The following is a 144,179-nucleotide window of genomic DNA, read 5'->3' on the forward strand; positions in this document are numbered from 1 at the left end:
GCAAACACAATATAGTCCAGCGTTCAAAAAGACATCAACGGGCGCTTGTATATATTTCAAAATAGTGGTCACTTCTACGAGTTACATCTTGCATGTATATTTTGTCAAAGTTTATATTTCGAAGTTTTTTTTTTGTTTTTTTTTTTTAAAACAGAGATAGCACGTCTGGACATAATTCTGTTAAGTCCAATATTTCGAGGAATAGTCTGAGAAATGTATATTTAGTGCATGCTACGGATACACGTTTCCTCTCGCCTAAAAAAAAATGAACAAAAAAACGGCGACGGGGTTTTTTCCAGTATTCCGATGACAAATATACAGTCGACGATTATATTTTCGTTAATTATGTTAGAATGTTTACAAGCTACAGTTAATGATATAAACTATTGATTGTGACGTGTAGTTTAAAAGGTAATAGCTGATGCATGTACATCTATATGACATTACTCTTGTATGGAACGTGTTTTCCCACAGTTAATTCAAGTTTATTATATACATGTATAGTTGGTAAGTAGCAGATAACGTAATTTATTATCATTACGAATGAATTTAGTATTATTGCAATAGATAAACAAAAATAAAGTATTGTATTATTGCATAAACTGTTTCAATTTACCCAAATAAATGCGCCTTTTCATGGAATGGCACTACTGTGTCACATTGAAGGTTCCATGATAACCGCCATATGATCACATCTGCGGATGTTTCTAAATTCAAAAGTACACCATTATCGTGTTTAAATGTTGAATTCTGCTTAAGCCGGTGCTAGGGGCGTGGAGAGGCTCGCAAGAGGCTCGCTGAATCTACTCGTTCAATAGATAATAGTGGCTGATTTGGTAAGTTTTGTGCGTCTAGTTGGCGCTAGCGACAAAGCGCCAAACGGCGCGTTGTCGGACTTTCGTCTTGCCGTCCGGTCGCTAACATGTACGCAATCTCCTACGCAGTGATCTCCCCTTATCAGTACAGAGATCTCTGCCATCACAAACATTGAAATATCCAAATTTGGATATTTATATTTTTTAGCTTTTTAATTTATTTTTCATTATTTTGTGTACTTTTGATAATATTTTGTTAAAATATAACGGACGTAGTACAAAAAGTTAAAAATAAAACAGAAAGAGAAAAATGACGTTAGATTTTCTATGTAACGGTCGATATTTACATTTGAATTTCGACGTTACGTCATGTGACTTTCATCATCATGTGACGTCTGTGAAGGCAGTGATTACAATTCTGCCAAGGGAGGTAATCAGTGTGAGGAGTTTGACATGTACGATGCACACCAAACGGCGCGTTTTGTGCGGCGTGTTGTCGCGATGTCTCATTGTCGCTCGGTTCAAGTTTGTTTGTTTGTTTGTTTTATTTTACGCCTTTTCCCAACAGTATTTCAGTCATATAGGCGGGCAGTTTCCTAACCATCGTTCCTGGAGAGTTACACCAGTACTAGACTACCTTCCTCCGCGCTAAACTACCAAAGCATCTCCCGGGGATCGAACCCACGCCAGAAAGGTAACTGGATTAGAAATCATCGACTCTAACCCTTCGACCACGGAGGCGGTCGCTCGGTTCAAATGGAAGGATTAGCTTATAAGCCAAGCGACAGGCAACATTGCGCCGCACGACAACGAGCCGTTTGGCGTTGCTAGAGACAAGTTGACAATGCGACAACGCGCCGTATGGTGCTTTATCGTGTTGTCGCTAGCGACAAGACGAAAAGGCAATAACGTTATAGGTTGTGTTTTCGCTATCGACAACTCAACGCGCAGTGTACCAAATTAGCCACCATACCATGTGGCTAAAAGTGCAAATACTTCAATATTGTTAACTTTTATAAGCAAACATTATCGCCTCGTACAAATCACAAGGGACTTTGATAAGACTTTATCTTAAAGCCTCATATTGTATCATTTTTAAAAGGTATGTACATGCATTTAATGTGTGCAGTGATAGACATATATGAGATAAGATTTCTGAAAAAAGAATACTGCTAAACACTTGATTTATAATATGAGGGTTATTCCCTGATAAGTCAATCACCTTACATGGTCAATCGAGAAACATTTGTTTTCTATGCATCTACAGAAGCTTAGCTTAATCTGCTCAGAATTTATCCCGCAAACAAAGCAAAAAATCAAAATCTCCAATTTATCTATAAATTATGTTCATCTGTAAATTTAAGCACCGTGGATGAACAAGTTTTGTCACGTGACCACAAATGCAAACGTCGATTTGTGATTTTGGCATTACACGGACCCGATTTCAGGTAATCATTTGCAGAATATCTTTTTTTCCACTGCGAACACAAAAATAAGACATAGACCGTAGGACCCGGCGTAAATTAAGCTTTTATTTTATGTGAGTAGTCACTACTAGACTAAAACACTTCGACACAAATTTTCTTTTTGCATGGCAAACGCCGATAGCTTTTATCTTTTCTAATCTTTTTTTGTTCACTGAAAACCCATGTAGAGGGAAAATAATAGAAGATATATCTTTTTACAAGAAATTCTCGTCCCTAACTAATTAATAATTCCATTGGCATGGTATATTCGATATAAAACACATGTTTTTTCACTTAGTGTCGATTTTGCAAACGTCGTTTGATCTTTTGAAATATATACAATAATAAAGTGAACAGACTGTAATAGAAGGTGTGTTAAAGAATGAATGTTGATAGTATTTCGTATCAGACAATGCAGATTCTAGGACATTTGCCCCGGGACAGTTGCCCTCCGGATGTTTGCCCCCTTTTTTCCCTTGTGATTTGTCACTTGTCATCTCGTGCATAGATTTTTTAGTATTATTTGTTTATGGATGCTATTTTGACTTTAAAAAAAATTGCGCGAGTTTTTGTGTATTTAAGCACCATGAAATTTCCACAATAGGCGATGAATTATTGTAGCAAACAATTCAACAATAAAATATATTTTTGAACAGGGAGGGGGGGGGGCAAATGTCCGCCCCTTCCAAAGATAAGAGGGGGCAAATGACCGCCACTGCAAAAAGGGGGCACACTTTCGAGGGGGCAACTGTCCGAAAGGCAATGTGTGGATACCTAGCAGACCACGAAAAGACTTACATATGTATATTGTTGGCAAGTGTAAGATACATGAACCGAAACTATATCTTATGTAGCAGATTATAAAGTGTTCTGGAATAAAATATGATCGTTCATCATAAAATGTTTTAAACTAAATCAATCATAACTTTATAAACATTTTAAAATCGTAATGAGTATGCTGTGATTTCTGCTATATAGTTTCATAGATATGAACTTGAAGCGTCCATTTTGTTATATTATGAACTTAATTACAGAATAACTATTACTTTAAAAAATGACGCGATTAAATAAATGTTAAATGTGTCCTAACTTTGATATGCTACCCATTTTTTATTCAAAGATTGAATATAGGGATGCTGGAATAATTTCTTAGTTAAAAGAGTTTTAATATTTGATTGCATTTCATGTTTTCTTTGTCTGCGCATAGGCAGGTCTATTTTTTCACGTGTATTTCATGACCGGGTCTGTCTGACTAGAAACAGACCTGTGCACGTGCAAAAGATAGACATCATAACGGACTTTCTTTTGTTTAAACAGGTCTATCCGAAAAATATAGACCTGTCACAAACAATAGAGGAGGTGTGTAAGCAAGGATAAAGTGTAGCTGTCGTAAAAAATTAACATAAAATGATATTTTGATGCAACTATTTATAAAACTCTGGTGCCGTGCAAAATTAAAATTATAATACATTAAAAAAAAACTTAAAACAGGAAAATCCCTACAATATCGTAAAGATTTAATTCAAAAATCAGAAAAAACCACAGAATTGCAGCCCTTTTATTCTTAAAAATATACATGCCCATAGTAAACTCCCGGGAAATTTGCATTTGGGGTTAAAAAACAGTTCAAATTTGTTACAAGGGCCCCAATTTAGAAAAATTTTGGGTTTTTTCATTTTAAAATTTAAACCCTGGGTGAAGGGTTTTTTGGCAAAAAAAGTGGAGACCCCAAAAGATGGGTGCAGTGGGTAAAGTTTTCGTTTCGTTCTTTTTTGAATTTGGGTTGGCTTTGGCGTGAAATTTTCGTCCAGGGGGTTTTTCTTTTTTAAAAGGTAAAAGGTTTTGTTTGGCAAACCCCTTTATTTTCTTGGGGAAAAATTTTCGGGGTTTTTCAGTGATGATGGCTTGGGGGAAAAATCTTCGCCGGTGTGAAAATGTCCAACTTGATAAGATTTATGTTTGCGTTTTGGGCGATGCAACGCAAGTTTTGACTTCCTCTTCGCCATCTGAAATTAAAAACAAACTAAATTTTATTAAGCAAACACAATATAGTCCAGCGTTCAAAAAGACATCAACGGGCGCTTGTATATATTTCAAATGACCAACCGACGTTTGCATATTTCTCATGATCAAACGACGTTTGCAAAATCGACACTAAATGAAAAAACATGTGTTTATATCGAATATAACCATGCCAATGGAATTATTAATAAGTTAGGGACGAGAATTTCTTGTAAAAAGATATATCTTCTATTATTTTCCCTCTACATGGGTTTTCAGTGAACAAAAAAGATTAGAAAAGATAAAAGCTATCGGCGTTTGCCTTGCAAAAAGAAAATTTGTGTCGAAGTGTTCTAAAAAACTACTTAAGTCTAGTAATGACTACTCACATAAAATAAAAGCTTAATTTACGCCGGGCCCTACGGTCTATGTCTTATTTTTGTGTTCGCAGTGGAAAAAAAGATATCTGCAAATGATTACCTGAAATCGGGTCCGTGTATGCCAAAATCACAAATCGACGTTTGCATTTGTGGTCACGTGACAAAACTTGTTCATCCACGGTGTTAAGGGTTGAAAAGAATAAAATATGCCAGTAACATTTTCTTCCCTTTTGTATTAAAAAGATGCAAGTAGATTGTAAATATATGAAATAAATTTGATATAAACATTTTCAAGCAATGCTGACACATAGTTCTGTTTGTTTTTTTTAGATAATTTAAAAGGAGACGGAAAAAATACTTGACATAAAGTCTTGCGTCTAGACTTGATAACTAAGTGTTTATAATATGCAGAAAAAACATATAGACACGCAAACCGTCGTATGAGCTATAGCTGAACGGACGTTTTTTTAAATCCTTTCTGTGTTACAATATCAGTATCAATATGAGGACTGTGAGCGGGAAATTCTATTTGAAGTTTGTAACTGTAGCACTTTGCTTGTTTTCAATAAAAGCTGAAAGGACGAAATCAAGATCTTTGCAAAATAATGCAAGCATTTCAAAAATAAAATTTTGGAACGCGATATCTAGTGAGATTCTTGGTTTAAAAAGTAACATTGCGAAGATATGGAAGAATCTTGATCAGCTTAAAAGAACATCTAATGACAACAATTTCTGTGAAATGCACCAAGGATTTGGTGAAGAATTAAGGAGAAAGGATAAACAAAAAGAAAAAGCATCATACAAAAAATCCGGGGACAGCAATATATGCAGTGTAATACGCACATTAAATACAGATGTCATACAATTAGAAAGGACGTTCAACATCAGCATAAAAACAATAAATCAAGACCACGCTGATGTAAAAGCTCATTTAAATAAAACATCCTTAAAAGTAGAAGAACTTGACAAAAAATTTAACTCTTTGGACAACTTTACTAAGTTCTCATATAAAAAGCATCACGATGAATTAGAAAGACTTAATAATACTGTTGCAAAGAATACAGATGAATTGGTCTCAATTAAGGAAACACTAGAAGGTATGGGGGAAAATCTACAGACAGTTTTGAAAATTCTAAATACGCTCAAAGAATGTCCATCTGGATGGACCAAGCACGATTTGTCTTGTTACTCCTGTAGAACAGAAAGTCTCAAGTGGGAAAATGCTGTTAATACCTGCCTAGAGGAAGGAGCACATTTAGTAGAATTCGAGAGCCAAGATGAAGTGAAGTTTGTTTTAGATCTGTTCTTGAGAATTGCAGGGCGGTATAACTCACATAAGTGGGCGGGATTTTTTATGGAGGATTGATTAAAGCAAGAAGGGGAAAAAGGGAAAAGGGAAAATCCCGGGAGGGGGTTTGATGATGGCCCTTTTGTTTTTGGGGGGAAAAGGGCAACCAGAAGCACCCCTACTTTTATGAGGATGTTTTACAGTTGTTTCAACTTAAAGGGCAAGGGAATGATATAAACTGAATATAAACGTAAATGGTGTAAAAATCATTTTTCGATATCATTTAAGATCGTGTATTCTTTATTTTTTCCCCCGGCAAAAGTGTAATTAACAAAACCCATGTATTTGTTTTTAAGCTTTTAAAAACAACATTAAGTAAATTTTACTTGTTCAAAGTTAATTGTATACTTGAATTCTCATTGAAAAAGTGTCGTAAGTTTTGCCAATAAAGTGGGAATTACATTATTTTTAAGACAAAATTTAGGGAAAAAAATTTTAAAAGACTAAATTAACACAAATAAAAAAATAATGAAGCTGACATTTTTAAAAAACTAAAATGCAGTATTAAAACGATATTTTTAAAATAAAAGTGAAAAATAAAACTTGTAGATTATATATTAAGTTTATTATTTTTTTTATTTTTCCCCCCTGAATTAATATTAGTGATAAACAATAAATTAATTTTTAATAATTTTAGATTGGTGAAAATGTAGTCGTTGCAACCAGCAAAATGAATTATTTTTGAAAACTTTGACTTTGAAAAAAAGTCATTAATTTTTTAAAATTCATTCATATTTGATCGAGAATGGTCTAATAATCTATAAAACATTATGAGGTTATTGTAATTTGTTGAGTACAAAATTGAATTCTTTAAGACGAGTACAAAGCTTTCAAATCTACATCGGATGAGGTAATAACACACAGAATAAAAGCAATGTCCAATCATGTTTAACTATGAGAATTCACAAGTCTACTTGAAACCTTTAAGGACTAATAAATATAATTTCATAAATATTTTATAAATTAGAGTATATAAAAGCTAGACAGTAATTTCTCAACTATCAGTATTTGTGGGAATAAGAGTATTCCATGTATACATATATAACATGGCGTTACATTTATTTGACCAACGTTCATAGCGGACGGCCGTTTCTGAACACTATTTTTTTAGTTGTTGACCAATCTGTAGCGTCATATGTAAAAGAATTCATATCATATCAGTGATTTGATTTGTCACCACAATGCTGCATTGGTCTTATGCAAGTAAAAAGCGAGATAACTCATTAAAGTATAAATTAGATAAATGGTACTAGTAAAGTGCCATTGTCTGGTGGCTATTTTAGAGTGAAACGGCTTAGTGACTTCTTTGACAAAATCGCGTACATCTGAAAACATAGAAGCCAATACTTGTAATTCCCCTAACCCCGTTGATGTGCAACAAAGAAATGGAAACAGTTCTGAAACTACATGTACACTGAGATAATCAACCCGACTGGCAGCCTTTTTCTAATACATGTACCGGCATTGCCATCATACAATATCCGATTCAAAAAAATGCATACTATACTGTACATACTATAAAATAAGGGATATGCCAAAGACATTTAAACGCATAGAAACTTTCTTAATTCAATGTATCTCAAAGTTACCAGTTTTTGTCAACTTCAATTTGAAAAATATTATCAAAGTTATCATCAAAATTATCGTCAAAGTTATCATCAAAGTTATCATCAAAGTTATCATCAGAGATGAATATCGAATGCCTTTGTTCGTGCATTGTTCAAAATGTCCCGCAAATTTTCTATGTACATCAGTGTAAATATTTTTCAATATTGATATATTTTTATCAATTCAATCCCTTTCTGCCAATTTGTAAAATAGTCGGACCTTCAGGTAACAGCTAAACTATATAAGTGTTACATTTTGCATATCCCAGAACATATTCTGAAACTTTTCCAGAATATCATCAACGATTGGTAAAATAGCTAAGAATCCAAAGTGAAAACAATTTGGTAAGCACCTACCATCCTTGTAGGCATGTTTTTTTTTGTTTTCGTGGGATGACTCAATTTTACACTTTCGGATCCAGCGATACAATATAACCCCTTAAAATAGCCACAGTGTATTAAAGAAATATTATGTGGTAATTTGTTTTATCTTAAAAATGCAAACGTGCAATAGAAAAAAATATTTTAATTGATTTCCAGTTTATAGTATTTTATGTTTTTAATACGAGTCCTTACTACATATTTTGTTACCTATCAAAGTTTAACATCGCATTAGAGAAACAGCAAACAGATTTGAACTCTTTGGACAACTTTACAAAGTTTTTTTTGTAAGGCATTACCACAGATCAGATAAAATAATATTCTATGCTTCTGTAAGACCGAATGCAGCAGAGCTAGTTCTATTACAGGTATTGCAAGAACATATCAAGGGATATCAAGACTTTAAATTTTAATACGGTTATAGAATGTCCATCTGGATGGAGCAAGCATTGTACATCTCTCATGTGTTGGGAATTTCAGGGTAATATGGTATATTGATATTCTGATCAGGTAAAGCAATACATTATTGCTTTACCATCTACCGGAGGATCTTTTGACAAGTACTGTCAACCAGTATGAACTTTGGAATGATCTTGATAGTCATCATGCACGGAAATGTATGAGAAAAAAACTTGTTAATTTCATATTGCACTGCTTTTGCTCATTTGTTGTTTTGAAAACACGTATTTTACTTCTTTAAAAATATAATTATTTTCTTTTTCAAACTTATTTTGAATTCTGCCTAAACCTGTGGCAGAGGAATAGCCTGCATACAGGTTTAGTTTGATAAGCTTTTGTGTCCTCTTGAACACACAAATAACCTTTTTAACTTACTTAGTAAAACACAAATAATTTACAGCCGATTTGAAGTAAATATCACCCACCCTATTCCTTTGGAAGGAATTGACGATGTTGACACAAGAAGAAAGTCATTATTAACTGTAAAACCTTGGAAACCAACCAAAAACATGTTATGTGCAACTTTACTTGGATAACTGATTGACAGCTAAGCGAATAAATTACACTTAGTTCCACAAAGCAATATAACAAAACAAAATAAACTTTTATATTTATTCAGAGGGCATGTCATATGTGAAAAATATTATATTATAAATCTATAAATTTTTGCACATATTCTCATAAAATATGCACAAAAAAAATCAAATTTCAATATTGATATACAACATTAAACATAGACAAGTTCTATAACTCGTACAATTTTGGTCCAAACATTATATCCAGAAATAATAAAGATTTTGTAACAAGTACAGAAAATTCAACCAAAACTGAATACTAGTAATAAGTCAACAATATTACTTTTAGATTTCAAACTCCATTCATGAATACCAAAATGAACAATACAGATGTTAAAAGTGAATAAAAAAGTTAAGTTGCTGAAATTTTCATTATATCCTGATAAAATAAACTGCAAATGTTTTTTAGTTCTCTTTAAATATCTTAAAACTTTTAATCAAAGACTTATTTAAAAGACTTATTTTTATAACGATATTCCATGGCATTGTACATAGGTTATGTATAACCTAAAAGTACCATATCAATTAAATATAAATCAAAGTCTTATTTCCATGGCATTGTACATAGGTAATGTATAATCTAAAAGTACCATATCAATTAAATATAAGTACATTAGCGTACAACAGATAAACCATGTTTTACAAGATGTCTTGTATTATCTTATGTATTGTTGGAAATAACCATGAATGATCCAAATCAAACATTTGCTGTTGATACAGACATAAATACCCCAGGTAACAGTAGTGCTGAAACATAGCAGCCTCTCTTTATAACAGTTATCCCAAACTCAGATATTTTTATCTGTACCCGCAACCAGTATAGGATCCTTAACGTTTATCTATGTCTGTATTCGGTAAATTTGTCAGAAAATTACTAAGGCAGTTTGAAATAAATAAACAAGAATAGATACAAAACAGATAAGAGTAATGTATAGGGTATATGAACTGATTTCAATAAAAGTGAACAATCAAAATGATATACATGTACAAATAAATTACACAATCTAAATAAAGAAACTAACCAAATAACAACAAACAGCCTAGATGAAGAATGATAATATTTTATTATGTAATTTACTTTTTACGAGTTTTTTTTTCTAATTTCAAAACCTGCATTTTAGCACAAAAACTAACAAAACCAGGAAGTATTTGAAAAAAAAAATGTTCTCAACTCCAATATATTAAAACTAAGTTTACAGTAATTCAAAACTGTACTAAAAAACTGTATCCAATTTACAATAGATGCACATTAAAATGTCATAAAAGTGAAACAAATATATCTGCAGATTAAATATTTGCCAAATTTGGCAGACAAACCTGCCTCGACTATTGTTTTACTGTGTATTATATAAATCATATATTAATAATAGTTCGGTTTCTCATTAGAAATAATATGGAATGTTCTTCTATGTAAACACTATTGTTTTATATGTCAATTTTGATTCTGTGATCTGTGAACTTTAATTCCGATTTGTTGCATATGTATAAAATAATGCTGACCAAAAAAAAACAACATCACTACTTAGTTAATGTATAATCCGACGAAAATAATTAAACAAAGAAACATAATAGCCCATTTTAATAGGCCAAGCAAAAAAAAATGTGTCTACTTGTGATGTTATTTACTATAGTTGCTGTTCCAGCATCTATATATTCAATTACCATACAACGTATTGCACTCTTTGTAGTAAAAATAATCATGCTTTATCATTTAATGATATCGTAACAACATAAGCTGTGCTTTTTTCATGCCATTAAATGGTTACTATGGCAACAACATAACTTTTTTGTGTAATATTTTTCATGTCTTTGTCAACAGTCGGATTCAAAGAACGTCTCTATTCCCATCAAGAATTTTTTTTTAAGACACTTCTATTCGATAAACCAGCTGTCACTTCTAGCACTTGTCATTATATATACTATAACACAGTATTTCATTAACATTGTATTCATCTATATATCTACTCTTCTTCCTCCTTCAATGCTGCAATGCAACTGTTGTACAACTGTAGCTGTGCCTAAAATTACACAATGAGATATATTATTTCTATATAAAAACAAGAGCCGGTTGAACCGGGTGATGCTCCCCGAATAGGTTTTGGACACAGGAAGGTATACCTCTTGTAGTGTCAGAGATATGTCACAGACAAAGTTCAAAGTGTAAAAACAACCAAAATCCAACTTCAAAAAACGAAGTTATGGGCCGGACACGCTTTTGCTGCAAGGTCATGCTGTGACCTTGACCTTCAAGGTAGGGACCCAAATATTGCGCGCGACACGTCGTCTCAATATGGTGATCATTTCTGTGAAATAGTTTTAAAATCCGACTTCAAATAATGAAGTTATGGACCGGACACGATTTTGCTGCAAGGTCATACTGTGACCTTGACCTTAAAGGTAGCGACCCAAATTTGCACGCGACACATTGTCTCAATATGGTGATCATTTCTGTGAAATAGCTTTAAAATCTGACTTCAAATAACAAAGTTATAGGCTGGACACGAATTCGGGACATATGTACGGACAGACGGAACAGCCGGCGACTATATGCTCCCCCAAAATTTTTCGGGGAGTATAACAAGAAATCTAAGTACAGTTATTGTTGACTCTGATAACTCTGACAAGTTTTCAAAAGTAAAACCTCCAAACTACCAGTATAATCATTCTGGAAACATTAAGTAAATAATTATCTACTACACAAACTTTTCAATCTCCAGATTGAACAAGAGCCATGTCAACATGGCCATCCCCCGCCGAATGTGTTTGCTCATTGGAAGAATATATATGTAGTACAGCAGAATAATTCCATTTTAAGAGGTCTTTTGGTAATGAAAACTGATGGCTATAGTGATTACAGATTTGAAACCTATGTGAATACTGATGGCTGAAAATAACAAAGGGCAATAACTGAAAAATAATGCAGGGTAGGTTATCATTCTTGTGCACTGCACACCTCCTGAGTGAGATCTATGTACCTATGAAGTTTCATGTTGATATCTCATAGGCTTTTGGAGTTATGCTCTGGACAAAAATCAATTTTGAAAAATAACAAAGGGCAATAACTCAAAAATTATGCAGGGTAGAGTTATCATTCTTAAGCACTGCACTCCTCCTCAATGAGGTCTATCCACCTATGAAGTTTCAAGTTGATTACTCAAATACTTTTAGAGATATGCTCTGGACAAAAATTTCGGACGGAAGGTCGGACGGACGGACGGAGACTATTTCTTTTTAAACTAGAACTCCGCGAGTCGGATGTGTCGCCTTGTGAACAATATAGTTTAACAGAAATGGCAAAGACAAAAATGAAATTTGAAAATCAACAAAGGGCAATAACTCAAAAAATAAGAAATGCAGATCAGCAGTTTCTGTGCACTGCACTTCTTATCAATAAAATCTGTCATCCTATTAAGTTTCAAGTCTAAAGCTTTTATAATTTATGAGAAATGGCCTGGACAAAAATAAAGTATGAAAATTAACAAAGGGCAATAACTCAAAAAATAAGAAATGCAGATCAGCAGTTTCTGTGCACTGCACTTCTTATCAAAAGATCTATCATCCTAATAAGTTTCAAGTCTAAAGCTTTTATAATCTATGAGAAATGGCCTGGACAAAAATAAAGTATGAAAACTAACAAAGGGCAATAACTCAAAAAATAAGAAATGCAGAGTACCAGTTCTTGAGCACTGCACTTCTTCTTAATGAGATCTATCATCCTATGAAGTTTCATGTCCATAGCTTTTATACTTTAGGAGAAATGGCCTGGACAAAAATAAAGTATGAAAATTAACAAGGGCAATAACTCAAAAAATAAGAAATGCAGAGTACCAGTTCTTGTGCACTGCACTTCTTCTTAATGAGATCTATCATCCTATGAAGTTTCATGTCCATAGCTTTTATACTTTAGGAGAAATGGCCTGGACAAAAATAAAGTATGAAAATTAACAAAGGGCAATAACTCAAAAAATAAGAAATGCAGAGTACCGGTTCTTGTGCACTGCACTTTTTCTTAATGAGATCTATCATCCTATGAAGTTTCAAGTCCATAGATTTTATACTTTAGGAGAAATGGCCTGGACAAAAATAAAGTATGAAATAAACAAAGGGCAATAACTCAAAAAATAAGGAGTACAGAGTACTGGTTCTTGTGCACTGCACTTCGGGTCATTATGAGAAGCATGCATACCAAGTTTGAAGTCAATCCGACTTATAATGACTGACTTATGCTCCGGACAAGCTTTAGGGGACGCCGACGCCGACACCGACGACGACACCGACAACAACGCCGACAACGACGCCGCCGACAAAAGTAACCCCTATATGTCGCCTTTTTCAAGGCGAAACAAAAAGGATGTTTCTTTGTTTAATTTTTTTTTGTTGAAGAAAAGAAAAAGGAGATTAAAAAGTTTGTGTCGTAGATAACTACCAGTATAATACAAGTTAACAATATTTAAAAGCAGTCAATAGAATATACAGACTGGAAAGTGAAACAAAAAGTTACTGTTTGTGCTCTAGCAGTCAGTATACATTAAATTTGTCAATGTATTGTGTGAACTAGAAGAATTAAAATCAATTTAATGACCTACCTTTGCATGTTTTAATTCTAGTTCTACTAAATCACCAAAGTTTTTCTTAAAGTAAGCTATTCGTCTTTGTTTGAATTCTGTCAGTTCTGAAATGAAAGAAAAACATATTTTACTCTGATAATGAATTTACAAAACAAGCAACAGGAATTGACACAAAACCAGGTATTTGTTTTTTGCCAATAATTATTGGCTGATAAAAAAAACAAGCCATTTTGTCAGCAGCATATATGTTTATATCCTAATTTACAAGCAAAAAAGTACATTTATTTCAAGCATTATTTCACTTACCCTTTTTTGCCACTTCAGATATTTTTTCAAACTTCTCACAACAAGACTGTTGGTTTTTCTCTGCCTAAAAATAATACATATTTCATTAAATATGAGCATGACTTTATTAATGAACAATTTATGTGCAAGCCCCTTTTTGAGCCTCTTTTTACTCTTTTAAGAGTGGTTTTGTGCATATTTGTGACTTTAATAATTTATGTCTATGTAAAAAACATTTTTCTCCTATCCCCTCACTGTATTACTGTACAGTAATAACAATTTAAAATGCAATTTATAAATATATATTATACAAGTCATATAGTATGCAATCGTCTTACCTGAGGAACCTCTTTATTTTTTGTTCTTGCTTTCTCTAGATTTTTATTGGCAGTTTCATAATCAGCTAGTGCTCTAGTTCTACGGTATAAGAGGTCTTTCCCTGCCTCGGAGTCCCTCATATAATAGCGTAAAGTATCACTTAGTTTTAAATCTTCATCTGTGGCAACCCTTCCTTCCAATTTCTGAAAATAATAATTAACTTTGTAGAGGTAAACTTTAATAAATGTTGCTTTTTTTCCAAAGCTGATGCATCAGCAATCATGAGGTTTGCACATTTGGGATTAGGAGCCAGACTAAACAAACACCAATAGGCTACTATTGTTCTAATATTACATTATTGTTCCAATATTACAAGATTATAAACAAACATTTGTTTAAACATGTTACTTTTAACTCAGGTGGTACTAATCAATTAATTAGGAGGTGGAAGTTGAATAACATCATGGTAAAATCTAACAAACATTTTTTAGAGGAAGATTTCTAATCTCTGCTGTGTAGATGTAGTGACAACAGACCTCATGCCCTAGTGACCATGTTTATACCAAAACAAAATAATATGAAAAACTTCAGTAGACAGTCATTTCATGAAATAATTTCTATGAAATTATATCAAAATCTGACCAACAATATTTGACAAGACGTTTTTTTAAAGTTTTTCCTTTTCATTTTCATGGCAACCAGTGTTCTGCAAGGAATTATTTTTTCAGCAACTTTATACAGGATCAGTCTAGGAACAATCTTATGAAGTTTTGATGATAATCAACCAATGAAAGATAGGGTGACATGATGATCATACAGACAGACCACCAGATGCAGGACAATGAGTGATCACTATAGCTCACCTTATGTAAGTTGCTCTCTGGTGAGCTAAAAAATCAAAGGTCTGCAAGCTCTGTGGTATTTTCTGATCTTTGCAATCTAAATCATTTTGTATATCTGTATGTATTTTCCTGTTATAAGTTTATTTCTATATACTATAATTCACCTTGCAGGGCACCGAGATGCAGCGACTACGTTTGGATTTTTTACTATAACAGTTTGATACATACGGAATTTTGCATGACTAGAGTTGCATCAAAAATCATTTATGTTCATTTTCTATGACATCCACACTTTATCCTTTTATCCTTGCATAGCGTGGCTACTTTCTTAAAAAAGACACTTAAAAAAAAAAGTTGCCTCGACTGGGTTTGAACCCCAGACCTCTCACACCCTAAACGAGCGCGTTACCCCTGCACCACGGAGAAGTGTAACGGAAACAGTATGAATAAAATCAAATAATTCTAATTTCAGAATGTCCGTGCAGGGTTTGTAATTCTTATTAATTTCGAGATAGCCTCGTGTTTCGATGCTCTTTCTATTACGTAAATAATTTAGCGATAATCTTCTCGCCAAAACAGTCCGACATGTATAATTTCACTACTTGACAGTCAGATTTATTTGTGTAATACTCTCTGAGGTATTCGGTAATCGACATCGCTAAAAATAGCATTTTCATTGATTAAAATCATATGCATCCGCATGCATTTATTGACAATTCTATAAGCCAACGTTACTTTTAAACTTTGAATGCGTTGTAATTTGTTTGATGCCTGTAACAAAATAAAAATATTTCTTTCTTTTACATCGATAGTTTTAAGCTGTTTTGAGAACTACTTGTTGTTAGGTTTGTCGTAAAACTTCCGTGTCAGAGATTGAATGTCGATCAGAAAATCAATAAAATTGAAATTTTACAATGGAATTACTTACTCTTGCTTTTTCTAAGGCTTCTGCTACTTTTGTAAACACCCTGAAAATCAAAAGAATTCAGCATGATGATTTTTTATCACATTATCATAATGTCATTGACTTTTCAGAGTAGTTCTTAATTTAGTTCTTGACTACAGCATACAGCATTATTTTCCACAAAGCTACACATCAAGATGTCACATATTAGAACTGAATGTTTTGTGGTGAAGATGTGTAAGTGGCTAGAATGCTCAGTCAGTAGAGTGCAGAAAGGTATTCCAAATGTCCTTGGTTTGAGTTTTCCGTCAGGCTGCACATTTCCGCCACCCAGTAACAATAACTCATAGGATAAGCATGTATGTTGTACATAGAACAGTTAGCAATATTAACCACTAAAGTTCATCACCAACATTTTGACCTGATGTGCTGCACACATCAAACATCACCAGTAAGTACTTCTAGAAAATTTAACAAAATAAGATATTGCTAAGGCATATTTTTTCTCACTGCAATATTTTACATTTGAAATTCATTCAATGTTCCCGCTTTTTAAATACTTTAAAAAAAACAGAAATTCCTTTCTTAAATTTGAATTGTTATGGCAACTTATCAGTTTAACTGGTTCAAGAAGACCTTGGGTCTTTCTGCATTGTTAAAGGCACAAGCAGGCACTGCAGGCACTGACCTTATTCTACCTAGCTGGATAAAAGTTGATAAGTTTCTAAAACAAGAGGGCCATGATGGCCCTGAGGTCGCTCACCTGTATAAAGGCACCCGGAGCAGGGCCAGTTTAAACCCCAGGACTTTTATTTGAACAAACTTGAGAGACACCCATTAGAAGATGTCTCACGATGTATAGTTTTTACTACACACATATAATGAATAAAAACGATCAACCCCCCACTTCAATTCCCCCCCCCCCAGCAGGGCCAATTTTAACCCAAGGGCTTTTATTTGAACAAACTTGGTAGACACCCATAAGAAGATGTTTCATGCTAAACATCTAAGCTCTAGCTCATTGGGTTTTTATAAAAGAAGTTTTTTTAAGTTTTTACTATACACATATAGTTAAAACCAATGACACCCCTGGGGCCGGGCCAGTTTTGACCCCAGGGCTTTTATTTGAACAAATTTTGTAGACACTTACTAGAAGATGTTTCATGCTTAATATCTAAACTCTAGCTATTTGGGTTTTTTCAAAGAAGATTTTTAAGTTTTTGCTATACACATATAAGGAAAATCAATAAGACCCGGGGCAGGGCCAATTTTGACCCCAGGGCTTTTATTTGAACAATCTTGGTAGACACCCATTAGAAAATGTTTCATGCTAAATATCTTAGCTCTAGCTCTTTGAGTTCTTTAAAAGAAGATTTTTTAAGTTTTTACTATATGCATATAGGGAAAATAAATGACCCCCTGGGGCGGGCCAATTTTGACCCCAGGGCTTTAATTTGAACAAATTTGGTAGACACTCATTAAAAGATGTTTCATGCTAAATATCTTAGCTCTAGCTCTTTGGATTCTTTAAAAGAAGATTTTTTTAAGTTTTTACAATAAGCATATAGGGAAAATCAAAGACCCCCCTGGGGCGGGGCCAATTTTGACCCCAGGGCTTTTATTTGAACAAACTTGGTAGACACTCACTAGAAGATGTTTCATGCTTAATATCTAAACTCTAGCTATTTGGGTTTTTTCAAAGAAGATTTTTTAAGTTTTTACTATATGCATATAGGGAAAATCAATGACCCCCTGGGGCGGGGCCAATTTTGACTCCAGGGTTTTTATTTGAACAAACTTTGTAGACACTCATTAGAAGATATTTAATGCTAAATATCTTAGCTCTAGCTCTTTGGGTTCTTTAAAAGAAGATTTTAAAAGTTTTTTTCTTTCGGTTGCCATGGCAACCAGAGTTCTGCATGGAATTAAATTCTTTGAACAATTTTTAAAGGTGACCACCAAAGGAACATTCCTGTGAAGTTTGGATGAAATTGGCATAGTGGTTTATGAGGAGATGTCATTTAAAGTAAAAGTTTACGGACGGACGATGGACGGCCGGACGCCGGACGAAAAGCGATCACAAAAGCTCACCCTGTCACTTTGTGACAGGTGAGCTAAAAAAGCCTTGCGGATTGCAACGATTTACTTTCATGCTTGAGTTGAATGGTCAGTATACACAATAACCAGGCTATTATGTTCCAGTGACAGAAATCCGGATTTGAATCTACTAGGCTGGTCAGACTACCAGATTGGAATTTTCACTAGCCCAAAAGACAGTTCACTAGCACGATTCATTTGTTTAAAATGTTGTTTATATTGCCTTTGAAAATACAGTAGCCTGGTTGGGCTTGTTACTGTGAAAGTCGGTAGCCCGAGGAGAAATTTAGTCGTCAGGGGCTATCGGACTACTGCTAATTCCGAACACTGATGTCCAATGTACACTTTTCAGCTACCCTTTATCCTCTATAAATGACTGTATCAAAATTTACTCATTTATCTTACTGGATGCAAACCTGTACTAGCACTCTACTTACTTATCTAATTCTGTATTTTCTAAAGTTGCCAATTGTACAAAGCCTGAGGAAATCTGTATGTAGTTATCTGCTACATCTGTAACAAATTAGTAAACAAGTTAACATAAGCATATTTCTTATCTTATAAAGTCAGGTATGTTTCAATTATGATCAAGTTATCATGCTAGACCTAAAAGCCAAAGAATTTGTACTTTAAGAATTGTAAATAAAATTAATTATCAGGACTTAATTCTAAAGTAAAGCCAAACATGTCTAAAAATCATTCTCACCTTGAAATAAATTTATCTGACATATGAATTTGAAAGTTACTTGAAAGTTAATCAAAATCTGATATTTTCTTCATATATTTAATATGAAGGCCAAACAAATATGTTCTGCTTCTGGTCATGGAAACACAGAAAAAGAAAGGCATGTGGGAGTTTTTTTTTTACATATTTTTCATATTACATGTATATATTTATCGAAAAAAAAATTTGAAAAAAGAAAGAAAAAAAGACTAAGACAAATCAACAGTCTAGGATGGACTGTTTTTTATGCTAAGTAGGGGGAGCCAAAACAGAACTTTTCTTTGGCCTATAAACTGACTATCCAAATCCTTATGATAAATTGTAAACAAAATATACAATTTTCAGGCTATTCAGCTAAAATATATCTTGAAATAAATGTATATTAGAGCACTCAAAGTTTGGTTACTTACTCTTGTGAGCTTTTGTCATTTTGTCAGATTTATGCGTGGCATCTTTTATTTTGGTGTGATAGGCTATAAGGAATGTTTTCTCTGACTCAAAAAAATCATCAACATCCTAAAAATATATATAACATAAAACTTTGTACATAAATTAACATACAAGAAAACTGAATAGTCATAAATAATTAAATTTCTACAACATTTAATGTGTGACCACTTCTTTAATATTACAGTCTGGTAACTAGATCTTTTCTTTTCTTGATCTTGCACGAGCATATGCAAAGCCTACAAACCACAAAACCCTTGGAATAATTATCAGACAAGGATTGTAAAATTTTGTTCCCACAAAGTTACAAAAAAACACAGTTTATTCCTTTTGATGTTATTGATCAGAAAAATAAAACAAGTGTATGTATTAACATTCATACGTACTGACCAACCCACCATAGTTATGTTCCCCACTTTTTTAAAGGCAATTAAATTATTTTAATTCTTAATTAGAAAATCATATTAACATTGCCATTTTAAGGTTTCATAATTAAAACTCAACATTATTAAGCAATGTTTTATGCAGCTTTTATGGAAAATTTCTAGGGGTGTGGATCGTCGGATAATTGACGATCCGATCCGAACCAAGATTCAGCACTTACGATTCACAAATCGAACCACGAACCTTTTGTTAGCAAGACACCCTTTAAAACATGAACATTAGTTCTAAAAAAATGTTTATTTTTCTTTAAGCACGAGTATCTTAATGTATATTTGTGCAACCTATACAAAAGTATTTCAAAACATTGGAAGTAAATTTTGCTGGTGGTATTTTGGTAAACATCGCATTATTCATACTCAAATTGTATTGTTTCCCCGAACTTTAGAGTGTGAGAAACAGAAAATGGATATAAACAAATAAGATCGTGATCCATGATCCCAGGACTTATGAATATTTGTACTCGATTATTCATTGCGATTCGTGATTATCTGAGTACTCGGATACTCGCCCCAGCCCTAAAAATTTCTGAGTATATTTACCATACCTTTTGACCAGCCAGTAACACCTCATCAGCACTTTTTGTGATACTTTTAAAGAATCCTCCGAGTTTCTCCTTCTTGTTTTTCCCTCTCACACTTAACTGTAAAACAGAACATTCAGACATAAGACCAAACGCTTTTGAAACTCATCAGGATTTTCTTAGTTACTATTAACTTAAATTTTGGAAAAATACATATGTCAAAATGTATGGGGTCTTCTTCAAATTTAAAATTTTGTTTTTTTTTCTCTCAGGAAAAGATGAAGTTGAAAATGGATTTTTTAAGGTTTCAGATGCCTTTCCAGGTAAGAAATATATGCACAGAAAATAAGAACACTTTTATTTTTTATAATTTATACTATGCTTTCCATTATTCTAAATGTTATCGTGGATTGAATAAGAGGAGGTCTTTGACATTTACTTTTTTCAAGTAAGGAGCACAATTATGCCAAAATCAATTGCCCTAAAAATGCAGATGAAATTCTAAGGAAGAATAATAAAGATTTCAAAGCAATTTCTTAAAGCATGTAGACAAAATGTTAGGTGGTAAATAAAATATTTCAGATTGAAAAAAAAAAACACCTTATTTATGAAAAAATGGAATTCTGGGGAAAAGTCTTAAATATGTTTTCCTTTTAATTTAATAATTTGTTTTGTACATTTACGTCATTTTTCTTTATGTATCAACTGAGGAAGCTGAATAAAGCAAAACATGTTTTGATACTTAATTTGTGTTGGTTTTTGATCCAATTGTCCTATCTGTTATAAATAAGCATTCTAAATTTAAAGGCAATTTATATCAGAGGGTTCAGCGTAAAAGGTCCAAACGCAGGATTACCTGAACCGAAATTTTATGGCTTTTTTGGTCATAATGTTTTCAACAAACCTACAAGAGAAAAACTTGGTTATATTCAAATACTCCATTTTTGAAAGCGTAACAACAAGTTTTTCTTACATCTTGATCAAAGCTCAGAAAAACTTCAAAGTTCATGTCCCCTCTGAGTGCAGGATGGGCCGCTATCCTCTGTAGAAATACTTCATGCATGGCAACTGTCTTCTTGAAAGTCGCTAAATATTCACTGTAACAAAAGAATTTCTTCTTAGTAAATACTTGTATAATATCACATTGCTTGAAACATTATCATCTAGTCTATTGTCAATAACTTTAGCAAAAATCAACCAGTCAAATATTTTATCTTACATTAGTGATGCATGTTGCAACATTTAAAAAATGTTTTTTTTCAAATAATCTTTAGCTAACTTTAGAATTATACTGCAAGAGCAAATTTTTTAAAAGAGCATTTTTTAAGTATCAAAATCTTATAAAATCATAGATTTATAAAATCTATCATAGAATTAGATCGAGGCCTGGGAAATCCTATCTGAAGGTGAGCGGTCTGTCAGAAACGAGCCTTAAGTCTCCTTGTAGCATAAAAAATTATTATAAATATATTGTGACTCTGTGGACACTACAACACTCACTATTCATTATATATGGCCTAAATCGGGTTTAATTGTTGTTTATAGAGGAGTCGCTGTCACATATATATAGGAATGTGTGAAAAAAAACTGTATTGAAGTGTTGTATATGGCATATGAGATACAATTTTTTAGCATTGCTGAGAGACAGATTATCTATGCAATAAGTGAGAAATGCAAGTACTATAATAACAAGCAATTATCATAGTATTGCAAGCAATCCATAAGTCCCCTACCGGTTAGAACCCCAGCAACATTCTGATGGGCCATTTGCCATTCAATTTTACCAGTGAATGAATGACAGGAATGAACTTAAATCTTTTGAGTTCTAAGTTTGTCTATATCACAGTAATGTGTTAAGTTTCCATGCCTAGTAAGTAAATTATGTTTATACAACCTTGTCATATTATTACGATGTGGGATTTTAAAGTAAATCCTATAAGGAATGAAGAAGTTGGAGTGAAAATACCAGTTTCTTGAAAAAAATCTAAGTTCAAACTCAAAGGGGACATAATTCTGGAAATAGTCTTGCTAGAGTATTTAACCTTCTCAAAAATGTCGAGTGATAATAAGAAACATATATATGAAGTTTGAAGTAGATACATTAGAAAACAAGAAACATGGCAATGCCATGAAACCAGGTTTTCAATTATCACCATTGTAGATAAATATGTTGTATTTGAAATACAAATACAAGCAACAAACAATGTAACTATGTGCAATGTAAAACATGAATAATGTAGGAGGAATTGCCACCGAGTAGTGTTCACTATATATTCTGTATAAGGAAAAAAAACAAAGGGCCATAATTAGGTCAAATATTATCCAATCACAAAACCCTGACAATATGCACCAGGGCACTTGATGACAAAGCTTCTGTGAAAGTTTAAACAAAATCCGTTGAGAATTGTAGAAGGAGTTCAGCACAGAAGAAATTGTTCACTATAAATTCTATATAAGGGGCAATAAATAGGTCAAATATTATCCAATCGCAAAACCCCGACAATATGCCCCAGGGCACTTGGTGACAAAGGTTCTGTGAAAGTTTTGTCAAAATCCGTGGAGAAATGTAGGAGGAGTTGCGCACAGAAGAAATTGTTCACTATATATTCTTTATAAGGAAAAAAAACAAAGGGCCATAATTAGGTCAAATATTATCCAATCGCAAAACCCTGACAATATGCCCAAGGGCACTTGATGACAAAGCTTCTGTGAAAGTTTGGTCAAAATCTGTTGAGAAATGTAGGAGGAGTTGCGCACAGAAGAAATTGTTCACTATATATTCTATATAAGGAAAAAAAACAAAGGGCCATAATTAGGTCAAATATTATCCAATCGCAAAACCCTGACAATATGCCCAAGGGCACTTGATGACAAAGCTTCTGTGAAAGTTTGGTCAAAATCTGTTGAGAAATGTAGGAGGAGTTGCGCACAGAAGAAATTGTTCACTATATATTCTATATAAGGAAAAAAAACAAAGGGCCATAATTAGGTCAAATATTATCCAATCGCAAAACCCCGACAATATGCGCCAGGGCACTTGATGACAAAGCTTCTGTGAAAGTTTGGTCAAAATCCGTTGAGAAATGTAGAAGGAGTTGCGCACAGAAGAAATTGTTTACGCCCGCCCGCCCGTCCGCCCGCCCATCCGCCCGCCGACATACCTCAATCTAATAACCAGTTTTTTCCTTCGGAAAACCTGGTTAATAAAGAAGTTATTTAAAAAAGACAACATTTTTTCCCCTAAAAAATCTAAGTTCAAGGGAGGTAATACTGATAATTTTTGTGCTAGAGTTATAAACCTTGTCACATATGATGTGGTTGATGACCAGAAACTTATATTTAAAGTTTGAAGTAAACACCTTAAGAAATAAAGAACATATAGTGAAAAAGCTGAAAAATTTAAATCAGATATCTTGAAATTCAGGCTATTTGTTGCCATAGCAACCAGAATTTTCAACATAGGAAGAAAAGAAAAAGATGTGCATAATCTCCAGACTGCCATCTACCCATATTTCAAGTTTCATAAAAATATTTTCAGTACTTTTTGAGTTATCACTGGATCCAGTTTATGTGTTAAATTTGCCATATTTTCAGACTATTTGTTGCCATAGCAACCAGAATTTTCAACATAGGAAGAAAACTAGAAATGTGTCCATAGGACACGGATGCCCCCACACGCCACTGTTCTGTCAATCTTATGACTCTAGGTCAAATATTTTTTGGACTACATGTGCCACAAGTTGAAAACTAAAAATCTACAAAGGGCCATAATTCTGTTAAATTTGGTCGCAGCAAAAATTCCTTCCTTTACTACCATCTACACATTAAGGTTGTTAATCCTTGGAAGTTTAAGCAAAATCTGCTATCCGGTTTAAGAGGAGTTGCGTTCACAAAATTTCTACATAGTATATAATGAAAAAATCAACAAAGGGCCATAATTCTGTTAAATTTGGTTGCAGCAAAAATTCCTTTCTTTACTACCATCTACACATTAAGGTTGTTCATCCCTGGAAGTTTAAGCAAAATCTGCCATCCGGTTTAAGAGGAGTTGCATTCACAAAATTTCTACATAGTATATAGTGAAAAAATCAACAAAGGGCCATAATTCTGTAAAATTTGGTCGCAGCGAAAATTCCTTCCTTTACTACCATCTACACCTGAAGGTTGTTCATCCCTGGAAGTTTAAGCAAAATCTGCCATCCGGTTTAAGAGGAGTTGCGTTCACAAAATTTCTACATAGTACATAGTGAAAAAATCAACAAAGGGCCATAATTCTGTTAAATTTGGTCGCAGCAAAAATTCCTTCCTTCACTACCATCTACACATTAAGGTTGTTCATCTCTGTAAGTTTAAGCAAAATCTGCCATCCGGTTTAAGAGGAGTTGCGTTCACAAAATTTCTACATAGTATCTAGTGAAAAAATCAACAAAGGGCCATAATTCTGTTAAATTTTGTCGCAGCGAAAATTCCTTCCTTTACTACCATCTACACATTAAGGTTGTTCATCCCTGTAAGTTTAAGCAAAATCTGCCATCCGGTTTAAGAGGAGTTGCGTTCACAAGATTTCGGGACGTACGTACGGACGGACGGACGGACAAGTGCAACGCTATATGCTCCCACATTGTGGGGGCATAAAAAAAGCATGTGCATAATCTCCAGACTGTCTTCTTCCCATAAATCAAGTTTCATAAAAATATTTTCAGTACTTTTCAAGTTATCGCGGGATCCAGTTTTGTGGACGGACGGACTGACAGACGGACAGAGGGTAAACCTAAAGTCCCCTCCGGTTAAACCGGTAGGGGACTTATAACTGCATCCAGATAATATGACATCCAGTATACATCACCATGAAATGTATAAAACAACTTTCATTTTATATTACATAAAACTTACGCTTCCAGTTCTTGTTTCATCTTTGTAAATTCTTCTTTCGTCATTGTGCCTTCTCCCTCGCCAAGTTTCTGTAATTTTTCTCTAGATGCATCAAAATCTGGCCTGGGCGGGGCTGGTGGAATCTAGTATAGAAACAAGTAAGCAACAAATAAGATAAGATACAACAAAAATTATGTTTTTCTATCGCACAAATTTTTTCTAATTTTTAAAGAAACAAAATTGATTCATAGTGTGTTAAGCTTGATGTGAATCACTTCCAATGCTATTTCAAGGTTTATTTTAACATGCTAAATGAGTAACAGGAATTCATTTTTACTTGGAGCACTTGATAAAAAGCTGTACAAGAACAAGAGGGACTTTGTTTATTCTGGTGAGCTAAAAACTTAGCAGAAAGTATTAATAACAACCCATGAAAATTAACTTTGTTTTGATACTTAGACTTATTATAAAGCGTTAGAAATATCACCTAAAAGTTAAAAGTTAAACAAAAACAACAACAACAAAAATCAACAAAACCAGAAATGATTCAAACTCAATTCAAATTTGCCTGGTATTTTGAAGTCAACTGCAAGTGTACATGTACATGCATGTTACATAAAATCAAATTTGACAAATTATTTGAGGCTGAAAGTTTATAGATTTCACTTGTTAGTACTGAAATATTAAGCAAACAAATAAAAACAAAAAGTTATTACTTCAACAATGTTTTAACCGACTGGATAGTTACAGAATTGGACAACTTACAATAATTCCAGCATATTCTGGGTTTTCAACATATCTGTCATGTAGCCAGATAAATTCCTCATGCTGCCTTACTACAGAAAACTCAGACTCCTTGAACTGTTGTAAGGTTGTCTGGAAAAAAAAGCAAGACATCATGTTGTAGAAAAGTACAATAAAAATTCCGTTGACATTTAGCAGGTAAAACATGAACTAAATGTGTTTTACATAAACAATTGAGAAGAAACAAACTGATTAAGTATCAAATCAAATTACAGCAAAAAGTTACTGATTTTTTTAAGTAAGTTTTTCTTTCATTAGTGAAACATGAAAATGGACAAAAGCATATTTGATAATAATATGATTCCAGTGAATTTATCATTTTTCATTGTTGTCATACGTAACATGATATCATAAATGAACAAGAGGGCCATGATGGCCCTGAGGTCGCTCACCTGTATATAGGGCCCCCCCACCCCCAGGCCAATTTTTACCCAAGGGTTTATTTGTTTATTTGAACAGACTTGGTAGACACCCATAAGAAGATGTTTCATGCTAAACATCTAAGTTCTAGCTCATTGGGTTTTTTAAAAGAAGATTTTTAAAGTTTTTACTATACACATATAGTAAAAACAATGACACCCCTGGGGCAGGGCCAGTTTTGACCCCCGGGCTTTTATTTGAACAAACTTTGTAGATATTTACTTAAAGATGTTTCATGCTTAATATCTAAACTCTAGCTAGCTATTTGGGTTTTTTTCAAAGAAGATTTTTAAGTTTTTGCTATACACATATAAGGAAAATCAATGACCCCCCAGGGCTGGGCCAGTTTTGACCCCAGGGCTTTTATTTGAACATACTTGGTAGACACCCATCAGAACATGTTTCATGCTAAATATCAAAGCTCTAGCTCTTTGAGTTCTTTAAAAGATTTTTTAAGATTTTGGGGCGGGGCCAATTTTGACCCCAGGGCTTTTATTTGAACAAACTTGGTAGACACTCATTAAAAGATGTTTCATGCTAAATATCTTAGCTCTAGCTCTTTGGGTTCTTTAAAAGAAGATTTTTTAAGTTTTTACTATATGCATATAGGGAAAATCTATGACCCCTTGGGGCGGGGTCAATTTTGACCCCAGGGCTTTTATTTGAACAAACTTGGTAGACATTTACTAGAAGACGTTTCATGCCAAATATCTAAGCTCTAGCTCTTATGGTTCTTTAAAAGAAGATTTTTTAAGTTTTTACTATATGCATATAGGGAAAATCAATGACCCCCCCAGGGCGGGGCCAATTTTGACCCCAGGGCTTTTATTTGAACAAACTTGGTAGACATTCACTAGAAGATGTTTCATGCGAAATATCTAAGCTCTAGCTCTTACGGTTCTTTAAAAGAAGATTTTTTAAGTTTTTACTATATGCATATAGGGAAAATCAATGACCCCCGGGGCGGGGCCAATTTTGACCCCAGGGCTTTTATTTGAACAAACTTGGTATACACTCACTAGAAGATGTTTCATGCCAAATATCTTAGCTCAAGCTCTTTGGGTTCTTTAAAAGAAGATTTTTTAAGTTTTTACTATATGCATATAGGGAAAATCAATGACCCCCTGGGGCGGGGCCAATTTTGACCCCAGGGCTTTTATTTTAACAAACTTGGTAGACACTCACTAGAAGATGTTTCATGCCAAATATCTAAGCTCTAGCTCTTAGGGTTGTTTAAAAGAAGATATTTAAAGATTTTTCTTTCGGTTGCCATGGCAACCAGAGTTCTGCATGGAATTAAATTCTTTGAACAATTTTTAAAGGTGACCACCAAAGGAACAATCCTGTGAAGTTTGGATGAAATTGGCTCAGTGGTTTATGAGGAGATGTCATTTAAAGCAAAAGTTTACGGACGGACGACGGACGGACGGACGCCGGACGAAAAGCGATCACAAAAGGTCACCCTGTCACTTTGTGACAGGTGAGCTAAAAACAATGTCAGCATCAATACACTCAACTGTTTGCACAAAAAAATGTTAATGATTACTGCAAGAACATAAATATTTACACTCTTTGTGTTAAAATGTAATAGGAATCTACGATTCTCATAGAAGTATATGTTTCAATATAAACATTGGTATGCCATGCATTAAACACTACAGTCTCAGAAAAGTTCAGAAAAAAAAAATGAAGAAGCACGGAAAAAATAGAAAATATATTTGTTGTACAAATAAGATGCAATTGTATGCACTCATGAACATAGGCTACTATATTTTCAAAATTACCTTGGTATGAACTGTGAACTTGACCTTGTCTCTCTCACTGAGGGCATCTGAGATGTCAACAAGCAATGATGTATCTGTTGACAGGTCAACTGTATCTGATCTCGACTAAAGTACAACAAAATTAACAAAATAGCTCATAAAATTTTATTAAAGTTTAATCATTATATACATGGATATATCCTTTCATCATTTCAGATATCTCAAGTATATTTTGTATATGCACACTTGGATGATTCACTCCCACAGAAGAAATGAAAGCTCCTCAAGACATTAATTTTCATTTCCTAAGAAAAATAGTAATTTCACATCACACAGCTAAAATTAATTCTTATTAATTATATCAACATTTAGTTTAAATGAATTTAGATGTGAAAAGAAGTGACCATCAATAATATAATGATTAAAGAGAGAAGTTTTATACATTTTCATTGACTTTTTAATCGATGTCTCTACCTTAAGGTAATTTTTTGAAGTTTGACAATAATCTTTATCATAAATGAAAACAGATGGCTAAACATTTTAATGTGTACTGAAAGATGTATCTATTGTGCTATGTTTGCATGTATAGATATTAAAATATGTCTTATCATAAAAAAATGCGAGAGCAATCAAAGCACTGCAAGCACTGAGGTATACATTGCTTGACATCAAGACCATGTGATTTTAATCTACTGAACTCAATAGAAGTCATCTTCTGGTTACAGTCAATTTCGAACACAAATCTAGGCTTATTTCTTCTCAAGTTATTAATAGGACAAGAAATAGGTGTTGTTCCTACAGACTAGCTAGTGCTGTGTTTTTCCAGGCAAGACTATAAGATTTGCGAAACTGAAGAGCAATACAGAAATCAGTTTGCAAAGACCGGTTTTTTATCTGCAGTATACAATGCTGAAATAGTAAAATAGAGTCTTCAGTGCTTTTATCTATTACTTTAAAAACAAGACCAACATGCGGGTTTGTAGTCTACAAAAATGTGGTATTGAATCATTCAGCAAGACTTAAAAGTTAAGTGAACATTTTTGTTTACATGCAAAACGCATTCACTGGAAAAAATGCACTCCATAGTGCAATTATTGATTCAAAATAAAAGCATTTGTACTTGACAAAATTTAGGCATCAAAGCCCTAAGCTCTAGCCTTGTACATTCTTAAATTTTTACTACAAGTACATTACGAAAATTAATGACTCCACACAAGGCAAATTTTATCCCAGGGCTAAAATTAAAACAATCTTGGTAGAGGTCGACTACACAATGTTTCATGCCAAATATCTTACCTCTAGTCTTTGTCAATTCAGAGGAGAATACTGTTTAAGTTTTTTTTTCTATACATGTATATACATTTAAGGAAATCCTAAGACACCATGGCGCCTGAGTAAACCTTGTACCTTCAGACAAGATTTCTTTTAAAGTTTTTTACTTTATACATACCATATAATGAAAACCTAAAAAGACTCCTTGGCAGAGCCATTTTGACCCCAGGGCTATAATTTGAACAATAGTGATAGAGGTTTACTACACAGGTAAAGGTTTAATGCCAAATATCAAACATCTAGCCTTTGTCAATCCAGAGGAGAATATTTTTTATGTTTTTTTTTTCTATACATGTATATACATTTAAGGAAAACCTATGACACCCTGGTGCTATTTCACTAGGGGCAACATTTGAACAACTTTGGTAAAGGACGTACAGATGATATTATTTACCAAGTATCTAAGCTCTAAGCCTTAAACCTTCGGATAAAAAGATTTTTAAAAAAGGTTTTGCTATATACATATAAGGAAAACCTTAATATATGACCCCAGGGGTGAGGCTAATTTTGACCCTTGGGCTGTAACGTGAATAATCTTGGTAGAGGTTAACTACCAAATGTTTCATGACAAATATCTAACCTCTAGTCTTTGTCAATTCAGAGGAGAAGATTTTAAGTTTTAACTACATACATATCAGGAAAATCTATAAACCCTAGTGCAGGGCTAATTTGACCCCCAGGGTATAATGTGAAAATCTTGTGAAAGTCTACCAGACAATGCCTTTTGCAAAATATCTATGCTCTAGGCCTCATTTAAGTCTTTGAACAACTTTGGAAGCCCTTTACCCATGGAACAACCCTGTCAAGTTTGGTTGAAATTGGACAAGATGTTTTCAAAAGATGTTAACTATATAATGTATAAAACACACACATATTCACGCATGCATGCACACACACACAAAAGAGGGGAATCGCTATATGCCAACACAGCATCTACATGCATCAGACCAGCAGTCCAACACATTTTCAAAAAATAAAATGACAATTACATTGTTGATGTGTTGAAAGCCTTGTGAAATTTAATAAAAGCTTTATAATATCTAGAATAAACTTTCATTTTTTCATTCCAACTGTAAACAAACAATATGAGGTATGGTACATGTTATGGTCAACCAAGTGGATCTCATTGGAGCTAGGTGGAGAGGAGTGTGGGAATCCAAAGATTAGTAAATCATGTTTGCTTACTGAGTGCATCAGAAAGTATTTAAGCACTAAGTTGAAATTTATATGGCATAATGCACTTTATGTGTGTTAATATGCTATATATCAAAATTAAATACTCAGTATCTTTTTTTTATGTTAACTATAACCTTAAAGAATTAATAAATTTCTTTTATATAATCTATGAATTCAGTTTATAGTATCTTTTTTGGTTTGACTTTTATCACAGTCTGTGCTTTTTGTGATACCATACTATTGTTTCCGGCACCTTTACTCCAAGTAAGCAAATGAAGTAATTAAAGACCAGGACCTTGAGTGTAGTAACTTTCTTTGTGAGTGGGGGATCTGAACATCACTGTCTGTCCTGTCCACCATGTCTCGATATCGGATTTGTCTTGTTACAGACCACCCTGTCTCGTGGTCTGCAAGGTCCTGCATGTATGGCCAGCTGGGACTGTTTAATGTCACCGAGGAGAACTCCATATAGTTTTTTGACAATCAATAAATATTTTACAATCCAATAGGAAAAAAATGATTCATGTAGTATCTTTTTTAGCTAAATCCTTTCAAGCTATCATCATCGTGTACAATAAAACTTACTGGTAAGGAGTTAATTAAGGGCTTCTCCCCCTAATACAAAAAAGGTCAAATTAAGAAGTAGTACTGTTACAATGCCTTATCAAAAATAAAGTCACATATATAGACAATAACTAAATATTTAACAATATTGATTTAATACAAATAAATCATTATAATATATGCAGTCCAGCCAATAATGAGCTGAAAATATTTATCAATTTCAAAGAGTGAGAAAATGAAATGCAGCCTGACTAAAACTCAAACCAGAGACACTCAGAATACCACACCTCAGCACTACCAAAAAACCCAGAACCCTTGGAATACCATACAGCAGCTCTACAACTTAAATATTTTCAGTCTCATAGTTCTATGCATTGACATAATCCACAGCATATTGAATTTTTTCCTTTTTCATTGGCACACTTAAGTAACAAAGTGAATTGACTTATGATTCAGTTATGTACCATCATAAACATATATTGGACCCTAAAAGTAACAGGGTGAAAATATCACAGGGTGAGAAAAATGTGCAGTTTGACCGGAATCAAACCTGAATCAGAATGGCTGTACTGACTCACTCAGCTGAGCTATTTAGCTGGCAATGTCAATAATCTATTACACATGGGCATAGAAGTCAAAGAAACATTCATTGATAATGACCCATTATTTAAAGTAAATCATATCAGAAACATCCCTTGAAAATGATATCATTTCATTTTTGACCCACAGTTATTACCACTACCTCCTAATGGGCCTAATTAAACTGAGCCTGCAGAATTTTATAATTTTGCTGTCTGTCAGACATGGCAGTTTCTTATGGGTTTCATCTTTATCTCCATTTGAAGGGATGTAACTCATGTTTACTAAATAGTTTGTTCTTATCTGTCTATCTTAGCCTTTACAGACTATTCTAGCTGTATATAATCATAAAAAATCTTTTATATTAACAAACAGAACATAATAAGACGAAAAATTTACCAGTTGGAGAAATTCATCAAATGAATGGAGGTCCAGGAATGATGAATATGGATAGAAATATTTTTTTGACTGGCTTTATGTACCTTCTAGTTATTGTGGCAAGGAATTTTATAATTATTCAGTTAAACCTGGTTTTTCAGTTAAGATTTCATCATAAAAAGATCTTCAGGACTCTAAATAAATTCATATTTGTGGTATCAGGGGAAATTAAATTACCATTTGTGCTAAATCTGATCATAAACATCAATCTAAATATTTAGAATGTACCTGTGTTGAGTGTCATATTTCACTCTTCACTTTGGTTATCCCAGGTCAACCCTTTTTTATATGCCCGAAAGGGCATATTATGTTATACCCCCTGGCGTCCGTCTGTCTGTCCGTCCGTCCGTCCGTTAGCAATTTGGTTTCCGGAGCATAACTTAAGTTCCATTTGGCCCACAATGTTCAAACTTCATAGGATGATTGTCCATATTGGGTAGAAGACCCCTATTGATTTTGGGGTCAAAAGGTCAAAGGTCAAGGTCACTATGACCTTAAAACTGAAAACAGTTTCCGGAGCATAACTTAAGTTCCATTCGACCCACAATGTTCAAACTTCATAGGATGATTGTCCATATTGGGTTGAAGACCCCTATTGATTTTGGGGTCACAAGGTCAAAGGTCAAGGTCACTATTACCTTGATACTGAAAACAGTTTCCGGAGCATAACTTAAGTTCCAATTGACCCACAATGTTCAAACTTCATAGGATGATTGTCCATAGTGGGTAGAAGACCCCTATTGATTTTGGGGTCAAAAGGTCAAAGGTCAAGGTCACTATGACCTTGATACTGGAAACAGTTTCCGGAGCATAACTTAAGTTCCAATTGACCCACAATATTCAAACTTCATAGGATAATTGGCCATATTGGGTAGAAGACCCCTATTGATTTTGGGGTCACAAGGTCAAAGGTCAAGGTCACTATTACCTTGATTCTGGAAACAGTTTCCGGAGCATAACTTAAGTTCCATTTGGCCCACAGTGTTCAAACTTCATAGGATGATTGTCCATATTGGGTAGATGACCCCTATTGATTTTGGGGTCAAAATGTGACTTTTAAATGTCAAGGGTCAAGGCTACTATATCCTTAAAACTGAACACAGTTTCCGGAGCTTAACTTAAGTTCCATTTGGCCCACAATATTCAAACTTCATAGGATGATTGTCCATATTGGGCAAAAGACCCCTATTGATTTTGGGGTCACAAGGTCAAAGGTCAAGGTCACAATTACCTTAAAACCAAAAACAATTTCCGGAGCATAACGTAAGTTCCATTTGGCCCACAATATTCAAACTTCATAGGATGATTGGCCATATTGGGTAGAAGACCCCTATTGATTTTGGGGTCACAAGGTCAAAGTCACTTTTACCTTAATACTGAAAACAGTTTCTAAAGCATAATCAAAGGTCCAATTGGCACACAATATTCAAACTTCTTAGGATGATTGTCCATATAAGGTAGAAGACTCCTAATGATTTTGGGGTCACAAGGTCAAAGGTTAAGGTCATTATAAATAACTTAAGTATTAATCAACCTACAGCTGTAAAATTTTATAGGATGAACAGCGAATTCCCATGTCTTACAAATGCTTCATCCTTACTAAAAAAAAAACACTTTCGGGCATATAATGCTCCGCCTAGCGGTGCTCTTGTTTACTAATGGCTTTAATATTACCTGCCCATGCAATCATAAGCTCATATATGGCTAATAATTTTACCTTATATATATCAATAGTCTAAGGAGTTATGGAAAAAAATGTTAAGGGTGGCTCAGCCTGACTGAGTGATTTGATTGTAAATAACATATTTCAAAATATATTTCTGGACTCAACATGCTTTCAAAACTCTGTAAGAAAACTGTCAAATGATGAATATTCATCTGGATTTGTTACCCAAAATCTGTGTGATTCTAGCACTTCATTTTTTCTAGGATTGCAATAGCTTTCTATTTTGTCAAATAATTTTTTCACTTTCAGTTTATGTTCTGCATTTGCCCATGTAAATTGATAACTTTAGGTCCAGCACAGTGTAATAGGATATTTACTTGTATCTTTTCATCTTTCTCAGCATTTCCACTGGCAGTCAACACTGGTAAAGTAAATTTCCATTGGCGCTTCCATTTGATAAAGTTATGTGATATGTTACCATTTTCAACATCTAAATGTCCAGGGGGTCTAAACGTATCTGCCATGATTGTCAGTTCGAATAATACCGATTACGAAGGCTAAATTCGAATAATATTGAGTACAAATCCTTAGTTCGAATAATATTGAGTACGAATCTTCCCCTTCCCGAAAATGGCTTTTGGCAATTTTTTCACTTTCAGTTTATGTTCTGCATTTGCCCATGTAAATTGATAACTTTAGGTCCAGCACAGTGTAATAGGATATTTACTTGTATCTTTTCATCTTTCTCAGCATTTCCACTGGCAGTCAACACTGGTAAAGTAAATTTCCATTGGCGCTTCCATTTGATAAAGTTATGTGATATGTTACCATTTTCAACATCTAAATGTCCAGGGGGTCTAAACGTATCTGCCATGATTGTCAGTTCGAATAATACCGATTACGAAGGCTAAATTCGAATAATATTGAGTACAAATCCTTAGTTCGAATAATATTGAGTACGAATCTTCCCCTTCCCGAAAATGGCTTTTGGACGATATATTTCACTAAAGTGGCAGAAATACTTCACACTGCAGGTGTGAAACAAATAATTGCATACTCCTCCGATGCCACCACGTTGATAGGGTTCTATTATATGCAATTATATGACAATACGTTTTCAGAACGTAAACTTTAATCCATTCATACAGACGCTTACAATGTTACATAACACTAAATAAGACATATATATCTGTATATGCTCGTTTTCTAAAACAGTTTGAAGTAGAAAAAGTATGCAAGTCTATATTTAAAAGTAAATAAGGTTTACTTGTTTGATTTAATATTAATTTTGGATGTTGGACATATTTTTATACAGAGTCTGTCGTAATTCATTCATTCTTGCACGCGCATGCGTGGATACGAAGTTTGAAGCGTAGGTTTACACAATGCTTTTATGAATGAAATAGAAATTTTCATATTTTTTGCTTTCATGTTTAGAAAATGTTTATTTAAACTGAAAGTGCATAGTTTTGAACTTTCAAAGCTTATTGACCACTATGCAAACAGTATATTAATAAAAAGTGATCTTAATGTGACAATCCTGCAAAATGAGGATCTACTTTTATCGAGGTTTCATCCGAAGGTGGATGTTGTTCAGCAAAACAGGTTAGGTATACTAAATCTGAAATACAGCTATAACTCTGTATACATTGCAAGCAATGTATACAAAAAGTTGACTGTGTCAGGAAAAGTATGATATGTTGTATATCATAATCTTGCATAGTATAGTAAACAGGTGCTGGATAGTAATTTCATTTTTGGTGATCAAGGGGAGATTACTAACTTTATGATAATCTGACCATTATTGGCAAGTAAAATGTGTTTAAATGTGTTTAACACCGGTGCCCAAGACAACAAAACTGAAAAAGTTGCAGGCTCGGTTTAATTGAGCCTGTTCATGAACAGTACCAAAAAAGTGCAAGTACTATCCACGCCCACTAACACTAGCACCCCTACCATACCATTTTCTGTCTAAGTACAGCCAACCTAGAACATACTATTTTCTATCTAAGACTAAGTACAGCACCCTCTACCATACAAAATTACTGTATAATTTCTGTCTAGTTGCAATGTGTTATACAATAAATAACAACAAATGCTGGCTATCCTGTGATTTGTGTATACATGAAAAAATTGATTGATGGTTGAAGACTTTAACATAAAGCTGCTTCATTTAAAGAAATGTCAATGACAGCATTAACATCATGAAATGTGTGTATTAATATTATACACCCTGTAAAATTTGACAGTTCATGCAAAACCCATATCAAAAATATTACTTTACCTTGTTTTCATCTCCTGCCAAGAGGTCAGGACTTTCTTCCATTCCAGTCTGAAATTTAAGAAATACATTAATTTAAAACACTCATTATTATATGTATATAAATTTGGCAAAAAAATAAAGAGGAAACACTTGTAAATGTACACCCACCATCATGGCTGCAGGTATCACGTGATCATAACTTCATTGGTGGAGCTAGTCTTTTTATATTTACAGTTCACATCGAATTTTGTCAGTCGGTAATTTTTCGCGTATCTTGCTAATATTAACTTAAAACTTGTATTAAGAACTGTTGTGAAATTTTAAAATTTGATTATTAGAGATTAAAAAATATTTTTTTATTTAGAGAAATAAAATTATAAACAACTACCTAGGTCATCTGATAGGTCACATGATTTAAAAATGGCAGCGTTCACTTGTGTGCAGATATTTTTGATGATTGGGATGCTTGTGACTGGAAGCATAAATACTCTAAGCAAAAAGGCACAAAACGATTGCTCGTTAGTTTACTTTGTTATCCAGTACTTAAATTATAAAAAAAATTAAGATAATTTACAAAAATTATGTGAAAGATTTAACAGTTTAAAATGTCTCATTACAGAAGCACTTGTATGCCAAAAAAATTCTAGTCAGTGTCTTTGTGCTTTGATTCTACAAAAGTGAAACTGCATCAAATTGTACTTAATTTACAGTTGATGTACTTATTTTATTGATCCAACTGTGATTACAAATAAACTGAAAGTGTAAGTAGAACCAGTTGTGCAGGACAAGTGACTCTGAAAATCTTTTCGATGCCTGGTTTAAGCAGTGACTGCGTATGCACAAATAAGCTCAATATTAATTAGATTACATGTGTACTTCAGAAAAGTTGTGATTATAAATAGCAACCCTACAGTCTAAGTTTTAAGTCAGAGTGCTGTGTCTGACAGAAAAGGGACCATTGTACACTTTCTAAGATGGCCCTATATATACAAATGTTATATCCTAGAGTCATTAGTTTTGACGCCCTTAAGCTGTTTAACTAATGCATTTTTTTATATTGAACTTGATCATTAAATAATATACAATATAAAGTTACTATGGCATGTTGTTTATCACTGCAAACCATTTTTATGTTTGTTAAAAATCCAAAATCAGTTAAGTTTTGTACTTAAGTAAACAGACCGTGGCGGCATCCATTGTTGTTTACAGTCATATGAAATGACGCCTTTTCATTGGGTGGTTATTTTTAAAGGATATTTCACTATAATGTAATATGAACAGCAAAAGAAGGTTTTAAATGAGCAAACCTGCAATGTAACAACATTGTGAAAACTTAAAATTATAATTTATTTCATATAAAACTATCCATTAATTAGGAATGCCACACACTCTGGCAGTGGTCTTATTAGGTGCACCTGTTTCTTTAACCTTTAATGTATTTAACATTAATCTTGATGAATAGCATCTGTATTTGGCTTAAAGGACTGAAAAATATATCTAAAATGAATGGTGTTGTAAAGATGTGTATATGTTGATTTGAAAAATGATTTTTTTAATTTCTTTTTTAAACTTTATATACAATTATTAACTCATTATGAATTTTACTCAGTATCAATTAAAAACCAATTAACGTTTTCAAACAATATAAGCTGTACACCTTATGCTACAGTGAATATTAAGGACACTTTGCAAAGTTTTGGTCACATGACACTCATTAGACATTTTAAAATGGAGGATAGAAACAGAAAAGTGCAGGTCAAGATTTTTCAAAGGCTATATTTGCAAAATTATGGCTTGCATAAACATCGATTGAATTTGCATTAGTAAAAAGATGAAAAACTACAGTACATATGATAAAGGTGTAGTCTTTTCAGTGAAATGTCTCTATCTTTTAACATGTTTTAGTTATACGTTGTAAATATATGCTTGCAGTGCAGTCAGCAAATTATGACGTCATACAAGGTCGTTTTCGTCATTTGCTAGGTCAAAAAAAAAATGGCGTCAAAATAGATGAGCGTCAAAACACATGACCCGACGATAATAAAAAAAATGCAACCTAATGGTTAAACTTGACCCTGCCCTTAAGTCAATTAAATGATGTCTATTTTCATTCAAATGGCTTTTTATTAAAACAAATGATCTATTATTAAAACATTTATCTTAAATTATCTATTTTTATTAACACAGAGCGGAAGGTTATAAATCTGACAAACACAGTTTCGATCATCCTTGGTTTCAGACATGGATAATGTTTATAGGTAAATATTTTTTCATTATTTTCACAAATCATGTGTTGTGTATATTTTGATGTTTTGAACCATGCGTTATGTGGAGCCATTTTCAGAGAGTGTTTGCTTTTGATTTGACTATTGTCCAGAGATTTGTCTTTAATTTGGATCACAGTATTGTAAGGTATCGTTAAAATTCAGTTTAAATTTGATTAAAAGCAGTATCTTAGAATTTCTTATCGAGTTATATCATTGACCGAATGAATCATTGTCTTTTAGAAATTGTGTTATAACACTTATCATGAAACCATGACTGTCCAGTTAGTAAGTTAAGTAACAATTTTTTACCCTCTACTGTAAAATCAGAAGTATTTGCTTGGTATTCAAGTTGCTTAACTTCCTAACTAAATTTTTTTGAGAAAACAAAATGTTAATTAAACATTTAAGTATTTTTTTTACTGACAGAAAGTAGAAATTCTCAAATATTTAACATTGACAATTATTTTGAAATGCTGATTTTGCAAAATTTGGATTGTCAGATTTTACTTTATATTTTCTGACACTTTAAAGTTTGAAAATTTTATTGAAAGCTGGTGTATATAGACAAACAGAAAAATTTCTTGATTCAAATTCAGTAACTGTAGTACCCTTTTAGGAAAAAAAATATCAACACATTGTCATTTTCAGCAAACTCATTCATTGATGATTTGACAAAAACTAACTCTGTTTGATAACAATTAAGTCTCTGGCTCCTGATACAGGATTCTAAATTTCAAACCCCACTTATTGTTAATCTTTATTATTTTACATAGTATTAGACATAAAGTACTGGTTAGTCTAGAAAGCCACACTAAGAGTGATTTTTATAGGCTTACTTGCACAGCTTATATCACAAAAAAACATAATTTTTAATTGTACCATTAAATTAACCATTTCTTGTATCACTTAGTGTCTTAAATATTTTTGTTGATCTTTCAATCTGGACATGGCAACTCATCCTTAATTAGGAAAAATTTCAAAATAGGCAACAGTGCAGACTATGTTCAGATGGCATGGGTGTCACGTGCAAGCTGATGTTGGTCTGCACTGGTCGCATGGGTAAGATATGTTGCTGCAAGCAACTGCTAAGAGAGTCAGAGGCATTCATTCTGTAATATTATCACATTCTTATGCTAAAGGTGATATGTAGTCTTACAAGTGTTGTTTTTCAATGTTTTTTTTTCTTGGATTATATAGTTGATATAATAATGAATTAGCATAAAAAATTTTGTAACTTTTAGTTTAATTTCTTATGTAACTTATGATTACACAAATTTATCTATTGCATTTTTATTCTAGGAGAAACACTGTGCTTGATAGGACTGTGTTTACACAGAAGAAGAGAATTGAAGGAATACAGGAAACAAGTAATGATTACAAAAAATATAATAAAATTATGAAGTTAATGGATATTTGTTTGAAGTAGTTTGACATATTGATGCAGATTTCTATATTTTAAGGCATGCAATGGTATTTACTGATTATATACATGTTAAAGCTATTAACCATTTACCACATATATACGCGAAACAACGCACTTTCGACCCCCCCCCTTTTTTAAGGTCTCAAACAGTGAAAAAATGTCCTATTTGGGCCCCAAACATAAGTTTCGTTTGAGAAATGTTGCTAAAAAAATTGAGCACTTTTTCGGCGCCCGCCCCCATCCAAAAGATACATCAGGGGGTTGCCAGAAGGGGGATGTGCCCCCTTCTGTTAGGGGGGTTTGAAGGGGGGCGGTGTCCCCCTCATCGCCAAGAAAATTTTGGACTTGTGAGAGGCTAAAAATGACCCCAGATTGATCATAATGTAACGTTTAACCAACGCTAAAAAGCCTTTGACTCTATCTCAATCCCTTGAGAAGTTGCAGCACTTTGAATAAATTTTGATGGAAAAAATCGAGGCAAAATAGTGATTTTTGGCAATTTTGAGATGCCCCTCGTTGCCATGGTAACAGGAAATTTAAGACTGAGCATGTCGTTACAAAGGCAATGGTCCAGTCAACATTTGTGCCAAGTTTGATTAGAATTGAAGCATTTTTCATAGTTTCATAGCTGTTTGAACTTGTAACAGGAGGCTTTTCAGTGAAAACGGCCATTTTTCACAATATGCTCATGGGGGAAAGGGTAAAGTTTACACAGATTTTTAAATACCTTACATGTATATTGAAAATAAGTGAAATGTAAATTTTATCATTTTTATAGCTGAATAACATAACAGATAAAACCAGTTGCAAAGATTAAGTTACCCAGTTGTTTAAGCTTTCAGGAAATTGTTCATAATTTTATTCTGTTATTGAAGTACTCCATTAACATTCCTAGGTGACAGAGAACGATGCTTTGATGGTTCAGCCACATATTGAAGTTGGGCCTCCTGTTCATGCAAAGTATGCTTTTCTTTATTTTTTAAAAGATTTTAAGTACATGTACATTTGTATTTATTTGTTTGCATTTATTTATCATATAATCATGCCTAAATATTACATAAAGACATTGATTTTAATCTAGCTTCATTGTGTATTATTTGTTATGAAGTATATTACTCTTTTTTTTTCTAGTCAAATGACACTTTTCTAGCTGTACAGTCTGTACAGTCTGTCAAAATGCAACGATCTGATCGATAACCTCAATTGGTAGAGCATCAGACAGTACAGGTCATTTGCATTGTGACTAAGGCCCACACAGTTACACATTTAAACGGATTCGTTTCGATTTTCATTCGTAAACGTTTATGATATTTTTTACAGTTTAATTGAAATGACCATATTGTCTTACAAAATATCTTAATCATTGCCTGTAATCATGGATTTTACCAATTCTAATTGATTTATTCCAAAGTAAAACACAGAAAATGGGTGTTTACAACCCTCCAAACAGCATTACCTGTGCAATAATCGCTCATGACATAATACATTTTTGGTAAAGTTGATTTTCCTTTGATTTTTCAAAAGAGAGAAATGGGGATTCACTGCTAAAAATGTGTGCCGACTCAATCATGATGAGCCCTGAACATTATTCATTTGTACAATGTACATGTACTTGTACATGTATTAAAAATAGAAAGTAAGTCATCATTTGGCGACTCGAATACAATGGTGTAGTATAGTACACTAGAAGAACCACCGTTTAAATGGTATCGTTTCGGTTCTTAACAAATTGTGTAAACGTTTACAAAAATATTTGTAAACGTGGGAGCCTTAATTGTGACTGATTATGAAAACCTTTTATATGGTCATTCACACTGTACCTCTGCTTTGGCAATCTACAAAGTTATAGCAGTAATAATGAAGGCAATCTTGTACTTGTAAACTGCTTGACAGCTTGCCCCTGGAAACAAAATGCAGCAGCTGAAACAGTCTGGGTGAATTCAAAGTGGCTTACTGCCATGATCTGCAGGGTAAACTACAAAAAACCACCGCCATCTGACCAGGTTCTATTCTGCAATACTGCTCCTTTCTGTACAATAGGCTGTATGAATAATAATAATAATAATACATGTGTTTAATACTGGACAGTGAAGGAGAAATCTTTTATGCAAAATACAAAGGTTTTTACTCGGTATTCTAAATATTTAAGTATTTTGCAGGATATTACAATGGGTAGTCATTGTACCAACTTGTTGTGATCTTGTAGGAACTTCACTAGCTGGTAAGTTTATGTAATTCTACATGTACTTTATTCAATGACTTCATGCTCTCAATATTATTTTGGAAATTTAATTGTATAGAAGATTCAGTGTTTGAAAAGGTGGTTTTACCTTTTTCATGTCTTACTTTTAGTAGAAAACTTTAATGAGCAAAAACAATTAAGCTGATTTGAGCCAAGTCACGACAAAACCGACATAGTGCATTTGTGACCAGCATGGATCCAGACCAGCCTGCGCATCCGCACAGGCTGATCAGGATCCAAGCTGTTCGCTTACAGACCCTATAACAAGTAAAGAAACTGATAGCAAACAGCATGGATCCTGATCAGACTGCGCGGATGCGCAGGCTGGTCTGGATCCATGCTGGTCAAAAACCCATTATGTTGGTTTTGTCGTGATGCAGCTCATTTGTTATCAATCAAAAGAAGAATAAGAACAATTTGTAGAAAAAATATTAAAAGAATTAGAAGAGGTTTTGGTGTGCTGGTTGATATTTTCAAAACTACTAAAGGGAATGGGTTGAAACTCACAACTCTAACATTGATTTTGACAGAATTATTGCCCTTTTTGAACTTAGAAAATTCTACATTATCCAGGCTCTTGTTTTACTATATGAGAATAGACAAGCTAAGTGTTAAAACTTAGAAATATCGAGTACACATAATTATTTGTACCATTATCACTAAAAAGTATCATCATAGGACTATTCTTTCTGGTACAATATTATTTTTTTTTTTATATACATGTATACATGTAGGTTAATTTATTAGACTATGTATATATGTTGTAACAATTATCTGCATATAACACTCATTAAGCCGCTTTTTTTTACTTTTTTGGAGTAAGAGTGATTTAAATATAGCAAACATTCAGTAGCCTTCAGTGAAGGGTCTGCTTGTAAATGCAATCTTGTCTGACTGTATACTTGTGGCAGTAGTCTTTTATTATCCATAAATATGCTGGAATCCGAAGTGATTTGCCTTTGCTACCAGTACAGAGCCACCTGTGCAGTAATACATTCTTGGCACTATTCTGGTGCTGGCTCAATTTTTGTATTGTCATAATAACAGCCCCTAATCTTTGAATGGACTCTTCCAAATTCACGGCAGGGCAAATCCATTATACAAATCAAGTACATTTAGGGCTTTATTATTTAGTTAATGTTGTTTATATTGTAGGTATTGGTTTGTTATATGTTGATGCTTCAGTGTGGCAGATGTTGAGGGGATCTATTATCATATTTGCTGGAATTCTTTCTGTATGTATAGTATTTATTTGTAATTGTTGTATGACATCTAGCTACTGTATTGTTTCTGTTTAACACCAGGGTGTGCCTTTTTTCAAAAAAGGGGTAGCTAATGAGAACTATAAAAATGTGCTTTAAAATATGTTTATTAAATACAATGCAATTATAAAAATCATTAATCATTCTTTACATTACTGGAGTGTTACTGGTAATAATTGTAATTTTTGAAGTGACATTATGACCATTCAAGGGTATTTATAAAGTGAGTGAACAGCTGAAAATCAAAATAAGTTTACATTTTGCTATAATTCTTTGCAATTTTATAATTGTCACTTTTGATGGTCATCTTACTTTTGGGTGGAAATATACATGTAGGTCCCTTGGGTCAAGTATCAATCCTAAAATTAGGACAATTAACATATTCCCACCAGTGTATAGTTTGCATTGAATTACATTTGGCTATATGCCTTGTTCTGTATATCAAGCTAAATGCATATTTTCATGTTATGCTAAATTTACATTTTCATTGAAATCATTGCAGAAAATATTTCTGAAGAGGAAATTAAAGCTCAGTCATTGGCTAGGTATGCTGATTGTGATGATTGGTCTCGTATTGGTAGGATGTTCCAGTGTTTTTAAGTCACAAAGTCATAAAACCAACAATAGCAAGGCACTGCTAGGTATGATTTAAATCCTTCAAATCAACACAGCTTCATGAAATAATTTAATTTGTGTTGAATTGTTCTTTTATTATATCTAATGATATAATTGATTATTTTTTTTGCTATATCTTTTATCATAATTGCATGTGAAAAGTCTGCCATACCTTTATAAGGTGTTATAGGGGCAATGACAGCATGTCAAGCAGGGAATTTTTTCCTTCTATAACAAGGGCCGATATAAGGCCCCTTCTCAATTAAAAATTGCACCTTTTTTTCACAAAGCGGCAGAAAAAAAAACTCACAATTTCAAAAGAGATTTCACAAAATATTGGGATTTCACAAATACATTGTTTACCCCTCCGGTAAAACTTGATTTACGTCAATTGCAATAACACATTATTAGTTTTTATCAAATTAAAAGGTTTTTACGCATGTCAACCAGGTTAATGTAGCAACTTGAAGCAGATTTTACACAGGTCAGAAATAATTATCAATCATTTCCGGTTTCAAAACGTCGCAAAATATAATATGTCATGTTTTATGACATATTGCCCTTTTTTCACAAAAATGAACAGGCCCAGGCTTCTTCACAATTTTGACAGAAAATGCCCTGTCAAGTTATGCTTTACTTACAGTCATGTCACAAATGTATGTCACCGTGTGTTTTACTGACACTCAAAGAAATGACTCTCAATGACATAATTATGCAATAATGGCATTTTATGCTATAATTGTATGATCATAATGTGCATATTACATTGTGTTATGCATGTATTTGATTTTATATTTACTTGTAAGGTTTTGCTATATATCATTATCACATAAGCCACAGGGCAGGAATGTAATAAAGCCATTTTATAAAAAACAATATTACACTACTGTTAATACAGGTCATATACAAACATAGCATTAAAACTTGATAATGTTAACGTTACACTATATATGTAGGTGCTTCAATGAAGAATGACTCTTTCAGATGTATACTGTTCTTATTTTAGACCTGTGATAAATAGAATATTATATTTGTGTATTTTCAATACAATTTATTGAATACATTGAATATGATTTTATTTAACTCCAAAAGTAGTATTAAATCTACACTCATTCTTTATCCTATATTTGTATTTCATACAGTGATATATACTTATACTTGATATTATATTTTCATATCAAATTTTGTTTTACTCTGAGATAATGCATATAAAGCCCTTTTATGTCCAAAAGAAGAAGTAGAAAGTGATTCAAATATTGGTTCTTCACACTATGGTATATAAAATGTATTTTGTTTAATTCGGGCAGGTATTTTACTGATAATGGGTAGTCAGATAGTGAGTGCCAGTCAAATGGTGATAGAAGAAGTATTTCTGAAGAAGAGGAATCTTCATCCTTTACATGTATGTCTTTTCTCCTTTCTTTAATAATGAAGTTTATATGTCAAAAGGCCATGATATGATTGTTTTAAAATTTAGGATGGTCCTCACTAGTTCTATGGTACTAAAATTTTTCCAGAATATTGTAATAATAGACAAGAACTTAAAACTTTGTTAACATGTTACATTTTCAACTTTTGCATCATGCATTTAAAGGACACGGCCATCAAACTCTTTTTCAATAATTTATGACAGTTACATCTAAGTCAATCTGCAATGGATATAGGTGGTGTTATATATGCAAATTAGCCTATGTTCGAATTGCAGCAGTATTTGTTTTTGACAGAGGTTACCAGTGGGGACTAGCATATATCTGTTTTATTATCTAGAATGTCCATTCTTTTAAGCAGTAGTGTGCAATATTTCATAAGTGATTTCTTACCTTAATTTATATTTAGGAAATAGATATCAATTCTGAGTGCATTGTTGTAGAATAATGCACGGTTTGAGTTCAAATGCGTAGTAATATAATCACGAAGGCTGATAGGCCTGAGTGATTAATTACAAAGCATTTGAACGAAAAACGTGCATTATTATACAATTATGCACAAAGAATTAATATCTATTTCCATTCTAACACGTCAAGAAAAAATATAATTATTATTATAAAGTTGGACTTTATGTTTGGTGGTTAAATTTGTTTTCGCCTCAGAGTTTCCATTAGAAACGTTCTTTAAAGGCCGTTCCAGTGGGTTAAAAAAAACAGTCGTTAAATCTACCGTGTGTAGAAACATTTTGAGAATAACGAATTTTGAAAACGTTGATAAAACTTTGTTTGTTTAATTTATTTCAGTCTATAATTTTCCAAGCGAAATACAAATTATTAAAAGTGAAATAAATGTAAAACTTAACTCGTCTGCGACATTAAAATAGCGTACTTGATTTTGATTGTTTTACACGTGCTGTTTGGCGCTACATTGTGACGTCACGTAAACAACACTTTAAAAGTCTGTACAGCGTTAAGGACTGAATTAAAGATATTGGTGTTCGGATTCATTTTCTTAGTTAGACCATTTTCTTTCATTCTAGATAGTTTTCACAACAAAATTTGACAAAAAATTGTTTTTATTTATCAGATTTTTCAAACAAAATGGCGCCCTCAATGTGAAAATACACAGGGAGATAATAAGAACGGCGAGTGCATTGTTGTAGAATAATGCACGCTTCGGGCCTTCTTTGTTTCTATAGAAAAATTTCCGATAGTGTTAGAATAAATGGTAGAGTTTGACATTACACTTTTTGACAGTAGTTTATTATTAGTCCCCTACCGGTTTACCGGAGGGGACTTTAGGTTTACCCTCCGTCCGTCCGTCCGTCCGTCCGCACTCACAGGAGAGTAATTATGTGGCTAGAGGGACAATAGGTTCTCTTTGATGTCATTCATTCCGTAATGCTTATATGTGGCTATTTTCTTTTGCGTGGCTAAAAAGAACAATAGAGAGAACAATAGAGTAGCCACATAATTACTGTCCTGTGAGAACTTCCGTCTGTCTGTCCGTCTGTCTGTCCGTCTGTCAGTCCGTCCGTCCACAAAACTGGATCCCGCGATAACTTGAAATATACTGAAAATATTTTTATGAAACTTGGTATATGGATAGATGGCAGTATGGAGATTATGCACGTCTTTTTCTTTTCTTCCTTTGTTGAAAATTCTGGTTGCTATGGCAACAAATAGGCTGAAAATATGGCAAATTTTACACATAAACTGGATCCAGTGATAACGCAAAAAGTACTGGAAATATTTTTATGAAACTTGACATATGGGTAGATGGCAGTCTTGGGATTATGCACGTCTTTTTCTTTTCTTCCTATGTTGAAAATTCTGGTTGCTTTGGCAACAAATAGGCTGAAAATATGGCAAATTTTACACATAAACTGGATCCAGTGATAAAGCAAAAAGTACTGGAAATATTTTTATGAAACTTGACATATGGGTAGATGGCAGTCTTGAATTTATGCACGTCTTTTTATTTTCTTCCTATGTTGAGAATTCTGGTTGCTATGGCAACACATAGGCTGAAATTATGGCAAATTTTACACATAAACTGGATCCAGTGATAAAGCAAAAAGTACTGGAAATATTTTTATGAAACTTGACATAATTATGGGTAGATGGCAGTCTTGAGATTATGCAAGTCTTTTTATTTTCTTCCTATGTTGAGAATTCTGGTTGCTATGGCAACACATAGACTGAAAATATGGCAAATTTTACACATAAACTGAATCCAGTGATAACTCAAAAAGTACTGGAAATATTTTTATGAAACTTAACATATGGGTAGATAGCAGTCTTGAGATTATGCATGTCTTATCTGTTCTTCCTATTTTGAAAAAATATCAGTTGCCTTGGCAACAAATAGGCTTAAAACATGGCAAATATAACAATATTTGTGATTAGTCAAAAAGAGCTGAAAATTTTTATGAAATTGCATCTTTAATTCAAGAGTTATCTCCTCTTTAAGAATTTTGCTTTTAAAATGTTATATTTTGGTAACAGGGATGTTTCAAATATTAACTTTAGAGTGTCCTTCAGTCCGTCTGTCTGTCTGTTCATAAAAACTGTTTCCTGTGATCACTTTTAAAGAACTTTTCCAACAAGTTTACTTAAAATAGAGAAAATTGAAACATTAGTGAATGGCCAATGGCCCTTCAGAATGTTGATTGGGTTCTAATCGGTAGGGGACTTATGGATTGCTTGCAATACTATGATAATTGCTTGTTTTTCATTGTGTTATAGGTTGTTGGGCTAGAGGGTACTTACGGATTTCTTCTCATGTCATTTGTAAGTTAATTTTGTTTTGTAAATTTGAGTATAATATATTATGAATAAATCCTTATTATATTATCTTACATGACTCGGAGTTCAGATGGGTATTAATATAACTAAAACAATGGGTATTAATATAACTAAAACTAACTGTGTGCCTGCTTTGGGGTGGGGTTTCATTTCAGAGTGAAAATATCCAGGTAATATGGCAACTTTTGAGGAAGACCTTTGAGTCACAAACCTTTCATAGGCTTCCTGTACTTTCCTTGAATACTTTCCTTGAACGCTTCCTTACATTACAGATTTAGAGATATGTCGGACTAGTAATCTTATGATTGCTAGCTGCATGGGTTCAAATCCCATCAGGGGCAAGTTGTTGTTTCCTTGAGCATGAAACTTTACACTCATTGCTCAGTACAGGTTGGTTCCAGGAATGGAGTGGAAAGTGTGTCTATAAGCTTATAGCTTCCTAAACAATTGAACTAAAATAATTTCTTTATAAACAAAGGTTTTTAAGGAATAGATAATTTCATTTACTTAAATATGTAGAACAAATGAAAAGTTTTACTTGATTTACTCACTCACCCAAATACCTTAGTTAAGAGAGAGCTAGGTAAAAGAGGGATGTTGATCCGTTTTAGATCTAAGGGTATATCATATGTTTTTTTCTGTGAAGATCTGGTAATGTAAATATGTCTTATACAAATCAACATCTATTGCTGAGATTTCAAGTGATTCTATACTAGAAATAGTCAATTATGTGTACAAAAAGAGAATAGAATTCTCACAGAGTACTTGAATACCATTCTAAAACTTTTAGAAAATTTAGGTTTAATGTAACACCTTTTAATCAGTATGTTTTGATGTTGATGTGTTTTATCTAGTTTTTAAACTGCCTTTTGGCATATAACTCTCTTACATTTTAGTAGATAAAAATAAAAAAAATCATGCTTCAATGTCTACAAGCAGTGCTACCTGCTATGTATTTTATACCAAAAGATGGCGCTGGTGATAGTTATGAGAACAGTGTGGATGCCTTGTATCAGATATACAACAGTCCAAGACTTCTTGTGTTCTGTCTCCTCTATCTAGGATCTATTGCATTTTATAATTATTTTGGGCTAGCTGTTACAAGATCATTAACAGGTATTGTATTTGTTAACCCTTAAATCGGCATGTCTCCAGATCCATGCTAATGTTCATAAAAACTTAAAACAAAATGTATTTAAATGTAAAATATAGTGACATGAACAAAATTGTGACATGAACAATGAAAATTATTTACACATTGCTAAACAATACAAAAATGTACTTGCAATCCACTTAAATAAACAAAATGAGGTCAAGGAAAGCAAAAAATAGCCCTTACTGTGTTTGTAACACAGTAGAAATATGGTGATAAATACTGCAAAATCAGTTTGTAATCACACATAACATGTAAATAATTTAGTCTTTTTTACATTTCTTAAAATTTCTTTTCTATAAGATGGTTCGATGATGAATGTTTAATGCTTGAAACTGAATATAAAAACACACTAGTTTTATTTAATAACTGCAAGTCTGATTATGAAAGAGTGCAGTTGTGCGTCACAAGGAAGCGTTTCAAATATATTTCACGCAAAAAGAAACGTGCACATAAGATAAGAAATCAAGGGAATTGACCGATCTAAAAAATAAAAAGCCTCGTGACTTCTGGAAACATTTTAAGGCAAAATATAATAATTCAAATGGTAATATATCGCCGGATGAGTTTAAGACATATTTCTCTGAAATATTTAGTGATATTAGGACAACTTCCATTGATAATGTTGAAACTTTCAATGAAACGTCTGATTTTAATGTGAATGATTCAACATTCAGTGAACTTAATTGCCCTATATCGCTACAAGAGGTTATCACAGCAGTAAAAAGTCTTAAGCGCAACAAATCATCGTGTCCTAGAGATCACTTAATTAACGAATATTTAATAGAAACAATTGATATACTTGGTAGCCATATTACTGATTTATTCAACAAAGTGTTAAATTCTGGACAATTCCCAGAATCCTGGTCTCAAGGATTTATAGTGCCTATCTTTGAAAAGGGGGATAAAAATTTGCCATATAATTATCATGGGATCACTTTATTAAGCAATCTCTGAAAATTATATACAAGTATACTGACAGGTAGAGTTGAAAAATGGTTCGAAAAAACAATTTTGTTTCAGATGCTCAGTTTGGTTTTAGAAAGGGTAGGAATACGGTTGATGCGGCCTTTGTATTACATAACTTAATAGAACACGTTTTATCACAAAAGTTGAGACTGCCCTGCGCATTCATTGATCTGCAGAAAGCTTTCGACTCTGTCTACCGCAATGCACTGTGGTTCAAACTTTTCAATATGGGCATCGATGGCAAAATTCTGCAAACATTTAGGGCAATGTATGCTGTAGTAAAATCGTGCGTTAAATGTTGTAATAAATACTCAGACTTCTTCGAAATATCAATCTGTATAAGACAAGGTCTTAATAATTCTCCTGCATTGTTCGCGTTATTTCTAGAGGATTTAGAACTATTTTTGCAAGATACGAACACGTCTGGTTTAACAATGTATGATATTTGTGTAATATTACTAATGTTTGCAGACGATATGGTTTTAATTGGTAATTCTGTGCAGGACTTACAGACTAGTTTAAACAAATTATATGATTATTGCAATTACTGGGGACTTCAAGTTAATATAGAAAAACCAAAGTTGTAGTGTTCCGTAAAAGGGGTCCTGTTAAGCAAGAAGAGCACTGGTATTATAACAACCAACCTCTTGAGGTAGTAAATGATTTTAATTACTTGGGGGTCGTGTTTAATTATACCGGCTCATTCGTTTTGCATAATCAGTACGTTATTGGAAAGGCGCTTAAAGCTTCAAACATACTTTTAACCAATATCAATAAATATGAATTAAAACCATCGTTATCTATGAAACTTTTTGATGCATTTGTCGGTTCGATCCTAAACTATGCCTGTCCGATTTGGGGTTTCTCAAAAACAAAGGAAATAGAACACAGGCACTTGAGGTTTTGCAAGTCAATCTTGGGAGTCAAACAAATTACTAGTAATGCAGCCGTATATGGGGAACTAGCGCGGTATCTGCTGCATATTACAAGATAATATCAGATAATTATGTCTCCCCCACCTCGGGGGGAGACATATTGTTTTTGCCCTGTCCGTCAGTCCGTCCGTCCGTCAGTCCGTCCGTCCATTCTTCGTTTCCGGACGATAACTAGAGTTCCTTTTGACCTACAGCTCTCAAACTTCATAGGATGAATGGTCTTATTGAGCAGATGATCCCTATTGTTTTTGGGGTCAGTAGTTCAAAGGTCAAGGTCACAGTGACCGTTGGTCAATTTCTCGTTTCCGGATGATAACTAGAGTTCCTTTTGACCTACAGCCCTCAAACTTCATAGGATGATTGGTCTTATAGAGCTGATGATCCCTATTGTTTTTGGGGTCAGTAGGTCAAAGGTCAAGGTCACACTGACCGTTGGTCAATTTCTCGTTTCCGGATGATAACTAGAGTTCCTTTAGACCTACAGACCTCAAACTTCATAGGATGATTGGTCTTATTGAGCAGATGATCCCTATTGTTTTTGGGGTCAGTAGTTCAAAGGTCAAGGTCACAGTGACCGTTGGTCAATTTCTCATTTCAATAGTGTAAAAAAATCTGACAATATGAACGTTTGTTTCAAGTATCATCAAAATCCTTTAAAGGTTTGAAGAATTATGGAGCAGACACAATTTCATTTAATTTCATTTGTGAAACTATATATGATATGACCATCAAGTGCAATTTCGTTTGACGCCCGCCTGCCATACGCTGATTGAATAACCAGGATTTTCAAAATTGAATACCTGGTTAAAAACAAACAGTTTAGGAAGCATCTTCTCATACAACCTTAACAATAGAAACCATCCATAGACAGCCTTCATTGAAGTGACTACCGGGTATTTACATTATCTTATCTCCATTTCTATTCCTGTTTCCATTCACAGTTATTCTCAGCAGTGGGGGAGACATGCGCTTTTTTACAAAAGCATCCTCTAGTTAAGTATTGGTTACAAATTCTAACGACGGATAACATTATAATTAAACGCGTATATGATGAATCGTTGAAAAGATGCCTAAATAGTAATACAGTAAGTTGGGCCGGCAGAGTCAAGATATTACTCAATCAGTATGGGTTTTCTGACGTTTGGGAAAATCAAGATAACGTAGATGCCAAAGTCTTCCAACCTTTATTTAGACAACGACTATTTGACTGTTACGTACAGAGCTGGCGAGCTGATTTGCAAGCAAATAATGTTCTGAAAACTTTATATGTATACCTTAAAGATAAGTCGTCACAAGTGACTATCTTAACATAATAAGCTCTAAGTATTTACGTCAGTCTTTGACAAGAATACGCGTATCGGCACATAGGCTGGGCATTGAAACTGGTAGGCACGGTCGAAATTGCATAGTACGATCCGAGCGAGTTTGTCAGCTTTGTGATTCTCAAGAAATTGAGGATGAATACCACTTCACTATAATTTGCAAAGCCTATGAAACCTTGCATCATAAATACATTAAACAATATTTTTACAGGCGCCCAAATATGCACAAATTCGTACTATTAGTATCTGCTAAAAATAAAGTTATCAACAGAAACCTGGCGAAATATATTTACCAAGCGAGTCATATTCGCAAAGAGCTGCTTTATACAATACAGTTATAATGCAGTTTAATTTTAAACTCATCAACTTATTAAACATATTTCTGTGGTTGATGCTCCAATAGTACTTTCCTATAGATTGTTGTCTTTTTCTCAATAAACACCAAAAGTCATATTTTTATGGCATACACATGCATAATGTCTACTCTACTTAAACATGTATAACTATTGATTGAAACAGATGCTGAGGACATGTCTATATTATCAACGACTATATGATCTTCCATTCGTTCTCCAATAGTACTTTTTATAAATTGTTTTTCTTTACTGCTAAAGAATAATATTTGAGGTAATCAGTTTAAAAAAAAAATTACTTCTAGAACAGGTGTTAATTTTATTCAAACATGTATGATTGTTCAATTGATAGAAGTATTTGTTCACTTTACTTAAGTTTATATTCAAATTTGATTTTTCTTTTTCTAAGATGAATACTTAAGTATATATTTTCTAAGGTAATGTCTTAAGAACATGCACATACTTATTTAGTCTTTAATAGATATAAACTTTACTTAAACATTATTGATTGCTGATACAGAATGTTAACATTGTCAATCATAGTGACCATATGTCATGTATTTTGTAAATGTATATTGTACAATGATGTACCATAATTATGTTGTGTACAAGTTGAAAATAAAATCATTCTTCTTCTTCTTCTATAAAACTTGTCAGAATCAATGCAAAAGTAAAGGCTATAAATAATATAAATTTTAGACAGTGTTATCTTAACACAACTTAACAACTTGTAAAATATCTGTTTTATTTAAATCTTGATTTTCATGTATTTTCATAATGCTTTTACAATTTTCTTTCTTTTTCATAATAATTTTCACATTTTCTTTTTTTGTCTTTTCTTTGTTTTGTGACTTATCTTTTTTCTACTATACATGTACACTTTGTGTCTACAGCTGTACATCGGACATTGATAGATGCATGTAGAACTATGATGGTGTGGGGAGTGGATCTCATTATATACTATGCTTTTGATAAGGTATTTTTATCTTAACAATATGTCCTGTTTTGTCATGCCATGAATGCTATAGTCATAATAATTTGACAGCTGATATTAACCTCATGAAGCAAAAGCCAGTGGAAGAACAATAGCTCTATTTAATTGTAGATTCTTTTGAAAATGTGAATTTACCATGTGACTATAATTGTGTAAATTTTACAATTAAAACATTTTAATTTGATAAATTAGTTATATAGAGTTGGTTTTTGAAATATCATTCAGTTGGCATCCGATTATTTAATAAAAATCTATCTTGATCAAGTGGTTAAGATTTCTATCTTTCATAAAGATCAAGGAAGCAAACAAATGAACAAAATCTCTTTTCATCCCATATGAAATATGTCAGATATACCTGTCCATATTGCATGTCAATTCTACTGATCATTTCATCATACTCAGTGCTCTCCCTTTCAATATCTAAACTCACAGAAATAAAACATTTTAATTGTAAAAGAATTATGTTATCGTTGAAAATAAATTGAGTATAATAAATTTGAAAAAATTCTGTTACAGAACTTTGGAGAACCGTTTGACTCCACATTTGGAATACTGCAAAGTAAGTTGCAAGCTTTCTTTACTCAATATCATTACCTTTTGCATGTCTGCACAGGACTGCTGTTTAGTGTTACTAGATGACAGTGTTGGCTGGTTAGTTTAAGTACTTTGATATTGAAAGGACTTAGTATTTATGGGCTGTTCCAAATTGAAAACACTGGGCTTGTAGTAGAGGAAGTTAAAAAGCTCTTAATTCTGTGTAATCTTTATATGACATGATACTTTACTCAAATTCCCAGGCATAGAAGTTTTTTTACACACATTGAATTTGTGTCAAGTTACATATATTTTGTTAAGAATAGCAAATTGTTTGGTCACCAAACATAAAAGAAATGACATTGTTGCTGGCATGGTTTGATACGGGGCTAGTACAAATTTGGAATAACTGATGATTCAATAATCAGACATGGCAAATACATGAAATACAAAGATAAACATGGAAAATACAAAACAAACTTTATTTATACAGTTTTGGTAATTAGAGGATATCGAATGTATGTAGGTTTAATACTGAATTTATTGGACAAGTTAAATAAAATTATATTATTAGAGCCTCTGGCAAGCATGATATTTTTTTTGTAAGTTCAATAAAATCAGTAATAGACCTACATGAATATAGTATTCTATTTATCACATACCCAAAATAAAGACTGTTTAAAGTGCAAAAAAAATATTTTTCATTGACAGGCCTTAAGTGTAGCACTAACATAAAGCAAGTCTTTACACTATGTTTGTGTAATGCAAATGATGTCACATTAAAGACATTTTCCGGAGTTTTCATATAGACATATAGGCAAAATTAAAACTGTTCAGTAGTATTTCTTTAAACTTGGCATGTTATTAGAATATGATAACAGAAACATTTCAAACGGAACAAATTTGGGGTCACTGTTGTCATTTTCAAGTTATTTGCCCTTGAATTGGACTTTTTAGTCCTCTACCGGTTTACCGGAGGGGACTATAGGTTTACCCTCCGTCCGTCTGTCTGTCCGAGCAAACATTTGATTATTATGAGCTTCATTCCGTAGTTAAATAAAGAACAAAAACTCATAAAATTCAAATTAAGAGCTATTTTTTTGTTTTTATGAGCTTATTTTGCTTATGGACGTTGGTCCAGGTGGTGTTTATGAGCTGATTTGCCTCATAAACATCAAAAGTTGGTCTGTCCGTCCGTCTGTCCGTCCGTCTGCACTACCGAATAAGGATAGGGGGCCATCTAACTGTAAACAGAACAAAAGAGAACAATAGAGTTCATTCCGTAACAATAGAGTAAGGGGCAATTGGCCCTCTATTAAACAATAGAAAATAACAAAAGAAATGGCCCCTTATTCCATTTCGGCCGGAAGTCCGTCCGTCCACAAAACTGGATCCCGCGATAACTTGAAAAGTACTGAAAATATTTTTATGAAACTTGACATATGGGTAGATTGCAGTCTTGAGATTATGCACGTCTTTTTAGCTCACCTGTCACAAAGTGACAGGGTGAGCTTTTGTGATTGCTTTTCGTCCGGCGTCCGTCCGTCGTCCGTCCGTAAACTTTTGCTTTAAATGACATCTCCTCATAAACCACTAAGTCATTTTCATCCAAACTTCACAGGAATGTTCCTTTGGTGGTCACCTTTAAAAATTGTTCAAAGAATTTAATTCCATGCAGAACTCTGGTTGCCATGGCAACAGAAAGAAAAATCTTTAAATATCTTCTTTTAAACAACCCTAAGAGCTAGAGCTTAGATATTTGGCATGAAACATCTTCTAATGAGTGTCTACCAAGTTTGTTCAAATAAAAGCCCTGGGGTCAAAATTGGCCCCGCCCCAGGGGGTCATTGATTTTCCCTATATGCATATAGTAAAAACTTAAAAAATCTCCTTTTAAAGAACCCAAAGAGCTAGAGCTTAGATATATGGCATGAAACATCTTCTAGTGAGTGTCTACCAAGATTGTTCAAATAAAAGCCCTGGGGTCAAAATTGGCCCCGCCCATGTGGGTCATTGATTTTCCCTATATGCATATAGTAAAAACTTAAAAAATCTTCTTTTAAAGAACCCAAAGAGCTAGAGCTAAGATATTTAGCATGAAACATCTTCTAATGAGTGTCTACCAAGTTTGTTCAAATAAAAGCCCTGGGGTCAAAATTGGCCCCGCCCCAGGGGGTCATTGATTTCCCTATATGCATATAGTAAAAATTTAAAAATCTTCTTTTAAAGAACTCATGGAGCTAGAGCTAAGATATTTAGCATGAAACATGTTCTAATGGGTGTCTACCAAGTTTGTTCAAATAAAAGCCCTGGGGTCAAAATTGGCCCCGCCCCGGGGGTCATTGATTTCCCTTATATATGTGTATAGCAAAAACTTAAAAAGTATTCTTTGAAAAAATCTTAATAGCTAGAGTTAAGATATTAAGCATGAAACATCTTCTAGTGAGTGTCTACAAAGTTTGTTCAAATAAAAACCCTGGGGTCAAAATTGGCCCTGCCCCAGGGGGGTCATTGATTTTCCTTATATGTGTATAGGAAAAACTTAAAAAACATCTTTGAAAAAACCCAAATAGCTAGAGTTTAGATATTAAGCATGAAACATGTTCTAGTAAGTGTCTACAAAGTTTGTTCAAATAAAAGCCCTGGGGTCAAAACTGGCCCCGCCCCAGGGGTGTCATTGTTTTTAACTATATGTGTATAGTAAAAACTTAAAAAATCTTCTTTAAAAAAACACAATGAGCTACAGCTTAGATGTTTAGCATGAAACATCTTCTTATGGGTGTCTACCAAGTTTGTTCAAATAAAAGCCCTTGGTTAAAATTGGCCCTGCCAGGGGTAGGGGAGGGCAGATCATTGTTTTTCATTATAAGTGTGTACATCATGAAACGTCTTCTTATAGGTGTCTTCCAAGTTTGTTCAAATAAAAGCCCTGGGGTTTAAACTGGCCCCGCTCCGGGGGCCTACATACAGGTGAGCGACCTTAGGGCCATCATGGCCCTCTTGTTCTTTTCTTCCTATGTTGAAAATTCTGGTTGCTATGGCAACACATAGACTGAAAATATGGCAAATTTTACACATAAACTGAATCCAGTGATAACTCAAAAAGTACTGGAAATATTTTTATGAAACTTGACATTTGGGTAGATGGCAGTCTTGAGATTATGCATGTCTTATCTGTTTTTCCTATTTTGAAAAAATATCAGTTGCCTTGGCAACAAATAGGCTTAAAACATGGCAAATATAACAATATTTGTGATTTAGTCAAAAAGAGCTGAAAATTTTTATGAAATTGCATCTTTAATTCAAGAGTTATCTCCTCTTTAAGAATTTTGCTTTTAAAATGTTATATTTTGGTAACAGGGATGTTTCAAATATTAACTTTAGAGTGTCCTTCAGTCCGTCTGTCTGTCTGTTCATAAAAACTGTTTCCTGTGAATACTTTTAAAGAACTTTTCCAACAAATTTACTTAAAATAGAGAAAAATTGAAACATTAGTGAATGGCCCTTCAGAATGTTGATGGGGTTCTAACCGGTAGGGGACTTATGGATTGCTTGCAATACTATGATAATTGCTTGTTCTACTTGTTATAGAGTTTGTAAGCGAACAGCATGGATCCTGATCAGACTGCACGGATGCGCAGGCTGGTCTGGATCAATGCTGGTCGCAAGCCCATTATGTTGGTTTTGTCATGACGTGGCTCATATGTTAATGTCTTGCAATTTTTCAGTTGATGGTTTTCTGTTTCTTATGATCGGAACTGCCATGTATAACCAACTTATAGACCTGAGAAATTTTGTGCCATGCTGTACGTTCCAGTCCAAGGAAATGAAGGATGTCCAACATGACTCTAGTTACCATGGCAATATACAAGATGTTAGTTACAGTGAAGACGAGAGTGACAATGAAAATACAAAATTATTGAAAGGGAAGAGATAAGTTTTTAGGAAAGAGATAAGTCTTTAGGAAAGAGATAAGTCTTTAGGAAAGAGATAAGTCTTTGAAAATCGAGTAGAAATTTTAGAGAGAGTATCTGTTATTTAGAAACGTTTCACAAACTAATTTTATTTTTATTCGTTGGTTTGAAATAATGTTTTAAAATGAATGATATGAAATTAATTTATTTGAGATAATATTTTGAAAAAGGTTGTATAATAGTTTGTAGTCCAACATGAAAACAAATCTTTTTTTAATGGATTTTTTTTGACAAACTTTTGGCAATGCAAAATTAGATGTTTTGTTTGAATAAAGAAATTATAACAAAAGTTATAAAACAATTAAAGGATTGTACAAATTTTATTGACTTTAGAAAATAGTCATTGTATGTTGCTTGGCAGATTTTATATGTATTAAATGATGATGTGCAATAAAAATAGATTTAGTTCAGGACTTGTTTAATGATGAATATAAACTTCCTTAACACTTATTTGTAGATATTAATATAAAAGAAATTTGATAAATCTTGGTAATAAATGGAAACTGAAATTTCAATGCTGTTCTGTTTACAAAAAATTTACAAAACTATGAAGAAGTGGTGTTTATGACGAAAATTTTAAAACGTTAATACAGCGATCTTTATTGTGATATTTTCTTTTATAATTTTTTAGTATTGTTAAAAATATTGTTTTATTTTAAACTTGTAATCAGATTTGTTGCAATGGTTTGTTTCTTTGGAATATTGATATTGTAACACAAATGTTTTGAGTTTATGTAAGGTTACACTGTCTTAAAGTACATGCATTTTTGTAACATTTTTGTGTCAAAGAATCTAACATATAACTATCAATTTTTGACAAAGTCACATTTACAAAAGCAAATTTTTAATAATTGTTTTCTTATAGTCTAAAAGCAGCACGCCTCAAGATTCATGATAATTTTCATGAAAATTTTGGAAATGTATGTGAACGGTAATATTGTGAAGTAACCAAAAGGAAGCAATTTACATATTATCAATGGCACTTACAAGCCACATGTCAAAATATGCAAAAATAGCCTTTACTGCAATAGTAACGCAGAAGAAATATAGTTGTAAATACTGACAAATCAGTCATTAATCGCACATAATATGTTACATATTACTTGAATCTTGAAACCTTTTTTTCTTCTTTCATCTTAATACATTTTTCTCAAGTTTGATTTTATTGAAACATTTTGACTCATCTGGAGGCATGTAGCTTTAAGGAGAACATGGGACCACATAAGTAATTTACATTGATGAATATTTTGATATGCAAATAGGTTGTATAGTTTTGTTTTGTTCATTCCTGTTGCCATTATTGTACTGTACTGCATTGTTTTGTGATAAAACAATGGTTACAATCACATGCTGTGTATATTTTGAAATATATGGTGCAAATAACCTTGTAATACCAGTGCATCATATGTCCATGATGTATTTTAAGCACTCTTATTCATACTGTTGATTTTATTTTATAAAACAATTAAGACAAGTTAACAAACATCTGACTAAAGAGCCTGATGTGACTATTTTAATTTTAGTATTTCTATTTCAACTTTATTTTAATTATTTGATTAAATTAATTATTGTATTTAGATTATCTGATTTTAAAATTTTCTGACCTTGTTTTTCATTTTTTTTATCAAATACTCATACATTGTATTTCATTTTATAGGACTACAAGACAACAGAAAAGACAAATAAATTGTTTTAATTCATAATTTAAATATTTTGATTTTTATACCAAAACATGAGTATATACATGAAAATTTAAATGTTGACTTTATGAATGGCTTAGAATTGAATGTATTCCGGAAAGTATGTCATTGATGATTTTTATACAGTTTACTTTGTACTTTTTGATCATTTATCAGTATTTTACTTTCCTTTGTGGAGACACATCAATGGATGAGCATACCTTTTTTTAAATTATCTTTAAAATGTAAATATACAAGTATTAAATGTATTTTTGTACAAGTTTTTTTATTTCTCATGACTTGAAGACTATTAATACTCAGTTTAACTTGTACTTAAAGGTTTCATACATGTACATATGTTTACTGCAATGCATTTTCTTTAAATTTATGTGATATAATATTGTTTTATATTAGCATTCCTGCACCATGTGAATTTTATGTTAACTTTGCTTAAATGTGACTCTATTCATTTTATGTGATGTAATTTGGAATTATGTGACACTTGGAAATAGATTATTTTTATACTAAAAAGACAGTTAAATAATTTCAAAAGTTTAGTTGTTCCTGTTTTCCTATGTCCTTCCTTTTAATGGCATTTTCATTATTTCTTTGACCGTAACAAGACCTTGTGCTAGGTCATCTGCATACTGGTGTGTTTTTTCAAAAGTATGTCTATAAGTATGTGTACAATTACTGATAAGACTGAGCACAGAAGAGTACTGGATTCACAGTACTCGAGAAAGTACTAGTATAAGTACATTTATCCCATAGCTGCCATCAAGTAAGCAATAGATCATTATTTTGAGGCCTGGCCAGGTAACCATGTTCAATTTAAAAATGTTACATGTAGTTAACGAGATTGGCATCGGACATTAAGAGAATAGTTCTTCGATAAGTCTTTGTGGTCTCCGTATATTGTGATATATGGGGTACATCGTATCATGAAATTGCCTCTGGCTTGAAAGTCCAGAAAAATCATTGTTGAGTACAGCGTTTGGCGTACCGGTACAACTCGTCACACTACACTGTATAGCTGACAGATTGTTGAGGGAAAAACCTATGCTATTCTTTATTCCTCTCATAATAAGAGTTTGATTTTGGCCTAGTATCGCTCATACGAAGATTTGAAGTTTTTCTTGAATACATATAGTCCCCACAAAGACTTCCCTATCTTTCTATTTTGATGAACTAATTTATTTGAAGATGTTGATAGCCAGTCAAACCCCTTCCACAATTAACAGGACGGTCTTTCCAAAAAATCAGAACGCCGTGGTAAGCACCGTACCCTCGTAAGGATTGCATTGACATCGCATCGGTATACTAGATTTGTCCAAAAAAATAAAGCGCTTAGTTTCTACCTGTTTTTCGCTTTGATATTACAATCATTTTATGCAGCAATGATCACAAATAAAATCGCAGTCAAAAATACAACTTACTGAATTTTGGACACTTAATTTAACTATTATGGTAGATATTTATTTCTTTATTCAGTTGAAGGTAAATAGGTGAAATGTAGCCTTTTTTGTACGAGATAAGTTATCCTAAGATGCAAGTTAGAGATACCGTGTTATAATATTGTACAGTTATATACAGTCTCTGACCTTAATATATAAGTTTATATGAAAGAGACGTTGTGAATATATCAAATAGTAAGTATTTTCAGGTTTTTGAGGGAAATGTGTTTTAAAATGTTCATAAGTAAGCTTTCTTTTACTGTTTAACCTTTTTATCGATATATTTCTGCAATTCTTGGATAAACTTTTAATACATATATTATCGTTACCCAACATACATGTACAGTATCTATGCTATTTTATTATTATTATTATTATTATTATCATCGATATAACTGAACCAGTTACAGAACCAAATAACTCGTTTGATGTTTTATATATGTAACATGATTGACACATTATTTAACAAGCACTCGCTTATAAAAAAAATCGAATAAAAAGGACTTTACACACAGAATGGAACTTTGAGGAAATTTAAGAGGCCCGCAATAAAAGGGTAAAAGACTGGATTAATTATAAAGTATGGAGAAATAATTGCCAGCCTATAATAAAAAGAGTAAGAAGATGTTTTGTTAAAATGCAGTTAAAGATTCAAGAGATTGTAAATACATGTGGCAACATTTAATAAAGACATAACAAATGAGAATAAGCAGCAACAGTCTTTACCGATCATTTTAAACGATAATTTGGTTCTATTTGAAGGAAATGTGAATGTTGCAAGTACCTTAAATAAACATTTAACCGAAATCTTAATCTTTATATTGTTTTTTCTGATAAAATCTCATTAACAGGACCGCAAATTGTATAAGTAAACAATAATAAATCTAAAATTTAGGTCCTGTACTTCTTCTTTTATATGTAAATTGACATGTCAGTCGCTACGAATTCAGACATTGAAATGCATGTAGATGATTCCACCTTATTTAAAACTGACCACAGTTTGAGTAAATATACAACATGAGCTGCAGCTAGACTTATATAGATGATGTCTCCTGCATGGATTGCGTATTGGTAATTGTTTATCTTGAAAAACACATATTGACATAACGTGTACAAAGTTTGCTTCTAAAATATCTCCTGTTGAAAAGAATTAAAATATTTCTACAACTGAAATGTAACAATTACCTTATAATGATTACATAGCAACTACGTTTGATTGAGGATGTATTATATGACCCAAAAGTAACAAATCAGACCTAAATAGAGTAACGAAATAACAAAAAACAAAACAAAAACACAACAACAACCGCCAGAATTATTTTAAAGAAATCCTTTAAAACCAACAATCTTGAAATGTTTCTAACTCTAAAATGGTTAGCTAGGTCTAGATTACGTTTTACCTGTTGATCGCTGTATTAATTAATCTATGCTTCGTACAATGCACTATATAGATACATATCTTCTTTCTGTAATTGCAAAAGGTGATACCAGATAATACAAGTAGAATTGTGTCACAGTGGTGGGAAGTGTATAGGATTGCAGTACATAAACTAGTGATTTCGTGTGAGACAACATGGAAACGTTTACGTGGAAACAGATTATTTTAATGGTCTGCATGCTGATAGCAGGTGGTATCACTACATTGAGTAAAAAGGCACAATTCGACACCATGTAAGTTTAACACATTTCAACACAATCTGTTAGAAAACAAAACACATATCCGGGAGGAAAATTAAATTTCATGATTAATAGGAGTACTTGAGAGAAATGTTAATTTTAAGGCTTTTATTTTCCAATATTTTAAGGGCATTGGTCTATAATGGAAGGTATGTATTACAATGAATAAATACAAATGTACGTTTTTAGTATTTAGTTTTAGAAGTAATAACGAGTCACGAATAAATTATACATGAAAATGTTGGCAAGTGTGAGATTACGTATATTTGTAAAGAATATAGGGAAGTGTTCAAGAACACATTAGTATTATTCATCAGATAAATGGTAATCTTAAATCACTAAGAACTTAATCTGTTTCAAGCAGCATTTTATTATAATAACCAAATTATTCATTGGTTTTATCAATATTTAAAATAATAATGGAAAATGTTTCCATTAGAGACCGATCCACATAAAAAAAATATTGATGTTTTTTTTTTATTGTCACATTTTCACCTTGAAATTGATATTTAAATTATCAAAAATTGTTACAGTGCAAAAGGTTACGACAGCCAGGAACACAGTTTTAATCACCCTTTGTTTCAAACGTGGATGCTATGTGCAGGTAATTTGTCATTAATTCTAACCTATGTAATATAAATCCGTGCTTTAACGAATTATCTAACGAGTCGTATCTGATGTCAAACTATTCGTATAAGGTGATTCAAGTAAAGGAAATTATAGGGGCATATACATGTTACTGAAGACAACGTTAGATTATAGAATAGTTTGAAACTCAAACTCATACCATTAGTGATATAAATAAAGTTACTTATTATGGCTGTAATCATCATATTAACGAACGAGCATTTATTAACTATAATCGAGAACTTGTTTCAGCACAAAGTTTTTGTCTGATTGGAGTACCGATCTTAAGAAGACGAGCAAAAGAACAAACAATACAGGTAACTTTTGTGAATGATTTTCTGATTCATAGCTCCTAATGAAATAATTTAGAATAACGACAATCAAATCGAACTAAAAGGTTACTACTTTTCGTCATATGAATATAAGCCGGAGTGCAATTGTTTGTCTTTATCAAATAAATTATTAGTTAAATGTTAAAAGTCAAAATTCATTTCACCCCATTCCATAATTTATTAAAATATAAAAAAATGGCCGTTTTGCAAATATGTCTACATTTATATGACAACGGAATGCCGGTGCTTATAATTTATTTTACAAGTTTATATTGTTTTATTTGAAATGTAGATATCTATGGTTTATTTTCATCAGTTCAACTATATAAGTTGATATGTAAATGAATATACAGAGAGCAATCTTACTCACACGGGCTTTGTTTCTTGCGTTTATTTCCAGCGAACAAATTGCTAATGGCTTTCATCTCTTCATTCTCCTTCTTCTGGTTATTTTGTTGATAGCATTTATTTTTTTACCCATCCATTTTCACATTGCTTTCAAATATGTTGACATTTGCAATATGTATAATTGATCATATATAAATAAACTTAATTACTCTGTCATAAATTGTCACAAAATTATACCTCGTATTAATTTAGGTATAACTTGAGTATTTAAAACATTCATCTGTTATATGAAGGATAACACAATTGTGTCAATTACACACTCTTATTTAACTGTTGAGCGAGCTATTTAAACGGACATCTCTATAAAATAGTTTGTTACAGGTAGTGAATAAAAAGCAGAACGACACGCTTCTTAAAATACAAGAAGGACCATCGACCAATGCAAGGTATTTTGTAATTTTATTTTGTTCTTAAAAGGGACTCAAGTGAGGTTTTATGACATGGCAAAAAATGGTAATATTTTTACGAGAAGTTTGTGCTAGACTTTAGAATATGTTCGCAGCTCTTTTTAACATTTTACACAAAATTATTTCATAAAGTATTTTTCAGTTTATGTTTCTCTAAACATCAGTTTATGTTTCTCTAAACATCATGTAGATTACTTCTAGGGTTACCGTTAAGGTTCTTGTAAGTTAGGGTAACTGTTATTGGTTAGGGTTAGAGTGTTAGGATTAGGATTATAACACATGCATTTTACTTCGGACAGATTCTAAAAGTGCTCCCCATTTAATATAGATAGATAGATAGATACTTTATTAACTTAAACTTTTACAAGTTTTTCGTTATAACAAATAATATATGATACAAATTTACAATCACATGACAATGGCATACATAGGAACATTGAAATTAGTGCATAACATAGTGGGAGAAAGTAAACACACACACATACACACGCACGCACGAACACAAGTACACCAACACACACACGCACACACGCACGCCACGGTAAAAAATAATATTTATCACGTGGAGAAGGAGGATGGGTATGTGAATACAGTTGCAATTCAGTTTATGAATACAAAAATTATACACAACCTATAGATCTGTACCATTAATTTGTATGCAAAAGTAAATTTTCTCACTCTGTTTCTCTACAATAATCAATTTTATTGTGTAAAATGACACAAAATAAAAATTATATAAACACTTTCAATTTAAATGCAGGTAAAATACATTGAACTATACTTCTTTCCAAGCATTTGCAAATACAAAATGTAATTCTAATTTAAACTTGTATCTTAGTTAATCCTTGTAAAAAAATCCAAATTTTAGTTTTTGTGGAGCTCCTTTAAAGACATTTGAAAAAAATCGATAATCTGAAACAAATATTTTTAGATAATAGATATCCATTGTAAGTGTATTGTTGTATTAATGCACAGTTCTAGTCCAAATGCGTAGGAATAGAATCAGGAAGGCCGAAAGACTTGTGTGACTAATTACATTTAGCGCTTGAACGAAAAACTGCGCATTATTGTACTATATTATGCAAGAAAAGATAATATCAGTTTCCATTCAAACATTCTAATAGATAAAAGGATTGAAACAAAATATGTTAAAATATTTTGAGCGTACCATAGTTCTCATATAAATTGCCTTTTATGGAGGAGATTTTGTTAAACATGTATGTGTTTATGGAAGTAAGGAACATTGACGATATGTCCTATCTTTAGTTGTTTATTCAAATAAAAGCACTTGCTCTGTGAAAATATGTAATGATCCATAAAGTGTCAAAAATTTAAAGGTTGGATAACACATTAAACTGTTATAAAATTGGCACTTAGCTTATGTAAAATATCCATGATAATCATATATCAACTAATAAGTTGATGAAATTCAGTGTTCAGTTTACCAGTTTAATCATATTATTTTGTATTTTAATTACAATCAGGATATGTCAATGGATAATAATCATACCTGCTTGCACCTCTATTGTTGCTACAGCATTAGTTGGTAAGAATATTTTCTCATAACAAACTTCTTGATTTATTATCTTGATATTTTTATACAGTCACCGTCTGGTTTCTTCAGTGACTTCAAAATTTGTTTGTTGTTTTTTTTTTTTCAAGTGTGGAAGTTATCCAGCTAGCTTACGGAATGTCGGTGGATCTACTCAGTTGCCCGATTGTGCGTGAAATAATGCACGGGAGGCACCTGGGATCTTCCTTCACCAAAAAAGCAGGAAAGTTGCCATATAACGTTTTAATAAAAAACAATGACGTTTGTTTACATAGTGTTAATCAGTATCATCAGTTATTTTGTAACTAACATGCATCTTCCAAAAACAAAAACACATAATATAACTTTTACTTTTATTCAATCTTTTGATTATAGCAAATAACAATATATTATATGTCTTGAAGAACAACAATGTTTGTTTATAAAGATACTTTATATGTTCAGGTATTGGGTTGCTCTATGTTGATGCCTCCATCATGCTAATGCTAAAAGGCTCCGCTATTATATTTACCGGGGTGTTTTCGGTAAGTTTATATTTACTGTTATCTGTTCAAGTTATCAAGTTAATTCAATTTGGCCCGAAACATTCGTTTTAGATAGAAAGTTTAACGGCATGTTATAACTCTATATATTTGGAATGTTTATACATGTATATCTTACAGCATGTGTTTCTGAATAGAAAACTGAAAGTTTCGAATCGGATTGGTATAGCTGTTGTCATTGTCGGTCTTGTGCTAGCTGGTTGTTCAAGTGTGTTCAAAAATCAAGACCACAAAACAAACGGTGGTAAAGCAACAACAGGTACTTATTTAAATTCCTTGATCATTGCTTTTTTCTGAATAATGTTTATGATTATGTAAGAAACGCCAAGCCTGATTTAATATTTACATACATTGAAACAATTTTAAATTCACAGATTCTAGTGTTATTCAAAAGTAATTAGTTTTTTTATTCCCCTGAACTAAGTATGCTTCATTTGATATTACCGAAATACCTAATGCAAGGTACAAACGCTTTATGGATCACCTAAAAGTACTTGTGTTTTGTGTTAAAACAATTTGGGTTTCCAGTACTGCATTTATGAATTATGTTCTTAGCGATAAATTACCTTTGTTTAATACCAGCTTTTGAAATAATAGATAAAGATTAGTAAAATGGTTCTTGATCGCTGCTTCTATGTTTCATCAATACTTCCTCATTCATATGATATCATTAGATGCAGTCTTTTTGAGTTATTTTGTTGTTACATGTATTTTGTTACTACTAAATATCAGATGTCCAAAACATAGAGTCTACAGTATTATATAATTTTATTATATGACTTTCAACGTCTGCAGAATTACCCACTTCGCCAGTCGATCTGCATTACATAAGTTATTTATGTAAAAACTATAGACAAATTTCATTCGTACAGCTGAAATTGTGCATTTAGTATAGAATAATATACCGCATTATTTATTTTTTTTGCGTTCCAAATACCGTAAAAAACAAATTGTCGTTTTAACTTCTTTTTAAAAGTACAATCACAAGAAAGGAAAAAAAACACTACCGGTGCCAGCTAGAACGTGATACGAATAAACAAGAGCAGAACAAAGCTCAAATTAATATGTGTAAACACAGCAACAAGGATTTCTCGGGAAAAAAAAGACTGCATTGAATGAGAAGATACGAATGGCGAAATGTTCCTCGAATAGTCAAAATTAATCGGAGTTGGAAAACCCCTCACAAAATTTCTATTTTATGCGTAACACTCGTACAATCAACCAGTTTGGTAATTTATATATGGTGTATTCCCGAACCATGTATATTGATAACAGGCGTATTAAACAATACATGAATTTTGTTATTGGTATTATATCTCTTTTTGATATATATTTTCAGGTGTCATGTTAATCGTTAGCTCTCAAATATTGTCAGGAGGTCAATTCACACTAGAGGAAGCTTTGTTAAAATCGAGGAATCTACACCCTTTACATGTAGATATATATTTTGCAGCAATTTGATAGTTAAGTTATCAATATTAAGTCTAATATTTAACTTCAAGTTGTTTCCATGTCCAAGAGGGTTCATTTTGTAAGTGTTTGTCTTTATTTCTACTAAAATTAGTCAGTTCGCTGTGAATTCATCGATGATTGATTTGAACTAAATCATATCGCTTTAACAATATAGAAATAATAATGTGCTGGAATTAAATCAGAACTATACTTAAAGCAGTATTATTTATATATCTAATTCTAATTACAATAGAAATGTCATCATCTTTGTTATACGTGAAATTTTTATTTAAGATCTCGTGTATGTTATGTTTACTTGTGTATTCTATAAATGAGCAAGTACATGTTTATAGTGTCTTTGCATTTTGATACCTTTATTTTTTTATATTTCTGTCATTACGGGTAATTTTGAAGCCACACTTTCTTGTTGTTAATTGATTTATGACTTTGTTTTAGTACGTTGGATTGAGAGGCGTATATGGATTGGCTATAATGACACTTGTAAGTATATATTTATTTCAATATTTATGATTTGTTGGTTATATCAAGCATCAGCTGTATTACAGTATTACAGCATAGTACAAACGGGACATAACTGAATATCTTGTATAACTGAACAATATACAATCTGACAATAATCTGGTCTTATCACTGGATCAGAATATTCATTCTTCACTCTATTTTTCACAGTGTACAACTTTGCATTCGTTGAGCGCCGCCTTTCCTTGTTGATCTTGTTTATCATATTTTGACTAATGTAAAATAAACTTTTTTAATACGTTTAGATAAAAAAAATCTGATAAAGGTTTTTATAATACTCCCTTTATTCCATTAACTTACTTTATAAAAATTACCGTCAAACATTGAATTTCAACGATGGCGGCCATTTGCCACGCGGCAAGATGTTTACTTGTAAGAAGTAATATTAATTGAACTGTTACAGTCATAGTCACCTATTCCACTTGCATTACCAGTAAGAATAACTCGCTTTGGCGTATGGAAAATTAATATTTCTTAAAAAAGACTATAATGTAAAATAATTAAGATATGGCCATCTATAAGTATACTTTTTTTTATTTAAAATAACTGTAGATTCTTATTAACACGTGTCGACGTTTTATTTAAAACAATGTTAAATTAAGGAAAAACATGGTAACTTTCTTACTAATTTAGATATTACCTTACTGACTTTACAGATAATATTACCTGCTGTGTACTTCATACCAGGGGGTAATACAGATGGTAGATTTGAGAACAGTATTGATGCCTTGTATCAAATCACAAACAGTACTAAGCTTTTGTCGTTTTGTCTTCTGTATCTTATAGCTGTGGCTATTTATAACATCACTTCTATAGCTGTGATGAGGTCACTTTCTGGTAAGATAAAGTTTATTTTAAACATATTCATCATGACATAAGATACAACTGTCGTTTGTTACTAAAGTTTTACTCAAAATTCGAACACTAGTCACCACATTTTATTTATTTATTTTTTTTTATTTTAATTTTTAGCATAAAGTAATTCGGTTAGATTCTTCAAAAGTTTATTTAAGGCAAGTGTCAGGTGTATCATTATATGTTAATTTAGACTCTTTCCTTACCTCAGCTGTTCATAAAACGTTGATAGATGCTTGCAGGACAATAATGGTATGGGCAGCGGGTATGACTATTTACTATGGTTTTGATAAGGTAAATACCTCTTACATTCCAACAACTTGAATTTCTATATTTTTAAAAGCAATAACCTCTCTTTCAAGCAGTGGAATAGAAGGTCATGCATGTTTTACCATACTTTTTCTCAAAGTAACTTCTTATATAGAATCCATAATACTGTTTATTTACAAACATAACACCAGTTAAGGTTTTATCAGCAGAATAACTTAAATTTAATAGCAAGTCGAAATTTTGCAAAATGTTTCTATGATGCTATTTTAAAGTTTTGATGTTACAAATATATGGTAAATTTTTAGTAAAAAGCATTTTGACATGATAAATGACTAAATTCTTGCACTGGTTACGTGACGCTTTAATACTTTAACAGATGACTTCATTATAACTCACGTGGCTAAAGGTATACATGTATCATATTACCAAAAAGAGCGATCACTTAGATATTGCCATTAATTTTACTTACGTTTATTTATATTGAAAAAAAAACAAAAAAAAAACAAAAAACCAACAACAGTTTAATGTATGTTAAGCATTATAATTAAAAAAAAGAAACTTAAAGTTAAAGTATGAAGGTGAAGGCGGTAGTTTTTGTACTGATCAAGGGAATGACTACTGAGGAGTGTTTGGATAAATAGGTCAGTAAAAGCTAGGTATGGTGGCTGATTTGTGCCATGTCGTATTTTCGCTCTCGTATTTTCGTGTTTTCGACTGGCAGAGCGTAAGTTTGCAAACTATTGACTTTGTCGTATTTTCGTGATTTCGTCCTGTGCCACGAGGAGCAAAAATACGTCATGGCACAAATCAGCCACCATAGCTAGACGAGTTTTATATAGCAAACAGCAATGCAACCAATCAAAATGTGCTATAACATTTTTTTTAATCTGTACAGCTGCCTTCTCTAATTGCAACAGAAATTAATTAATTAATAAACTCAGCCGTGCATATAGATAATATAATCGTCATGGGTATCTATTGGAAATCATAGTTACAAACATTAATATTATTATCATATAATCTAACAGGTTGATATTATCTTTTCAGAATTTTGGGGAACCCTTTGATAAATACTATGGAATACTTCAAAGTAAGGCATTTTTACTCATATTATGCTCTGAACATGTATTTTTTTTTCTCTCCAGAAGAGACACATTTTAGCTTTAAAGTTAAAATGTGATATACTTAGTATATATTTATTATAGGAAATTTTAAAAATTTGTGCTTCATATTTGTTGATGCTGTTAATCGTATATACAGATAACACCCGTTTAAACTGTTTTCACAAATTATTATTCTTTCAAGCAGTGCAAGCCCACATAGTTTATTCACTTTGCGACTGGCACAGAACATATTTACATGCACTAATTCGTTTAATTTAAACTATAATAATTAAATTACAGAAAGACAACTAATTATGAATTTAACATTTGTGTTGCATAAAACTGTACAGTGTTACATGTTTTATTATTATATGAAATTTAAATAATTATAATTATTTATATTAATAAAAAAATATATGATAAAAATATATTATCAAAGTATTTATGTATAATAATATTTAGCTGTTGTAATATATAAATATATAGTCTGGGACGTTTATATACAGCTTAAAGATATGAAAGAAAATAGTTTTAAATATTTTACTATTAGTGATTAAACAAAGCAATCGGTTTTACATTTTCGCTAATTGGTTTTATCTAAAGATGTTTATGGTTTGCAGTTATTTCATCTTCAGTTTGTTTATTGCGTTTGACATTTATTCAATTAGGTAAATGTTTCAAATACTTACATTGACTTTATCAATAAAGTAAATAAAAACAGTCTAGTTTCTTTACTGTACTTTTAACAAGTATATATTCAAATTTCAATTAAGAAAAATATTTCTTGCAGCACAATTTCCTAGCACTCTAGTATTGAATTTTTATTAGTTATTAACAATCTAGGGATATATATATTCTATGCAATTTGAAATAAATTGTTTTGTTTTCAGTCGATGGCTTCCTCTTCCTGGTGATCGGAACATTAATATACAAGAATGTTTTAGAACTAAGAAACTTTGTTCCTTGTCGGAGAATATCAAGAGAGAGGAATTCAAAAATCAACAAAAGCAATAACGGATGTGTAGAAAGTCTATTGAATTCTGGCAATAACTGTTGTGATGAAAGTCGTCCGTTTCTGACAGAAAAAAGGCTGAGCTAGCACTGTTCAAATAAAATTAAATATAGAGCAATGTAAATTGTTAGGGTGAATAAATCTCAAACAACTTTTGTAAGTGGTCACTTTTGTTTATCGTTGTTTTTTTTTTTTGCACAATAAATGAACGTCGAAGAGTGATACTATAAACAAAGTCGAATTACATGTATAATTATCGATTTATGGTAAAATCTAGTCAAATTCATAAGATAATCTCAGCAAAGGATTACGGCTGCACTTGCAGTTTGAGTTCCTCGTGCAAATTGTGCTGTAAGCTAAATTTGTGGATGACTGTTTTATACAAAAAGATTTAAAATGGCACGAATGACCCAAGCTGAACGTGGTAATGGCAGTTGGTATGGTAGAAGCTTGATAGTCTTTAAGACAGGTGTGTTACCACATTTAAAGATGTTAATCAAAACTACAAATTATTAAAAATTGAATAGGTCGTATGAAACACTGGAACAGGTTTCTTAACCTGGGCAAGTCAGGGACAGTCAGGGACAGGTAAAGGCGGCCGAAGATTGACGTAACAACAATTCATCAGGATAATGATATAATCCAGGTAACCTCAGAGGCCACGGCAGACATGGACGTCCTGTGGGCCTAACAGACAGTCCGAAAACGTCTTAGCGGGACCCGAATTCTCTGTAGAAGAATGCAGAAATACATTGCCAAGCTCGAAAGAGATGGGAGAGTTAGATTTTACCGCCACCTTGGGGAGCGTTACGGGGCCGAGTGTATCCTTGAATCTGACAGATATGGCAGAGGATCAATTATATTTCTTACCTTTTACACTCTTAAACACCAGCAAACTCTCCTGCAAATAACATAGGGGTTAGTTCATGACCCTCAAAAAGTCCCGATCTCAATCCGATAGAAAATTGTTTAGGATGTGCTGAAAGACGTAAAAGGGGTTGCCGACAGACTGTCAACTTGGTAGCGCTTAAGTGTCTTGGAATTAAGGAGTGGAATTGAATCACTCGACGGGTCATTTAACGTTGCATTGTGTCGTTTCGAGCAAGATGCCAGACTGTAATTTTGGTAAAACGGAGGCATATGCGATATTTACGTCTTGTAATTTTTGGAATATGGGTGCTATTGTTTTTTTATTCTCACATATGTTCTTTTTTCTGAATGTTGTTTTAGACATCGGAAAATGAAATTAATATCAGTACTTAACTAAAACAATTTATTTTTTCTTTGATATCCCAACTTTACCGTTTTATCAGGTCACAACTTAGAAAAGTTGTTCAGTGTATAGATGCCTCTTGCCAAATGTGATCGTTATGCATGATTAAATGGACAAATCTATATAGTAGATTTGCTTTATTGTATAAAAATAATAAAAAACAAAAACAAAAAACAACAAAAAAAAAACACACAAATGTTATCATTATCGTTTTACAACTGTTTTAAATCATCAATTTGTGGTTTTAACAAAATTCATAGTCAAGTGTTTTGCAGAAGTTTATAATAAAACATTTAAGAAAGGAAAATCCTTATGTAGATAAAATAAATCGTACACAGGGCTATAGTAGTAAAAATGATATAGTTGTTACATGTATGCTTAGATTCTTTCTTGTTATTAAGATATGTAATTTTTGGTAAATATTTGTAAATGGGGACAGCATAACATTGGATTGAATTAAAGAATCACGCCTAAGATAAATGCTTATTTTCATGATAATTTTGAAAATGTAATTAAAAATCATAATATTGTATATTAACAAAAAGGAAGCAATTTACACATTTTCAATGGCACTTACAACCAACATTAATTACAAAAAAGGCCAAAAGGTCAGAAATTGCCCTTACTGCCTTAGTAACGCAGTAAAAATATAGTTACACATTATGAAAAAAATAACCATTGATCGCCCATTAAATGTTAATTGTAACACGAATCTTTAATCTTTCTACTTTTCCGAAACTCTAACTCGTATACGTTTCTTAAATTTGAATTAACGCTTGTAGCTGGCTGCACCTACAAACCAAACCCACAAGGAACAGGGAGAGAGAGGCAGTATTCACAAGCCAAACATTACATTACCTCCCTATCAACTAATTGTCACTCGACGTTGCATGTTATATTGTTATTGGTGTGTAAGGATCTCCATATTTAGAAATTGTATACTCTCGACTCAAATAATGATGAATATGACCGAAAATATTTTTTAAATCCAACACTTTATAAAGGAGAACAACCACACATGATTATAACAATAGAAACATCTTATCCTTTAAATAGAGAAAACTTGTATAAAGTGTGATTTACTAATTATCTTATTGATTTTATGTTTATAAATGTCAATTTAAAATTGAAGGTCGGTATGTGATCGCTTCATAAATAACCATTTGCGACGGGGAGAATAATGCGGAAATCATTGTTTTGCACTGATCTCTTGCCCATCCTCCGGAAAACATTTATAGTTGCAGGCTCTAAAAAAAGTTATTTCACGTGTAACATTTCTAGCTACATGCTATCTTATTGCTCATTGCTGGTTAATTAATGATTAAACATTTTGTCTACTTAAGATTTTTTCTGAATTAAATTGTAATTGGAAACATTTGTTAAGAGATAAGTAAACTTTAAATATTTTAAGCTTTTTCCACATTAAGCACGTATACATACAGAAGTGCGCGGTTCCATACCTAATAGTTCCGTTTAACATGAAATTATCATTCATAATATTTGCTTCTTTAAAGAGAAATACGCGCTTGACGGTCATATTTTGCTGCAAGAAATTATTAGCTACTATTTTTAGAAACTGAAATACAAGTGCAGCCAATGACTTTGGGACATCTAATTTAACTTATATGGTAGAGCCTTATGATAAATAGTATTCCGTGCAAGTAGTTAAAGTTCGGCCTATGTCTTACTAGATAAGTTATTTATCCGAAGATGCAAATTAGTAAGATACCGTGTCACAATTAAATGACTTATACATGAAACAAGACGTGGTGAATACACTGAATAGATCTATCTGTACAATAAAACTGTAAAAATACTAACAAATTATTTAAATTTAGTTTGTTTTAAAACAAATTTTTAGTTTTTGAGAAATATATGTTTTAAATGTAAAATAAAGTAAAAACTTATTTAAGTCATTAAAAGTTTTTTTTTTAAATGGTTTTAAAATTTTTGTGTTAATTTTGGATGAAAGTTTTTGTCAGAAATAAAATGTTATTAAAATATTAAACAACATAAACATAGTGAAAGTTACCTCCCTTGAATTAAAGTACGCCATTGTAAACAATATTGTTTAAGTGTTTGATATATAACGCGTATAATGTGAAGGGAATAATTTAAACCTTACATAGTTATACATATAATTATTTTGAATTATCAATGTATGAATTGTAAGTAATCAATTATAGCTGATTAATTCAAAGATAAGGTGTAAATAGGAAACATGAAGTTTGACACAGATTAGTCGACACGTTCACGTAGTCAACTGGTAAATGCTGTAGTTATATTATGTAACACTGGTAAGTAACTAACTTACAACTGAACACGCACGTATTTAAATCTTGATAAGTCTTTTTTCTTGTAGATGACAGATCACTTGTTGGTTTGATAAAGATATAATATCAAATTTAATTGAATATTAAGCCTAATGATTTGTCTCTACACTCTGTTAGATCTACTTTCTTCATGTGATCGTAAGAATGATACAAGCTGATACTTGTAAATGCAATAATCATTTAATTCTATAGGTAAATGATACACTGATTTCGTTTCTACGCTGTGACGTTATGTACTAGAATGATTGGATGTGAGCCAACATGGAAACGTTTACATGGAAACAGATTATTTTAATGGTATGCATGCTGATAACAGGTGCTATCACTACATTAAGCAAAAAAGCGCAATTTGATACCATGTAAGTTTATAACTTTTCATAATATGTTAAACCTTTCAAATAATAATAATAGATCTTATAATAATAATAATGATTTAACAACAACAACAAAAACAACAACAACAACAACAAATCAACGAAAAACCTATACGGTAGGTAAAGTGAAAGCCATGATTAAACATAATTTGTTTCCTGGTTTTCGAGAGAAATATATAAGACCTTTTGTAAAATATTCTAAAGAGCAATACGTCTTTCATTGTCACATTTTTATCTCTGTTACAGTGCAAAAGGTTGGAACAGCCTGGAACACAGTTTTAATCACCCTTGGTTTCAAACGTGGATGCTATGTGCAGGTAATTTGTCATTATAGCCTTACTGATTTAATTGCAATTTATTACAAGAGTCATATCTAATTTGTCAAATTATTATTAGTTGATTTTAATCGTAAACGTAAAGAAAACAAACTATACATGATATTAGCTCGAAAAACAAAACTATGGAGTCAACGTTAGTTTATGTCATAATCTAAAACTCAAACATGGCATTATATAAATGAAACTACTGATTTTGAAGGCTGCATTTTTCACAGTAATGTGTACTTGTTACAGCACAAAGTTTTTGTCTGATTGGAATACCAATTTTGAGAAGAAGGGAAGCAAAACATCAGAAAAGACAGGTAAATGCAGTTCAAAACTTACAAATTCGAATAAATTAGAAGAAAAACCGACCAGAACAGTCACATGTCAAATTAAAAAATATCTACATGATCAGTTTATATCTTCAATAACTTCGTCAAAACAAAATCTAGGATGCTGAAACCTTTAACCGAGTGTGGCATATATATTGCATTATGGAATAGACATACTAATGAACTTCAAAATAACAAAGAAACCCACTTGCCTGGCAAAAATTCGTTCACCCGTTTCAAAAAATCACGCCGTGTTCACCATTTTGTCAAGTTTGCAACCAATTCGCTCGCTTGAACCAAGTGTGCAACCACTTCACGTCCTGCCCCTTGATTTCATCACATGATTTTAAGCTGGTTTTCAGCAGACTTGTCAAGCGTGTTTCATACCAAAAATAGTATTCACAACTATTAGATAAGGGATAATAGTAATAAATGATTTTTACTTCATCCCCTTATTCAGAATATCAATATTGATTAAACCATAACACGCTAATTAGTCCCGGTTCCAAACCGAATATTTTTTTTATATTTATTTTTCATTTTTTTTTTGGGGGGGGGGGGGGGACATTTTTAAATTAAATTGAGTGAAAAGTGAACAGACCATGATCAGACGACTCCGATCACTTGGGTGTACTCGGTTACCGTCACCAGCTGAGTAAAACTTTATGTATCAAAGATATCTGTGAGGCAAGCATTCCTATATTGATGGCAAGGAATACAAAGCTTAGATTTTTTTATTTTACAAGTTCAATTTGCTTTTGCATTTTTTATTTTACAAGTTCAATTTGCTTTTGCATTTGCAGAGAAAAAAATGCTAATAGCTTTCACCACCACTAATAGATATATTACTCAAAGATCGTTATGAAATAATTCCCCTTATTTTCCAAGCTAACGCTATAATTTGGTTTATTTTATTGATAGCATCCCATTTTAGGATGGCATCTGGATATTTTTTACATTTGGAAAACTTAAAAATCATATATAAATGAACGAAAGTAATAATACTCTTCCATAAATTGTTAACTAATTATGCCTTGTTTTCGTCATAGAATTTTAGATATACCTTTGAAACACGGAATGCAAATTCATAACATTCAACCTGTTTTTTATGAGGTTTATCACAATTGTGTACTTACAAGCTATATTTCACTATTTGACGAACAACTCTAGTCTGTTTCAGGTAGCGCATAAAGAGCAGAACGACACGCTTCTTAACATACAAGAAGGGCCATCAAGTCATGCAAGGTATTGTTATTATATTTCGTCCTTAATGACATTTGAAAATAATCAATAATCTGGTACATATATTTATATTCCTTATCACTCTTCCTAAGTAATTAAGAGTGGTATTCACTGATCAAAGTACTGACTTATTAAAGTATGGATATAATATTTTGTGTAACCTGCAAGCGTCTATGGAGATAAGAAACATTGACGAGAGACCCTATCTTTTGTTATTTTTTTTAAAAATCACTTGCTCAGTGAAAAATAATTATTGTTTCTATAAAGATTCAAACATTTAAATTTGGAATAACACGTTATAACTGTTATTAAATAAATTGGCACTTTTCTTATTTAAGAAGTTTCCATCATATCAACTAATAAGTTGGTGAATTTCAGTGTGTATTCAGTTTACTCGTATCATTTTGTATTTTAATTACAATCAGGATATGTCAATGGATAATAATCATACCGGCTTGCACGTCTGTTATTGCTACGTCGTTAGTTGGTAAGAATATTTTCTTATAACAAATTACCTTTTTCATGATTTTGTTTTTGTTTTTATTATCTTGATATGTTTAATACATTTACAATCATCATTTTACTTTTAATATACATGTACAATGTAGTTTCTTCACCAATGTCCAAAGTAAACGAACGAGAAAGGACACATTTTGGACATGTTTTGTGCGTAATTTGATATTTCGGACCGATTTATATTAGGGATTAAACGATGATCGAGTATAATCGAAAATTGATCGGTTATAGAACCGATCGGCGATGATCGATTACAAAGTTTAATAATCGATCATCGGCAATTTATTTTCTTGCTGTTACTTAAGTGACTAACTGTATTATAACAACACTCTAAATTAAAGCCAGTTTTGTTTGAAACAATAATTTTCATTCAATTGAATATGAAAGCATACTGGTGACCATTGAGTTAATAGTTGACAATCAGGCATGCTATTTTAAAGGTATACTATGCTCAAATTTGACATAAGAAAATATTTAAAATTGTTATACCTTCTATTTGTAAATATAAAATAAACATGTTTTGACTTCACACAAAAAGTTATGTTATGTATAAAATTATTCTACTCACTATAGGTGGTTGCAATATCAATATATAATGTCATTAAAAAATACTGGCAGTTTTGTTAAGAACAGGTCGACCAACTTAACTTGTTCCCATACATACAGTAGTTTATTAATTCCTTTTTAGAAAGTGAGACATAATAATTTCATAGATTTTAATGAATTTATTTGATTAAAATATTTTACTCAAGGATGATCATAGTATGTCTTAAAATTAATTTATTTCAGTTGATAAAGTGGTGGTCACATGGAAATGGAATTCTTATAAATATTAAAGCATGATATGTACATTATACTTTTTTACTTTGTTATCATAAATGTTTCGATTATATAATCGATGATTGATCGAAAAGGGTTGTTTGATTATTTTCGATGATCGATTATGATTTTTGTCCGATTAAGAAACCCTAATTTATATAATTCATTAACTGTTGTTTCTGAATAGTTATGTCCATTTCAATTCGTCAAATTAATCAAGCTATTTGAAAATTGTAATTACGGTTTATCAGCTATTTTGTAACTAACACGCATCTTTCTCAATGAAAGACTATTTAATAAAACTTCTACTTTTATTCAATCCTTTGATTATAGCAACACAGCAAAATTAAAGTTTTGAAGAACAACAACTTTGAGATTTCAGATACATTTTTTTAAAGATACTTTATATGTTCGGGTATTGGGTTGCTCTATGTTGATGCCTCCATCATGCTAATGCTAAAAGGCTCCGTCATTATATCTACCGGGCTATTTTCGGTAAGTTAATTTATATTTGCTTTGCCTGAACGCCTTTGAAGTTTTATTTCTGTCATCACAGGAAGGGGAAAGTGTAAAGAAAAGTCTGACAAAAAGTGGATTGAAAATGTCTGGCACAAATGTGCCAGACGACTTTATTTTATAAAAAGGTAAATAAACTAAGTTAATCAAAATGACTAGAAACTATAAGACTAGAAAATTGTGTCATAATATCACAAAGGATGACAGAAAGTTGGACACGAACATGTCCACAACCATGTCCAACCAAAAAGGCGAGAAAACAGGCAAAAAAAATTGGGATAAAAAATTTACATGGTATAGGTAACAGCAAACAAGATTTCAAATCAGACTATGTACAAATGTTCTTAAGCTCTTTCGCAAATGTTTCTAGAGCGAAAACATGAAGACAGTGAATCACAGTGCATTTGTATGTTCTAATTTAAGTTTGAAAACAACTGCCAGAAGAAAATGAAATAGGAAAATAAATTGATACAGATTAACGTGCTTGTCCCTACAGACAGGTGATGAAAATTCTTAGCAAAAATGAATTACAAATCATACTGTTTTAACTGGAAAATAAACTACAATATCTTCCTGTGTCAACATAAAGTATACAGGGAAAAATTAAGAAAACTGATGGTTTTACATATAATTCATCCAATATATCCTGAGATAACATCATATGCACGTGTTACTTCTAAGACAAATTATATGATTTAAAACAAGGAAATACACCCCAATATCTCCCTGTGAAAACAGAATGTGTACATATAAATAATAAGACAATTTGCATGATCTGAACAAGAAAATACACCCCAATATTTTCCTGTGTTAGCATAAAGTGTACATATACATACAAATATAAAAGGTGATAATATAATTTTTGGTCTAGACAGGAAAATACGCCCCAATATTTTCCTGTGTAAAAATATGTACAGTGTGAACAAAACTTTAATTGAAACAAAAGGATATACTTTAAATGTCAAATGAGTAGATAATTTAATCAGTTTGATATGGTGGTGATAAAAAACATTTACACAATATTAAAGTATGGCACATGCATACATGTATGTATATAATAAAACTGCACATTATAAATGAAGTTTTGTTTTAAGAACGAAAAGAAATAGCAGAAGAACACACCCCAATGTTCTTCTGAGAAAAGCTTAAGCGATGAATGTATTTAATTAGACAACTTCAAACTAAATTATGAAAACAAAAGTAATTCTGCAATAAATCTAAAAGTAAGAATGATGTAAAAAAGGGCGCTAAGTAATTAAAATAATGTCAATGTGTCAAACCGTAAAGCCCTATTGTAGCAGAAGTTAGGAATAATTTGCAATTAGATGGGAATTGAGAACACACCCCAATGTCCTCAAACTATTCAGAAGTAGATCTTGTGTTACGAGTTGTAACCATAGGTACTCTTATGTATCTTTTAAAGGCATGAGACTTCCAACGTCCCATACGCATAACCTCATTCTCAGGTGTACCTGAAATTATTGCTTGTGTACAAGCTCCTATTCGAAAACTGTGCAGTTTGTAAGAGGCAGGTGATAAATTAGCACAGATTTAAAGAGATTTAAAAATTTCACGGAAGGAAGGTTGTGTGACGACTGAACCACAAGCTGTTTGAAATAAGGCACCCGAATGTTTACCTTGTAATTTTAAATAATGGTGTAGAGCTTGAACAGGACAGTTTTTAGACATTTTCCGAATGAGAATCATAATTGGTTTATCTGTTTTCCTGGTTTTGTGGTTAAGAAGTTTTAACCGAATGGCTTTGTTGTTAATACAGACATCCCCTATTTGGACCACCTTGCATGCTGAAGAAATTGTGGCTGGGAGTAACTCCCCAACACGGAAAAACCCATGATAAGTTGTCAAAATGATGGCACTATACAGTATCTTTAGGTAAGGGTTAAATACATATAATTGATGTATGGCTTTAAGTAGCAAGTCAATGTGGGAATTTAAAATGGGTAATCGTGTGTCAGCTTTTTTGTTTGTTTTTCTACAGCCGAGAAACATTTTCTGAGTGGTAAAATTTTTACATGGATCTGGAAAACCTGACAGTTGATGAAAATGTGAAATAGCTGACAGATGGCTACTTATTGTGGCTGGTGAATATGAAAGCATGTGAAGGTGGGCAATGAAATCATGTATAATTCAGGAACGGCAGGCAATGGGGAAAATTTGGATGAAAGTGACATAACAAAATCATTAAACCTATTCCAAAAACGTTCATAAGATTGGTGGGTTGAAGTCGCCAAAGATGCATCTATTAAGGACTGTTTTACTTTTAGCAATCTTCTTGGTGACATGTTGATTGGTATTGGTGTGGGATGATCGTCTAAGTGCGGTGCCAGCTTCAAAGCTTCGGCAACCTGCAAACGAGATAGTTTGTCACATATGAGATTGTCTTTGGATGAAATATGCGTGGCATGAAAACAAAAATTGCATTCAAGTGCCTTTAAAACAATGATACGAATAAGTTTCATCATTATACTGTCTTTAGATGTTTGTTTGTTTAAACAGTGGACAGCAGCTAAGTTATCACACACAAACAGTATGTTTTTGTTTGCCCAGTATTTCCCAAACATAACTACTGCCAGTGCTATCGGGAAAAGTTCCAAGATATTAATATGTAGTGTTTTAACAGTCTCAGGAAATTCACCAAAAGTCCAAGAATTTTGGTGAGTACACGCAAAACCTTTTGAACCTGCAGCATCTGAGTACAGACGCAAAGTTTTAGACGAAATAAATCTGTCATTAGTGAGGAGAGTAACCCCATTATAATTCTCAAGAAAAGTGTACCAAAGTTTAAGGTCAGCCCTGCAATCTTTGGATAATTTGATAAAATGAGAACCATTTGTATGACCTTTTGTCAGGTCATACAGTCTACGAAGGAAACAGCGCCCTGGTTTAATGACCTTACATGCGAAGTTAAGATGACCCAAAATAGACTGTAGCTCATGAAGTGTCACTTTCTTTTTCTGCATTGACTGACCAAGAATTCTTTTGAGATTTGTTATCTTTAAGCTTGGAAGGTGTGCTGAAAGGGTAGTTGTGTTTATGACAATCCCATGAACCTCAACTGAAGTAGCTGGAAGCACTGTTTTGTCATGTTTGACTGGTATTCCAACTACAGATGCTAAATGCATGAACTTGTCTAAAGATTCTTGACATTCATGGGTATTAGGTGAACCTACAAATATGAAATCGTCAATAATGTGTGAAACTTTTGAGACTGCAAATTTATGTTGCAAGATCCACTGAATAGATTTAGAGAAAGATTCAAAAATCGCAACTGAAGAGGAAGCGCCCATTGGAAGGACAGTGTCAAAATAGTATTGTACTTGTTCTAGTTATTTACCTTATCCCGTCGATCGGTTCGTATTTAACTGGAAACATACGTGTTTAAAATCTAAAATGGCATGATATATAACTTTATAACTTGGGAATGTTTTTATATTTTGCAGCATGTGTTTCTGAATCGAAAACTGAAAGTAGCTAATTGGATTGGTATAGCTGTTGTCATTGTCGGTCTTGTGTTAGCTGGTTGCTCAAGTGTGTTCAAAAATCAAGACCACAAAACAAACGGCGGTAAAGCAACAACAGGTACATATTTGAATTATTTTTCTTTTTCTGAATAACGTGTAAAATTATGTTGGAAACGCCAAGCAATATTTAATATCTACATGTATTGAAACAATTTTTATTTAAAGATTCTAGTATTATTCAAAATAAGTTATTGTTTTTTTGTGTCGCCTCTACGGAGTAGTGGCGACATATAGGGATCACTTCTCCGTCGTCTGTCTGTCCGTCTGTCTGTCTGTCTGTCTGTCCGTCTGTCCGTCCGTCCGTCACAAAACTTGTCCGGACTACTCCTCATAAACTACTGGTGCAATTTCATCCAAACTTTACAGGAATGATCAGTACCAAGTCTAGTTGTGCATATTGTCAGCATTTTCCGGTTCAATGATTTTTGTCAGAGTTATGGCCCTTTAATAATTTTTAATTTTAAAGTTTGTCCGGACTACTTCTCTTATACCACTAATGCAATTTCAATGAAACTTTACAGGATTGATCTGTAGCTCAAGTCCTTGCGCATATTGCACGGGTTTTCCGGTTGAATGATTTTTGGCCGAGTTATGGCCCTTTGATAAAAAGGTTTCTTTTTCTGTGTGTTGCCAGATACACAAAAGCTTGTCCGGACTACTCCTCATAAACTACTGGTGCAATTTCATCCAAACTTTACAGGAATGATCAGTACCAAGTCTAGTTTGTGCATATTGTCAGCATTTTCCGGTTCAATGATTTTTGTTTGAGTTATGGCCCTTTAATAATTTTTATTTTTAAAGTTTGTCCAGACTACTTCTCTTATACCACTTATGCAATTTCAATGAAACTTTACAGGATTGATCTGTAGCTCAAGTCCTTGCGCATATTGCACGGGTTTTCCGGTTGAATGATTTTTGGCTGAGTTATGGCCCTTTGATAAAAATACGTTTTTTTCTGTGTGTTGCCAGATACGCAAAAGCTTGTCCGGACTACTCCTCATAAACTACTGGTGCAATTTTATCCAAACTTTACAGGGATGATCAGTACAAAGTTGTTAGTCTAGTTGTACACTGTCCGTCTGTCTGTCCGTCTGTCACAAAATTTGTCCCAACATGAAATTGGCCATCATGAGGCGACACATGTGATTACTGATCGCTCTTGTATTTACCTGAATTCAATGTATTAATTATATAACTTATGCAAGGTACAAATGTTTTATGGATCACCTAAAAGTACTTGTGTTAAAAACAATTTAGGTTTCCTGCATTTTATCCATTAACAGATCATGCAATTAAAAATTGTGTCAGATTTTAAATTATTTTTGTTAGCTTTTGCAATAATAGATAAAGATGAGGAAAAATGTTACTTGATGCTTCTTTATTTTTTTAATATTTTCTCATTTATATTCTGTCATGAGATGCAGTCGTCTTTAAGTATTATTGTTGTTGTTGTTCTTACTACTAAATATCAGATGTCCAACATGTAAGTATATACATATATGAGGTCCAATGTCTGCAGTATTACCCACTTTCCCAGTCGATCTGCATTACATAAGAGTAATTTATGTTGAAACTTTAAACAGATTTTCTTTGTACATCTGTACGTTTATGTGCATAAAGTATAGAAAAATACATTACATTATTTTCATTTCTATTTGACTTTACGCGTACAAGTAAAGTAGAATCATGGACTATAGGTTACTACACTTTAAAAGCATAACTTTACAAGAAAGGAAAAATACACTGGCGGTGTTGAAACGTCATTTGAATAAAAGCTTTATATGTCAGAACACAGCAACAAGGATTTCTTGAATGAAGACTGCACTTATTCGACAAGTAAAATTGTTCTTCGATTAGCCAGTATTTAGAATTATTCGGAGTTGGAAATCTCCTCATCGTGTCTGTTGCCTTTAATATATAATATATACTACGTTTATACTCAAATTTGATGTTTTACCGTATTAAAAGTTTATGTATCCTTTAATCGGGATATAATTAATTAATGTTTAAGGAATTGTGATATTTTGATAAACCATTACGAGCAACACTGTCTATACATGTATATAAATAAGACACATCGTGTCGGATTCCTGGCACATTACGACATTCACTGTGGCGTACCTGTCCTGTCACAGTATAAAACGAATACTACTAATACAGTCGTAATGGAGTTTTCGTGTCGTAACACTTCTCCTTTAATTTCAACAACTTCGCAGATCTAAACAGACATTCGTCTAGGTAGCATTTTATTCGGCTCTTCTAAAAGTATGCACTGCGCAGCTGACCATTTCTTCGCAGCTATTTAACGTGTGCGTAACCCCTCGCTTGTGCTTCTTTTTAACATATTTTCAGGTGTCATACTTGTCGTTAGCGCTCAAATATTGTCAGGTGGTCAGTTCACACTAGAGGAAGCTTTGTTAAAATCGAGGAATATACACCCTTTACATGTAGATATACATTTTATGCGGAATAATGGCTGTAATTTATTAATATTAAGTACATTATATAATACATAGCTTAAATTTGTTTCACTTTACAACACGGTTCTTTTTTTTAAATGTTTCTTTAATTTATTTTTGATATTTTTGTAAAAGCACTGGTCATAATTAACAAATTGTTGCTATCGGTTTTAACTTTCGCATTCTATATGACATGTATCATTTATCTTAACTTATTTAATATAAAATAAAAATGACTGCTTTTGTTCTTAGAACGAACTCGTGTATGCTGTGAGAACTTGTGTATTGTGAATAAATACGAACTTACGTCTCTTAAGTGAATCTTAGCATTTTGATACTTTGCATTTTTTTAAATCTCGGATAAGCTTTTGACAAGTCACACTGTCTTTTATCCAATATTAAATGACTAATGACTTCATTTTAGTACGTTGGATTGAAAGGCATATATGGATTGGTTGTTATGACATTTGTAAGTATACATTTATTTCAGTTTTTGACCAAGTTGGTTAAAAGTGGCTTATATTTAGCATCAGTTTTATTACAGTATTTTGTTATTATTAAAAAAATAGTCCAAGCCATTTATAACAATAGATTTGCCTTCTATCATAAAGGTTCAAATTTCTATGTGATAACTTCGAAAGATGATAATTTATAAAGAATATGCCATATCGGATGTATATTACCCAGCCTCATTGGAGCTCTTATTGAATAGTGTAAAAATCATCAGGAATCATTTTTGTATTATTTATTTGCTTAATAAAAATCCTCCCAGACAATTATTTACATTTTCTTTTGTACAAGGATGTTTAACCTGCATTTTTACATTCAATGTTAACCCAATGGATTTTACTTTAGATTATGAACAACTAAATTTTCTATTGCTCATTGTCACTCTGGGTATGACAATACGTAGAGAGATTCGGATAATTTCGCTAAATTATGTTAAATATGATGAGAAACGTGGTAACTTCTTTACAGATAATTAAATATTACTTTTCATAACTCTATTTTACAGATAATATTACCTGCTATGTACTTCATACCAGGGGGTAATGCAGATGGTAGTTTTGAGAACAGTATTGATGCCTTGTATCAAATCACAAACAGTACTAAGCTTTTGTCGTTTTGTCTTCTGTATCTTATAGCTGTGGCTATTTATAACATCACTTCTATAGCTGTGATGAGGTCACTTTCTGGTAAGAGTAGAATTTATTCTTAACCTATTCATCATAACATAGAACACAACTGTCGCGTGTAACTTAAATTAAAAAAATATCAAAAGCGTGGACTAGTCACGACATTTTGGTTTTTTTATCTTTAAATTTCAGAACGAAAAGAAATTCAGTTTCTAGAAAAAATAAATAGATTATTATTTAGCATTATGCTAAAATACGGAGCAGCTTCCTGTCAAAAATAAAGAAATGGTACTTTTTTCACTTTTTTATACTAGTGTATAGCTTCTTCTATATTGTGTTATAAATGCTTAAAATTTTTTCAACCTAGTATATATTGTATACTATCATATATATTGTACTTTCTTTACCTCAGCTGTTCACAGCACGTTGATAGATGCTTGCAGGACAATAATGGTATGGGCAGTGGGTATGACCATTTACTATGGTTTTGATAAGGTAAACGCATATAAATTTTATAAATATAGTCCTGATAGCATTTTGAACAACACACGTTATTGTTTCTAAAGTAATAGGAAGTCATACATTTCTTTATCAACATAACTTGTAATCCTGTTATAAGTGACATTATACTCGTGCAAGGGTAAAACTGTAAACTTTAAAGGGATTTCTTTCAATTTTACAATTTACGTCGCATGCAAGATAAACAATTCAGGCGGCCCAAGGAAATTTCTGTAAATACCCATCGCAATTGACCTGATTCGTTCAATTTTCATAATAAAAAGTATGACAAGTTTTATATTTTATCCCAAATATTTTCTCATATCAACTGTCAATCACCAATATAACAGTCATTCTTTATAGATATATGCATCAATTCTGATCTATTTGACAATGAAAGCATGAGCATATAATGTCACTTTTAACAATACATTCATTATTGTGTCTTTGGACACAAAAGATAGAGAAAAATAGAATCCCTAAAGAAAGGAAAACACGACAAAATTGAAAATGTTGCAGGCTCCGTTTGATTTAGCCTGTTCATGGACGGTACTGGAAAGTGCAAGTTACCGTCCACGCCTCCAAACAGCTTTAATTTAACAGCATATCGAATGTTGCAAAACGTTTTTATGGTGCTTTATTAAAATTATGGCGTTGCAAATGGGGTAATATGTTAGTAATAAACATTGACAAGATAAATGACAAAATTCTTTCACAGGTTCTGTGACGCTTTGATACACTAACAAAGGCGGTAGGTATATCATGTGACCAAAAAAAGGGCGGACACTTAATTATATTTTCATTTTTTTTTAAATTTTGCACAGAAATTAAAAGAGAAAAATTTAAATGCAAGAAAGTTTTAAGATTTAAAGAGTAAAATGATATACTTGGTTCTGCAACGACCGAATTTTACTTTTAGGAGTTTTCTGGGAGTCAATAAATGATTCAGTAGAAACAGTAATATAGTGAAAGGCATAGAGCAATGGTTAAATAACAAAAAACAATTTTTATCCGATCATCTAGCCTGACTAAAGTCTCTGCATCATAAATGAGCCGCGTCACGACAAAAGCAACGTAATGATTTGCGACCAGCATGAATCCAGACCAGCCTGCGCATCCGCAGACTGGTCTGGATCCATGCTGGTCGCAAACGCATTACGTCGTTTTTGTCGTGACGCGGCTTAACTAATGATCCGCGTAGTTCGTTACTTCTTTTCAACAGAAGTAACAAATGTAATTCATAAAATCAGCTGTGTATATTTATAATATAAACATGATGGTTATCCAATGGAAATCATTCATTGTAGATACAAACGTGTAGTTTTATAATAACTATTTTATATTTTAAATTTATATTTTCTTTTCAGAATTTTGGGGAACCTTTTGATAAATACTATGGAATACTTCAAAGTAAGTCATTTTACTCAAACCATAGCCTGATGTTTTTATAGTTAAATACTGTGATATATAAATATATTGTCTGAGGTCGTTAATTTACCTTTTAATTCAGAGTTAAGAGACCTGAAATGTATTTAACTATTGATACTTTTGTCAAAGCAAACACAGCACTTTTACATTTTGCTTATTGTTTTCATTCCTTTTAAAGATGTTTCAGTATTAGTTTTATTTGCGTGTTTATACTTTATGGTCTGTGATAATTGTACCTTCAGTTTGTTGATTACATTCTATATTTATTCAATTATGAAAATGTATCGAATATTTATTTATACTGATCTCATCAATTTTTCCTGATAAAAAGTTACTTTTCCGCACTTCAAACAGATATTGATTTTAATTTTTAACCAGTCAAATGTTTCTTGCCTCAGATTTTTTACCATTCTTGAATGGAATTATTATCAATCCAACAACATATATTTATTGCAATGTATTATGAAATATTTTTTGTTTTGTTTTGTTTTCAGTCGATGGCTTCCTCTTTCTAGTCATCGGAACATTGATATACAAGAATGTTTTAGAATTAAGAAACTTTGTTCCTTGCTGGAAAATATCAAGTGAGACGAATTCGCAAACTATTAAAAGTGAAAATGGGTGTAAAGACAATACATTGGATTCTGAAAATAACTATTGTCATGAAAACAGTCCACTCCTGACAGAAAACAAGGCTTAAAACAAAACACAATAGAGCGCAGTATTATTGTGACTCTAAAATGTTAGATACAAAAAGAAAAAGGGGTAGATGTACAAGTGCTACTTGCTGAATGTGATAGTAATGTATATGTCAATATCATATTTGCATTATAATAGTAGTGTATAGATAATAAAAACTGTGATAATTGTTTTACCACTTTTATACAAATCACCCTTTTCAGGTATTTAACAAAGTTTACATTCAAGTCTTAAGCAGAATTATAAAAAAAATAACAAAAAGGAAATAATTTATAGATAAAATAAATACATATATCTATATAAAGTTTCTTTTTTCTTATAAGAACATACATGTAGAGTGCCCAGCTATAGAAATGTTAAATGGCAAATTTAATTTAATTTAAATGAAATAAGATTTTAGAGGCATAGTGCCACCTTCCATTATCTTTATTGGAAGAGATTGCCTAAGCTATAGAACTAAAATCTAAAACTTGTTCTGTAGTCGCATGTTTTAATGGTTTGTCCATTTTAATAATTTTGAATGATGTATTACGTTTCCTCCAATTTTACTAAATGGACACACAAGCACATTTATTTACAGTGTATATGAGATAAAGTAAAGATAAAGTGTTTTTGGTTCCAAACAGGAACATGGCTGAAAACAATTTGGAATAACATTGGTTATTCCAAACAAGTTCTCACACTAAATGCATTATTCCTACGCGCTGGAAAAATGAACATAATACCTTATTTACTTACTACTGGTGTATTTATTTCGAGTTTTCTCCCTATCATTTCATAAATATTATAGGGCGCTAGACTATTTTTGTAGTCAATATTCACAAGCTTACAATTCATTTAAGGAAAAATGGGCATCGACTAGTTCGGATGTTAAAAATGTATCTAATTAAAGAAAATGTCTGGCTAATCACAACCCGGTGCAGCTGAAAAAAATATAGCACAGTTTCAAGGTATTCAACAGTTTTAAAGTATTCAAAATTTTCCAACAAAAACAAAAAAAAAAAACACCCATTTTTTTCAATCGCTTAGTGAGCTCCATAGTCCATTTGTTTTCGGCGAAAATGTAACAAACTTGTGTGCCGGGAACAAAGTTGTGAAGCGGTGAATAATTTCAGTACTCATCAAACTTAATTTTAACGGAAATAGGTATTTATCATTTAGTTTATTACATATTCGAGACAGCTTTAATCATCAGATCTGTGTGAGGATTAAGACCCCCTACCAATGGGTAAGCAAGGCCCGTTCCAGACAAAACCTGTCATTTTCAGTAGAATATTTTCCAATCTTCTATTAATCACACTGGTAAACACTTTCAATCTGCAAATTTCTACTCGAAATAACCTATACGCTACTTTTCATAGAATGAATAAACACGAGAACATTCATAATATAGACATAGTAACCACACCAAATTATTAAGTACATCAAAAAGTTTTTCTTTATACGTATAGGATAATAGTAAAGCTGCATACTTCAATAAACTAACAGAAAATCTACTGTTTTACTAATATTTTACATATGATACTTAAGATGATTGAAAGAAATCGTTTCGAAAAGTCGCATTATTAAGTTCATATTTTGACCTTTTTTTTTCGAAAACAGACATTCCCTTTTCAACATCAGGATGAGCCTTGTTTAATTATACTACGGATAGATATTTTATGGGATTATTTCAAGTACCACGTAATGATAGAGGACAATGTCAGGATTGGTGATCCGGGACGCACGGGATCCGTGATGGTATCAAACATATAGGGAAACAATACAATGCTCTGGTTTTAATATTTGTAGTATCTTGTTCCAAGAAAAAGGTTATAATGATTTATTTAATCAATCATTTATATCATAAACAGTTAACCTATTGAAAATTAAGCTTGAAATATAAGTAGTACTCAACCAAATTAAGTGGTCATAAAAATGATTATATCAAAAATAAACATACAAACAGACAATGAAATTAGACTTTGTGATTATTTGTGTATTTTAAGTACAAACAAATGCTATCTGACTTTTCAATACATGTGTAGAACACTTGTTTAAATTATAATAGCAATATACTGAACTGAATAAACCTCTAGTGATAACCATCATTGGTTGTCTTTACTAAGACGTATGTTCTATCAGCATCCGTATATATAATTTAACATGAGTGATTATGAAACACACAATTTTAAACTCAGATGTCACACATGACCTCAGATTGTCGCATTTGAGCTTATTGGTATAATGTTAAATGCAAATAAATGTCATAAAAAATGATTGGTAAAGCCACTTTGGTTATTTATGGCGAGAATCATATATATGGTGTTAAATCTTATTTCCCCATAAATTGGGACATGGCTCAATTATTTGTCAAAGTAATATTGTTGATAATTCATAATTTACATATTGAACATATTATACGAGATTGATTGAAAATACTGAGTTTCGGAAAAAAATACAATGCACCTAGTCACCAACATTCGTTAATATGGGAAATGTTTTTACATATTTCTACATTTTTAAAAAAATAATGTGTCAAATATGTACAGATGTTCTTTTTCACCTTTTAAGTTAATGTATACTGTCATCCAAAGTTTTCTATTTCGACTTCAGAAATCACAGCAGACCATCATGGTTCCTTGCGTTGATAATTGAATAAGTAACTTAAGGTTTATCTTCTATGTATCATATCACAAATAAATTAGCAATAATTAAAATGTATTAAAATGTATTTGTCTTCTTCTCATTTTAACATTCTGAATTTACAAATATTGTTTGTCAATATAATTTGAGCTAAGTACATCCTAATCAAGTATAAGTTTTACAGATCTAATATGATAAAAAGTAACATATCCGAATACTCTTGTAAATAGGATATAAGCGTCTCCATGATTCATTATTTCAATACATGGCGTTTTCTATTGTTAATTAAATTAATTTACCAATGATACCAGTATTTTTCATTGATAGGTCTGTATATTGTTGATGGAAATATATGAATTTAAATGCTTATAAATAAAATATAAATAACAGTTCGACTTACTAACTAACAATATACATGTAAACGTTGAAGATAAATTTACTGAAGTGACAAAAATATCTAGTATTTTACCGAAAGGAAAAGTTGAAAAAAACTTAATAAATACACTTTAATGAAATAATATTCGAGTTTCTTCAACTATACAAAGTTTGAAAATGATGATGGTGTTTATCTAATAGTAATGCATCAAAAGTGGGTACAGTTACTTTACAAAATCAAATACAACAGCATATATAGACGCTTTTGATTTGTTAGGACGACAAGATAGAAAATGGGACAATTTACAACGAAACAGATTTTGCTGATGGTATGCATGCTAATAAGTGGAGGTGTTTGTACACTGTGTCGAAAAGCACAATTTGATTGTATGTAAGTCAAACATTTTAAAATATTTCAATATCTTTATATAAAAAACAAGCATATAACAGATAGAAAATATTTTTGGAATGCAATCAAATTTTGATAATAGCTTTGTGTATTATATGTATTATAAAATATAAAAAAACACAATATTTCCTATTATTTTGGAAATTTATGTACAACAATATTTTTTATTTTAACGACTTGTTATGAAATTAAATGTTATTATGATCGATCAAATATTCTATATCACAGGGCAAAAGGTTACAACGGTAAAGTACACCGCTTTAATCATCCCTGGTTTCAAACATGGATGCTTTTTACAGGTAATTTTTCAATAAAATTTAATTTTGCTTTGTAATCATACTTGAACATAATAATGAGACACCTTTAAGAACGTCCCATACTGAAAAAATATTGAAAATGTTGCATGCTCGTTTTGTGTTACTCTCCCTTCGCTGCTCAGTGAATACACTCCATTGCTTCACACAAGAAAGTAAGAGATAGTGAAACTTTCGACCGATGCGCTGTAGAATAATTTTGTGTATGGACGGTGAATGGTGACTGCATCTTTAGTAACATATGTGGTTCGGGTGAGGGAGAACATTTAATTCGCGTTACAGAGTCATTACCGCTATCTAATATGTTGAGAAAACTTAAATAAGTCTGAAAAACAAAATAAAAAACTCTTAAGTTTGAAATAAAGCATTCAATTTATACAGCAGATTATTAAATAACTTGAGGCTGAGAAATATTTCATTTAACAATCCATGTCGTGCTGCACTATATATAGAAACATCAGTATTTGTTTCAGCACAATGTTTTTGTCTGTTTGGAGTACCAATCTTAAGACGGAGACAAGCACAGCAATACAAACGAAAGGTAAATATTTTCTTGTGCAAATATGATATCCTGATTTATTAGAAATGAAATAAATTATTTCATTTTATCACATTTAAACAATTTTTATGCATAAGGACATACTATTGCCATTGATATTGTATTTCTCTTAACCAATCCAAATTCTGGCTTTCAAAACTACTTAGCCGTTTGTAACCATTTTTTCTTTCATCTGATGCGCCCTGCTAAGAATAAAAACGGGCTAATTACCTTAAAGTCCGTATCACAAAGAACACAGTTGGGCACACGGTTTCCATACGGTATACCCGGTTACTAGTATACACGGTTGACTGGTATGAGTATTGAGCTCCAACCGTGCCTAGGAATTAGTTGGTACGATTTAGACTCGAATATAGCACGAGTATATACGAATAAAGCACGGATATACTCGGTCAGCAAGGTTTGAACACGATTTGCATACGAGTACATACGACTGTTGTACGATTCCAAGTACAGATTGGTACGGTCTAGTAAGATTAAACACGACTTTTACTCAATTTACTCGACTTTCACAGGTTTACATAGGGTCCCGCCGAATTTTGTTGGAGTTATGCTCGAATTATTACATTTGTGTATTGATATAAATTGACCCATTTTGATGGCTTGGCTTAATAATGTTCGAACGTTCAACGGCCGGGTCGGCAGGGTCAGCAGGTTGGAGTGGTCGGCGGGCCTGGATGACCCTTATTGTATCCCTTCTGTGCGTAGGAACTTTCTTCTTTGGGTGCATTCTAATGTGATGCATCAAGAACTCTGGGTAGATTGTTGCATTTGAGGGTGGGAGCAGGTAGTTGTGGTTTTCGTTGTACAGTTCGTGCTGACGCAAGACATTACGGGGCTGTGTGAGACCGTGTTTACCCGTACTATACTGTGTCTGTCATGTATGATTCGTACTTGAACCGTATTTGTCGTATGGCGATCGTATGGCTGTATGTGCTGTCTTTCACGGTCTCACATGGTCTCTTTCGGTATTGTACGGTCGCTTATACGATCATATACGGACATGACATCCATGCCATTTTTTTAAAGTTTTAAAAATCATACACAGCTTACACGGATACACTCGAATGGCCTGAGTGCAACTCGGATAACGCCTCGGTTGGTTCGGTTGTATGACCGGTTTACACGGGAGGCCAACCGTATAAGCCGTGTGATCTGTGTGAGACGGGCTTAAGCTAGACCAATTCCTCCCTTCTCGCATATCATCTAAGATCGGTATCTGTTCCTCGCCAATCAAGTACATGCATTTGAAACAAGAACGGTGCGCTGTGTTACGGATAAAGTTTATTTGTTTCAGATAGTACAGACAGAGTGCAACGGCGTACTACTTACAATACAAGAAGAACCACCAACTCCTGCAAGGTATTCAAAAAATGTTTTATATTTTGAATTAAAGACTTTTGAAAGTTTTCAAATATTCTGGTACACGTAATACGATAATACTACTTATTTATTTTTATTTCTTAAAAATGTTTCACATTCAGGTTATTGTTCTATGATGCAAAAAGCGATTGCATAATTAACGAAGAGATGCAAAGGTCAATGGAAATAAAAGGGATTACCTCATTTTTAAAAAATCTATTTTAATCTTTATTAGATGTTTTGCTGTAAAGATCTATTTTGTAAATTCTTACAATCAATTTTTCAAAACGTTAAACTTTTATATATAAGGGACAATGTTATCACATGATTATTGTAAACAGAAATCTTGATACATTATATAAATTTAGTGCTTTATTTTACTGGTGTACTCGGGTCAATTTTGTATTTTGACATTCAGGTTATGTCAATGGATAATTATCATACCGACTTGCTCGTCTCTTGTTGCTTGTTCATTGATTGGTAAGTATAACAAGTTATTTGATTTGTTTGAGTCTAATTAGCTTCAAAATCACTGTGTTCATATAGTTTCCTAACATCTCTAGATACCACAACAATCCAAGTTCTAAAAATACACGAATTAGAGCATCATTATACACACTTTATTGCGATTTTTTATACTTTTGGAAATATTTATACAAATGCAACCTAGCTTCAGTTAGATAATCTGAGAAAATACATATTAGAGATGTTTTGGTTTAGAAAAGGGTGCGTTTCATGTATTATAAGTTTGTGATTAAAAGTAAAAGCATCTTCATCAATGAAACACTATTGATAACATAATTGGCAAAGCTTCGACTACGCTTTTATTTAATTTATAAGAATAATATATTATGAGTACGAACTTCATGCCAAACGAACAAATTTTAACAAAATGGTAAATTTCTATTTTTTAAAGAACCATCGTTGAAATATGAAGATTTTTTATATGTTCAGGTATTGGGTTGCTCTATGTTGATGCCTCCATCATGCTAATGCTAAAAGGCTCCGTTATTATATCTACCGGGCTTTTTTCGGTAATTTTATTTATTTGTTCAAATTGTTTACTTAATTTGATATAACTTCAAAACGCACAATAATAACTTTGATTCTGACATCACTAGATTCTATCCGTTGAATATTTATCACTTAATCTGTGTAATTTTTAGATAAACTTTAGCTACAATGAAAACTCCTGATGAGCTGCAACAGAAGAAGTTAAATCCTAATCATCTTGAGGCAATGTAGAATTAATAAACATACATTAACAACAGTCACAAATTGTCGCAAAATACATTAAAGTGTGGTTATCTCTTTTGAGAAACAATGGCAATTTGAATAATTGTTTGAAATACATATTGATATTTTACCACATTTTGCGGCAGTAACTTATTTTTGAAGAAACTAATATCTCGGATATGATTCAAACAAATAATTTTATCTTTTTAAAGAAAGAAATTTACATCACTTTTATCTATTTACTATTAATATTTATTTTGGTTTGCTCACACTTTTGACAGCACGTGTTTCTGAATCGAAAACTGAAACTAGCTAATTGGATTGGTATTGCTGTTGTCATTGTCGGTCTTGTGCTAGCTGGTTGTTCAAGTGTGTTCAAAAGTCAAGGTCACAAATCAAACGGTGGAAATGCAACAACAGGTTAATCTTCTTTAATATTTGATAAATTTTCAGGTTTAATTATGTTTTATTTGTAGGCAACACAAAACATTGCTTAATATTTATACAAGTTAAAATAAGTTTTTGCCCGCCCCCACCCAATACTCGAGTTAAGTATTCGACATTCTTCCTATTGCCTTTTGTGTCATACTTATCTAAGACGAAATAATACAGAAGTTTGAAATAACACTTGTGCGAATAAAATTTAAAGAAATAAACTGTTTTTCTTGTATTACAGGAGTTATACTAATTATCTGTGCTCAAATTATAGCAGGAGGCCAGTTCACTCTAGAGGAGGCTTTGTTAAAATCGAGGAGTATACATACTTTACATGTAAGTTTAAAGTTTAGAGCAATAGATAGTTAGTTCAGATACTTGAAATATTAAAAATACTATTAAGTATTTCGATTAGATTCAATGTCTATGACTGTTCATTTTCCTATCATCATTTGTTCCTTTATTATCTCGTTACAGTACATTATTGCACACATTTGGAAGAAAAGTTATAAATGTTATAAATGCCATCAATTTATTAATAAAATGTTTGCATACTAAACTGCATATAAAACTATTTTATATTTACACTAATTAAACATCTTATTAGTGCTGATTGAAGTTATTAATCAGTATGTTTATGCTAAAATCGAGTATATAAAATATTAACTTATTGTTATATTCCTGTATTCTTAGGTTGAATTTACACAAAACACGTATACATGTATTCATAATATCTTAAAGGCTTCTTTTTAGTTTGTAGGTTTGAAAGGCATCTATGGATTTGTGTTAATGACGTTTGTAAGTACATATGTAATTACATTTTAATAAAGATTTAAATTACTAATCAGCTTTGGTTTATGTTATACTTAAGCAGGTGATTCGAGTTTTTGGAGTATTTTCCCTTTATCATTTCTTTCAGCATCATAATACCGTCAGGGTTCGTGCAGTTATAGGAAATTATGTGTATATTTCAACATAGAATTTAACTCAAGGGGGATATCAGAACAGAACGTCATATAGTCGTAATATATTCATCCGGACAAAGACATGCATTGCTGTAATAATATAATGAACATTAGAAAAATCGTAGTAAAGAATGTTTTGTGAAACGTTATCAAATGAATGAAATGTGAAACACGTACTTTGAAATAAGTACCTGTATGTATTATTTTAATAAACATTAAAACATTGTCCCACTGTCTTATTTTAACAGGTGATATTGCCGGCGTTGTACTTCATACCAGGGGATAATATAAATGGTAGCTTTGAGAACAGTATCGATGCTTTATACCAAATCTCAAACAGTCCTCAGCTTTTGTCGTTTTGTGTTTTATATATAATTGGTGTGGCAGTCTATAACTGTTGTGCAAAGGCTGTGTTCAGGTCACTTTCCGGTAAGAATAGCATCTATATAATAAGCATAGACCATTATTACATATAATATAAGGCTGCGTATGTAACTTAGTTATATAATATTTCACAGTATGTGAAACAGTCATGACATATTAATACTTTATCATTGGGTAAAATAAGATTCAAACATAAAGAAATACTTAATCAATTTGATAACATTGCAGTATTTTATCATATTTTCAAACCACGTCTTTAAGTTTTCAATTACCAAACTATGTAAGACTGGGACACCTTGCTATAATATTTTTGTTTTGTTTTTTGTTTTTGTTACCTCAGCTGTTCACAGCACGTTGATAGATGCTTGCAGGACAATAATGGTATGGGCAGTGGGTATGACCATTTACTATGGTTTTGATCAGGTAACTTAAAACAATTACTATAGACTTGTCTGCTCAACTGAATTGACACGTACTTTTTCAATATAAAGCAAGTTATGCTTAAGTAATGCTGCATCATTGAAGTTGCACTGACTTATCTTTAATATAAAGAACATCAATTGTTTGACTATTTAGCTGTCCAGTTATCTTTCAATTTACTCGGAAACTCATGCTGAAAATGTGCATATAGAAGTTCCTGTAGCCTTTAGGAAAATGACGTTATGACCTTAAAGTTTACAGTATCGATTGTTCATAAAAGCTGAATTGGGTTCTGCTAAAGCCTTTATAAAGGAGTGTGCAGCAGTTTTTGAGTCCATGACTAGGCTTATTCAAAGTTGAACATGCATCTGTTGTGTTATGTGACAAAGAAGTTTCCATTAATAAAACTCTACATTTATATTCTGTAAAGCAAATAATTCTTTTTATTGTTGTTTCAGAACTTTGGTGAACCATTTGATAAATCATACGGAATATTACAAGGTAAGTACCATAATAATAGCATGATAATAGCTATGCAATGGAATTGTGACTATTTTAGTTTTCATTTTTTTTTAATTATACCGATTATAGGCATACACTGCTTTGAATTAAATTAAATTTATGCTATCAATATGGAAATTAACTCGTAATAATGCATGTTTGAATTATTCTTTTATTTTCAGTTGATGGGTTCCTCTTTCTTGTCATCGGTACATCAATATACAAGAATATTTTAGAAATTAGAAACTTTGTTCCTTGCTGGAGTTTCTCAAGAGAGAACAACCTGCATATTAACAAAAGCCATAATGGGTGCGTTGAACAATCGGTGGATTCAGACAACAATTCTCATGACGAAAAAAGTCCACTCCTGACAGTAAACAAGGCTTAGTCCAGTTATAAAAATGATTACTTAAATCAACCTACGATTGATTGTGAAGTTTTTCTTTCAAAAAACTGTTTTGAAATATATTCTTTACATTAAAGAAACTGTACATATTTTGAGAGATGCTGTATTCAGTTTTCTTTACAAATAATATTTTGTACAAATGACGAAAGAATGGTAAATAAATAAATGGCTTGCCCAGGTTGCTGATCATGATGAAGTGTTCTTTTTAATACAAACCATGGTGATACAGATGTATGCTTTACTGTCCATTTTCCTGGGACAGTTATCTGTATCCCATTTTGCTGCAAATATTTAAAATTGGTTTAGTCTAATAAGTTTGGAAGAAAATATTTATTTATTCTGAGCACCTTCTATGTTAAGTTTTACATGATCCAGTGAACATGTTGTTCTAATTGGACCTTAGAATGTGTTTTTCCACATGACTTATAGGAAATACTTTATATAAATGAGCGCTTTGATATTTCATACTCAAACATATCGCAATAGGTATGTGATGAAAATAATAAAAAATTAACGAATTCCAAGGACATAAATAAAATTATTGAAAAAAATAATCAAGAAATAATAAACATGTAAAATTCAAGACAAAACATACGCCCATGTTAAAAAAGATTGCTCTGTAAAGTTCAAAAGAAATATTAAGTCTTAATAGTGCTTAAGTATTGTAAATTTATAACAATACTAATATCCATGAATAGGTTCAGTTATGCAAAACATGCAACATTATCATCAACATGTTGAGAAGTGACCTTGTACTTTCGTTTCTTTATTTTATTGAAAACGATTTTCCAGCCGTAGATAATTCGTAATGTCCTAACTTCAAACAAGTCTTTAATCCTTTAAATGGTACACCACATAATCAAAGTCCTCAATTAATGCATCACGACTTTAGTAAAACTAAAAGTGAACGCAATAAAGATCAATTTTTCTGTATTTCGTCGATGTATTTAAAAAACATCACCGTACTTCCTCTGCTCATCTTCGTATATGAAGGCTATATTTGATATACAGTATTTAATCATAAAGATATAGAACTAAACAACAGCAACACACACACATGCACGCACACACGCACGCGCGCGGACACACACAAGCGCGCGCACACACACACGCGCGCACGGACGCACACACACACACCAAAACAACAAAGAAAATCAACAAAAAATGACGCAGATCCAAAAAGAATAAAAACATTCATTTTTAGTTTGTAGGTAGCTGGAAGAGTATATAATATCGAACCGGGGATATGTAGACATTGCGGTTGTTTTCCCTCGTCTTATGTCAGAGACTTAACTATATCGAAACAAACAAACTACGATAATACGGAGCATTATACCTCTTAATCTAATTTTATGAATCTTCAGACATAAGGCATTTGTAAAAGTTTTATCAAAACATTTTTTTTCTTCACAATCGATAACAACAACAACAATCACAAACACAATAACAATAACAATGTTTTTGCACTGAATATAATTCTATTTTCTTCACAGTAGGTCATAATTCCGCCTCGGAACGATGGTAAGTTATCTTTTCTTTGCTATAACATATATTTATCACTGAATATTACATTTTTCAATGCAAATCATTAATTTCTTTAGCAATAAATACACTGAAATAAACAGTTCATTACATACCGGCATGAAGATCTGTTAAGCGGTACTTCAGGCTTACTAGTTGATTTAATGTCTTAGATAATATAAACTGACCGCTGATTTAATTGAGTAAAATAACATATTTAATTTGCATTTGTATGAAAGCGTGAAAAAATAACACGTTTAAATGGTTTTGCTTGACCGTTATTAAATGGTATGCTTGTAAAGGTATGTTGTTGTAAATGTATGTCGAGAGGTTTTTCTGCTCAATATCTCTTTATCAATTAACCGTTAATATACTCGTATAGTACATGTTTGTGCCAGAAGCAATTTATTAATTGACTGAGAGAATAAATTATTCAATCACATGGCCTCAATTAAATAACAATAAAAATATGGAATACTCAACAAATACATTTTACCAAATACCAGTATTAGGTTATTTTCTTCTTATTCATAGCCATCAATTTATTTATAGTCATTCAACCGAAGAAAGCCCCCTTTCTTTTAACTCGTTTCGTAGGTGTCGTAACATGAGAGTCAAGTCAAATTTTTGTTTGTTTTGGGTTTTACGTCACATCGACACAGTAAGAGTCCAGTCAAAGGCTTATACCTAACAACATCAAACATTTAAAATCTGCAATTTTTATAGACAGCACTTGGGAGGATCGAGGTCTGAGGTCTTGTAATTCAGTGTGTGCATTGGGTGTCATACCGACTAAACTGTGTTGGTGCGCCGTTAAACCAATCAGCCAACCAATCAGAATCAGATAACACCTATAAATAACAATACAGATATGCACCACAATATCATTTACGTTCATATACCGTTATATAAAGTGAATATTCATTTTTTTTTCTTTAAATACAGGATTTATCTTTATCGAGTGTTATGAAAATAAAATAAATATTTCATAAGTGGCGGTAGCCACGAGTGAAATATGATATTTTTTATTCCACAAGATAACAATAAATCATATATTTATAGAAAAAACAACTGAATTTTCTGTTTATTATATACAATTTTCTCTGTTTTTTCTTTTAATTTTGACATTACGATTCCCTTAAATTTTGTTTACTGGCAGAAATTAGTAGTCCGGCAAGACACCAGTAAAAATACGGAAAATATATTCACTGCAGTGAAAAATAAATTGTTACAGTGAAAATACGGAAAATGAAAAAAACAAACAAAAAAAACAAAAAACAAAAAAAAACGCATTTTATTTCATTAACATTTCTCAATATTTTATTCATAAGTATCATAATAAAATAGGTTATCCATCATAAACAAATAAATTAACAGAACATATTTATGTTAAAGAAGAAACTCTTCTTACTATGCCAATTTTCTTATATATATGATAAAAAAGGTAAACAAGTAGTATAACTAAGGTCTGTGAGACTATTGTGTCAGTTATCTGTTCTTAAAATGACCTGAAATGACAATAAATCAAATTCAGACAACTCGTAAACTAGATCGTTGAATTCTCATATCATATTTTAAAGTTTAAAATTATATAATCTCCTTAAGATTTTTTCATTGCAATATTTTATTAGATTTCGGACACGTTAGCAGTCATACACATGTTAAAAATTACAATTTTGATAATTAAGTGGAACAATATACATGTAAATACAAAGTGAGCCCCGTCATGACAAAACCAACATAATGGGTTTGCGACCAGCATGGATCCAGACCAGCCTGCGCATCCGCGCAGTCTGATCAGGATCCATGCTGTTCGCTATCAGTTTCTCTACTTGAAATAGGGTTTGTAAGTGAACAGCATGGATCCTGATCAGACTGCGCGGATGCGCAGGCTGGTCTGGATCCATGCTGGTCGCAAACCCATTATGTTGGTTTTGTCATGGCACGGCTCAAGTTATCTATTTAACGCTCGATATTCACTTTTATATCCGCTTATTGCAGTGCTGTTAAAATCAAATGTAACACGTGATCGTTATTAACACAGCTTTATATACAGATTAATATACAGATTATAAATGCTATTGTTAATCGCATTTATTTGCAGTAAGATTTAATAAAATCGTAAGTTAAAAAGGTAATGACAACAAAACTAATCGTGTCCGACATTAAGAATATGTGTTATTTTAAATGTGTTAATAAGAATTTGAATTTGAAAATATGAATTTCGGTAAAACATTTGTGGTTTTATTTTTACATACACATGTTAGTGTATATGGACAAACCGTTCAAAATGCCAAAGATTTACGGACAAAACTTATGACAACAGATGGATATGATATAACAGTTCGGCCGATAGCGGATCAGTCGGATTTCGTACGTAAGTACAATTGTCCGTTTATAGTATCATTTATCTTATCATATTGGTGATATAAAGAGATTTGTAACATTCTTTTGAGATTTGTATACCACTTGATGGCTGACCAACAACATGACTATGTGCTTTCTCTCTCTCTTTTTTTTCACTCCAGAATTATCATTTTTATTGTGAAAAAATGACCCCAAATCGTTAAAATAAATTGAAGTGCGCAAGTTTATGAATGTAAGATGCCAAAATTGTTATTTATTTTGCTAACTTTATTGTTCTTATACTTACATTATGAGCTGTTCGTTTCGATATATTCAGGAAAATAAACACATACAAAATTGTCACATATATCAACATGCATATAAAACACTCAAAACTGCAATAAGTAAAAAAATAGAAGTATGTTTTATGTTACTCTAGGATAGCTCATTAAGCTAATAGCTTATTTCCAATGGAGTCCAATTAATGATTTATACAATAAATTGTATATTAAGACAATAATTGTAAAATACGAGGGACGGTCAGAAAATATCCGGACTTTTCATGCTCCTCTCTTTCCACGTGCAGCTATATATACACATTATATATTGGTGAAAACTACATTCATTCGCCAATAACGTGGTCAGTTTATTTTCAATGATAGTTGTGTATACACAGTATTTTGCCCTCTGATATATGATAGGTGTTTCGTCTATCATGGACTCTTTGTTAGAGGAACAACGCTCTGTAATAAAGTTTCTGGTTGCAGAAGGTGAAAAGCCCTGCCACATCTTTCAGAGGCTTAAAAAAAGATTTTCTGATAAATGTGTATCACGTTCAACCTTCTACAACTGGGTTTCTCAGTTTCGTGAAGGCAGAACAAGTGTTTGTGACAGGCCTAGGACTGGGCGGCCAGCTGAGGCGGTGACCCCAACAATGGTAGCAAATGTTAAAGCTTTTGTCAACAAAAATCGTCGAGTAACTTTGGAGGAGGTAGCCAACAAGTTAAGCATCGGTAAGGCATCGGCACACACCCGCTCCCATACCGCCGCAACTACAGTGGAGGTTATCAACTCTTACAAATGGCAATTGTTGTCTCACCCTCCTTATAGCCCAGACCTCGCCCCCTGTGACTTTTATTTGTTTCCAGAACTGAAAAAATTGCTTGCTGGAAAGAAATATAAGACCAGGGCGGCTTTGATATCTGCTGTTACACAGTACCTAAAACATAGGTCTACGTCATGGTTCACAGCGGGAATACAAAAGCTCCCACGAAGATGGCAAAAGTGCGTAGACGTAGGTGGAGAATATTTTGAAAAAAAGTAGAAAGATTTTTTTTAAAATGTTGAATGGTTTTCGAGAACGTATCAAAAGTCCGGATATTTACTGACTTCCCCTCGTATTAAATCATTGTAAAGTTCTATTAAATGAAATAATTTTGCCAACATTGTACTACAGTCAAGACACATTTATCGATATGTTGCGAAAAAATGTATTTTCCGCATCCAAAACTAATTCATTATCAAATACAAAATCAACATGTACAACACATAAGTTTCAAAACAATTAGTAATATATAAACATATGATTAAATTCTTTGTCATTTTCATTATTTAAAAAAAAGTTTCGTTTTAAATGTTTGGATATTTTCGATTGACTTAATGCTGTCTGGTATGGTATAGAATTTCAGTCTTTTGTGGCATTGTAGAAACTTGGTGTGTAACATAAGAATCGTTTTGTGGAAAAACAAAATTAAACTTACAAGATTTCAAATTAGACTCTCTACCTTTACATCCTTAAACAAGTCCTTTAGATAAGATGGGTTTTTGTTATATTAAATCTTAATTGCCTACCTCTATCATTGACATTTCAGAAAGAACATTTTGTCAAAGAAATTCTCGGGATATAGTCTTTTATAAAACGCACCATGTCTAAAAGTAGATCGTCAACGGTGTTTTTATTGTATACTTAAATTACTACTATGTCGTCATTCCTTTGTTCTGACCGTACTGTTTTTTTAATACAGTACAGGTAGGTGTCCAATATTAATGTGTAAGTCCAATATAAATCGTGCAACACATTAATATTAGACAGCGTGCCGTCTCTTGAAAGAAGCTTGTATGACCACAGGATTTTGTGTAAAATTCTCCAAATAAAAAAAGAAAACAAAAAGAAGAAAAAAAACGAGAAAAAAAAAACAACAACAAAAAATAAAACGATTAAGTAAAATATGTAGCCTCTTATCTCAGAAGTTAACACGAGGAAAGATACAATGTCTTTCCTTCGCCCATTACGCAATTACATAATTTTAGAAAAAGAACAATACTAGCCTTGTTCTCTGGCTCATTCAACAAATTATTATTCCAAACCTACTGATTTTCGATTCTATATCTTAACATCATATCACTGTTTACGCTTTCCAAGTGAAAGATAGCGGAGCGTCAGTAAGGATATGATTTTTATGGGATTAATTTCTTGTCTATTGTCCGTTGTTTTTTTTCTGTTTTAAATACATGTATATGTTAAATTGACAATCAAAAATGATTTGCTTTATTGTATGTACGATATGTTACAATTAGGTCAATTTTTTAAATAAGGGTAATGGTCAGCTTTTAAATACAATAGAGGAAATAAATTCATCTATTTAACACTTTTAAAACATAAGAGGTTATGTTTGACTGCTTATATATAGAAACGATTCCAGACTCCTGTGGTATGACAAATATCAATTCAAAAAGAAGAAAATATCATTTTGTTGCATTAATATCCAAAATTTTACATCCGTGATATTTGTAGTAAAGTAAAAATATCATTTTAACACTAAATGGTCAGTAAAAATCCTTCTTAAAAGTCATAGATTGTTTCAGTCAATCATTTAAAATATCCGAGATTCAACACAAATTTGAAAGCATTTAATTTTTATTATTCCTTGTAAAAATACCAAATGTAAATTCATGTATACTGTATGTGTGTAATTCCAACATTTTGTGTAACTGGTATATTTTGTGTATATCATTGTGTATACATAATTGGTCATATTTCAAAACACGAAAATTTCATGCTACGGACATTTTGTTATTCAAGAGGCTACCTATAGGGTTTTGCAAATGAAAAAAAGATAATTGTTAAAACATTAATATTGTACATTTCTAGCTCAAAAATACATTATTTCTAATTTTTCGATAAATAACATGATATTTGATAGTAAAAGTAGTAATTTAAGTAAGATATAAGCCTCAAACTGACCAATAAGTAAAATATTGAATTCCCTTCGGCGCTACGCGCCTCATGAAATTCAATATTTTACATATTGGACAGTTTTCGGCTTATATCTACTACTTACAACTCTTTCGGTCCTCCTATGTTCAATAGGAAACAATGCGGGTCGTGTTAGCATACCATTACGTAGCTAACTTGATATTTACAACTGCACGTAACAGTCACATAGACAACAGTATTAATTTAGCGTTCTTCATACCGTTTCGTAGCTTATTTTATAAATACAATTGTGAGTAACATTCACGTGGAAGACTGTATTATTAAATCGTTCTTCAATAACACTTTCGTAACTATAAAACTCACATAAAGGGTCGTATTATTACAGCGTTCTTCATACCGTTTACGTACTTTATAAATACAATTGTTCAAAACACTTACGTTAAGACCGTATTACTATAGATTTCTTCATGCTATTTACGATTTTCACGTTGCAATTACAGGTGTTAACGTATCTTTAGCACTATTAGCTTTGAACAGCTTGGACGATGTTGCTGGGGTTTTGACAACAACCGCCTACATGAAAGTGTTATGGACAGACAGTGAGTTACAATGGACTCCCGCAACCTATGGTAATCTTGCATCGACATTCTTTCCCCAGGTATATAAGTTTCACTAGTTACCAGAGGTAATTGTAAAAGTTTTAGTAGAAATGATACTTTCAATAAAGGTCATCTTTGTGTTATCGTACTTTCTCTTTGTAAAAGTTGTTACTTCGTTTGTAAACGAAAAAAGAATTGTACTTGGTATAATACCTGGCTGATCGACAAACGGTCAAGCTGTGCTATAAGACACCATTCAATATCAATACAGGTATGCATCACCATTTCCCCACTGATAATAAAATTTATTACATTCATGTTTCAACCTTACATGTTCGTCACACTGACATTATCTCACAAGCATAATGTTAGCCTCGCAATCGTGTATGAGTTTTCCGATGACATTGATATTGGTGTAATAATATGTCTTTAAATCATGTCTTTACATAATGACAGTTATAATTTGTAAACAGTGGCTTAGCAGCGTAAATGTATGTAGAAATGCATTCTGTAAAGGTCCCAAGACGACTAACTTCTGTAAATAACCAACATAATTTATTAGATACGTAATTTATTAGATAAGTAAATTGATGATATGTTTTATTTTAGCATTTGAGTTGTAATTTTACGCGGCCGCTACCGGTATATTTGTCCGACATATTGTTTTAAGCATACGTTTTCTGGTAATCACAATTTAACATTGAATGTATTTTAATAGGCTATTAAATATATCTGTATTTATTTCTCAGTAATCGAACGCGCAAGAAAATATATTGTTCAATCAAAGCGTCTCTTTATAATTTTTTCTTTGAAAACTTCTTGCAACAAGTAACAGATTGAATGTTCGGCTTTAACGTACATAATTTGACAACATCATATGAAATATTTGTGTCTCAGGATAACATATGGAAGCCTGATATCGCCCTGAAGAATTCGAACAAAGACTACACAACACTTGGAATTCCATCTTTAAATGTTGAAGTCAGTAATGACGGAACTATCGAGTGGTATCCATTTGAGGTGACCTATTTGTTAAATATATTCAAAGGTTCAGCGTTACACCGTTCTTAACGATCTACTAATTCTCTATCGCAAAAGAAATCCTTCTAGTAGGATTACTAGTATCTAAAATACTGACACTCGAATTTTAAGTTTATCGCATATATGACTTAATTAAAAATTACATCAAAATGAATTAAGAATCTTATATCTAAGAACAAGTTTAACCTAAAAAAAATTCCTTCTTGGACAACATTATGTTTATAAAAATGGTCATAAACAGGACTACAAGTACAGAACCCGGGAATAGATTTATCTTTAAAATTATTTGTTGAAAATGGCTTAGTAAAGTTCTTAGAAACAAAATCGTAGTAGGCGTAAATGTTGCTGATGTCAATAAACATTTATTTCTAATATCATCCAGTGTGAAATTGCACTAAAAGCTTTTTAACAATCGTTTACTAACTCTGCTTTCTTCGTTCAATTATATAACAATAGTACGTTGTTTGCTTTAACTTTGAAACGGTCTATAATTACCCGAACAATTTAACCTTAAAAATACTATACGTGGTCTGGAGTTCCTACACTGCTTTCCAAGGGAATCAGACTAGACTATACCATGTTTTTTATGATGCAATAAAACATAAGGACTTGCCCGATTGAATACTGTGTAATTACAGAAAACGAAGAAATCATTAAAACAATCAAGAATGACATTTATATTGAGATAAAATGTATACATGAGGAATAACATATCTGCCATTTTGTTACTTAACTCGATTTTTTACATTAAAACTCCTTAAATCAAGATGTCTGCGCCCATACATTACGAATTCTTTGGAAGTCTGTGTGAAGTTATATATCGTCACGTCTCAGTGAGGTTCAACAAACATAATTCTTCCATCTCAAAAAGAAGGAAGAATAATAATAACTTTATAATGAGCGTCAATATTAATAACTTTATTATGAGCGTCAATATAGTTACATCAAAAAGGAACATTGCAAAGCAATGGTAAAGCATTGCGACATCTCCTGTTAAATATGTTAAGACAATGCAATATTTTGTGTTTTATGGTGATCGATGTTATTGGGGCTGCGTTCCATTAACATTCAACATCGCTATTACTGTTTTTGATTGGTCTTGCTCTTTTATATTGCTACATATTTATATAATCACATGATCGAATTGTTGTCTTTCAACAGATTTTCACATCCACCTGCTCTGTGGATATAACATATTTCCCATTTGATGTCCAGATATGTCACTTGAAGTTTGTAGCTTGGAGTTATGGACCAGATGAGGTATAAAATAGCCAAAATAGATCATCTTGAAAACGAGGATTTTTGAAATGCTGTATACTATTGTTTATTTAATAAACTAAACATTCAGAGGTTTAATCCAAATGTCAAAAGTGTCAATTTAATTAGATAGAAAAGTAACTTAATTTATAATATATATTACAATAATGAAAATAATATCTGCAAATACGATGCGAACCAATTCATATCCTTGTCATTACATGTACTTTGTGTGTAAAAATATTCCTCTTTACAATTTAACATATTTTGTCTTGTCTACACTATAGCAACTTCATTTTTATTCAGTTTTAACAAAATTTAGTTTTGATTTTAGGTCTACTTAAAAGATGGTGGTGGAGTAGACTTCAGTAATTACGAAGAAAGCCCGTCTTGGGATATTCTTGATAATTCAGTTGCCGAAGAACAGATCGGCGAAGACATCGCCTTATCATTTACAATCAAAATGAAAAGAAAATCTTTGTACGCTATGTTGAGCGTGGTACTTCCTATTTTGCTTTTATCTGTTTTGAAATTGTTTGTATTTGTATTACCCGCCGACAAAAGTAGCTACTCTGTTACGGTATTCCTTGCATTCGCTATCTTCCTAACCATTGTTGAGGCAACAATGCCAAACAATTCCTTATCTGTGGCAGTTTTCTCGATTTATGTAATATTGATGACGGCACAGAGTACAGTAGTAACAATTATTGCTGTATTCGAGGAAAGGGCTTTAACTTTTGATGAAGATGAAATTAAAATTCCTAAATGGCTTTTTTCATTGTCAAACTTAGGGGGAAACTAAAACATTCGGAAAAAAATGGCCAAAAGTGGATGCTTGCCCAAAAGGGAAAAGGAGACGCTAAGAGAAATAATAGGAAAAAGAGAAATTTAAGAGGTATCCCCTGGAAAAAAGTGATAGACGGACTTGATGCATTCTGCCTTGTTTTCTTCAGCATCTTTACAATAGTTACGACGATACTGTGTTTGGCTATCAGCGCAGGTCTTGCAGCGGCCAAATAAGACTTTCCTTTTTTATTGTGACAAAGTTTAAACTGAACAACGGAATAGTGTAAATGCTTTCTGATACGTAGTACATAAGCACTGCCCTCTTCAATATAATTTAAATTACATTTACCTTCTTCCATTCAATTGTAGGTAAATTTATTTATGTAGTAACCTTTATACAAATAAAGAAATGACAGGGTATTCATGTTAATACAATACAATGACAGTGTATGAGACATATTAAAAGAAAACATAATCATATCAAATAGATCTTTCAGACATTTTCGACCTTTTACTGTCAAAAAATGTTTATTTTAAAATCTCGTTAGTGATACATAAATGGTATGCTATTGATTACATAAAAGTAATAATACTTGGTGTCCGGTATTTTTCTCTTTAATTATATTATCATTTCATTTTCATAAAAGTTTTTAGAGATCACTTTGAAGTTATTGATCATACAGTACATTATTACAGTTTAAATGATGCAAACTTTCTAAATGGTATATGTATGGTGTAATGTTTATTTACCATTACTAAAAGAAAGAGTGCAATTATTTATTCAGCACTGGTGACCCGAGACATTATTGACTACAAATCGATTGGTGTATTTAGACTTGAACATAGAGATCATACACATCATTTACTTCTTCCTTTTTTTCAAAGAAATAAAAGATACTATGCAGCGTTTTATGCCCAATTTAATAACCAGGCAGCGGTATATCATTAAAGTGCTAACATCAAGCTTTTTCTGGTTAATGAAACTAATAACCAAAAACAAAAGATGTCACTTACTTAAGAGAATGGTCATTAGTTCTTTCGAAAATAGTTGTCAAGAAGATAAAATGTTAACTGTTTTACTTATATATCTGTGTAAACATTTCTATGTATGCCATTATTTAATATGTGTCTGTTATTGCATTACAATATCATGAAATATAATGCTCTTGTTATTAATAAAATTTACCAACGAGCGTATTTCCTATGGTCGCTCAGTAGCCATTGCATCCAATTAATGGATGGGAGATTTCCAGAGAAGAATATTATTATAATAATTAAGAACGTTCCTTTGATCATTACAGTGCGGGTCTTTGGAAGTTGTAAAGGTTGATCAGCTGTTCGGTATATCTATGGAGTTGTCACAGGATTAACACTGTTTATGTTTAATAATATAAGACTTTACCTGCCGGCTTACATTCAGGCGACTAATGTTTATTGGATCTTGGTTGAAAACTATTGACGTGACCTTATTAAAGAAAGAGATATTATAAATATTATAATAAGATTTATTATTATTCATTATTTTTTTGAGGGGCAAAATTAGAAGAAAGTATGGTAATGACTGCTGGCAATGTGCTAAATTTATGACGAATTAATCAATCAATAAAACTCTTATATATTACAACTAGCCATACATTACAAACGTCTTTAGAAAAGTGTAGTAACTCTTGTTCAACATCAGGTATCAACTAATAGCAACATAATATAAACTTATATCAGCACTATCATTCGTGAAATAATTTTTTCCATAAATGCTTGAAGATGTAGGCAAATGATTTACTTATGATTCAGATTCATTAATTTTATACATTTGTACATCTATTGTATTTTGTCTTTTTCAAGTCGTTACTATCCACACACATCAAAAACTTTATCTTTTGATCTAATAGTGCTTGTCGTGACATAAGTATTAGTCTTTGTGCTCCCTCAGTTTTTAAAAAATGTTATTACTTCTTACAAAGGACCGTTTGGGACATTTCAACTTCATGAATTCCCGATTTCATATTCGGGAATTCACAGTCTAACTTTGTGTATTCACCTTTTTGACATATGGAATTCACGAATTTACGATTTCAGCTTCATAAATTCACGATTTCAACTTCATTCAAATGTGATTTCTTGAAGGTGAAATCGTGAATCGTGAATTCATGAAGTTGAAATCGCGAATTTATGAAGCAGACACAACAGATCAAGCACACATGCATGAATATAGAAAACTGAATTTCTTCATCTTAATTGCTCTATCTATAGTGCAATTTGGTCGTACTGAATCATCACATTTTGTTTTGTATCTGCGTGTTGCTAAAAATCTTTTTTCGATGCACATACCGCATTAATTACTTTTCTTTCTTGAGAAAATATTAGAAATGATAGTTTAACGTCTCAATTCCGACTAAAAGGGCGCAAAGAATAGAGGAATTGATAAAAGATTGACCTTGATTTTCTGTAAGAATGTTAGCCACTTTCATGGTATTTCTGCCATCGACGGCAGCATTTAAAATAAGTATCTGCCTACAACGGCAGCATTTTTTCTTCAACCGGACCAGATTGAACGTCTGTAAAACTTTCAAGAAAAGACTCACGGGATAGATATTTGGCTTGCGTGACCTCAATGGATGAACGTCTATATTAATAACACGAAATCCTGCCATTTAGTTAAAACTTAAGATATTTTGAACAAAAAAACGGATATTTCACGGATTTTTCCAAAGCTGTCACTTTTATCCTGCTCAAAATAGTCTGAAAACAGGAAAAAATCCAAAAAGTCCAAAATTACTTAACAGTATCTCCAGTCAATGGACAATAGTTTCATAGCAATTAAATGGGCCGTATTTGTGTAACATGATAATACCAACGAAATTTATAACCTACCTGTACCGAGCGGTTAATTTCAGCTATCTGCCATCACTGCAGTGATCTGCCATCACTGCCGCCGGTAATACGGTGTGAAATAGGGAATTCATTGAGTTGAAATGTCCCTGCCGGTCTTTTGTAACTTCTGGATAGATTGTTGCATGACAATGATTCAAGTCTGTATTCGATGAGGAAACATTCTGTGTGTGTGTTTTTTTTTATTAATCACTTTTTGTGAATTAGTGTTTCTTTCTCAGAAGCTATTTCTGTATTATAATTATAATATAGTCAATACACGTATTACTAAAGATTATGGCCATATATCAAACATGTCAGACAGGCGTGGAGTTAATTGAAGAAAACAGCTTATATTGTTTTACCAAAATGAGTGCAAGAAAATTAATAAATTATATAATGAAGGGACATAAATAATTCGGTTGTGCTAACATTGATTTTGAATGACATTTCTATATTTTTACTGTGAATGTTTACCTATATGATAAATGAAAGGAATAGTGAGATTAAAATGGTCTTTCTTCATTTTGGCAATATTGCGTGTGTGGTATATAAAGTGTTTAATTTCAAGTTTAAATTTGACATTTTCGAGAAATCTTAACATGTAGGGTTTTCACCATTTTCTATTTGGCCGTTTTGGGTGTTTTTAAGATATTTCGTTTTACGCTATTGTATCGTCACATCAGCGCTGTGTCACGTATTCAGTCAGAGATGTTATATTTCGGATTCTTTCAGATCGTTTCATTTTTAGAAACATTTAAAATATATTTTTAGACCTAACTCACCATGTGTTGACTCACAGGGAAGTAATGTCATATTCACTATATATGTAAAGATTTATGAGTTGCCTCCCGTGTTATGATAGTTAAAAGCCCAAAAAATGTCGGAAACTACGTGTTGGGATAGGCAATTTCTCAAAAAAGGGGAATATATAAAAAATATATTTCAACTTTGTCGTTTCCGAGCACCTTTTTAACAAAATTCGTATATTTCTTAACAGGAACAGTCACAGAATGTATAGGTATTTATGATAATTTTTATATTCTACGGTATAAACAACTACATAATCAAAACAAAGTCCGTTTTAGTGCTATAAACTAACTCGAATTTTACTGAAATTAGTTGCCTGACTTCTAACATGTGCTTTAAATACAACACGGCACGAGATGTGGTGATGTGACACTTGATTTAAATGTATGTTGTAAGAACTAAGCTATATTTTTTCTTTCATAATCATCATGTGTCGCATCGCATTGTTATGCATCGGAGAAAATGTTGTATTCTTTGTTTTGTTTCTTTTGTTGTTGTTGTATTTTAATGATCATTTAATGTTACTGAGGCAAAGAATACTATCAAACTTGGATTATAGCCTGTGTTTCTATAAAAAGGATAGAATTTCAAATCTATATATACGAGCTAAAGAAACAATGTATTGTATATTTTAGAAATAAAGAATAGCCTTTTGAATTAAATATGAGGGAAGATTTAGAAATAATTTCACAAGACAAAGTGCTGTAGTTGTTTTGAAACCTAGTCAGACTCATTATCAGTTTCCTGCTTTTCAAGCAGTCTGTTATTCATTTTCCATAGCCTGTTTTTTAATCACATTATATGTTTAAATTCTTGGTAACACTACTACGCGCATCTTAATTCATGCAATGCCACTTACATTGAACATTGAATGTTTCATGACCACATAAGTGGATGTATGGAAATATTTAAACATGACAAATGTAATGTTTTTGTGTTGACCACTTCTAAAGTCGATTCAGTTCAATTAATTAATTAGATGGGAAAATGGACGACTTCTGCATGCACAAATCTCTGTTGTCCAAGAACAGTCACAATAAACCGAGTCTACATTTTATGCAGTTTTGAACGGGCATTTATATGGAAATTCTTATAGTCCATATATGTAAATTAGAAAAGGAAACTACCGAGCACTGTACTGACTCTGTTAAACACACATGACTTTAATATACATGTATATATTACAATGATTGTATTCTCCATAACTGCTTTATTTTATGTTAGTAAAATGTAGGTCATCTGCAGTAAAAATGTTGAAAGCGAAAACGTGTCATACCATCCTTCACAATTATCTTTTAAAAAGGTCACCAGATATTTTGATATAAACTTTTAAGTTGGAAAACGTTCAACGAACAGCTTGTAAGACAAACTACTATAAATAAACTTTACAAGGGAGAAAATGAGACACGCAGTTTTGTCCACTAAAAGCATGTACTTTAATCCATCATAAATATAAAACAATGTCGTGTGTTTCCCATTATTAATGTACTGTCTGTCAAATTTGACTAGTTGCAGCTGAAATAGATACGTAAACTTGCTATTATATAAATATTTAGGAACTCCGTCTATGTTATATACATTATTTATGAAATCAAGTGCTGCGTTCTCTACTTGAATTGGTTCTATAATGAAAATCCGTCAAGCAGTTATATTCCAATAAAAAGTTATCAAATCGCATGACTCATGGCTTTTCTTATTAAAAACTATTTACGTTTGATTAAAGTTTCTGTTGTTTCAAAACTAGCATCTGAATATTTTGTTATTAACAAAATATTCAGGATCTAATGGTTTCTATACTTTAAAGGCCCATTATGCCTTAGAAATGCTATCATTTTTATTTCACAAAAAGTGTAAATTGGTGATATCTTGTTTGAGTTTCTAAAGAAATACTCATTTGCCATATAGATGGAAATCTTTGCTTCTTTTGCTTTGTTGGCAATTGGTATAAATGAGTAACAAAGGTTACTAGTAATTGTCTTTAGTTTTCTACTATAGAAATCAGCGTCTATTATAAACATTCTAAAGAGTTATCTTATTGACTTAGATATAACCAGCATCTATACCTACACAATATTTTCATCAACTCTTCTTAGATAGACGTTTCGATTTCATTTGTGCGCGCTCTATCTCTCTGGTGTCATTGAAATAAAAATAAACTCAATTATCAGCCGAATTCAAAGAAAAGATGTTGATTGCAGACCATAAAAAAGTATTTGAATTTTTAACACGAGAATATAATAGGTCATCGGATCTTACTTCTTAAAATTGTTTACAAACATTGCCATGTTTGATTGCACATTACATGAACAAGTTTTGTAAAAGTTTTATAATATTAGTTTTCAAATCTATTTTCCATTAAAACAGATACATGCAGCAGGTTTGGTTTGGGCGCTTAAGCATGCTTAAATGTTTTCTTTCGTGTATAAAATTTCCCATACTGTACAATTAATGTGTGAACATTTATTTGGAACATTATTTGGTTCCATTTCAACCCAGTCTTACACAGGCAGATAATACAAAACGTTACTATTTTTAAAGTTATGAGTATACGATGATTTTGGACAAATAAATAAGACTGAAGGTCTTGCTTATTCTTATCCAATCTAAAAATAGGTCCTTCCGTTTGTAACATTTTGTCTAAAAATAAACATAGGGTATTCTCATTTGACGGTTAAGTAGGGCAAAAACTAAGACTCAATAAATGTCACATAATCTGAAACACAAAGTCAAAATAAAACTGAATTATATCTGCTGAATAAAATACAAAAAATGGCGCTAAAATCCCTTCGATTTTCAGCTTTGCAGCATTTTTTTACAACGATGACACTGAGATAATTGGATTGCAAACGCTTCTAGCCAGGTTTTGTCATAGAGTGATTTTTTTCGTGAGCATTGACATCAATGCAATATGAACACGTTCTTTCGTTTCTTACTCTTACTTGATTGTAAAGCATTTTTAATTGAAATACTGAAATATGTTGGTAGATTTTGCCCACCGAACGTTGATTCGATATGTATGGGAGAATTGAATTCCATAAACGTTTATCCACTTAACATAAAATTACACAGACACGTAAAGGCATCATTCCCGAGATATATCGAATTCCGACAAGTTAAATGCCTTTGACAGTGTTCTTTTGTCAAAAATTTATATCCATGCAAAATGTCAATAAATGTTATGGCGTGACATAGAATGCATCTGTCAATTTTGAAGATTGGATATTAACTAAGCAATTGTGTTTTCCGCCTGTTTGAAAAATGTAAAATGTATGATTACTTGGCTTTAACATTCAACCACACAAAAGTAAATAAGTTCAGAAAATGTCGCACATTTGATTGTTTTTAAATAATTTATTATCCAAAAGTAAATATATCCCCATTGAGAATGAGAATCCATATTTAAATACAACCTTCCGAACATTTTACTATGATTCTGTCTCATATTATGGCAAAAATATTTTATTCATTTAAGATCAGTGGCGATGTGACTTTAAACCGTAAACTAAATATTAACTTAACGAAACTGGGCGGCATAACACTAAACAACAACCTATAAGCAGCTTTGTTGTGTTTAATTAATTTTATTTATCTTTTTGTCCAATAGCATTGCAGTATTTCAAATAAATCATTGCACAATCACTTTAGTAAATCAACTAAATATAACAAGTCTTGTTAATTGACAGCTTTATAAAAAATAATTACAGACATTCAATTGGTTAGTGTTTTTTGTAAGCATTTACCACATTAAATTGGCCGAACGGGAACATTTAAATTTTGTTGATGCTTACTAATAAACATTAACCTATACTAAATAATTTTTGCTGGCATAACTAAAATAACGTTTTAGCCTAGCACTGAGAATACTTTATTTTCATCAATTTTAGACCTGTGTGTACACTTAGGGAACATCCTGATATGATTTTAACTTCTGTGTCATACTATCTTTTGTTAAAGTCAAAGGTATTAACAGTAGTGATAACAAGCTTAATGGGAGGCTTTTTTTCTCCTATTTTGAGATGATTTTTTTGATATTTCAGACACGATAAAAAAACAAACCACAAGTTATTAATTCTTGCCAGTGTGAATTCGGTGAAATCATACAATCAAACTATTGCGAAGAATTTTGAAGCATGATATCAAATTGTTTACACACATGCATATTTCAAACCTGCGGTTACTCTCTAAATTCACACGTTTCAAATATATCCTTAATCTTTAAATTCACATATTTCAAATTTCTGGCGAATCTTTAATTCATCTGTGCTTTATTGCATAAATCGGAAATAAAATCAATTACTTTTATTTTGGTGTTATGAGGAATTTAAAGAAATTTTTTTTTAGCTTTCCACTGCTACCACCTGGTAGCACCGCATAGAAAATTGTGAATAATGAGAAAGGATCAGTAAATAAACTAACACTTTGATTATAAACAAATGATTTACAAATCGTTGTTCAACACTTATATAGTTCTGTATGAAATCGATTCTCGTCAAAATATAAGTGACCCTCGTACTGACATTGTATGACTGGTAATAAAATAAAAATTGAGAAAGAAAATTTCCCATGCCTCCATATTTTGTAAATTTAATTATGCATGAACGTGTACCTTTAGATCACACTACAATCTTAATGAAAAATGTTAAAAGAATATTTTCAAATGAAATCAAACAGTTTATTTAGAAATTGGTAACAAAAGTTTTTTGTAAAATAAATAACTGTTATACTACTTTGACTATCAACTGATGAAATATGTGTTTTTAAATCATCATTAATTGTTCATTTTTCCGACTGGAGAATTAAACCACAAAAGTCATTTTTTTATCAAATGTAGATTTCAAAAGTGTGCGTCTCGGAGGCCAAACTCATCATTTAGTTCACGCCATTACAGTATTGAAAGATTCTTTGAATTTGATGAGCGAAATATGTCAAATGTTTTTTTCATCTGTCGTAAATCAAATAAAAATGTACAATCAACATTTCGTGTAGGTTTTTATAAAATATGTACGCAAAATGCCGTGATGAAACTCCGGGATGGAGAAACACTGCCTATAACTATTATTTCATAAGGAATAAATCTCTCTTGGATTGTCCAATTTTGTTACTGCTGTGATTATAATCGAAAATTTACACGCAAACCAGTCATTCCAGAGTCACCATCTTCCTGACAATGGAATTGCTTTCAAGAATGTTTTTATTGTAAAACCTATGTCATGGCATTAAAGTCACTGTTTGTGACAATATATAACCTCTCCTGATCTTTTGAAGCCTCAAAGGCTCAAAACAAATAATTGTCTATTGTTTTGCCCTTTTTATAAGATAATGTTTCTTTTGCGCAAAACATTATTTGCGCTAATTTATGTTAAATCTTAGTGGACGACAGTGTCATATGTAATTGTCGGTCAGTGGCAAGGTGTGTCTCAGTGATGAGAAGCAATTTTAACGGAATGCGATGAATAATATATCACTGGTTCTAGTTCAATCCTTCCAGAACGTTGTTATTCTCTCTGGGAAAGATACAAAAGAACCCAACTTCCTTCAAATAAAATTATGAAAAAGATCGCCGGATTTCTCTACCATCAAAGACGGAACGATACCAACTCGGTTGTCTGAATAAGGACACAGCCAATATTTAATTTATTTTATATATTGTGACTAATATTTGTAATAAATTATTTGCGGGGACAAGTTGTTGATATTATCAAAACGAATGATTGGAGAGGAATTAAAGAAGAACATTATGGAGTAAATCTTATTTGACGAATCCTGTAAATAACAACTTTGATGCAAGGCGGTGAGACTAAATATATTAGGCAACTTATATCCTTCACATTTGACAGAAAGACGATAATAAGAAATAATCAACATTGGTTTTCCAAAACAGAGTTAGAACGTAAACTTAACTAAATGGAAAACACTAAACGGTGGTCTTCTCTGGCCGTTTCATAATTAAAAGGTTCATTAAAATAAGACGATTTGCTATACTGATATGTATGCTGATGACATTGTGCTTTTTGGTTATACTTCCGTTGATCTCCAATGCAAGCTTGACTTGTTAAAATTGTATTGTGATCGCTGGGGTCTTATTGTCAATACTGAAAAAACTAAGGTTGTAGTTTTCCGTAAACGAGGTAATATTTAAGACCCGACGAGGACTGGCATTACGCGAATTCCTCTTTTTAAGTTGTCAATAATTTTAATTACCTGGACACGGTGTTTTCTTAAAGTAAACCAATACATACTAATTGGTAAAGGATTTAAATATACTGTTGATTAATTAAAAGAATTTTACTATCACGCCTTCAGTTCAATGTCAACTGTTTGACGCTCTTGAATGCTCAATCCGTAACTATGCTTGTGAAGTTTGGGACTATGGTACTTTTCATAATATTGAGAAAGTCCATCTCAATTTTTGTAGGCGTGTCTTAAATGTGAATACTTTCACTAGTGAATTAGCTATTTATAGCGAACTAGGACGCTATCCACTTTTTTCAATCGGTATTGTCGTATTATTAAATTTTGGTGCAATCTTGTGTAAAGTAAAAACATTATATCAAATAACATTTATGCATACATAATAAATCAACTAAATAAAGGTAAAACAAATTGGCGCGTAAAGGTTAAAAAGAAACTTGACAGTCATGGGTTTTCACGTGTGTTTCACAATCCAGATTGTGTAAATCTTAAAACATTTCATCTGTTGTTTAAAGAAAGGGTCTTTGAAATCAAATTTTAAAACAAACTTGGTGTAACCAAATTGCATTGAACGGCTCTTTGTTTTATATAAAAAGTTTAAAAGATCAATAGATTTTGAAATGTATGTAGATATTCTTCCAAGTTAGTTTAGAACTGTTCTATCGCGATTACGCCTTCCGTCTCATCAGCTGAACATTGAAGTTGGTCGGCATGGCAGAAATCGTATGGATAGAAACCAGTGTTTGTGCCTATTATGTGATAAAAATGACGTAGAGGACGAAAACCATTTTGTGTTGATATGTCCAATTTATTTACATTTTAGGAAACGTTTCATTAAACCGTATTTTATAATACACCAAGTGTTCATAAGTTTGTTAAATTGATGCAATCTTTTAATAGGCATACACTGCTAAATCTTGGAAAATTTATCCATGAAGCTTCTGCCTTGCGCAAGACTCTTGCTTATTGGTGATAGTATATTTTGCAACGTATTTTGTTAAATCTATTTTCGCTTTTGCATTTTGATATATTCTTGCAGAATAAAAACAATATATTTTAAAGAGCAAACTTAATTAAATCTAAGATATTATTGCAATTCTGTATGTACCGTATGATGGAAGAAATTTATATATACAATGTTCAACCTCCCTTTAACACTCATGGAGCGATAATAACCAATATTTTTGTATCTTGTTTTTCATTTTCCTTTGATATTTCCATACTTCTACTTTCACGTATAAAGGTATGTCAATGTAGTTTGAATGGTGATGAACTGTAACTGGTCAAGTCAATGAAATGTATTGTTGTTGTTGTTTGTTATACATGTATTTGATTTCTTAATATATTAAAACAAAAATGTGGCGTTTTGAAATAAATAAAATGAATACTTCTTTATTTATTATTATAGCCTGCAAACACTTTAATTTAAAGAAGGCCGCCTCCAGATTCACGTTAATTTTCATGAAAATTTGAAAATATACTAAAAAGTAAAATATTGTTCAGTGAACAAAGAAAATAATTTCCACATTGCAAACAGCACTTGCAACCCATGTAAATTACCACAAAGAGGTCAAAATATGCAAAAATATATTTTTTACTGCGTTAGTAACTTCAATTAACGTAAATTATTATTTGTCACTTTGGAATACACATCGATTCTTTATTTTGGGTTAAAGGTAACAACAACATAATTATTACAACTTAAAGGCTGCTTTTAAATGCAAGCATAAACAATACTTGTTCTGTGCAAGATGGAAGATACCTTTAATATACGGTATGAAGAATAACTTAATTTAAACAAAATATACTGCTTGTATGCATAATTGACTTTTCTTTAAACTAGAATTGCCATTGTACCTACAAGACCCAAACACGCCGTATTAAGGATCGGTTACTTTGGTGTTTGATTAATGTTTTGACATATTACGTATACCGTTACAAACAATAGTATCTTAAAATGCAAAGGCAAACAATGGTTCTTGATTTATACACTTCTCCATTATACAGCCTATCGATCTAGATACGGTCAATACCTTTGAGCCCAATACAGGACAAAAATAAATAAAGAATCATTCCAAAGACCAACACATTCAAAATTATGCACACGAAGCTATGGTTTAGTCTCCTCAATGAAATATATCAAGATACGAAGTTAAAAGTAAATATCTTAAATACATCTTGTTCTATGTCCAAGATACAGATAAAGAATTAAAGTAATAGAAGTATTCAATTTATATACAGCGCACACTTTTTCCAAGTAAGATCTACCTATGAAGTTTCAAGTTGATATCTCCAGTAAATTTTGAGATATGCCTTGGACAACCTAAACGCTAGACAGCCGGACAGACGGGAAGAAAGGCAAGTTTTTTTTCAAAGTTTCAAGACAAATCAATTACAAGTCAAATATATTTTAAAAGATTTTGACAAGATCTGAGTTACTCTTTCCCTTAACTTTTTTTTAATGAATCACCTTTCTTTGATTAATTTGCTTAATCCTGAACAAATTAAGTTAACTCGTCTCTCATGTGAGGTATTATTCAGTTTTGTAGGTCCCTTGAAATACAATATAAGACATTTATACTGAAACCAATGTTACATGTAATAAATTCGTAGATTAATATATTGCCAAGAAATGCAAATGACAAGTAATAGCCCAATAGTTTGATAACTGCGACAAATGATTTATACCTAATCAGGTATGTCCTATCATTATGCCTTATATTATATTATAGAGACCTCCTGGTGCATGTATAATACCGCAATAAGTACATAGATTATATATTGATGTCTATAATTTGATTATACCTAAAAAGTAGTCACAAAGACAGTACGCATCAAATTATAAAAAGACACAATCAAACCCCCCCCCTCCCCCATTTCATCTCCAAGCACAGTGATATATTTACATACTATGTTTAACTGATAAAATTCAAATTTTACAATAATAAGTTATGTATAATAATAGTATTATAAGTAATGTTTCACAAACCTCTGAACTTATTAAAGAGGTCCAGTAAATAAATGTCTTTCTTGTATGTACTGAGATAAGATTATTTAACATGTATGTTTAGAAATTAAACTACTACTAACTTAGGGGGTAAGCAACACCAATTGTCTCATTGGATTGTAAGGCGTTTTGCTTTGTTAGCCTTTAAAGAACCTGTTTTTCACTATGTGTTGCTGTTGAAGTCCAAATGAGTTATATTTATTATACGTCTGACATGCATACTGTCAGTTATAAGTCTCGGCCTTACTGGAAAAAACATATTTAAATTAAAAGTCTTGACGTTAAGCAATAATAAGTATTCATTTTCATCGAAAACGTCAAATAGTTATGTAATTGATATAGCAAAATATTAAGTATGAACTTTGTCATACTTCTAATTCCAAAACACTTAATGTTCTCATCGTTTAGATTCATTTTTGTTTTCATCTGTGAACATTGTCAAACAATATTTATAAATTAGCTCATTTATTGCATGTCTTTTAATCTAACATTTGATGAATTTGTTATTTTAAAAATCTGGAAACAAAGCGAGAGAACCAAGATGAAGTTTGCAATTGACCGAGATATTAAAATATTTTTATTTATAAAGTTATACTTCTTTTTCGTACGCAGATCAACATATATTGTCTCATGTATTTACATTACGGGCGGTCATGTAGTAACAGCACGTCATCAGAAAGACTGCTTTAATTGTGGGGCGTCCGTGGACGAGTGGTTAAGGTCGTTGACTTCAAACCACTTTCCCCTCACCGCTGTGGGTTCGAATCCCGACAGGGACTTTGGATTCTTTCATGTGAGGAAGCTATCCAGCTAGCTTACGAAACGTCGGTGGTTCTACTCAGGTGCCCGTTCGTGCCTGAAATAATGCACGGAAGGGCACCTGAGGTCTTCCTCCACCAGTAAAGCTGGAACGTCGCGATATGACCTATACTGTGTCGATGTGAAGTAAAACCCAAAACAAACAAACAAAACAATTATTCCTGAAACATTTCTAACAAAACTAATAAACTTTGGACTTCGTGCTTAAAAATTAGCAAATAGTCTATGAAGGTTAACAATCTTAAACTATTACAATCCTTTACCACGTAAATCTCTGAGGAGTTCTAGAATAAGGTTTCCACCTGTTATAGAATGTTAACGTGAATACACACGCACACCTAAAGTTCTTGGAACTTAGAAGGTTTATCAAAATGGTCGACTATTGTAATAGTATTAATGTTTAAAACGGCGTCATAAACCCTGTATAAGTCAGTTTAAAAGAAAATGAAAATAGTTAATTTTTCCTCAAGCGATTATTTATCAAATTATATCATTTTTTGGTTCAAATAGTATCTTTAATACTTTCATGAAATAGAAATTGGGATGGCATACTTATTTCTCATAGGTAGAGGTCAGGTAATATTGTAAAATAATATTTGAAAGGTAATCAGTTGTCTTTTATCTTAAGATCGACTTTGTAACTTCAGGTAAAAGGATTCCATCAAAGGTTCAGAATGTCAAACTAAAATAGACTAATATTTTTTATAACCGCATTAACAGTATAAATTGATATAAGTGAAGAAATAACAAACGTATGTTTCTCTTGTGTCTCGTGATGTCGTCCAATTAGTTACTTAGAACAAACGTATCAAATGACATAAATAAATAACATCACTAAACTCAGTAAAGTATATCATAAATCAAATTTGTCTGAATCAAGTAAATAATGATTTAATTTACTGCTGAAAAAACGAGACAACAAAATTTTCGACGGCAAACATCTTTAAGGCTTGACAGAAATAAAAAATGTGAAACAAATATATTGGAAACTGGATATTTAATGGGTGCAAATGGTGATCCTTATCTTGTTGCGGTTCTAAAATTGATAAATATGAGATGATATCTCTATAACCGAACAATTCAATGGATTTAAGATAGAAAGAATGACATCACGTTTCTCTGTACAAAATATATTCCTACAATTAAAGATGTTAAATGATACAAGGCACTAAATAAAAACTACTAAAAACTTTTATTCACCACGAACTTCAAATTTTTGAAATAAAGACTAATCGTAATTTTAAAGTAATTCTATATCGTTATAGGAATTTAAATGGTGTAATAGGATTATACAAGATAATAGATAATGGGTTTGATTAAGAAGTAGTTGGCATGATGTGTCGCTGATACATATAAAATATATATCATAAGTTGAACGTTTGATTGATTGCAATGTAGATGCCTGCCTTCCCTTTTCCCCGTTCAATTTTGTGACATTTCTTACATATATAGGACATAACAAATGATAGCTGTATGTCAATATACAGAATGAAGCAATCACTCATTCATTTTAGAGACAAAGCGGAGGAACAAAATAAATCACAAGCAAATTTGTTTCTGATCAGTGTACAGAGTACAATGTAGTTTATAGATATTATAGATCAGGAATTGGTTAATGATGTATGAAAATATTTTCTTAAATGTAACATTGCATTTTGAGACATATGCATGTAAAAAGTCATGCGATTTCTTTCTTTTTTTAAATAAAATGTATCTTGTATACTCTATTCTGAGTAACTTTACTTCAAGAAAAATGTTCTAGTTATAAATTCATAGTTTCGTAAGTATTCTGCTATTCGTTCCTTTGATAACTATAATGCCTTTGTCAAATTATCACTTATCTTATGACTTTCCTTATCAGATTATAGTTTCTGTACAATATTTTGGCTTAAGTCTAGACATATATTAACGCTTTCATAGTACTTCCGATCAGTGTTTATTTATAAGATTTCTAGTAAATGTATCATTTCCTATTGGTCAATGTTTATTATCTATTTGGCATCTATGAAAATGAGTATTGACTTAAAAAGAATAAATTTGGACAAATACACAACTGTAGAACTTGACGACGCGCTAGCCAAGTTTGATATAGATTTTACATCTGTGAACGTGTCCAATGGAACCAGTATTATTCTTTACAATTTATAATGGACTCTTTATTTCACACCACCAGTTTTTGACATTTTGACAGAACTTTGTTACCTCAAGTACAGTTGGGAATTGAAACGATTTTATGTATCCTGGAAATGAAAACGAGACTGTATTGAATTGAATACGGTATGCATATGCTCAATTGATGATATTGAATCCAATGACGTTAGCTAATTTTATTAGAATATCAAGTGGTTCAAACGCTGAAAGTTCATTGGTTAATATATATAAGGTGTGAATTCAACAAGTGTGTGAAATAAACGAACATATGAACATTATTAATAATGAAACGTAATAAAACAACTAAATGCCGTTCTTCACTTCTGCAACATCTGTTTGTTGTTTTGTCTTTTTTTTTCTTGGCTATCTAAATCATAATAATTATGTGACTGTTTATATTACATTTATCTCATATTTTTGTATTGTAAATAAGTGTGCAACCTAGAGTTTGAATTGTATGAAGTTTGTAAAATTTTAGAAGTACATACGGTCAGAGCATATGTATCTGTTAAAAAAAACTGAGAAAAAATCGTCTTGCAATTGTATTATGTTTGAACTAAAGTCTGATGATATTTGTTTAAGATAACAGTTGCATACGATTAAAAGCTTTTTTTTGTTAAAAAAAGACCCGCCCACAGCTACACCATTTATAGTTTCGGTATATAACAAAACAATAATCAGCATTTAAGAAATGTACATTTTACTTATGTTATATCAAAACAAAACAATAACATAACGTGTTTATTTAAAATTGTGTCGTTGTTTCTTCTATTTTCATATCATGCATATTCTTAATTGTAGCGGAGAAATCATGTTCGAGGCTGTTCAAATAAGAATGATTTTAAATAATTATGTTTGAACTAAAAAATCTTTATGTTTGACATTGCTTGTGGCAGAAAGATTTTACAATAACGAGAATATTGCCCATCCAGCGGATGACAGATTAATCCAAATCATGGTGAGACCATGTAATATTAATCGAGAAGTTAATGGAATATTTCAATTTTTAGACGATATAAATCAATAAAATCAGTATGATCTAAATGTTATGATACCATTAGAAATAACAATATCCTTTGATGTCATATGATATAACTAAGACGGTATTAGCGTTTCTTATGAGTTGTATGTGAAAGAGCAAATTATACATATTTCTCTTAAAACGTTTCTGTCAAAAAACTCAAAAGATCTAAGTAAAAAACTGATTATAATTCCTTTTTTTTAAAAAAGATACAAAATATACCCAGGTGTATTTTATATATCAAATGAAATCAATATTTATTGTACATTTTTGTCCTTCCTTGAGAAATGCATTTTTTCAAATAACAATGTACACAGCCTGATTTATATCAACGCAAATCAATATATCCGGTTGAGGATAGTTTTAATTAAGGATGGCAAATTGCACTTTTTATAGATTCACCATAAAAACGTTAACATAAAAAGCATAATTTTTACGATAAAGATATATTTAAAAGTAATTATCCATTCATCAACCAATGTATGAATAGAGATGGATACATTATGGAATATATACTGCATTGAATCTAAACCATTTTAGTTAGATGCAACATCCATCACCAATGACGCTTCATAATCATTAGCAATTTCGTTCGGCCACTTCCTGGTTTAAATTGTCGATCTGTTCGTTCCTGATGTTGATTACCTCATTTAGATGTAACATTTGAAGAGATTTTAATGCATACAATCATGCTTGAATGTTATCATTTGATGCAGCGTATAATTTCTGATGTGGATTTGAAATATGTTTCAATATAGCTGTATGAAAACAGATTGCATCTAAATATCTCACGATATTGTATATTTGAGGGGTTTTTTTTGTAAATTTGTCTTTTGACGTCTTGTCTGTGATATGCAGGCTTCATAACCTCAGATCCGCTTTTAAAAATTCCATTTTACTTAGTTCTGCTCATTGTTTTCTCGTTTAGGGCACACTCAGTCTTTTACTTGGGGACCATACGCTACTGTGTCACATTGAAAGTTCCATGATAACCGCCGTATGAACACATCTGCGGATGTTTTTAAATTCAATATTTCACCATTTTTGTGTTTAAATGTAAAATTCTTCTTAAGCCTGTGCTAGGGGGCGTGGACGGTAACTTGCTCTTTCCGGTACCGTCCATGAACAGGCTCAATCAAACCGAGCCTGCAACATTTTACAATTTTGTCGTTTTATCCAATTAAGGTTCAATCATGTTTTTTGTTTCTCTTTTCTGTTTTAAATAGTCATTTTGCAAACAATATTTAATCTTTGTTTTAATCAGCTTCCAATAATTGAAGACTTAAGGCTCGGTGATTTTATATTTTCTAAGGTACTCCGGGATCACCGATTCTAACAAATGCTAGTGTAGACAATTAACACTACTTCAGCCGGTGCATGGGTCACGGACAGATGTTTTCCAATTTATATGAAGATATAATCAAACAATATCCGAACTTTTTAAATGTTGTTTTCAATTTTTTAGGGATATACCGATTTTTCTAGATTTATTTTTTACTTCATGCCTCAATGCTTGCACTAAAACTTAGAGGCGCCACTTATCTATATTTTTTGTTTTCAGTTTTTTTGCAATAACAAAACTGTCATTAGAAAACTAACGCTTGCCCGTCACATTATATTCTCCTTTATGATATAATACTTCATTGTTTAGTTAAAACTCAACATAAATGGACATACATTCTATGATTGCGTGATGATTACTAATCTGTAAAACTTATCAATGGAAAAAAGTTAAACATTTTCTGCGTGTCATTGCTTAGGCTTATAACTAAAATGTAAACACGTTAATTTGTACAACTTTATTGTGTTAGAATGAATAATGTCTGTCTTGAATATAATGATTGCTTCCAATACTGAACTTTTTGTTATTTTTGCATTTTCAAATCAACAGTACCAAAAGTTCATATTTTACAGGACTTTGCATTTGTCGGATCTTCATAGAGTAAATAGTTCATATCCATATTAATATGTTAAATTAGTGACAGGTTAGTCTTGGAAACTGTCGTAGATTAGTCCGAGTTCGATTAATGTTATTTATTTACTATTTCAGTAAAATGTAATGACATTGTCTAGCTGATTTATATTAAATCACGGGGAAATTAATCGTTTAATCGTTGTCTGCACTTTATCACAAAGACGTACGAACCTCTTATATTACTTTGTAAAAATGCTTAATATATCCATAAAAATATTATTCAACTGAGCCGCAGGTTTGGATCAAACTGTTTTATTCAGCTCGAACTTTGAATTCATTACATATTCAATAATTACATAAAACACCATATACTGACTATCAATTTAAAAGAGTTTTACGTTTATTTATGTCTGTAAAAGGTATTGTTACCCATAAACACTTACGCGTAACAGCTATAAACACTTAATTTTAAAAGAAACACCGTTCAAACCAAATGAGAACTGACATTTATCTCTAGTGAAAATTCGTACATTATCATTTATTAAAAAATCAAAAACGTTTATCTTCAATTTGCGATACCAATACATAAACTCCAGTCATGAATTACCATCTTTAATAAGAGAGAAAGGATACTGAGAAAAAAACTAACACGCTGTTTTACCCTTCTGAAAGTGTGACATTGTCTCTTTGATGTAGCTGCTAAAATGTATTGCATAATTTTGAACTAGTTTTGATGTACAAGAAATACATTGATTACATTATAGGAATTAACGACTTGAAAACGTTTATCTTTTTACTTATCTCAGCAATTTGCAAGAACAATTTAATTCAATATTTTTGTATATTGTTGTTTTTCTTTTCTTTTATTTCAGTTTGATTTTCGTCTTTACATATTTGTAAGTGGTCGTGTTTTAGTCTTAATAAACGATTTATTTAAATCAAAGTTAAAAATAAGTCTACAATATAGCAAAGAACTCTTTATGTTGTAATTTTCCTTCACATGTTTGCAAACCTGAAGGTTGTGAAGACGTACGGAGGACTTTAGGTGGTGAAATAAATTGAAAATCCTAGTAAGAGTGTTACATAGAATGAAATATACGGAAATGTAAAATGGTTTAATCCTACTATTTTTACAGAATATTAAAGGATAATAATAGTTCTTTACGAAGTGCAATAAAAGTAACTAAATGAAGAAAGCAGAGCATTAGTCAATGTTCTACTGAATATTGATAGATTGATTAGTGCTTCATGTATAATTATCTCATTTTCAGCTTTTGTGACATTTGTTGTTATATGTTTGAAAAGTATCACAATATAATCAGTATCCTATTTCATCACTCAAAACAATATAGATGGTTTATATAGGTAAACAGTAATGTCATTTTTTATCATTAATAACTAAAACCACAATTAATTAATTCTAATCAATTTATCGGAATGTTTCTATTTCTAAGCATATTTTTACTAACTTATTAAATTAAATGATCATTTAGTTATATAAGTGAAAACAAACAGGTTATCACACGTATGATACATTCATTATTTTCTGTATAATGTCTCTTTTACGAGCTATTCGTGTACAACAGCAATTTATCACATAAACAGTGATTTAAGTATAAAGTAAGAACATATTATCATTTTAGTTTACAGATTTCTTTAATTTTTTTAAAGTGACATAATGCCCATCCAAGTTTGAATATTAAGTGCATAGGTAAAATTCATAAGAACTTACATTTTGCCACAGTTATGCTCAATTCTATTTATTACTATGCAATAACAATCAATTACAAACGTGTCCCACAGATATTTCTTGAAATATCACTCGGAATGCATCGGTATCGTTCATTTTGACATAGTCATTTTAAAATCCATGTAGTTTTTATATTTTATGCTTAACATTTTTCATTACCTCTAATTTGTTAATCACCATTATATGAGTCAAACTCTTGAGGTAGGTTACTAATTCAAAGCAGCTTGACAGCAAATGAATGAGCATAATGTCACTTTAAACACTTTGAATTTTCTTTTGACATATCATAATGACTTATCAATAATCTGCGTTATCTTATAATCTATCTAAATGACACAATGCTTCATTGATTTCATTGATCTCGCATTGCTGAGCAACATTCGACAGGCAATGTTAAGTACACATATTATTCTAGTCAATCAACATGATATTAGGTATATGAGGTATTGTTGAGCTTTAACCTGCATAATTTCATAAATAAACCTGCACAGGTTTCATATTTAGATATCAAAATAACAATCAAAGTAAAATTTAGTAAATAAGAATCAATAATGAACGTTTAAAACTGTAATGAAAAAGTGCAAGTTACCTTCCACGCATGTAGCACCGGCTTTAGCAGAATTCAGCATTTAAACATGAAACAGTACCCCTTAGTACCATAGAAGGGTCCAAATGTAATATCAAGATCGAGTTTACTTAATGATGGACGAAAAGGCACCATTCAAATGATCCTCCGAAATTATTTTTTTGCTGGAAGCATGATATGCTCTTTCATTTCTCTTCCATTTTTATACATAAATATATGAAAGCAAGCAATAACGCAATAAGTGTTTCGGCACACTTATCTCTCTTATAAAAGATTCTATTTGACACATGGTCACGGTATGAAGTCTGGTATTTACTTCAGATATTCACATTTGTGTAGCAAAATAGTGTCGTTATTGTCAAAAACAAGATATATGATCTAAAGATAGTAACATCTCTGTGTTAATTCGATTGACGTTACGTATGGAGTCGCGACATAATGTAAAAATTTGTCATTTATGAGGCCTAATACACTACTTTAATACACTTGTTACTATATATAGTAACAAAATTGCCTATGATTTCAACTGATTATGAGTGTCACGTGACCTATTATGAGTTTGCGGCCCGGGGCCGAGAACTAGTTATCAGCCCGCAGAACATGTGCACGTGCACAAACTGAAACAATGACGTCATATTTTACGTCATCAAACAGTTAACTGTAAAAGTGAAAGTAGGTTGTCAGCACGAATCGATTTATTTTTATTATGAGAGCTTAAGCGTATTTAGTACAAACACATTTTTGTTACTTTTGAAATTTGAAGAAATTCTTTCCAAAAAAATGAAAATAAAACTTGCTTCTTGATTCTACTGCTTTGAACACACAAACAGTAAACATCTCCGTACAGAACAGTAGAAGAGTAGACAAGAATTTCAAGGAAAGAACTTCAAAGTCTATTAGATTTTCTAAATTTTGTTTTGATTTTTTTAATGCTACTATTAGATCTACCAAGTGTATTAAAGACATTAATACACGTCAGCGTGGGGCCGGAAGGTGATAATCGGCCCTGAATGAATAATGACCCTCGGGCTAAAGCCCTCGGGTCCATTATTCATTTTTCGGGCCGATTATCACCTTCCGGCCCTCTCCTGCCGTGTATTAACCTCTTAATTATATATAGATTTTCAGACGTTCTCCTACCATTTACTTAGATCAAAACTAGTTGTTTCTTATTATTAAGTATTAAAATATAGCCAAGCTCTAGGATATTTTAACCAATTGTCTTATTTGATTGAAGGACCTTGACAGAATAAGAATGTAAGAATGTGAAACAAACTTTCCGATTTTTTTTCAATATGTAACTGCTTTGAAAAGAAAAAACACAACAACAGAAATCTGTTCTTTTATGTGTCATCTAAAATTTTGAATTCATACTACGTTTTTTAAGAGGGAGAGTCCTCTAGGTAAGATTGCCCACAAAAAACAATATCGATTTTGGATCGAATATAATCTAGAACTTTAAAATTTGAACATGACCTCGATAAAGCATATAGTATGACGTTTACTTTTGTTGTAGTACAATGTAAATAATCTTTGAAAGGAATACAAAGGTATGCAACCTTAACATAGGTTCTGTAACTTCAAATAAAAAAGTACTACATATTCCAGCAAACGAAAGGCAAAATAATGTTCTCCAATTATTGACTGAACTCGTAAAAGAATATAAATAATCAAATTATAAACATATTTCTGTTTTGTGTCTCTTGATAACGTCTTATTTGTAGCTTAAAGCAAATATAACAATGACGTAAATAAGTTACTCATAGGTCACAAGATTCAGTATAATTATCATAAATCAAATTTGACAGAATCCGGTAAGTTCTTTTCCGTAGAAGTATGAGACCACGTAATGTTCGACTGCTAACATCGTTCAGACTTGAGAGAGAAATTGGATTTATAAAATAATAAACATTGGTTGTAGAAATATATTGGAAACGGGATAATTAATGGGAGAAAGTGGTGATTCTTATCTTGTTACGGTTCCAAATTTTATAGATACTAGATGGAATATGATAAATACAGACATATGCAATAACAGAAAATGTCAGGAGATTTACGATTGAAAGAATGAGCTCACGTTTCTCTGTACAAAATGCATTCCTTAAATAAAGAATGTAAATTGATACAAGACATAAAGTCAAAACTACTACAACCTTTGATACACCACAAACTTCATATTTTCAAAATTATGAATAATCGTTATAACTCAATTACGATTTAAAAAAAATAAATATATCAAAGTAATTTTAATCGCTGTAGAAATTGTAATTGTGTAAGAGGATAACATAAGATAATAAGATGCTGGGTTTAATTTAGATGTAATTGACCTCATATGTGGCTGATATATATAAAGTATCTATTGAAATTGTCATAAGTTATACGTGTAAGTGATTGCAATACGAATGCCTTCTCTTTTCTCCGTTCAATCGTTGTGCTATTTCTTACACAATATAGGACATAACAAATGATAGCGTATGTCAATATACACACTGAAGCAATCACTCATTCATTTCAGAGACACAGCGGAAGAACAGAATTTACCGGCAACATTGAACTGGTCATTATGTTAACATTATTTTTACATAGTAGTTTATACAAAAGGAATTGTTAATGATGTAAAACAATATTTTCTTAAGCAAATAGCTAACTTGTTATAACAATTTGAAATATATGAATGTAAAACGTTTTGCTATTTCTGTCTTTTTGTAAGGAATGGCAAAGTAATATAAATAAAATGCTTTTTTTATTATAAATTGTTAGTTTCGCAGTATATCTGGTTTTTGTTCATGTGATAATGCATTTGTCAACTTATCACTTATCCTATTTTCTAGAGCTGATGGAAGTTTCTGTACAATAATTTGGCTTAAGTCTAGAAATGTATATGCCTAAATATACAAACGCTTTGATAGTACTCCCGACCAGTGTTCATTTATCAGATTTTTATAAAATGTTTTATTTTCTGTTGATCAATAGGTAATATGTTTATTTCATACTTCCATTCTATATCGTCGATCAAAGTGCGTACTGACTTAAAAAGGATGAATTTGGACGAGTACACAGCTGTAAAAATATATATGTGACGACTCGCTAGCCAAGTTTGAAATATATTTTGCAGATGTGAATGAGTCCAAAGGAACCAGTATTGGAAGAAGGACGACGACTTCATGCACGAATATGTGCCGTCCAAGAACAGGCACAACTAAACTGAGTTTTTATCAGTTACATATTAAGATGTTTTGGATGGAAAATTATATGGAGATTTTATTAGTTCATAAAACTATGAAAAGAAGGCAAAGAAATCACCGAGCACTGTCCTAACTATGTTAAACATACATTTCATGACTTTATTAATATCAATGATTGTATTCGCCATAATTGCTGTATTTCTTGTTATTAAAATGTAGGTCATCTGCAGTAAAACAATATTGAAAGCGAAAACGTGTCATACCATCCTACACAATTTCCTTTTGAAAAAAGACAACAGATGTATCGATAGAAACTTTTTAATTGGACAACATCAGCGAACAGCTTGAAAGACAAAACACTTTTTCTGATCTTCTATAAATAAACATTAAGAAGGAGGAATGGAGATGCGCTGTTTTATTCACTAATAGCATGTAAAATGTCATGTTTGCCCGTTATTTATGTACTGTCTGTTAAATTTGACTGGCTGCAGCAATCTGAAATAAATACATACACTTGCTTTTATATAAATATTAAGAAACTTTGTCTCTGTGAGACACATTATTATCAAATGTTGCGCTCTCTACTTGAATTGGTTATGTAATGAAAATTCGTCAAACAGCTATATTCCAATAAAAAGTTATCAAATCGTACAATTATAGTGAACTAGTTTCTTGTATACTACTTTGTTTAGATGTCTCTGCATTTATGGTACATTACTGTATAGTCAGGGCTTCTTTCGTCATCTGTTGAACATCTAAGTTAAACATGCATTCAATCCATTACTAAAATATTATTAAGTACATGTTTGACTTTTCTAAAGTTTTTAATAAATATGGATTTCTGGGGCATAATGTTCCTTTAGGTTAGTACATTTAGATGCTTTTTACAGAAGACTTATTTTTTCCGTGAACAGTTTGTTTAGTTGGAGAAATTACACGAATGAATACCATTTATTTCCCAATGAACTACGTAATTCAGAAACATAATAACATATTTGATTCACTTTTCCCTATGAATAAACAATCCTTTTAATGAATAAAATATTGTTTCTTGTAATATTGTAATAACAAGATTTCAACTTCTCACAAAGGTTAATTGTCTTTAGGTTTTTTATTTTAGAAATCAGCGTCTATTATAAATATTTTAAAGAGCTATCTTATTGACGGAGATATATACAATGTATATTATCACTTTAGAATATACGTCCTTTGTATTACACATTTTTTAAAATTTCAAGGGCAACAGATCTGGGCTATAAATAGAATAGTCATGGTAAACATGATTTTGCTGTTCATGCCAAAGAAGTTTTTTACCCGATGTTAATATATCAACGACGACAAAATATAAGGGCTTTAATGCTGTGTTAAAAATGATGATTAAATTAATAATAATATGACTTTAAGCCTTTATTTACGCACTTTCGTTCATTATTTTTTCCTGGATGAATAATTCCAGATTGCCAAATAAAGAATCCCAACCCAATCATATTGTTCATGCCAACGAAGCCGATGTCATTTTTTTCCACGACAAAATATAAGGGGCTTTGAATGCTGATTTAGAGATGATAATTCTGTTTATAATAATATGACTTTAAACCTTTAACATTTCTTTCTATTTTTTACGCATTTTGGTTAATTTTTTTCCTGGATAAATAACTCCAGATTTTGCCAAATAAAGAATCCTTACCAAATCAATATTTTCATCAACTCTTCTTAGATAGACGTTTTAAATTTTCATTTGTGCGCACTTTATCTCTCTAGTGTCATTGAAATGACTGTGGGTCTTGCTTATTCTTATCCGAATAATCTAAACAATAGGTCTATACGTACTACGTTCGTAACATTTTGTCTAAAAATAATTATAAACATAAGGTTTACTCATTGTTCGGTAGAGAAGGGCAAAGACTAAGACTCGGTAAATGTCACACTATCTGAACACAAGGTTAAATAAAACTCAATTATAACCGCTGAATAAAAACAGATATTCTTTCGATATAAAATTGCGTTTTCAATAACCTGTTTATGAGAATCCATATATGACTATAACCTTCCGAACATATTACCATGATTGATCATGTGTCATACAGTGTAACTTCTGAAAACCGAACACCTCTGACATTAGCCAAAAAGTTCGGCGTTTGAAGGTTTCCAGAATTCAGAGGTTTGCAGCCATCTAAATAAGTAGAAACATGAAACATTAGCTGTCTAGTAAAACATGGTGAAAATATGTGAAGCTGATAAGATTAACAAGTTTGCAGAACTTGAGGATCCATAAAAGTTTATCAAATTTTTATTTTCACATATTACTAACTTCGATAATATAATAGCTTAATTAAAGTTAATCCTTAAGCATGTTAAATAGATAGTTTTATAAGTAATAATATATTTTACTGTACAATACGGCTTTATATTTGGACGAGTATACAGCTTGAAAAGTCATATTGTACGAGTCGATAGGCGAGTTCAATATGACTTTTCAAGCTGTGTACGAGTCCAGATATATTCTTGTACTGTACTTTAGAATGTATAATAATATTTTAATTATACATCTTTCATTTAATTTGAAATATCATATAACGCATAACGCTTACATGTAGCGCGTCTTAACGCTATGTTCATTTAACGCAAATGACGTCAAGTCGAAATTTATGCACGGTCGTTTAGTGCACATGTACGCAAACGTCCAATTTGAAAATAACATATACGGGAATATATTAGACGGTCACAAGTTACAAATGCGGATTGTCGATTGGTTAGGTATATTAGATATATAATAAAGATAATTTATTGACGTATGCATTTAGTACATAGTCGTTTTAACGATGTATTTGCATAATATATTTAGTATACAATATCATGGTACATGAATGAATGATTAGATCAAGTTATTCAGTTTACATTTTCAGAATGAACGTTAACAGCATTTAGTACTAAAGTAGGCTTAATTAATTTATTAACGGGTATTCTTACTACTAAGTAGCTTTCCAGCGACAAGGTTCGAAAGCAGACGGAACTTTAGTTATTGCTGAGATATCTTTCGTTGAAAGATATGGGGTATAAGAGACGCAATTGTCTTTATAATGACAAAACCATAATGATAGCAGATACGTATGAATGTAGAACCAATAGTAGCATTCTAAGCTATAAAACGGTAGAACCAAAGATCATCATGCACATATCTTTACCTTGCAGATATAGCACCGTATGGAACTGCGCAACACTCTAAATACAAATGTTATATTTTCCAAGAAGAAAACTTAACTGTTTATAAATAGTCATTGTGAATAAAATAACAGAACAAGAATGATTGGAATAAGGCCGTGACTTATTTGTGAATTTTGGTTTGAAAACAAATATATCGTCAAAAGAAAAATATAAATGAATGCAAGAAAATATGAAAGAAAGCTCCAGCTAAATGCATGGAAAGCTACATAGAGCAAAAGTGTGTAAAACTATGATAATAAGCTCTGAAAATGCTAAACTCCTGCTTGGACTTGCGCAAAGAGGTCAACGATTAAGAATATAAAGCGGCGTGGCATTTTTACAAGAGTAAAAACAATAACAAGCTAAAGAAATCGGGCAAATTGGCTCCATTAAATCGCTATCAAGAGATATTTCTCGACGAACATACATTTTTTATCAAATACCGAAATGCATCATTTTGTGGTGTTGAGGGCCACTTAATATTTCAAGAAATGAAATTCGCCACTAATGATTTTCATAGTGGAAGCACGTATTTGCGAAAGGAAAATGTAACGGGATTTGAATACAGTGATGCTTGGGTTTTCCTAAGTAGTTATTTATTAATTATTTCATAACTCCTGCGCTGAAATGGTTAAAATGCTTTTATTGGATACCAGCTCTGATCTCGACTACCCTGAATATATGCATCAGTGAAAATGAGAAGGAAAAGCGAGAGAAATACATTATCATCTATACTGAAGGAAAGGCAGGAACAAGTACGTAGATAAACATTTTGCAATGTCAAGAAAACAAAAATCAAAAAATAAATAAATAAAAAATTGCTCCAAACAACCAAAGAGAAACAAAAGGGGAGAAGGTGGTGTAGTCTATACTACAATACCTATATTTTAAACGCCACAATCCACAAAAGCAGTCTGAGCTGAGCATCGGACAGGAAAGACAGGGGGACGTTACATGTCGTTTTCACAAAGCCGTGTGTTAGAGGTATGTAGCAAAGAAACGCGGCTAAAGCGATAAGTAGGGGACCTACACGTACATATCAAATTGCTGCTCCTTCAACTTTCGACTAGCCCACTTAAAGGCGTCGGCCGGCAAGTGATTTTTTTTGCAGCCCTGTCCAACATAAGACATAGACAAATTTTGGCACAATGGCTTCTGCCGACCGCAATGCGTCCACAGACCCCCTCTAAACGGTTAAGGCGCACGCCCATTAAACACCAATATAAGAGAATAACCGCAGAACGCAAGGTGCTGTTATACAAACGGTTAACCTACGGAAATGTGAGCATAACTTTATCGCCGGCAATATCGTATTTTCTTTAATTTAGAAATATGCAAATGCTGTTTCAGACTTTTTTTTTCTTTTATGCTCACGACCGGGCATTGAATGCTATGACAGACTTAAATCTCAATTTCTTATGCCGCCTTTTCCTTCAATACAAAATTACTAAATAACGATATTGCATTGCGTTTAGCATGCCGATTGATGCTTGCAGTCGCACATACAGATATGTTTTTGGAACAATTATCTCTGGAAAAAAAAATTGCTTGGTAGAACCATTGGACCTTTCTCAAATAAAATCCGGTTGGTCATCAAAATACATAGGCTGTAAGACGATCAAACGCGAAAATAAAATGAAGTAACTTAGATAAAGGGAAACAAACAAAACTTGACAAACACAACGTAGCACTTTTAAATCAGGTCACTTCCCGCAAAAACGTGGAAAAACTGAGGTGCCTTTAAACAGACCAAAAGACACTTGCAAACAAGGTCGTCGGTTCGAATCCTTTATCTTTAATATACATATATTTGACAGGAAGTAGAAAGTTTTCAATTTTTATTATTTAATGATAATTGGCCCTTGTTTATGTATGTATTGCTTAATTTAATTAACAAATATGATCGGCAACTTTCAAACTTCTCTTTAATTCGTTAACATTATCAATCAATTTTTAAAATACTTAGAGAAAATTTGGATTATAACTAATTAAAAGGCCATATTTAATCAATGTTTAGAATTTGACAATGTTAAACACGAAAAAAAAAATTGTTCGTACGAATGTGTAAAATAAGTAGGAAAGTCATATAAGAAACAACAAATTAGCTTGAGTGGAACTTGTCAAAGTTTAGTCGCGATAGCCGCTAGGCCGCAAACTTCACAAAAAGATAAAATAATAAAAAAGTTCTTTTATGATTCCCTGTTTGTTTAATTATATATAATATATATATATTACTATATATATATATATATATATAATAATATATATATATATATATATATATATATATATATATATATTATTTTTTTTTTTTTTTTTTTTTTTTTTTAAAGCTGCATGCCTCCAGAAGTGAGTCAAAATACTTTCAATAAAATCTAACTTGGAGTAATATGTACTATGATTTTAGGAAAAGTAGAAATGATTCAAGATTCAAGTATATTTTTACTTTAATGTGCGATAAATGACTGAATTTTCCAATAATTACAACTACATTTCTACTGCGGTTACATGTTCTAATGCAGTTAAGGGACTATTTAATTGCATAGTTTTGACAACTTTTTGTATTTGCTTGGGTTGTAGATAGCTATTGATAATGTGCAAATTGCTTTCCTTTTGGTTATTTTTCGCAATATTATAACATTCAAATATTTGCTTGGGTTGTAGATGCTATTGATACATGTGCAAATTGCTTTCTTTTTGGTTATTTTCGCAATATTAAATACATTCAAAATACATTAAAAAAAGCAATCATGAAAATTAGCGTGAATTTGGGAGGCGCGCCTGCTTTAATATCTAAGAATTGTCACAAAGAAACTTCACAATGTGCCGTTTTTTATTGTTTTTATAAAATTTCTACAACTGTAAAAATTTTAGGTTGGCCAACGGCTATTCTTTATGAATATGCATTTTCCTTTTCTTTCTTTTCTATGTAATCTTTTAAAATGACTTCAAAATTAACTATGAGTCGACAAACTTCTACAACACTAAATTCAGGCCATGGGCCGCCAAACTTACGACCACGCCAGGCCGCTGAGCCGCTACTAGGCCACTGGGCCGCTAGGCTGGCCAACTTCCAACTAATTACTTTTACACTCGTGCATGAAAGAAATATTTCTACTTGATATCTATCCAACAAATCAAGTTAATATTAAAGATCAATGCAAGTAAATTACCTTTTAAATGAAAGCGTGAATTAAAGGAGTCATTCCATCAGAAACATTGGAACCATGCCATGCGCTATCCCTCAAGCCCATAAACACAACCGGTTCTTCCTTGATATACTTTGCTCTGGAAGTATACAAGCACGATTGAGTTTTTCCCGCGTGTTCGTCTATATGTCATAGACATAGCTGCTAACACATCAGTCTGTATCAGTAATAACTACAAAATAAATCAAAAAACATGTACATCTGTACACGACTAAATATTTTCACAAGCTCTGTGTTAAGTTTGTTTTTTTTGTTTGTATACCTTTAACAATAAACTTAGTATCTGTATTTAAAATCGAATTGTAAACTTCTCATTTAACATATAAAATAATGATTAGTCATGCGGAGATAGCCGAGTCATTGTAAGCTTATGCATATAATGTATAAAATTTTACACATAAGAACACGTGTTCGCGCGCCACGCCTTGTGTCGCACAATGAAGATTTGAAATAAGCAATCTTACATTTGGGTTTCATGACCAAACTAGTCAAAATGTCAGTGGTAGTAAAACATAAAAAACAAACACCATTTGATATCTATATTATATATGACGCATATCGAACCAAGTTAGCAAATTTGTGTAAAGTTATATCTACACTGTGAAATGCAACTATTGAAAATCACTGGCCATACTAAATTCAAAATACACATCTTATTAAACCAAATTAATTTAAAATAACATGAAATACTTATCTGAAAGACGAATTGGTGAACACTTGAAACCAGCTGTGTTGAACTTTTGAAGCATTTCAAATAACGACAGCAATTTTAATAAAGCGATGTTTCCACGTCAAATTTTAAACTTTAAATGCGCAGCCTTTACAATCGTACGCACGAAAAAAACTCGCGTGCTTGGTAAACTACGAAAAACCAGTTTTTATCGGAATGTTTTACGCGTTCCACCACGGATGGTTTTGCAGGCAATTACACATATGCACCCGTCAAAAATTAAACGGGATTTATTTCTCAAAAGAAGATAAATCTACCTATTATAAATTACAAGATCTTTTTTTCTTCAAAATATTCTTCTCAATTTTATCATTTTTACACTTAAACATGCATGACAGGTTTTGATTCTTAAAGGTGTAAAGACAGTCACTGCTAATTGGAAGGTACTGCTATTTTGCACGTTTTATAATAATCTTTCACGACTTTTTCCGGATTTTGGAAATAAATTCTAATTGATATTACCTAAATTATACCAGAAAATTGTTCGTAATTCTGAATTAAGAACTTTGGGAATCCGGAAGTATGAATTACATACAAAATATCAGGATAAATTTCGGGACGTTGAAAACAGTTCGGATTTCAGAATTTCCGGAATTATGAAGTAACACTTTACTATATATTTCATTTTAAGTAAGTATCGGCATGAGTTTAAAACCACAAAGTGTAATAAAATCTGCGCAGCAAAACACGAAACAATAACCTATAAGCACTATAAATGTTTTTTTTTGTTTTTTTGCTGGTATTCCTTAAGTAACGTTTCCAGCCTAGCACTGACTATATTTCATTCTCATCAATTTGAGACGTGTGTGTACATTCAGTAACAGTATTTCTGGAACTTATTCATATTTGTTTTACTTCCGTGTCATTCTATCTTTTGTTAGGGTCAAAGGTATTAATAGTAGTAATATAACAAGTAACAAGTAATATGAGAGGGTGTTTTTTTCTATTATTTTCAGATGATTTTGTTATATAATTATGACAACAGGAAAAACAAACCACGATTCAATTTTGTTTTATCACGTATTTTTTTATAAAGGTTTTTGCTTTATATTGCTACCACTTTTTAGCACCGCATGCAGATGTTTTGCGTAATGAGAATCAATTAGCGCAAAGGATTAGTAAATAAAACCAACAATTTGGTTTTACAAATCGTATTTCAATACTAATTTTTCTCTGCGAAATCGCTTATCTTCAAATACAATGTACATCTGCACTCGTACTGACATAGTACGCCTTGTAAAACTGAAGAAATAATTTCCAAAGTCAATGTTTTTCCTTCAAAGTTATATTTAAAAAGATGGGCGTCTCAAAGGAAGGCCAAATTCATTTAATTCACACTATTACAGTATATTCTATTAAAATTAAAGGATTATTTGATTTTGATGAACGAAATATTATGTCAAATGTCATTTGTCGTAAACAAATAAACCATAAAATCTCATTTCGGAACGGTTTTAAACTAATGCACGAAAATAGGGCAATGTTTAAACTCCGGATAATGGAGAAACACTGTCCGGTACTAATAACCTATTATTTCATAAGGGAATTTAAATCTTCCATGGAATTGCCCATTGGGTTACTGGGGAGTGATTAAATGAACGAAAATGTACACTTAAAGCCGCAGCGTTCCAGAGCACGATCTTCTCCGGAGCAATTTGAAATTGCTTTTCAAGAATTTTCTATTATTAAACCTATGTCATAGCATGATAGACAATGCTTGTGACAATATGTAATCTTTACTGATCTTTTGAAGCCTCAAAGACTCAGCGCAAAAAATTGTCTGCTGTTTTGCCCTTTATAAGATAATGTTTCATTTGCGCCAATCTATAGTTGTGCTAATCTATATTAAGAAGATGACTGTGCCATATGTGTGTTGCAAAGTGTGTTTTAGTGGTGAGTAGCAAATTTAGCAGAAACTGATCATTAGTATCTCATTGTTCCTGGTTCTTATCCTTCCAGAACGTTGTTATTATATCTGAGAAATATACAAAATGACTCAACTTGCTTCAAATAACATATTAAAAAAAGAAAAATAATATGAACCATCAAAAACGGAACATTGTCAACTCGGCTATATGAATACAAACACAGCCATCATTTGATTTATTTCATATATAGTGAATAATATAAATCATAAATTAATTGTAGGGAGAAGTATTTTGCATTACCAACAACAAATTATTGGAAAGGAATAGAAAAACAAGAATATACAGTAAATCTTAGTTGACGAATCTTGTAAAT

The 144,179-nt window shown here is 31.9% G+C and overlaps 7 protein-coding genes and 1 long non-coding RNA gene across 9 annotated transcripts; 7 read left to right on the forward strand and 1 right to left on the reverse strand.

Annotated features, from left to right (window-relative positions):
• Positions 1-5,070: 5,070 nt before the first annotated feature.
• Positions 5,071-6,028, forward strand: LOC132755125 (oxidized low-density lipoprotein receptor 1-like). Its single transcript, XM_060745923.1, has one exon. It carries the CDS (start codon positions 5,165-5,167, stop codon positions 6,026-6,028), a length of 864 nt encoding a protein of 287 aa, XP_060601906.1. The 5' UTR covers positions 5,071-5,164.
• Positions 6,029-9,060: 3,032 nt separating this feature from the next.
• On the reverse strand, positions 9,061-36,320 carry LOC132755118 (sorting nexin-6-like). Its single transcript, XM_060745915.1, has 14 exons — positions 36,227-36,320; positions 36,080-36,127; positions 28,062-28,166; positions 25,819-25,929; positions 25,075-25,196; positions 21,155-21,278; positions 20,206-20,301; positions 19,181-19,286; positions 18,484-18,559; positions 15,974-16,013; positions 14,224-14,406; positions 13,907-13,970; positions 13,619-13,704; positions 9,061-11,050 (listed from the first exon to the last, which is right to left on the reverse strand). Exons 1-14 carry the CDS (start codon positions 36,230-36,232, stop codon positions 10,994-10,996), a joined length of 1,224 nt encoding a protein of 407 aa, XP_060601898.1. The 5' UTR covers positions 36,233-36,320; the 3' UTR covers positions 9,061-10,993.
• A 38-nt stretch (positions 36,321-36,358) lies between these two features.
• Positions 36,359-58,862, forward strand: LOC132755119 (solute carrier family 35 member F6-like). The gene is made up of 13 exons (XM_060745916.1): positions 36,359-36,576; positions 38,246-38,316; positions 39,625-39,692; positions 40,644-40,708; positions 41,908-41,969; positions 43,146-43,225; positions 43,755-43,893; positions 45,175-45,269; positions 48,043-48,091; positions 49,042-49,218; positions 53,728-53,810; positions 54,345-54,387; positions 58,091-58,862. Exons 1-13 carry the CDS (start codon positions 36,479-36,481, stop codon positions 58,297-58,299), a joined length of 1,239 nt encoding a protein of 412 aa, XP_060601899.1. The 5' UTR covers positions 36,359-36,478; the 3' UTR covers positions 58,300-58,862.
• A 4,814-nt stretch (positions 58,863-63,676) lies between these two features.
• Positions 63,677-64,933, forward strand: LOC132755123 (uncharacterized). Its single transcript, XR_009629166.1, has 3 exons — positions 63,677-63,750; positions 64,026-64,090; positions 64,835-64,933. It is a non-coding gene; the product is annotated as an uncharacterized LOC132755123 (long non-coding RNA).
• A 1,262-nt stretch (positions 64,934-66,195) lies between these two features.
• LOC132755122 (solute carrier family 35 member F6-like) lies at positions 66,196-73,059 on the forward strand. The gene is made up of 9 exons (XM_060745921.1): positions 66,196-66,466; positions 66,917-66,996; positions 67,135-67,273; positions 68,354-68,448; positions 68,923-68,967; positions 69,663-69,843; positions 70,073-70,155; positions 71,179-71,221; positions 72,125-73,059. Exons 1-9 carry the CDS (start codon positions 66,343-66,345, stop codon positions 72,331-72,333), a joined length of 999 nt encoding a protein of 332 aa, XP_060601904.1. The 5' UTR covers positions 66,196-66,342; the 3' UTR covers positions 72,334-73,059.
• Positions 73,060-75,566: 2,507 nt separating this feature from the next.
• Positions 75,567-89,908, forward strand: LOC132755121 (solute carrier family 35 member F6-like). 2 transcript variants are annotated; one of them, XM_060745920.1, is made up of 14 exons: positions 75,567-75,816; positions 76,045-76,211; positions 76,473-76,543; positions 76,799-76,866; positions 78,059-78,123; positions 78,546-78,606; positions 79,870-79,950; positions 83,433-83,571; positions 84,986-84,996; positions 86,397-86,441; positions 86,988-87,168; positions 87,521-87,603; positions 88,974-89,016; positions 89,529-89,908. In XM_060745920.1, the coding sequence occupies exons 2-14, from the start codon at positions 76,114-76,116 to the stop codon at positions 89,732-89,734; spliced, it is 1,152 nt and encodes a 383-aa protein (XP_060601903.1). In that variant the 5' UTR covers positions 75,567-75,816; positions 76,045-76,113; the 3' UTR covers positions 89,735-89,908. The 2 variants fall into 2 exon arrangements, with proteins under 2 accessions (XP_060601903.1, XP_060601902.1); XM_060745919.1 differs by lacking the exon at positions 84,986-84,996 and adding an exon at positions 85,866-85,960.
• A 2,706-nt stretch (positions 89,909-92,614) lies between these two features.
• Positions 92,615-99,916, forward strand: LOC132755120 (solute carrier family 35 member F6-like). Its single transcript, XM_060745918.1, has 13 exons — positions 92,615-93,124; positions 93,371-93,441; positions 93,930-93,997; positions 95,313-95,377; positions 95,796-95,857; positions 96,332-96,411; positions 96,895-97,033; positions 97,290-97,384; positions 97,802-97,846; positions 98,262-98,442; positions 98,738-98,820; positions 99,276-99,318; positions 99,501-99,916. The coding sequence occupies exons 1-13, from the start codon at positions 93,027-93,029 to the stop codon at positions 99,704-99,706; spliced, it is 1,236 nt and encodes a 411-aa protein (XP_060601901.1). The 5' UTR covers positions 92,615-93,026; the 3' UTR covers positions 99,707-99,916.
• Positions 99,917-103,285: 3,369 nt separating this feature from the next.
• LOC132755126 (neuronal acetylcholine receptor subunit alpha-7-like) lies at positions 103,286-110,507 on the forward strand. Its single transcript, XM_060745925.1, has 5 exons — positions 103,286-103,622; positions 107,309-107,466; positions 108,305-108,427; positions 109,610-109,708; positions 110,040-110,507. Exons 1-5 carry the CDS (start codon positions 103,463-103,465, stop codon positions 110,505-110,507), a joined length of 1,008 nt encoding a protein of 335 aa, XP_060601908.1. The 5' UTR covers positions 103,286-103,462.
• Positions 110,508-144,179: the final 33,672 nt, after the last annotated feature.

Source organism: Ruditapes philippinarum, unplaced genomic scaffold (assembly GCF_026571515.1).
Source record: "Ruditapes philippinarum isolate M1 unplaced genomic scaffold, ASM2657151v2 ctg1187_1_1_1_1, whole genome shotgun sequence".
Lineage (NCBI taxonomy): Eukaryota > Metazoa > Mollusca > Bivalvia > Venerida > Veneridae > Ruditapes > Ruditapes philippinarum.

What these genes read in the sequence shown, in the direction of transcription:
- LOC132755125 (XM_060745923.1), top strand. Translation starts at nt 5,165, where the DNA reads ATGAGGACTGTGAGCGGGAAATTCTATTTGAAGTTTGTAACTGTAGCA.
- LOC132755119 (XM_060745916.1), top strand. Translation starts at nt 36,479, where the DNA reads ATGGCAGCGTTCACTTGTGTGCAGATATTTTTGATGATTGGGATGCTT. An exon ending in GGGCCTCCTGTTCATGCAAA is followed by an intron (nt 40,709 to 41,907) that starts GTATGCTTTTCT and finishes AGTATTTTGCAG; the next exon opens with GATATTACAATGGGTAGTCA. An exon ending in CACATTTGGAATACTGCAAA is followed by an intron (nt 54,388 to 58,090) that starts GTAAGTTGCAAG and finishes GCAATTTTTCAG; the next exon opens with TTGATGGTTTTCTGTTTCTT.
- LOC132755120 (XM_060745918.1), top strand. Translation starts at nt 93,027, where the DNA reads ATGGGACAATTTACAACGAAACAGATTTTGCTGATGGTATGCATGCTA. An exon ending in CGGTGGAAATGCAACAACAG is followed by an intron (nt 97,034 to 97,289) that starts GTTAATCTTCTT and finishes CTTGTATTACAG; the next exon opens with GAGTTATACTAATTATCTGT. An exon ending in TTTACTATGGTTTTGATCAG is followed by an intron (nt 98,821 to 99,275) that starts GTAACTTAAAAC and finishes TTGTTGTTTCAG; the next exon opens with AACTTTGGTGAACCATTTGA.
- LOC132755121 (XM_060745919.1), top strand. Translation starts at nt 76,114, where the DNA reads ATGGAAACGTTTACATGGAAACAGATTATTTTAATGGTATGCATGCTG. An exon ending in TTATTGCTACGTCGTTAGTT is followed by an intron (nt 78,607 to 79,869) that starts GGTAAGAATATT and finishes TTTATATGTTCG; the next exon opens with GGTATTGGGTTGCTCTATGT. An exon ending in CGGCGGTAAAGCAACAACAG is followed by an intron (nt 83,572 to 85,865) that starts GTACATATTTGA and finishes ACATATTTTCAG; the next exon opens with GTGTCATACTTGTCGTTAGC.
- LOC132755122 (XM_060745921.1), top strand. Translation starts at nt 66,343, where the DNA reads ATGAAATTCAGTGTTCAGTTTACCAGTTTAATCATATTATTTTGTATT. An exon ending in CGGTGGTAAAGCAACAACAG is followed by an intron (nt 67,274 to 68,353) that starts GTACTTATTTAA and finishes ATATATTTTCAG; the next exon opens with GTGTCATGTTAATCGTTAGC. An exon ending in GGAATCTACACCCTTTACAT is followed by an intron (nt 68,449 to 68,922) that starts GTAGATATATAT and finishes ACTTTGTTTTAG; the next exon opens with TACGTTGGATTGAGAGGCGT.
- LOC132755126 (XM_060745925.1), top strand. Translation starts at nt 103,463, where the DNA reads ATGAATTTCGGTAAAACATTTGTGGTTTTATTTTTACATACACATGTT. An exon ending in GGATCAGTCGGATTTCGTAC is followed by an intron (nt 103,623 to 107,308) that starts GTAAGTACAATT and finishes TTGCAATTACAG; the next exon opens with GTGTTAACGTATCTTTAGCA. An exon ending in GGAGTTATGGACCAGATGAG is followed by an intron (nt 109,709 to 110,039) that starts GTATAAAATAGC and finishes TTTTGATTTTAG; the next exon opens with GTCTACTTAAAAGATGGTGG.
- LOC132755118 (XM_060745915.1), bottom strand. An exon ending in CAGAATATGCTGGAATTATT is followed by an intron (nt 25,197 to 25,818) that starts GTAAGTTGTCCA and finishes TTTCTATACTAG; the next exon opens with ATTCCACCAGCCCCGCCCAG. An exon ending in ATCTGAAGTGGCAAAAAAGG is followed by an intron (nt 13,705 to 13,906) that starts GTAAGTGAAATA and finishes CTTTCATTTCAG; the next exon opens with AACTGACAGAATTCAAACAA.